This window comes from Equus asinus, chromosome X (assembly GCF_041296235.1).
Source record: "Equus asinus isolate D_3611 breed Donkey chromosome X, EquAss-T2T_v2, whole genome shotgun sequence".
Taxonomy (NCBI): domain Eukaryota; kingdom Metazoa; phylum Chordata; class Mammalia; order Perissodactyla; family Equidae; genus Equus; species Equus asinus.
The window spans coordinates 54584320-54727165 of NC_091820.1; the positions used below are offsets into that span (position 1 = coordinate 54584320).

At 50.9% G+C, this 142846-nt stretch overlaps 1 long non-coding RNA gene across 1 annotated transcript; it reads left to right on the forward strand.

Moving 5' to 3' along the window:
• Nucleotides 1-4303: 4303 nt before the first annotated feature.
• LOC139042679 (uncharacterized) lies at nucleotides 4304-81126 on the forward strand. Its single transcript, XR_011499682.1, has 3 exons — nucleotides 4304-4460; nucleotides 10808-10927; nucleotides 78479-81126. It is a non-coding gene; the product is annotated as an uncharacterized lncRNA (long non-coding RNA).
• Nucleotides 81127-142846: the final 61720 nt, after the last annotated feature.

The window sequence follows — 142846 nt, forward strand, 5'->3', positions numbered from 1 at the left end:
TCTCAAGTGCCATCTTGCCATGGAACTCTCCAGAAAGAATTCATGAAAGGGCCTTGTTCAGCCAAAGATAGGAGAAGGAAGGGCAGTTAGGGGCTGGGTGCTGTGGTCTGAGCCCAAAGCCTGCCCCTGCTCTTCTGCGCCCAGCCAGACTCTCGTCACCTGGGCCTCTGCCTTTGAGGGGCTACTACGGGCCAGACCCTGGGGATGTGGTTGCAAACAGACAGACACAAATCCCTGCCCTCAGGGAGCCGACATCCTAGTCAGGGGAGACAGATAATAAATGCATTAAGTGGAACGGACAGACAGTGAGAAGAGCAATGGAGAAAAATAAAGCAGGAAGGGGGCATGGAGAAGGTGGGGCGAAGGAGGATAGCAATCTTTTTTTTTTTTTTAAAGATTTTATTTTTCCTTTTTCTCCCCAAAACCCCCCGGTACATAGTTGTGTAGTTTTAGTTGTGGGTCCTTCTAGTTGTGGCATGTGGGACGCCGCCTCAGCGTGGCCTGACGAGTGATGCTGCGTTCGCGCCCAGGATCCAAACCAGCGAAACCCTGGGCCACCAAAGCAGAGCGCACAAACTTAACCACTCGGCCCTGGGGCTGGCCCCAGAGGATAGCAATCTTAAATAGGGTGGTCAGCACTCTCACTGAGAAGGTGACACCAGCAAGGGACTGAAGGAGGTGAGGGACTGACTGGTGCAGATATCTGGAGGAAGAACATTTTAGGCAGAGGGAGCTTCAAGTGCACAGGCCCTGAGGTGGGGATGTGCTGGCATGTTTGAGGAGCGGCAAGGAAGTGGGTCTACTGGACAGAGCAAGGAGAAGAACAGTGGAGATTCTTCAGAACTTCGACTTTTGCTCTGAGTGAGTTGGAGGCCAGTGCAGGATTTGGAGGCAAGAGAGGGACATGATCTGACTGAACCATGTTAAGACGTCCTTTGAGTTGCTGAGCTGAGAATAGACTGTGGGGCAAGGGGAAAAGGCAGGAGAGTAGGCACAGGGCTCCTGTAGCGACCCAGGTGAGGGATGGTGCTGGCACAGACCAGGCTGGTGGATTTCTGCATATGTTTTGAAAGCAGAGCTAACACAACTAGATGTGGGGTGAGAATGAGAAGAAGCCGTCTGTATGCCAGACCCTGGATCAGGCTCAGGGCACATAGAGCTGGGTCAGGCGGGCCCGACCACGCAGGAGCTCACAGTCCAGTGGGGCCTATAGATCCCACAGGATGACCTAGTGTGCAGATGATTCCAGGAGGCTGCGAAAGCCCAGGGGAGGTTCTGATCCTGCAATGCTCAAGAGGTAGAGGGAAACACACCTACAGAGGCTGGGAAATAGGCCAAAATGTAGTCAAGAGTCCTGAAGAATCTCAGACAAAGGCAAAAGAGGTGGTGTGCCTGGACTGTGGAGAGCAGCCTGATTTCTGCCTCAAAGTCATGTACTCCTTTTCTTTCAGGGCTGGAGGGAAACTGGAAGCCTTCAAAGCTAGTTCCTTGTGAGACTCCCTCAGCCACTCCCTTATTTGCTGAGTCAGTCAACAAACATGGATTAGCCACCCCTAAACTGTGCCAGCTGAGCTGAGCTGGCTAGCCGGTCTCTGCCATCCTGTAGGAATACAAGACTTCCTGGGGAGAAGGACAAAAGGGAGAAGTTGCAGCAGTAGGTCAGTTAGAGCCTGCAAGTTAGTGCTGGGGCCGGGGACCTGGGCTGGCACCAAAGGCATGGCTAGTTTTCCTATCAAAGCCATCTCCCAGACCAGGTCCCTCCTTCCCTTTGCTCTGGCCATCTCCATGGACTCCAGCCACCCCTACTCCCCGGTTCTCCGGAGGGCGGGAGTACAGGGTGCAGGGCTGTGCTGATCATGAGCCTGAGGGAGGGTGGCTGGAACAGACGCCAAGGCCGCCCCAGCTGAGAGACATAGGCCCCTTAGCCCTGTGAGAGGAAAGGGCCAACGTCCCTTGGCCCGTGCCTGATGCAGGACCTCAGTTCTATGCTCCTCAGGCCGGAGGAGTGTGGACTCAGGAATGACACACTGTTGAATCTGCTAGTACAGGGCAGAGAGCCAGTGGGGCAGTGCCCACCATCCTCTGCCATCATCCCACTTCACATACTTGTGTCAGAAAGTATATCAGTAGTTCCAGGTTCCGGAAGGCCTGGTAACAATGACGTCAATAACTATCGTTGGTCGAGTCTTTCTGTATGCAGGCTCTGTGCTGGACGCTTTACACATGTTATCTCTCTCCAAGCCCCACAGCTGGCCAATAAGATGCATGCTATTAGTATGCCCATTTTAGAGATGAGAAAACCCCAGCTGAGAAAAGTTAAGTTCCCTGCTCAGTGCACAGAACCAGGAAGAAGCAGAGCTGGCGGTCGGACCAATCCAGGGGCACATGCCCGTCTTGGTTAAGGGTGATGTAACTGTGAGCCCAGAGTCACAAAGCCAAAGGCCCCTGGCCGCTTCTGGTTAGGAGGAGTAGATGATGAGGATGGAAGCCCCTCTTACTGGGACTGTTCTCCCCTCTCCTCCCCCACCCCACCGCACCCAGGCTTCCCTCCCCCTTGCTTTTCTCTTCCCTCCTTGTTGATTATGCTGAGGTTGTGGAGGCTAAGGCAAGGGGCCCGCCATCTGCCAGATCTAGAGATTCAAGGCCTGGGGCTGGGGAATCCAGGAGGGAAAATGTTTTGGCTTGAAGATCCGGGGCAGAATGGGGAATCAGGAGGGGGGTGTCCCAGGGAAGGAGGATCATGCTACAGACTTGGGTGAAGCCCCTCAAAGCTGCAATGAGGGTCTGACCTGGCTCCAAACCACTGTGGTCTGGCTCCTTCTTGTTACCAAGAAATGATGAATTTGAGAAATTACTGGAAGGATTGGGGGAAACAATGAATTTCCTCATCCATACTTGGGGTGGGCTTGGGGAGTGGGGAGGCCTCTCCAAAGACCTTGAGCCCCATTCCTCAAAATTCCTCACAAAAGCCTTATGGGGTATATATCATCACTGTGTCTGTTTTTAAAATGAGGAAGCTGAGGCATAGGGAAGTTTGGGAGCTTTCCCAAAGTCATATAGTAAGTGCTGGAGTCCAGATTAGAACCCAGGTAGTTTTGCCTTCTGCTTAACTAGTTAAGTGGTTGCCATCTGCTTAAGCCACTGCTCTGGGCCTCAGTGGGTGACTAGCTCAAAGGACCTAGCTGAGGTACCTCCTGAGTTCCTCCTCTGGGGGGTCAGAGGAACATGGCAGAGCCCCAGGAAGCCCAGCTCTGCCACTCCCGATCCACATGGGGAAGCATGGGCAAGCTACTTCATTCCTCTGAGCCTCAGTCCCCTCATCTATAAAATGGGGCAATAGGATGACTCCAGCAAAGTTGTAGACGAAAGTACCTCTTCCCTGTTCCCCAGGAACAATCGCTGCCTCAGCTCCACATTGTTGAGACTCGACTGGAGCTGACTGTGGGAGCTGCTTCACACACAGCCACAGGTTGGCTGCACTTGGGGAGGTGGGGCTGGCAAGAGTGGAGCTAGGATCTGGCCCTGATCTCCTCTCCTGCTTCTGGGCTCTGATTGGTAACGGTGCCCCAGTCCCAGCCTTGCCCGCCCTACTCTGGTCCCTGGGTGCCCTGTCTAGTGCCTTGGTGACCTGTCCAGTCCCCTGAAGCTCTGAGGACTGAGCTTTACCTTGCCCTTGCTGGTCCCCTCAAGGTCTAGAGTCCAGCCTCCCAGCCCTGACTTGGGTCCTGCTGCCACCCCCTGACCTGCCCACTGGACTGCCTGGCATCACCTACCCCTGAATTCCTTGCCTGTTGCTGTGTCCTCCCTGCCGGACCTCCTGTGGGACCAGGAGATCCCTCAGCGTCCTGCAGGTCCCCCTGACTGTGGCCACAACCCTCCAGACAGCCTGTTGTGCAGAGGAAAGACTTAGTTCCTCTCCTCTTCTCTCTGTCAAGTGGGTAAGGCACTGCATTACAAGGAAAAAGGAGCAAGGGGTGTCCTACACTCAAGTGCAAGACTCAGTGCTTAGGAGCCAGAGAAACGTCCTACCCACCACTGGCATTCCCTTAAATCCCCCTGTCCTGGCCGGGCCCTGGGGGAGGGAGGAGTGCAGAGAGCAGTGCCGGGAGGCTGCTTCTCTACCTTGTAGACTAGATCTAGTTTGTGCCTGACTCCAGGAGGTAGAGGTCAAATCCCAGCCACATAGGAGCAGAGAGAGAAGAAAAGAGGGAGGAGGAGGAAATGCGATGAGTCCGGCAGTGGAGAAACTTGGGCCAGGGCGGGCCGGGGAGGGAGGGGGAGCTGGGCCCAGGGCTATTTCTGTACAATAATACAGGGAAAGAGGGCCAAGCTGACAGGACAGTGATTAGTCTTCAGGGAGCAAAGGCGAAGACTCTGCCGGCGAGCCTGGGGCTGGAGGAGCTGGCCGGGGGCCCAGTCCGGTGGGCTGGAGCAATGATTTCAGAGGCCCGGAATCTGAGGCAAGCTGGGCCCATGGACTAGGGAGCAGGGAAGGTGGGAGCAGGGAGAGGGAAGCCAACCATCCTCCCGGCCCCACCTCCAGCACAGAGGGCTGGGAAGGAGTGAGAGCTGGCCTGCCCTGCTGTCTGCCACCATGGGGTTATCTAGTTGTGTGTCGGGGGCAGAGTTTCTGCAATCCATGCTTCCTGGGCTCTGGCCTGTGGGGGAGATGGCGTGAGAAAGAGCCAGGAACACAAGGCTCGGAAACCTCTGGGGAAGAGTCAAGCTTGCATTTTCTTTCCCACGGGATTTCCAGTCATGGGGTCCGGGAGAGGAGGTGTTAGAGGTCAGGGAGTGAGGAAGGCCAGGAACTCACTTTTCTGAAGCACTGACTCGGCACGGCAGTGCCTCTTGCTACACATTACCAATTGATGCCTCCTGCAAACCTGGAGAGGTCAGAGCGGTCAGGCTTGGTTTGCATGGAGGGAGCTGAGGCAGAGAGGTGAAGTCATTCGCCTAACATCACAGCAGCTAGGAAGTGGCAGAGGCCTATTTGAACCCAGGTCCATCATACTCCAAAGCCCTGGCTTTGGAGGCCATATAGTAAAGTGAGAGGTTAAGAGTCTTGGCTCTGGTGTGTGACTTCTGGGTTTGAATCTCCCACCTGTTGTTCCCTGCCAGCTGTATGACCTTGGGCAAGTTTCTTTACCTCTCTTAGCCTCAGTTTCCTCATCTGTAAAGTGGAGCTAATAATAGTACATACCTCCTAAGATTGTTGTGAGGATTAAAGGAGTTAACATGTGTGAAGTGTCCAGAACAGCATATGGTACACATTAACCTATCCATAAGAAGTGTTGTATCAGTATTTGCCACTGTCGTCCGTGGGCTCCTTTAAAGGACGGCGTATGGGAGAGGCGAGGGAATTGTGTGGGGAAAATACAGAGCAGAGGGTCACTCCATTCCCTTTAGAATTGAAGTCCTCCCACATTTGGACAATACTATCAGGAACCTTCCATGGGGGAGCCCTTGTGACCCAGCGATTCCACTTCTGGGAATTCATCCTAAGGAAATAATGGGTCAAGGGAGCAAAGATGTATGTACCAGGATGTTCATTTCCAGGCTGTTCATTATAGTGAAAAACAGGGGCTTGCTTAAATGAATTATGGCATATTCATACACAGCAGCCATGAAAAACAATGATGTCACTCTTTAGGTATTGATATGGAAAGAGATTCCCGATACAGTTGTTAAGGGAATCAAAGCAGTTTGCCACACTGCAGGTAGGCAGGGTTTGGGAGAGGAGGTGTTGGAGGGTCCGGGTTGGGAAGGGGAACTCATTCATATTTATGGAGTACCTGAAATTTGACTATGAACATTTATTGCTTTTATAATTAAATGAAAACAAGTGATAAAACAATTTCCATTTTGAAAAAACAACCTCAAAGATTCGGAACACTCCAGCTGGAAAGCGGTTGTCTGCATGAGTCCTCTGGGCCTTCTGATGGGGAGTTCCCTGGGCGTGCGCGATCTCCCCACTCAGGAGCAGACCCCGTGTTCCACCCCCTCCCTCTTCTCCCTGCCAAGAAATGGGGTAGAGGGGCAGCAAAAGGGCCTGGCGGAATCAGACAAACCTGCCATCTGCTGCTGGGACAAAGTTTCAAAACCAGTGGCCAACGTCACCTTCTATGTTAGTTAATTGAGTCATCCATTCATTTGACAAATATTTATCAAGCACCTACTACTGTGTGCCTGGACTAAATGACAAGAACACATCAGTGAACAAAATAGATAAAACCTCTTGCTCTCAGGGAGCTTACGTTTCAGTGAAGGCAGACAGGCAATAAACAAGATAATATAGAGAGCCTATTGGATGGTGACAAGTGCTCCGAAGAAAAATAAAACAACAAATGAGAAGAGTGAATGTGAGGATGAGGTGGTGCAATTTAAAATAGAGTGGTCACGGAAGGCATCTCTGAAAAAGTGACATTTAAGTAAACACCTCAAGAAGGTGAAGGACCAAGCCATGTGGATAATTTGAGGAAAAGTATCCCAGGCAAAGGGAACAGCAAGTGCAACAGCCCTGGGGCTGGAGGGTGTTTGGTCTGTTGAAATATAGAAAAAAGGCCAAGCAGGATTAGCTAAGGGGAGACGAGGAGGAGGAGATGAATTCAGAGAGGAAACGAGTATTAAAGCAGGCAGCACCACGTCAGCCATGCTAAAGCTTTGGGTTTCACTCTGAGTGAAATGGGAACCAGTTCAGAGTTTTGAACAGAGTAGTGACAAACATTTTAACAGGATCGCTTTGGCTGTTGTCATGCAAATAGGCTGAAGGAGGAAGGGTCAAGGAAGGAAGCAGGGAGACCAGTTACGACCTTGCTATGACAGTAATCCAGGAGAGAAGTGAGGGTGGCTCATACCAGAACGGCAGCGGAGGTTGTGAAGAGTAATTGGCAGGTTCCCCACCAAATCCAGATGAGCTGTGGCAACCTTTCCTCGTTAGTGAGAATAAGACGTACAATATACCCCAATAGAGAAATATCCTTCTTAGCCCCAACCTGCTCCCAGGGCCCCACCTGCCCCTCCAGCCTAGGCTAAGATTGTCAGCTCCACAAAGGCAGGGCCTTTTGTCTGTTTGGTTCACTGCTGTAGTACGGTGTCTGGTGCTTACTTGGCACTGAATGAATGAATGAATGAACGAGTAAACAAAGAGTACTGTGGAAGCCTAGAGGAGGTAGCAAGGAATTTAGCTGGATGATGGGAGGAGGAGACGGGTGGGGATCCTTGGGCACATCTAATCTGCCTACTCAGCCAGACCCCTCGAGAGTGATCCTGGGCCTCAGAGCATGCGCGCAGGCGCAGGTAGACCCTTCCTCTCTCAGCTTGGCTGATTGAGCGTGAGGGTGAATGTTGGCCATCTCATTGTTTGGTCACGGGAAAAAGAGAAGTGTCTGCCTCGCTTTCCCACTTGAGCAGGATCACTCCCATCTTGGGAGTAGAGAAGCAAGTCTACGGAAATGGCTAGAGTCAGTGGTCCTGACTGGGGGACAGGAATTAGAGACAGAATCCAAAGTGTGGGCGCACCCCAGTTCTGGAAACCGGAAGAAAAATTTTCACCCTGCCTCTCTGTCCTCCATCCTCCCCATCCCTGCCCTCCTGGCATAATTCTACCTCTCCCAGGAGCCTTATCCCCATTCAGCAATATGCCTTCCCAACCTCTTTGTCCTTCCTCCTGCTGATTCTTTTCCAGACTCTCCACCAGCCCTCTGTTCCTTTGAAACACACACTCCATTCAGTGGAAGCTCCCCTTGATCTTGAAACTATTGCTAAACTCCTTTCTTAGCAACAACTTGATTCTCCGCAGAACCATTGCCCTCATCTCTGAAGTCTGCTACAGAAACTTTGCTTTCACTCTAACTCGAGAGAAGGGCAGATTGGCTGTCTCCATCAGACCATGGTACACTATTTTCCTTCTATGTCATCTATGAGTATGCAATAAGTCATTATTAACATGAGCTGAGGCAGGTCTTACAAAGACTTATCAAGCATATTGCCAATCTCACTATTTTTTTATTTTGCATTTTCCTGGTCATTGGTCATTCAAGACTTCTAGTTAAACATGGAAGATTAAACAAGTACATTTAGCGCTATTCCCTCCCGAAGTCCCACTGAAATGACTATAAAGGGATTTTGAAAAGACATTAAGTTAAAGGACTAAGAGAACAGCAGAGGAGACAGACAACTGCAACAAAATATTGGAAGCTGGCAAGCAGATGGAAGAGGATCAGAGAAAGGGGAAACCCAAGCTGGCAGTTGGGAAGCCCAGAAGCAGACTGATTTATTCTATAAAACTCCAGGAATGTTCAGGAATGAGATTTACCAGATACCTCTGGAAGTGGCGGTATATTTGGGCTGAAAACAAGTGGATTGATTGAAAGTCTATATAAGAAAAATTAGCTTTCCAAATCCCTCCTTCTATATTGGCAGAACACCAGAGGTTTACTCCCCAGAGAGGCTGGATGCTGAGTCAGCAGCCTCAGCTGAAGACAGGGCTGCATCACTGGGAGAAGAGAAGAAGATGAGAATCTACCTACTGAAGAGTGCGGCCCCCTGCATCCTCTCCCCTCACTCAGCTCCAAGAACACTGGCAGCCATATCATCTCCTTTCCTCTGCAGGAGATTGGAGGCTTCCTTTCTGGGGAATCTGATATGGAGACGTTCCCCAAAAAGCCCAGAGAACTTTATTGTGACCAGTTGAAAAACCCTACACTCTGCACGCAAAATTCCAAGAAGCTTTTTAGTTCCTCACTCTTAAAAATGAGCTGACAGCCAAAGGATCACCAGACATTTGAGGAAATCCTTGAATATGGAAGACAGAGACCAAAACAAACAGGAAAAGAAATTCAGAGGAAATAGACACTATTCAGGCAGCAGAAGAAAACTGAAACACAAGCGATCACAACATCTCAGTCTCTTGTAACAAAAAGTGTGCTCTTTTTTCTCATGTCATATATTATCTGCATGTCAAGTAAAGTTCTGCTCTATATTGTCTTCACTCTAGGATCCGAGCTGAAGGAACAGCTGCTATCTGGGGTGCCATCAGGCTCACAGCAGAGCCAGATGACGGAATCACACCGTGACTCGCAAAGCTTCTGCTCAAAAGGGAGACATGTCCCTTCCACTCACATTGCATTGACCAAAATAAGTAACATGTCCAAATCTGATGTCAACAGTGCAGGAAGTATAATTCTACTGCATGAACAGGCCTGATAGACAGGGGTAGCAAATATTTTGGCAATACCAGAATCGACCAGAATCCATGAAACAAAAGCAGGAAGCAGTCAACGAAAAAAGCTCATAAATTACCAATATGGAACATAAATGAAACATTAAATAAATGGTTAGGAAGATAAAGTTGACAGCAGGTAGACAAAAGGCCGAAGGAATGGAAAACAGAAAACATTAGAGTGCTCCAAGAGGCCCAATGGAGTAAAAAGACTGCCAGGAAGAAAGAACCGAGACAAGAGAGAAGAAACTATTAATGAAATAGTTCAATTGCATTTCTCAGAATGGAAGGACATACATTTCTGAATTGAGAGGGCGCATCAAGTATCCAGCACAATAGAGGCAAAAAGACCGATAGCAAGGCATAGCTTAGTGACATGTTAGTACACTTGGCAGAGAGATCCTAAAAGGCTCCAGGAAGAAAAAAATAGGTGCAAGCAGTCTCCACAATCAGAACAGTATCAAACTCCTCAACTACGCACTGGAAGCTGGAAGATAATGGATTAATGTCTTCACATTTTTTAGGGAAAATGATTCCCAACTTAGAATTTTATACTCGAACTATCAATCAAGTGTGAGGATAAAACAAAGACACGTTCAGACTAACAAGTTGTCAAAACATCCACTTCGCGTGCACCCCTTCTCAGGAAGACCCTGGAGGGTCTGATCCGATACAAGGAAGAGGAAACCAAGGCAGATCTGGGACCCGGGAAACAGGGAAGCCAACGTAAGAGGAAGGTGGGGGGTAATCTGCAGGATGGTGGTGAAAGGCAAGTTCCTGGACAACAGGCGGCCAAGCAGCAATCCCAGCGCCCGAGCAGGCCCGCTGAGCGGATCATGGAGGGCTCCAGGAGAGGGGCTTCCAAGGAAAAGATGTTTGCACAGATTGAAATGAGATTTGTTTTTCTGGCAGACAGTTTGCCAATGAATTAGTTATAGGTACACAGAAAACCAATCAAACACACACAGAAATTGAGACAATTATAATTCTGGGGAGCAGAAAAGTATTCAAGAAAGGGCAGGAAATCACAGGATACCTCGGGGCTCATGGTTATATTAATGTCAGCACTGAATGTTGCTGTAGCTATATCAGGACAATTGGAAAAAGGGAAGTGTTTGTACATAGCCAAGTGGATGAGAAGAGAGTGAAAGCTTCATCTTCTAGAATGAGAAGTCAATAGATAATATCTGTAATACCTGTACAACCAAGACATATCAGGACAATTCAGAAATCTGGAGAAAAATGTCAGGAAAATATTTTTCAGCTATAGGGAGTGGGAATTGGGTGTAGAAAGTACTAGGGCAGGGACCTTCTGGTTTTTGTCACAAACTTTCCAAACTACGTACACTGATAAAATGCTTTTTATATCTTATTTTCCTACTTGTGAGGCTGAATCTCTTTTAACATGGTTAATGGCCGTATTTGTAGTTTTTCCTCTGTAAATACCCTGATCATATCCTTTCCCTGTTTTCCTTTGGGATGTTTTGCCTTTTTAAACATTTATTTCTAGGAGTTCTTTATAAATTATAGATGCAGACATTAATTCATTCATCAAATACGTATTGAGTACCTACTGTTTTCCAGGCACTGTGCTAGGTACTGGAGATGCTGCAGGCAACAAGACAGGCCAAGTCCTTGCTCTCACAGAACACACATCCTAGCGGGGCCAGAGAACAAGTGGAGACACAGACACACTGCTTTCTGGTAAGAATGAGTGCTCCGAGAAAAAGGGAAGAGGGTGACAAGATGGCTTGTGAAAGGTGGGGTGTGCTTTTGTGGACCGGTCAGCCTGAGCAGGCCTCCCTGAGGAGGTAAAATTTGAGTCATTCAGGCCTCATGAGGATTTGGGGACAGATGTGGCCTTTCAGACACCAGGAGTAGCAACCACAGATGTGCTAAAGCAAAAAAAAAAGAAAAGGGGGGAAAAAGAAGAGTGACAGAGAAACAGAAGGAAAACTCCCGTGGAGAAAAGTTGCCAATCATTTCTCCCAATCTGTCACTTGTGTTTTAACTTTGTTTATGGTGCCTATTGTCAGACAGACATTTAAGAATTTTGATGCCAGCAAATGTATGAATCTTTTCATTTAGAGCTTTTGCTATTCGTGTTTTCTTTAAAAGAAGATTCTCCCTACATCAATATTATAACCATACTTTTCAATATTTTTATAATAGCTTTATATTTTACATTTTATGCTTGTGATTTGTCGGTAATCTAATTTTTAAGTAGTGTGAAGAAAAGATTATTTTTTTTCCTGAAAGGATAGCCGGTTGCCTCAGTACCAGTTATTGAATAGATCATTCTTTCCCTACTGATCTGAAAGGCCAGCTTCCTTAAATACCAGATTACCACATACCCGTGGATGTGTTTCTGGGCTCTATTCAGTTGCTTTGTTCTCGATCTCTATCCCTACACTAGTCTGATTATTAGGCCAGCGATCCTGCCTCAGGCCAAATTGGCTATTCAAGGCGCTTGTCCATTCTGATTGGTCTGAGTTTATGCCACACCCATTGTTATTTATTTTGAATAAGAGCTCTTGCACACACTTTTCATTCTGAAAAATCAATGAAATATTTTGATATTTGGTAAAGCAAGTTCCCCCCTTTCATTGTTCTTCCCTTTAAAATTGTCTTAGCTATTCTTGCCCGTTTTCTCTCACACATGAATTTTCTAATCAGTTTGTCAAGTTCTGTACCAACTCCTGCTGGGAATTTGACTGTGGTTGAATTAAATTTATGGATTAGCTTAGGAAGAATTGATATCTTTACAATACTGGGTTTTCCTACCCAGGAACATGTATGCTTCTCCATTTATTTAGATCTCTTTAAATGTTCTTCGGTAAAATTTTGCTATCTTCTTTTTATACGTCTGGCACAATTCTTGTTTGGTTTTTCCTTAGATATTTTATTGTTTTGTTGCCTTTGTGAAAGGAATTCATTTATCTATGTTATTTCTAATTGGTCTGTGCCAGTTTCTATTGTTTTCTTTTTAAATAAACTTCATTTTAGAACAGTTTTAGATTTACAGAAAAATTCCAAAGATAGTATAGAGAGTTCCCATATGCCTCACACCCAGTTTCCCCTATTTTTAATAACTTACCTGACTATGGTACATTTGTTACAATTAATGAACCAATATTAATATGTTATTATTAACTAAAGTCCATAGTTTATTCAAAATTCCTTAGCTTTTCCTTAATGTCCTTTTCCTGTCCCAAGACCCCATCCAGGATACCATACTGCATTTAGTTGTCATGTCTCCCTGGGCTCTCTTGACTGTGACAATTTCTCAGACTTTCCTTGTTTTTGATGAGCTGGACAGTTTTGAGGAGTACTAGTCAGATATTTTATGGAATGTCCCTCAGTTGAAATTTAATGTTTTTCTCCTAACTGAGACTGGGCTTATGGGTTTTGAGGAGGAAGCCCACAGAGGTAAAATGCCATTTCATCCAATATATGAAAGGAACAATCAGCAAGACTTATGACTGTAGATGTGAACTGTGATCATCTGGCTGAGGTGTGTTTGTCAGGCTTCTCCACTGTAAAGTTACTTCTCACCCTTACCATGCTGTTCCCTTTGGGAGGAATGACTGCGGGCAGTCCATACTTAAAGAGTGGGGAGTTATGCTCCACTTCCTTGAGGGCAGAGTATTTACATAAAATATTTGGAATTCCTGTACACAGGAGATTTGCCTCGTCTCCATTTATTAATTTATTCAGTCATTACTTCTATCAGTATAGACTCCTGGATATTTATTTTATACTTTGAGTCATAATCCAATACTACTTTATTTTGTTGCTCAAATTTATGCTTTGGCCATCCGGCACTCTTTCAGTTGGCTCCTGTGCTCCTTTGACACCCCCCCCGCAACAATGCTTGGTTTGGTTCTTTGTTTTTTGAGGGTTTTCTTGAGCACTTCCTTAGTGTCTGAACACTACAACATGCTCCAGGCTTATCTTGTATAATTCCTGCCCTAGCCCTAAAATCAGTCATTTCTTCAAGGACCCCTGGATCCTTTTATTGGAGGATGGCATTAGAAACCAAGATCTTGGCACTGGATGTGCTCATTGCTATTGAGGTGTCACTACTTCCAGGCCCTCTCAGTTGACAGAACAAAGAAATACCTGTGTGTATACTAACCCATGTGTATACACGTCTATAAATATTTCTGTAAGTAACCATCTAGATCTATATATCAAGTGCAACATGAGTTCACACTGGTGTCTTCAACTCGAATACATTACCACATGGATGATTCTAGCCTCCTTCACTTGCTTATCTATAAACTCTCATTCCAACAGTGAGCAATCAGATTCCCATTATCTGCCACCCATTCACTTAATCGTTCAATTCCAACATACACGTACAGTGGTATCAGAATTGTTAACCTATACCCCTGTGGGAAACAACTTTAGCAACTAGAGTGTAGTGCTTATGTACAGTTTCTTTTACCTTTAGTCTTACAGACTATGCTGAATTCCAAAGTTACTGTGGTCAGTACCTTTTCCTCTCACTGTTCTTCAGTGAGATCATTTCATACATTTGCAATACAGTTAGATTCTTTTGTCATATTCTGCATTCCATCCTGGGATCCCCAATCTCCTAAATGATTTTTTAAATTTGCATACATTAAGGTTCCCTCTTAAGGGGAACCTTAATTAAGGTGCTGTAAAGCTCTATGAGTTTTGGGAAATTTCAGAGTTATGTTTCACCATTAAGTATCATACAGGTATTTCCACCACCCTAAAAATCTCCTGTTTTTCACCTATTCAATTCTACTCTCTCCTTTTGAGCCCCTGGCAACCACTGATTTTTTTTTTTTTAAAGATTTTATTTTTTACTTTTTCTCCCCAAAGCACCCCAGTACATAGTTGTATATTCTTTGTTGTGGGTCCTTCTAGTTGTGGCATGTGGGATGCTGCCTCAGCGTGGTTTGATGAGCAGCGCCATGTCCGCGCCCAGGATTCAAACCAACCAAACACTGGGCCACCTGCAGCAGAGCGTGCAAACTTAACCACTCGACCCCGGGGCCAGCCCCACATTTTCTTCTTTAGTTTGTTGATGTGGTGGATTACATTGATTTTTGAATTCTGAACCAGGCTTGCATACCTGGAATAAATCCCATTTGGTCATGTGTATAATTCCTTTTATATATGATTGGATTCAGTTTGCTAGTTAGGATCTTTGCATCTGTGTTCGTGAGAGATAGTGGTCTGTAGTTTCCCTTTCTTGTAATGTCTTTATTTTGTTTTGGTCTTAGGCAAATGCTGGCCTCATAGAATAAGCATAGAATGTACCCTCTGCTTCTATTTTATGGAAGAAATGGTAGAGAATTAGTATAATTTCATCCTGAAATATTTGGTAGAATTCACCAGTGAAATCATTTGGGCTGATGCTTTCTATTTTGGAAGGTTATTAATTACTGATTCAATTTCTTTAATAGATATAGGACTATTCAAATTAAGTATTTCTCCTTGTGTAAGTTTTGGTAGTTTGTGTTTTCCCAGGAATTGGCCCATTTCATCCCAGTTATCGAATTTGTGGAATAGAGTTGGTCATAGTATTTCTTTATTATACTTTTAATGTCCATGAGATCAGTAGTGATGGCCCCTCTTTTATTTTTGATATTTGTAATTTTGCGTCATCTCTCCTTTTTCATATTAGCCTGGCTAAAGATTTAGCAATTTTATCGATATTTTCAGAGCCAGTTTCGGTTTTGTCAATTTTCTCTATTGCTTTCCTTTTCTCAATTTCATTGATTTCTGCTCTAATTTTTATTATTTCTTTTCTTCTGCTCTCTTTAAGCCTAAACTGCTGTCTTTTTTTTTCTAGTGTTTTAAGGTAGAAGCTTAGATTATAGATCTTTCTTCCTTTCTAATATACGCATTCAATGCTATACATTTCCCTCTAACCACTGATTTTACTGTATCCCATAGATTTTGATAAGTTGTATTTTCATTTTGACTCAGTTCAAAAAATTTTTAAATTTCCCTGGCGGCCTCTTCTTTGACGCATATGCGTGACTTAGAAGCGTGTTGTTTAATCTCCAAATATTTGAGGATTGTCTGTTGATTTTCAATCTTGATGTTTTATCTGTTTGGTAAAGCTGAAATTTTACTTGTTCTAATAATTTTTAGTTATTTCTCTTAGATTTTTCTAGGTAAACAATAACATCATCTGCAAATAATGGTGATTTATATCTTACTTTTCAATATTTATACTAATATCTCTTACTGTATTATATTGGCAAGGATCTTCAGTACAATGTTGAAAAAGAATGGTGATGGTGGGCACCCTCGTCTTGTTCTTGACTTTGGTAAGAAAGACTTCTAATAACTAATCACTATGTGTGATGTTTGCTATAAATTTCTGATTTCTTCCAGTTTTCTTGGAGTTTTGTTTTGTTTTAATGAGGAATGGGTATTCAATTTTATAACTTTTTTAAAAGCATCTATTAAAATCATGGTAGATTGTCTTTTAGTATGACAATATAGTGAATTGATTGGTAAATTTTTCTGATGTTGATCGGGATAGTGAGGTGGGTTCAAATCCCCGCTCTTCCTCCACTTTCTAGCTGTGGATTTACATAACGTCTACCCTCCTCAGTCTTCTAAACAATAGAAGCAATCTCATGAGGCTATTTTATAGAATATATACATTATATATGTATATCTCATATAAAGACCCTAGAACAGATCCTAGTACATAATAAGTATTAAACACTTTTAAAAATTATTGCTTTCTTGGATGTAAATTCTACATGGTTATGATTTATTTAACGTGCTGTTAGATTTTGTTTGCTAAATGTCTATTTATGGCTTTTTTATTGGTGTGATTAGCTTGTAATATTCTTCATGTATTCTGTTTTCGTCCACATTCAGTATCAGTGTTATGCTAATGTCCTAGAGTGAGTTGGATAACTGTCCATCTTTTTTTTCTGCTCAGAAGCAGTTTATATAATAAAGAAAGTCATCTGAGCCTGTTGTCTATATTTGTATTAGTTGCTATATAACAAATTACCCCAAAACTTAGTGGCTTAAAACAACATTTATTGGCTTAAAAGTGGCTTAAAAGACATCTATTATCTCACAGTTTCTATAGATCTGAAATTTATATAATGTTATAAACCAATGTGACCTCAATAAAAAATAATAATAACAGATTTTAAAAACTCTGAAACTTGAAAAAAAAAAGAAATCAGACATGACTTAACTGGATACTTCTGGCTTGGGGTCTCTCTCAACCTGCAGTCAAGGTGTTGACTGGGGCTGCAATCATCTCAAAGCTCGACTGGGGGAGGATACAATTCCAAGCTCACTCATGTGGTTCTTGGCAGAATTCAATTCCTTGTGAGATGTTGGATTAAACACTTTGGTTCCTTGCTGGATGTTGCCAGAGGACTCCCTCGGTTCCTTGCCGTGTGATCCTCTCCATAGGGTAGCTCATGCCATAACAACTTGCTTTATCAAAGCCAGCGAGGAAGAACCAGAGAGTGCCAGCAAGACAGAAGTAACCTAATCTTTTGGTAACTGCCACATTCTGTTCACTAGAAGCAAGTCACAAGGTCCAACCCACACTCAAGGAGAGGAGATTAAGCAAAGGCATGACTACAAGGAGGTAGGGGTTGTTGTGGACCATTTTAGAAGCTGTCTGCCCCAACTTTTACAGGTAGATCTTTGACTACCCTTCCAATTTCTTCTATAGTCATTGTTCTAACCAGTTTTATACTATTTAGACAATTTTGGTAATTTCCTAGCAAGTAATTTCATCTAGGTTTTCAAATGTATTTATAAAATAAAACAATCTTCTTTGGAGCTGAAGTTCATTCCTATTATTGTTTATGTCTTCTCTTTATCAGAAAGAACATTTGTCTATCTCATTGATCATTTCAAAGAAGCAGTTTTTCATTTACTGTTCAACTAATTTTCAGATTTTCTTTCATTGATTTCTGCTTTGATCTTTATTAATTCCTTTCTTCTACTTTCCTTTAGCTTATTTGTGTTTTTCCCTAGCTCTTAAAAGCTTAATTTATTTGTCTTCAACATTTCTTGGGTTTTGATAAATGCATTTAAGGCCCCGCACTTTCCTCTGAGTACTACTCTGGCTATACCCCACTGGTTTTGATATATAGAGGTCTTATTGTTTTTCATCTTGCATTGGTTTGTAATTTCCAATCTTATTTCGTCCTTACCTAGATTAGAAGTTTGTTTTTCCCCTCTTATTTCCAGTGGCATAGATTTCAAACCATTATTTTGTTGTTAAATGTAATTTTATTGTGCCTGTGGCTAATGTGTAATCCTATATGATTTTTATTATTTGGAATTTGTTGAGATTTCCCTTGTCCCTTAATACATCACCCATTTTTGTAAGTATTCAATGTGCATTTGAAAAGTGTGTTCATTTTCTGTTTGTTAGTACAGACATATGTTCAAGTTTGCTAATTATTCTTTAAATCCTGTACGTCTTTGTTTAGTTAGTATGTTAGTAGTATATTAGTTAGCACCTGATGTGACAATTTCTGCAGAAGGTATGTTTTTTATACTACAATTGTGGATTTGCTGATCTCTATTTTATTTTATTTTACTTCTTTTGGTGAGGAAGATGGGACCTGAGCTAACATCTGTGCCAATCTTCCTCTATTTTTTATGTGGGACACTGCCACAGCATGGCTTGATGAGCCATGTGTATGTCTGCGCCCGGGATCCAACCTGCCAACCAGTGGAGCATGCAAACTTAACCACTAAACCACCAGGTTGGCCCTGGATTTGCTGATCTCTATTTTGAATCTATGTCGTAAAGGTTTATAGTTATATCTTTGTGGTGACGTGTACCTATTGTTAATGAAATATCCTTTAATTTTTAAATGCTTTTTTCTTTGAATTCTGTTTTTTCTAACATTAATATTGCTACACCTGTATTTTTTATTGGCGCTTGAGTATGCTTTTCAATCCTTTTATTTTCAACCTTTTAATGTTATTTTCTTTTACATATGTGTCTTGTAAATGGTTTAAAAACTATACAATTTATTTATAAGCTTCTAAGGTACATTATTAATTTCTTTGCTCATTGCTTCTTATGTCCCTCTTCTTGTGCTCGAATTCATTGTGTTCTTTAGTGTAACATATCTACTATCGGTTATTTCAGACAAGATTTGTGACTGATAAAATTTTTGAGTGCTTGAACTTCTGAAAATGCCTTTGTTGCACACTCTTCATGGTCTCTTTGTATTGGTCACCAAGTATATTCCAGAATGGTAATGAATTTTTTAAAATATCTTGTATCTATCATTTCTAGAGATTGGGATATGATAAGGAGTCTATCAGGTATACTCAGTCCACCATTTTACTCTCCCCATACCTGTTTCTTAACCTAGGTCTCACTAATATCTGTTGTCCAGGGCTGGGAAAACTGCCCTTCTGCCATCACTTTCTCCCACCATGAAGACTGGTCAATTATCGGGACACTGATTGGGCCACCAATCAATCAGTGGCGGGTCAAGTCACTATACGTTACATATCAGGATAAGGGTGTGGATTACGCTTCTTTTTCCCTTTCATCCATGTGGCTCGAGCCATATGCTAGCTTAGAGATAGCTTTTAATCAACCATTACTCTTATTTGTCTCTTTCTTCCATGAAGCCAATAAGAGTGGGCCAAGTCCTGAGATTCGAGTTTGGCCTTGTGGTAGAAAGAGATCTCTCAGGACTCTAGGCTGGGCCGCACAATCCTGCCTGTGGTACCAGAGCTCACACCGAGGTTTGAGGCCTAAAGCCCAGCTAACAATGAAGTGTTACTTTGCTCTCATTTGCCGTTGTTCTATGTGGATATATCTCTCCTGGGAACCTTGTGGGGAGAGCTGGCTTTGGTCTGGGGCAATATTTTGGTATTTGGTCCCTTGGCCACAATAGAACACTAATTGCACTCTATTTCCGAAAATAGATTCATGGTATATTATTCTTGCTGTTTCACTTCTTTAAAGATATAAAGAGCAAAAGTGAGTACTCCTTCAGTGAAGAAGACATGAGTTTCAATTTCACTGTGTCACAGCCCAGCCCTAGGTCTACCATGCAAGTTTGTAGAGGTTACAGACTACACAGGTCTGGGGTGCTCCCTTCTCGTCTTAGACTATGTCGATGGTACCCCCTAGAATTGTGCATCATGACCCCAAGAGGTATCCCTGCCTAGCCCTACCCCAACTGCCTATAAAGAATGTTTGTCCTTCCCTTTGCCCTTAGCAAATGGTCCTGCAAATGTCTGCTGTCCCAGCATTCCTAGTCTCGTCTTGTCATGGTGCCTTATCCCACGCTCCTCAGATTAGACTTGTCAGCTCTTTGACACCTGGTTGGGTTAAATTTGAGGCTTAGATGGCAAATATGCCCCAGATGATATAGATGTGAAATGGAGAAACCAATGTTCAAAGCCAGGTCTGTCTGACTCCAAAGCCTATACTCTGTCTACCCCGAGCAAGGGACTGAAGGAACGCAACTGGCAAAATGGCTGAGGTTTTATACCAGCCCTTGAAGGGCATGATTATCCCAGACTCGTTTATTCATTCATCACATTTTCCTAAGTCTCTATCAAGAAATCACCTAAGGTTTCTTCCAACTCTACCACTTGGTAATATAGGATATCTCCAATGCCTCTTATATTAGTGAGGCCCTTTTTGATTGCAAATGGCAGGAATACAGCTCAAATTGGTCTAAGCCAAAAGGGGATCTTGTTAATTCACATAAATGAAAAGTACAAGGGTGATCTGGTCAGGTAATGCTAGATCCCAAGCTCAAATGAGGTCTATCCATCTCTCAGATGCCCATTTCTCTCTGAAGGCATCATTCTCAGGCAGACTCTTCTGACAGAGCTTCTGAAACTCTAGGCTTATGCCTTCTGGCTGATCAATCCCCAATGTCTCTTTCCTTATACTTTTGTCAAAAGTTTCAGGGAAGATTTGCATTGGCCCAGCCAGGGTCACATGACCCTGCATAAACCAATCACTCTGTCCAGTGTGATGGAATGCTCTGATTGGCTAGGTCTGGGTCATCTGTCAACCCCTAAAGCTGACTCACATGGACTCACAGTGTGGGAGGGGCGGTTTCCCAAGAAAATTTGGCACACTGTTATTAGAAGACAAGGAATGGATGCTGAGCAAATGAAAACAATGATCTCCTGCATTTTTCACTTTACAGATAAGAAAACTGAGACTTAGAGAAGGGGAGGGACTAGCACATGATTATATGGCCTTTGTATTAAGCAATATTAAGTGACTTTTGCAGGCCAGGAATTATGAGAAGCTGTCTCCTGCTTCTTTTCCAGCATCAGAGATGCTAGGACATCTCTGGTGGCAATTTTGAAGTTTTCAAGGTTAAGGGAAGTTGTAGATCTGACAGGGTTGCAAATATGTGCTGTGAAAAGGCACTGTAGGATGGAAAGTAAGATATCTGGATCCTAGTCCTAGCTCTGCCACTAACTTGCTGAGTCAGCATGGGCGAGCCCATTCCTCACTCTAGGCCTCAGTTTCCCCATCTGTAAGCTAAGAGGATTGGATTGAATGGTCTGAAAACATACTATAAATTGGTGCTTTTGTTCCACTCTTGGGGATTGAGGGAGAGAAGGCAGAAGGCTGAGTGGGAGTCCCTCCACTCCATCTGGAACCATGTGGAATTTCTGCAGTGGAGACATTTAACCTGACTTTAATTTGAGTTGAAACATCTGATATTTCTGATAGCAATAACATGCCCTGGATGGGGCAGAGGGGAGCAAGGCTCCTTGGAAAGAACACCAGAAAGCCCTCTCTGTTCCTTCTCTTGAAGCACAGCCCCCAGCAAGCAGAGGTCCCAGCACCCGGGCCCAGGGAAGTGGGTGTTCTTGAGAAGCCGGGGTCGGAGGAATCCATCCTGGACTGGCAGGCAGCCATGCTGGCTGCATGGCAGGCTTTCGGCACCTCTCTCTCCCTTCAGCCTGCCCTGTCCTGCCTTGCTAGGCCTGTTGGTTTGCTGCCGGCTGGGCCAGGAGCAACGGAATACTAGGGTGAGGGCCAGACAGTGGGTGGTGCACAAAGTGCCACCTGTGATGTCAGGCGCATGCCCTAGCAGAGCTGAGAAGGGAAGCGGCGTGAGCACATGTGTGTGTTTGGGCTGGGGAGGGGGGAGAGTGCTGGTGGGACAATAGCCATTGTGGCTTCCACTAGGTGTGCCAATCCCTTCCTATATATCCACCACTCCCCCAAACTGGGTCTATCTTTCCACACAAGCATCTCCTCCTCAATGAGAGGTCCCCTTGGCTGCCACCCCATCCTATCCTGCTGTGACACAGATGTTTCATCTTAACCCTCCCTCTGTCACAAAGTAAGCCCTAGCCCAGAGAGGCGTGGGGAGTGGGGTCACTCATTCATCAGGGGATGCAGCTAAAATTTCTCAACTCTTTTCACTGCTTAGCGCACTATATGTTAAACAATGAAGGTGGAAGTCCTGCCTTGTGTCTGACTTTGTCCCTTCATACTGTATTTATTGTCCTCTGGAGATAGCAAACTTGTGCTCACCAGCTACTACATAAATGGTACCTGGGGTCAGTGAAGAAGTAGCGCCCTTGCTACTCCTCCTCCAGATTTCCCATCTCACCCTCAGTCTGTTTTCCTGCCTTAATGATCCTTCTGTGATGGGGTGATGAGTGGGCACTGGAGAGCCCATGCTGACCGACTAGCCCAGAGCAGGCAGCCCTCCAATTACTCACAGCGCTCAGGCAAGGGGCAGGCAGGGGGTGGGGAGAGAGGGCTTTCTTCCCCCTTTAAATATATATAGTTAAGCAAGGAAACAGATTTCACTTTCAATCTTCTTTCCAAGAGATTGTTATAAACAAAAGCAGGTCTGGGGCAGAAGGAGGAGGGGGAAGAGAGGAAAATGATTTGGGAGATTAAGGAGGCGGCCACGACAGCGTCCCCTTTTAAACCTCAATAAGGTTGTTTTTCTTGGTCGTTTTTTCCTCCTTCCCTCTCCAGCCAGCGTTACTTAAAAGGAACATTATGTTATCACAAATCAGATTTCCAAACATCATCTCCAGGTCACTGTGAACAGCTCAGCAATTTGGCTACAGATTCCTGGAGAAGGCGTCCCCTTTAACCTCAAACTCAGGAGGGAACTGCCCCCATTACAAATGCTGGGGAAGCCCTCCTGCCTGAGGTCTGGGAGGGGGCTCCTAGGCCTTCGGGGAGGAGAGTGTGGCCAGGAGCGCCACTCACCACCATGCCACTCCACCTCTGTATTCCTTGAGGGGGCAGTTGGGGGGGGGTCTTGCCGCCCATTGGAGGACAGTCTTGGCTCTGCTGGGTGGGGGCTGGACCCTGGTGGGGTAATGTGGGTTTCACTTTTCCTCTGCCTTAAACTTGGGGCTTATTGATGCCATGGAGCTGCCAGGGGAGATTAAAGTCAAGGCTGGTGCCCTAGTTCCAATGCATGGTGAGAGACCACAAGTATTCCAGCTGGGAAGGCACAGGCCGGGGTGACATAAGGGTGAGACTGAGGATGTGGGGCAGCTGAAGGGCTTCTGAAGGAGTGATGCCACCCCCATAGTCTGTTCCCTCTGGCCAGGTACAAGGCCACCTTTTGCCCCCAGCCCTACTCTCCCTTCTGAGTTGAGGGGAGAGGAAAGAGAAGGCAGACTAGGAGGTGTCTGAAGTATGTAGACCTGAGTTCGAACTGCAGCAGGAAGGATTTGGGCTAGACACAAAGGATTTCCAAACAGTGATGATTCGGAACTGGTGGAGCAATTCTTCTCAAAGAATTGAGGTGAACCAGTGAACTGTAAAGACTCGGTGATCTTGGCATCGAACCAAATGGAACCAGCTGAGTGACAATAATTGGGATTGGGGTCCTTGCGTGTTCTGTGTGCCCTCCACCACCATAGAACTGAGTCAAGCACAAAAGGTTAAATTCCAGGTCCTCACACCAAAACATTCTTTTGAGGATCCCACCTCCATTAACATTTGTGTACTTCCCAATAGCGCTGGGGCTCCAGAATTGGGACCTCTGTTTTATAGGTGGAAAAATAGAGGTTCAAAGAGGAAGTGGCTCATGAAAACCACACGGGAGTGAGTTGCCATCTCCTGGTCTTCACCCCCAGGCTCTTATCTTTGGCCCTTGCCATTCTGGGTGGACCTTTGCAGGCCAGCTCTTGCTCCAGTGACTTCTTAAATGAAGCAGGTGACAAAGCAGGCCCAGGAGTGGGCTCTCTGTTTGAAGAGGGTAGAGGTAGTGGGATAGTCCAAAAGACAAAGGATGACCCTGACGATGTGGAACGCAAAGAAAGAGTTCCACAGGCAAGGCCAAAACTCAATCAGCGAGCTGGCAGAGGGGCCGGCACGAGGGAGGGCCATGCACGAGCCTGAGATGCCCGAAATGCCTGTAAACAGAGCGACAGCCCAGGGGCTATGGGTCTTCTTGGAGAGAACCTCCTTGGATGACACTCCTGTGCCTGGAGAGTCAGGCAAGTCCACCTGGCCCAGGTGGCAAGGCCCTTGGTACCCCCGTAGTCACTCATGGCCTTGGGTTGAGAGGAGCCAAGGGGACTCCTTGGAGTCAACCCAGGAGTCACGGCCAGCCAAAAGCTCCTCCCTCTGGAGCATTGCGGTTTCATGCTCCAAGTGGTGGCCCAGGGACCACATTCAGCGCAAGGAAAGAAAAGCAGCTCACACCTACCCTGGGCCAGGCCCTTGCACATCATTATCCCATTGACTCCTGCCAACAGTCCTGTGAGGTGGAGATTTTGCTCTCCATTTCGTGATGGGAAAGTCCAGCTTTACTTCTAAAGTAAAGTAAGGAAGTAAGGGGCTGACCCAGGACTCCAATAACACAGCACAGAGGCTGGATTCGAACTCAGCTCTGTCTCCCCCAAGACTCGTGCTCTTTCTGCTAAGCTATGACCTCAAGGGTGTAGTCTGAGAGTCCTCAAGCGTCAGGGTGGAAGGTGCCCAGCAAAAGCCCCCAGGCAGCCCTCAGTTTGAGGGACTCTAGGCCTTCGGTTCTCTCGGATTCCCCACCTCTCCAAACACAGGAAGTGGGCCTGGAGCCCTGGGCAGGCCAGCGACTGGCAGCTCGGGGGGCTGAGGGTCTAGTTGGGGACAGCCTCCTGCCAGTACCCCCTTTTCCAGACTCCTCCCTCTTCCTAGATTCCCTAGCTCTCCCTCCAGAGCTCCCACACAAGACTTAGCACCCCAAGAAGGCTCTGTCACAGGGGAGGAGGCACTGAGGGGACATTCTGCTTTGCTCCTCATACCACTGACTCCTGAGCACTTGGCCTGGCTGCCCTGCCACCACACTCCCTTGAGAGGCGGGTTGCAGGCAGCCTTGGGTAGACTGATGCTCGACCCACCACTGCCACAACCAGGCCGCTTAGCAATCAGCACTGAGCATACAAAGGCCTCTCCCTTGCTTGCTTTATTTATCTTGGCCCGAGGACGATGAAGCCCGGATCTGAAGGGAGGATGGAGAGGCCATTTCCAATATTTCCTCCCAGCCTCCCCGTGCCCCTGAGATGCCCCTTAGTACCTGGGAGGAGAGGGCAGAGGTCGATGGTCTGAAAACAATGGCTTTAAGCCAAGGGGAGGGGGAAGGGAAAGGAGGGAAAGGGAGGGCTCAGAGCCCACAAACCCTGTCGTGCACTTGCAGGTAACGGACACCACCCCCCGAGTGGAGCCATGCAGACGGGCAGGGAGGGCCAAGGATTCGGACTTCAGACCCTCAGCTGAGCCCACCTCAGGTCAGCCTCAGCCAGCTATGTGTGGATGAGGGAAAGAGCAGGCCTCCCTCCCAGGGCCAGGACTTCACAGCCATGCAGCCCTGGGAACCAGTGTTGGAGGTCCTCTGAAAGCCAGTAGGAGGAGGGAGCTTGTGGCCCACCTGGGGCTCCAGGCAGCCCCCAGCTTGCATTTCAAGAGCCCATTGCTTCAGCAGAGTGGCTCTGCCACGGAGCTCCGGAGCTCCGAGCCATCCCCCTCTCTGGCTTGTTTGCACTGCTGGAATCCCTGTCTCCAGTTATCATGTCCCCTGCCACACCCAGTGCTGTCCTTCAGCCAAGCCACACACATGGAACTGCTTTCATCTGCCTCTTCGGCTGGGCCTGCCCTTTCCCAAGGGCTCAGAGACTTTGCTCCTCTGAATTCCCTCCGATCTGTCTTCATCGGCCCCATGCTCAGGGATGTTCAGCTGCATGGTGGCCTCAGAGGAAAGGTGGGAGGCTTGGGGGCTGCAGCCTGCTCCCCAGGTTCCACTAACACCAGGGAGGGGAGGACATTTCCTGTGTCTCTCAGCCTCTCTCATTCCTTCAGGGCTCTGCAGGGGCCTGAGGTGGTGGGGGGCAGGGAGGCATGTCACCTCAGTTGAGTCAGCAAATGTCTCTGAGCAGCTCCAATATGGGAGACCAAAGGGGTCTGCCTTGGTTGCTGCCCCTGAGGGTCTGGCAGACCAGTAAAGAAGGTCATATTACTAATAATAGCAATAATAGCAATAATAGCACCGTGGCAGCCCTTACTCTGTGGCAGGCACTTTCCTAAGCACTGCACATAGACTAGTCATTTCCTCCTCACGAGGGCCCCGTGAGGCAGGAACTATAACTATTTTCATTTTTTATAGGTGAAGAAACTGAGGCTCGAAGAGGTTACGCAAATTGTCCTGGGAACTAGGGAGTGTCAGAGCTGGGGTTCTGCCCCCAGGGAGGCCGATGCAGGGCCTGTGCTAACTGCTACACTAAACTGGGCCTGAAAGCACAGTGAAGGTTTAGAGGAAAGACAGGTATTTCCAACAGGGCAGCTCGGGGAAAATTTCCCAGAGGAAGCAGCATTTTCAAAGAGGCTTGCAGGGAATTTGGACAGGCAGAGAGGTGGGAGGGCATTCCAGGTGGAGGCAATAGTAGAAGCAAACAACAGGGAATAGGACACTGTAAGTCAGGTTCAGAGAGGGCAAGCTCAGCATGGTGAGGACTGAGGGTCAGTTGCAGCCTTGGGAAGCGAGGCTGGGAAGGCAGTTGGTCCTCCGGGTGGTCAGCTTCAACGAGGGGCAGAACCAGATCAGAGCTTGGTTTGCAATTTCACTGTGGCTACGGGGGGAGGCTACTGTCATTGTCAGGCAAAAGAGGCTCCTGTTCTGTTCTGCGGTGGTGGCAGTGAGGATGGGGCTGTCAGGAGATGGCAGCAATAATGGATTGACAGGACATGGTCCCCAAATGGATGCCAGGTGTGAGGGAGAGTCAGGCCACTGTGGAGGGGAGCAACTGGATGGAGTGGAGCATTTGGTTGAGGACATGGACAGTCAGGCACATGTTGGACATCCAGCAAAAGCCCCTATTTGGGAGAACAAGGGAAGCCCTGCGTGGCTCAGGTGTAGAATTCATGGCTTCAAAGTGGGGGAGATTGTGCTGGGACGGAAGGCTGGTGCCCTAGGTATCAAGTTAATTAGCTAGGACTTGACTCCATAGGCAACAGGGAGCCCTTAGAGGGTTTTTGAGCAGGGGAGTGATGCAATCAGATTAGAATTTAGGAGTGCTGCTCTAGTGACATGCTCAATATTATCAATATCGAGGACAGGTAGTGGGGAGAGGCTGCTTAGGAAGGAGGCCTGAGGAGAGACAGTGGGCAGGGAAAGAGGGGACGGATGTGAGAGACGTTTTGGTGGACATAGAGAGGGGAAGCAAGGTATAAAGAGTGAGCAACACAGCCGACACATGGAGAAGCAAGAGGAGTGTGGGGCCAGCCACATGGAGACAGGTGCGCCGAGGGTGAGGCCAGGAGAAACAGAGCGGCTGGCAGGGAGGGGAGAGGGGAGAGTGGGGCCTATTGCTTCTTCCGCTCTTGTTTGCTCCCCTGGGAGCTCTGGCCACAGGCCTTTGTTTGAGAACAGAAGAAACGCTTCCAAAGGCAGCGCCTCTCTCCTGCCGCAGGGTATAAATCTCCAGGGCCAGACACAGACACACACACCTGCCGCAGGCCTGGGCTTGGCAGCTGGGCCTCCAGGGTAGGGGCCAGCACTTCCCAAAGACAGCAGGATTTCCAGGCTCTGTTTCCAGAGGAATTCCTGACTGGTGAAACACCAGAAAGAAGGAGGAGAAAGAGCCCATGCATCCCTGAGCAGGGCTCAGCATTTCGGGGTGGGGGGGTAAGGGCCAGGGAAGGGAGGTGGGGCCAGATGGAGGCAAGGGTTTACAACGAGGACCAGGGTCTGGCTGGGGAGCAAGGCAAGGAAGGAGTGCACAAGAGAGTGGGGACCAGGAACCCAGAACTGAAGAGGCCTGGGCATGGCAGCCAGCACGCTGAGAGTTGCCTCCTTTGGGCCTCAGACCTCTGACATGATGTGGGCCTTCCCTAGGGGCCAGGCTGGCCAGAGTCACAGGGAAGCACTGGTGCCACTGACAGTCAGCGTGAGGCCAGAGCAATGGCTGAACACCTTCCATGCGAACATAGACTGGCATCATCTCAGAGTTGGAAAGACTTGGCAAATGCTTGTGTTCAATGCCAATGTGTGACAGCTAGGGAAGCAGAGAGCTCAGAGAGGGTGAGCAACTGGCCAAGGCTACACAGCAAGGCAATGGCAAAGCTGGGACTACAACTCAGGCCTTTAACATCTGGGCCAGGGATTTCTGGCACAAAGTTTCTGCCTCCTAAAGAAAGGAGATGACAATCGAGATGAAGACATCTTGGGATTCCTCTGTCACCATGTGGAGAAAAATCTTTCCCTCTCTAATTTGCTGGGGACAGAGAGGACTGAGGGTGGAGTGTGGCAGCAATAATTGCCACAGCAATTTGACTTTGGTGATCTTTGGAGGAATCGGGCATGGAAAACTTGGGACAAGTGAAAACAGAGGCCGAGAGGTAATTCTGAGAAAGGAGAAAGTGTTGGGAGCCATCGAGAGAAACTGCCACCAAACTGGAAGATGGCACGATACCTGACTATAGGTTGAATGGCTGTTCGGGAACGGCTATTAGCTGGAGGAGAAGAGACGAGCAGAGGACCGGGGACAGGAAAAGGGAGGGCAAGAGGACTAGGAGCCCTGGGAAGAGAGACACTTGTTTCAGGCAGTAGCTATACAGGGACCACATGAGGCCAGGTCTCCAGGGAGTTTGGTCTGATCTGAACTCCAAAAAACTGAATGGAGATCCAGACAGAAAGACTCTAGCTTCCTCAGAGGCAGGTGAGGTGGGAGAGAGACACTAGGTGGCCACATTCCGGGGACCATCTTTAGAGCAAAGGCTTCTGAGATGGAAGTTTGGAATTGGGCTGGACAGGCAGCTGGTGGCCTCTCTACATTCTCTTTGGCTCTGACAGACTATGGAAGCCACAGGCAAGGGTTAGTTGCCCACACCTCCTTTGGTGCGTGGACAGGAAATTGGCAGGCACACTGCATGCACATGCCCTCTCACCTACGCGTGCTCACGGGCAGACCTGCAAGCTCTCTGGACAGGAAGAAACCTCCAGGCTGCGGGTGTCAGAGGCTGCGATGCCTCCAGGGCACCTCTAGCTCAGAGCCCCGGGGCCTGGCCTGGGCCAAACTACACAGGCCCCTCGCTGACCCGGCATCCTGGACCCCATTTCTGCCATTGATGCCACACTGTGGGGGGATTTCCTACCTGCCCCAACAATAGCCCGGGCTAAGGACTACTCCAGCCTCCTCTCCTTCCCCCACAAATGGTCCCTGCACAGGAGCCTCTCTGTCCATTTTCTTGGCTCCGAGAGCAACCTCTGTGCTGTAGCTCATGACTATTCTGCCATGGCCACCCTGACCCTATGTGGCCTTTTCTTGTTTTGCCCTGGATATGGCTCCAGGCCTCTGCAGTCAGCCCACCGCCTAGACCCTTCCTCTGCCTGGGGAGGTTTCCCTTAGGAGCTCCCAGTTCTTAAGCACATTCTACCCTCTCTGCTAAAGTCCCCCTTTCTGATGCCCCAGTAGGCACTGATGCAAGCTTGTTGATGGTCTAACAGAGACAGAAATGATAAGGCTGACTATCGCCTGATCCCAGCCCTTGAATGCTGGCAGTTGAAATTTTTCTAGGGCACCAGGAGCAGGCCAGATCGCCTGGCCTTGGCACGTATGCCATCCCTGAGGGTGGTAGTGGTTAGGCCTGATCTGGAGGATGATGGTGTGGACAGGTGGTGAGGGAGGGGGACAAGCTGCAGAAAAACTTGCCATCTTCTGGTGACCAGTAAGAGCAAAACAGAGCCTCTTTGACTCTGATGCTTTGTCTGCAGGCCACCAGCCCCATGCCAAGGCTATAGTTGTAGTTAGAGGCGACCACAAGCCAGCCAGTCATCCTGTTTGAAGAACTCTCTACAGCGTTTGGAAAGAGATGATAATATGGCCTTTGTCTTTCTCCCCTTCTCTCCTTCTCACTTTCCCTGTCCTCTAGTCCTTTATGTGGCAATTTTTTGGCCCTCTCCCAAAAAGGAAAAACAAAAGGCCACCAAGCTGGCCTGAAGAGGTTATTGGGGCAGACCTGTCCCTCTCATGAACTGGCTGCCCCATGGGGTCCAGGATTAACCCTAACCCTAGAGGAAAGATTTACAAAGCTGACCCCACCTCAGGTACGCTGGAAGTGACTACTGGATCCTGGTGAAGGCCCGAAGGGCAGACAAGCACTGTGCTGGTACGCACAGGCACGCACCTGTCCAGAAGCTAAGGGATGGAGTCAGTGGCACCACAGGTCACCTGTCAGGCCCAGGCTGGGCCAAGGGCCTTTCAGTGCCAGCTTCAACCGCCTGGGTCCTTCCTCAGGACTCTGAGCTGAGGAAAGTCCTCCAGAAACAGACTCCCATCCCATCCTCTCCCCTGATCTTGACAGGGGAGAGAACTTTCTTTCAGCCAAGTGCTTCTCTACTGACAAAGTCACTGTATCCACCCCCAGTCTCCAGACTGGAAAACTTTTCTCCCAACCCACTAGCCAACTCCCTCCTGCCACGCTTATGCATTCTGGTCTCAAGAAAGGTACTGTGAGTCCCCATGCTCCAGTGACATTGGTTTGGGGCTACTGCCTCAGCCACTTTCCCAAAAGGCTTGGGAGCGATGTGTCCTGGCTTCTGAAGGCAAGACTGAGGACCCTCGAGGAAGGTGAATAAGGAGCCTCATGATATAACCAGTGGGGCATCTGGGGGTCCAGGGCCCCTCTCCTGCTGAGGATTACCTCAGAGTAGGGCCTTTAAGGCTCCTGGGAACTGCCCCTGCCTTTCTGGCAGCCTGCCTGCATCTCAATTTCTAAGCGGAGCCCAGGGCCTGGCCTCAGGAGCAACCCGAGCTCCAGCCCGAGGCCTTCTGAGAGCTGCAGAGTGGAGCAGCCCCAATCAGCCCGTGGCTGCCTTGCTTCCTGCAGGTGGAAAAATCATCCTATTCATCCCCAAATGGATTTGTCTACTCAAACAACAAACAGACACAGAAACACATGGAGTCACGGACACGTGCAAAAGACAGATCCGTAGACTCACGCAGTGTGCCTCTCTCTGTTTCTGTTTCCCTGTGTCTCTATGGCTTGCTTTCTCTCTGTCTCTTTCTGTCTCTGTTTCTGTCTCTCACTACCTCTCTTTCTAACTCTTTCTCTCGCTTGCCATTTCCCAAGGCCCCCCTCCTGCCTGCGCTGCAGCATTTATCAAAGTGGCCCGACCTCATGTTGTAAAAATATACAACATGGAGCAAAATCCACCTTAAACTCTCTTCTAAATATATTAAAATAATAGGAATTCTCATCTGCCTGATTGAATTTGCTGCTTGATATTAGAAGCACGCCAGGCCCTTCTGGGCCCAGTCTGAGGCAGGGAGGGGCCGGGATTCCCTTCCTGACTCCTCTCTCCTGGCCCACAGCTCACCTCCCTTGGGTGAGTGGGGCCGGGAGCAGGGGCTGTGTTCTGGCCAAGAGGCCTTGGGCGGCCACCTCAGCCAGCAGCCAGCACAGTTCACAGCCAGTGCAGTGCAGCAGCAAACACAGACAAACGCCGTGGTTCCTCTGGCGCAAAAAGAGCCTCATCTTGCCTGGAAGCTGTGAGCCGCTGCCGCACTCCAGTCAGCCCCAAGGCTCACAAGCCATCCTGCAGTTACTCCCAAGCTCCATTAACACCACCTCCATGGCCCACACGACCAGAAGCTCCTTGAGGTCAGGGGCAATATCTTCTTTTTCTTTGTATTACCAGGATACAAAATGGGCTGGTACAGAGTAAAAGCTTGGGGAAACATTTGTTGAACAATTAAATTTGTTCATTCACTCATTCATTTATTCATTTGACCTATATCTGTTGACCCCGTAGTATGTGCCCAGCACTGATAGCACTGGGAACATAGCAGAAAACCAAACAGGCATCAAATCCCTGCCCTCACACAGCCTTTATTCTAAGAATAAATGAATAATAATATTGAACTGGTCCACTCATAGCCGGCTACAGAAGACAAACACTGCCTGGATCAGACTTCACCCCAGGCCTCCTGCTCCCTAGCACAGAAATTGATAGGACTTGCTAAATGTTAGATGCTGCTTTTCATACTACAGCATCTGCCTCACCCTGGCTTGCTCAGGGCTTGGATACGAGGGTGCTGGCTCCTTGGGGCAATACTGTGCAAGGGCCGAGCATGAGACTCCCATACTCCATTAGAGCGGAGGCTGGGAATTAGGCCTGGCTGGCAGTGAGCAGAGCTTCCAAGTGGGCAGAGTCTGGTGCCAAAAGGCAGAGACTCAGTCAACAGAGGGCCCTGAGGTTCCAGGAGGAATAGCCACTGGCTATCCATCAGGCAGGGAAGGCTGCTTCAGGGAGTCTGCTAGGGGAGGATCCAGTATGTGGGAGAAGAGCAGTCACCAGCTAGGGAGGGCCCCCAGGGTGAAATATGGAGGAATGTATCAGTTGGTACAAGCAGGATTGTGCTGGTAAATGTTTAACAACTTGCTCACTGGGAGGGAACCAGAAAACCCCTTATTTGTAACGTTTGCCAATTACCATGGTGTAAGTACTCCCACAGTAGCTAAATTCAAGCTGTCAACATGACATCATTGAACGTGGATTTGGGAAGAGATATGCACGAGCAGTTTTCTGGAACCAATGTGAGCCTTGCCCTGATCTAGGGGGTCAGGACCAGGAGTTTAGTTCTTGGAGAGGGACTGGCCAGAGGCTAAACAGAGCAAAAGACCAGGGCTGAGAATCAAGGGATACAGGGGTGGGGAAAGCTGCCGTGCCAGGGGCAACCTGAGAGCCAGTTGGCAGGGGGCAGCTGGCAGCACTGGGGAGAGAGTAAAGCTGAAAGCCCGCAGATGGAGGATGAGCGGTGACTGAGGCTGCTTAAGTCATATGGCCTCTTCTAGGACTGGCTTGGAGATCTGTTGACTGATTTGATGTCTGCAGAGACAGGAGAAAAGGAGTGGGTTATATGGGGGGACGGGTTGTGGAGAGATGCTGATATGTTTGATCCTTAAGATAACAGGACACCTTTATATAGTGCTTCCTCTGCGTCAGGCCCTGGACAAGCATTTCACAGGTGTCAATTCATTTGAGCCTCAAAACTACCGTGTGAGGTAGGTTACTATTGTTATCCCAATTTTTCAGATGAGGAGAATGAGACATAGACGGATTAAGTAACTGTATCATGTCAAATGGCAGTCAGGCTCCAGTCTGCTCTCACCTACTATGTTGTGCTGCCTCTAGCTGTACTTCTCTGATGGAAACTTCTGGAAGTAAACCTCTTGCCTGGGCCCATAGTACCCAATAGACCTCTCTGGCCTGACCTACTGCTCCTAAAATACTTCCTCTCACCCATTTCTCTACAAACTACCTGCCAAACAGGGCAGCTGTTCCTCATTTCTCTGGGCCTGTGGCCACGCACACCCCAGCAGACTTAGCTCTCAGCTTCATTCTTTGTGATGATGGGAACTGTGATGATACGTGTGTGTCAAGGTGGGGGGTGGCTAAGCATAGGTGGTCTTTGGAAGAGCGAGGCAACTCTGTCTTGGAGGAGGAAAAGGGGGAGGAGAAAGAGGATGTGGAAGAAAGGGAGGAGAGAGAAATCAGAGAAGGGGGTGGCACCTCCAGGCCTGGGCTTGGCAGAAGCTGGTCTCTGGGCATTGCTGTGACCCCTGCACACACTCAGGGCAGTATGAGGTATGACTCGCTGAAGTGTAAACAGGAAGAGAGGATATGGGCTTTTGCGGTGGCTTGTGGAATTAGTTGATCACTTACAGTGTGTGTGTATACGTGTGTACACATGGACCTGCTCACACACCCATATTCAAAAGAGAAACTGTAGCTGAGTGTGATCAACCAGGCACATTTGTGGGATGCTGACTGTGTGTGAGAGAAACATTGACATCCTTGACTCCTGGAATTTCCCTGGACCTCTGGAAAAACCCCAGCAGAGGGGCTTGGCAAGGGCTCCAGGGAAGCTCCGTGAGGGTGCTGAGAGGGCCAGACGGGCTGTGGGAGGAGCTTTCCTCTGGGCTGAGGTCACCAGCCCTTTTTCTGCCCCTACTAGACACAAAGCCTCAGCAAGTGCTTGGAGAATGGTGAGGCATTTCCTCTGAGCCTTACTCTGCAAAGGGAAGACACAGATGACTGAGGAAAAGCTTGTGAGGAAGCTCTGGGGTGGGCACCTGGCCTGGCCTGGCCTGCCCTGGGCTGTTGCTGTTGTTGCTGGTAGCCTCAGGAGCAATCCCAATGTCCCGTCTCTCTCCCAAGTTTGTGGTATAGAGGAAAAAGCAAGGCCTCTGCGGTCTATTGAGATCTAGGTTTTAATCTGTGCTCCAGTGAGTACCTGCTATAGGACCTTGAGCCAGCTCCCTCACATCACTGAGCCTCAGTCTCCTCATCTATACAACACGAATACCATCTACCCTACAGGATGGCTGTGAGGAAGAAAGGAGATCACATATGTGAATGCATTTGACACAGTCCTTGTCACGCTCACTCCCCCTTTCCCCTTCTCTGTAGTCAGACACTGAGAGCAACCTCCTCTCAGGTCAAGAATCTGGGGATCCAGAAGCTTTATGTCTCAGGGCAAGGAGGATCAAAAAGGGCCCTCTGTCCTCCACTTGAGCCTTCACTGGACTCTCCTTGATTTACCTATCAACGGATGAATGATAGGCCCTGAATCCAATGGCTGAGCAACAGCTCTCCTCATTCGCACTCACTGACTCCAGTTAACCCAACATCTCTTGTCCACTTACCTAGAAAGCTCTCTATGGGCACAGATACCCCCTCTTTTGGCAATACAGATATACCCGGAATTTCACACCACAGAAAGCTTTAGACGTTTCATCCCATAAGTCTGGATGCTATGTACATTGAAGCAGGACTTCATAGAAAAGTCCAATTTGGGGACACAGGTACTCTCCTAGGTCCAGCTCCTCCTCCAAGCCCACTGACACTAGGGCCATTTTGTCCTGTAACTTATGTGGGATTTGATGATTTTTTAAAAATTACGCTAGGGCTGGGTCAGGTGGCTGGTCAGGAATACTCGGGGGCCCTCAGTGTAGCTAAGGCTGGAGTGGCCAGTGCTATACCTAAAGAGAGAGTGGGGCTCTGAGGGCAAAGCCAGGAGGTGATTGGGGTGGCCTTAGTCGAAACAGTCCCAATAAGCCCCAGGGTACTAGACCCTGCCTCTGCCGCTCACCATCTGTATGACTGTGGGCGAGGCACTTAACCTCTCTTTGGGCCTCGATTTCCCCATCTGAAATGCTAAGGGTCTGGGCTCTTGTGGGTATCAAATAAGCTGATGCCTGGGAAGCATTTTGCAGACCATAAACAGCACGTAAATGTGAGACAAAGCCAGGAAAGTAATACAGCTGAGCCCCGACTCTGGGCCACCTTTGTGTGGGGCATGCAGTTAGTTACACACATTAACTCCCTCACTGACAGAACTCCTTGGGCCAGGGGACTGGATTTCCTGCTCATCTTTGTGCTCTCCAGTTGCCAGGAGCTCCAGCACTGTTTAGTGACCAAATATACGATCTCATTGGCATCCTCACAGCAACGCAATGAGACAGTTATTATTACCATCCCCTGTCGTATAAGGTTGTGAAGTGAGGCCCAGGGAGGTGAAGGCATTTGCCCAAAGTCACACAAGCGGTAGTAGCTGAGAAGGGACGCTGTCTGTGTGACATAAGTCCTTTCTCATTCCATTGCGCTCCTCTGCCTTTTCACAGCTCACTCTCTCTGATGCGTCCCTGACCAGCTCTCTGGCTGCTTGGGAAGGCCATGGTGTCACACGGAGAGCCCCGTGGGCAGAGAGTGGCAAGAGGCATGGGTGACAAAAGTTCAGGCCACTCCTGGCTTGAGCTAGATGTAGCCCATGGCTTGAGCTGGATCGCAGCTCTTCTGCTGCCCACAAGTGACGTTGGATTTCCAAGCCTGCTAGTAATGGGCAGGACTGCCTCTGGTGAACATGCATGATGGGGGCTATGGGAGTGATGGGATGTTAGGAGAGGGAAAAGTGTGAGAAAGCATAACTGCTAAGAATATCAGAGAGAGGCCCCTTGGCCTTCCTTGACTACCCACTGTATCTAAAGATTCTTATTCTGAGGAAGCTCTTCCTCGTATCTATGCTAAGTTCTTCCTGCTATCTAAGCCCATTTTAGTTTTGCTGGCCTCTGGGCTTTTATACAAACAACCTCTCACTAGCCTTTAGATAATATCTCTTCAGGAGCCCTAGTCAGCAATGCTTCTATACTCAAGACAAGAATGGGGAGACCTGGCCAAGGAAATCAGTAAGAGGGGCCCAGACTCATTGCCTAAAGGGGCCTGGGTCCAAAGAGGCTGGGCTCAGCTTCAGGCTCTGCCTGTGTAACTTTGAACGTGTTACTTATCCATTCTGTGCCTCAGTTTCCCCACGTCCACTAGGTGCTATCAAGCCCGGCCTCAGTGCCTGACACAGAGTTGGTGCTCCATAAACAGAATTGTAGTCTAGTGATAATATTAATCTGCATCTTGATGGCACTGCGCTCGTTGTTCACACCCTCCGCAGGCCAGCCCCTTTGCCTTTGGGTTGCCTGGGATTAGATTTGGCACCTCCAAGTCCAGCCCTGAGCCCCAGGCCTCAGCTTGAGCCTGCACAGTCCTGGGAGGCCCGCCATGGCTGGGGACTCACCCGTGTCTGCTCAGGACTTCCTTTAGGCCTTCCAGCTTTCGGTTCTTTCCCAGTGCCCCCCCCCCCCCCCCGTTACACCGCTCACCCAGATGCTGTCCGGGCTCTAGGGCTTCCCCGTCCCCTTTCTCCAAAAGCTTCTGTGATTACTTTTCAGCTGGAGTCCCCGAGTCATCATTCAGGCCTCCAGTGTTCAGAAGCCATGTCACTGGATCCAGCTCTGTATTGACATTTGCATTTCCAAAGCCCAATTTACATTAGAGTTATTCTTGTCTAGCCAGGCAGGGGGACTCCACACAAATTTGGGGGAGGACATCAAGCCAACTGCAAGGAAGGATTGGCTGTAGGAGATACTATTGGTTTCATAGAGAACAAGGGCAAACCATCCTGGTCCCTGGTCTCAGTACTGCTCCCCAACTGTAAATTTGTAAGCAGGGGCCGGCCCTGTGGTGCAGCGGTTAAGTGCGCATGTTCCGCTTCAGCAGCCTGGGTTCGCCAGTTCGGATCCTGGGTGCGGACGTGGCACCGCTCATCAGGCCATGCTGAGGCGGCATCTCACATATAAAGTAGAGCAAGATGGGCACAGATGTTAGCTCAGGGCCAGTTTTCCTCAGCAAAAAGAGGAGGATTGGCGGCAGATGTTAGCTCAGGGCTAATCTTCCTCAAAAAACAAAAGGTAATAAGCTAAATGTCCAACAATAGAAAATAGAATAAATAGAATTATATACAGCCTGTAAGGATGTTTTGAAAGATACATAATGATGTGGAAAATGCTAGCAATGTGGGCATTCCATGCAAGGGGCAAAGGTCAGAAGGAGGGGATTATAATAATGTAATATAATATATAATAATATAATAGTGGATTATGTTATCACTGTGGCTTATACTAATAAAAGCTAACACTTGTATAGCACTTATGATGGGCCAGTTACTTTTCTCAGCGCGTTACGTATATTTACTCCTTACAACTACCCTACAAGATTAATACTGTCTCGTCCCCATTTTACGGATGAAGAGACTGAGGTGCAGAGGGGTTAAGTAACTTGCCCAAGGTCAAACAGCTAGTAATTTTCTTCTCTGTGCCTGTCATTATTTCCTGGATTCTCCACTATGAGTACGTTTGGCTTTTATAATCAGAACAAAAATGCACAGGGATTTTAAGCAAAACCAAAGTGCACTGCTGGGTCGCAGAGGCTCCTCTGCTCAGCCGGAGACAGCTTTACTGTACAGCTTGTTTTGCCCATGGTACACCAGGTCTTGGGGAGAGAGCTCTGCTCCTTGTGGTCTTCTCTTGGTCAGCCTGTCTGGGCAGGCCCCCTACCTAGGACCTGCCCATGCCCCTGCTTGATGAGTCTCCTGGCTAATGGCCTGTCTCCCCTCCTCCTGGCCTTCGCCCCTTGCATGGAAGGCCCACATTGCTAGCTCCTTTGTGGATGCACACCTCCACGGTCCATCCCTGGAACTGCAGAGGCTGGCAGTGGCCTGCCATCATCTGTCAGCCCTATCTCAGGGACACAGGAAGTGTGGGGAGAGGAGGATATTTGTCCTCAGGCATCTGTTTCTGGGAGTTCCACAAAGATGCTAGTTTTTTCTTTTCTAACGGAGAGGTGATAGTGCACAGGGGGAGAGGTGGAACTCCTTACATTGGCCCTGGGCGCTCTTTACTCTGGAGGAGGCACTGCCCCATCTTATCCAGGCCTAGATCAGCCTCCTGCTGCTTGATTACTGCTTACGCAGGTCACCTGCCCCTCTGTGCGTCTGAGTATGGGCCGCCTGCGCGGCTCCCCTGGAGTCCCATCTAGCTGCGAGCAGGGTTCAAGGAGAAATGAAAGTTCTCTGGAGGGGAGGAGTGGCTGCCACTCCACCCTTTCTTCCAATGCCCTCTCCAAGCCCTGGCCACTGTCCCAAATGCAGCTGTGGGGTGGGATGGAGAGGCTGGCTGACAGAATATGGAGAACAGGAAGAGGGGATGGGGTGCCTTGAGATCTGCAGGCCAGAGCAGGACTATCAGGCCCTGATTTAGGCACCTCTGCTTGTTAGCCCTCTGGAGGGCAAGGACAAAATGGAGTTGTCTGGGGAAAACAATCAATAGGAGACCTGGGATCTAGTCTTGACTTCTCTACCGGCTCTGGGATCTAAGTAAGGCCCTTCCTTTCCCAGGGGCCCAGAATCCTTCTCTGGAAAACGGCAACAAGAGTGCCCATCTCACTAGGCTGTCCTGAAAATCAAGAGACGCCTACACTACGATGGGACAGCATTTTGTGTCATAGAAAACAATGTGGAACCATGCGCCATTTAGGAAGCTGAGAGACTTTCTCCTCTCTGAGGCTCCATTTGCCTGTCTGTGTAACCTTGCAGGTGGCACATCTTTGAACAGCCCAATGAAAGTGATGAGCCCATTTCCTATAACAGAGCGCAAGCACACAAAATGTTACACATGAATTCAAGAAGCCCTTTAACCTTGTGGGACACTCACATGGGCCACCTCCAGGCTAAGAACCCCTGACCTGCGTGAATGGTTAACCTCTTCTCTACTTGCCTCTGCTCACACACCTACAGTGACCGGGCACTCACTGCCCTCCAAGCAACTGAACCAACTTTGCAGAGCTCTGACCTTGCTTCTGCTCAGCTGACCTCTGCCTGCCTGGAGCATTTCTTGGTGGCTCCCCTACACGAGGGACCTGATAAATGCCTGGGGCCAGGCGCGCTCAGGCTCTGAGTTATCCGGGCAGGAGGGATGGGGTTTCCTCCACTCCAAGCGGGGGCAGCTACTTTGCTGCTGCTGCTGCTGCTCCCAGGGGTGTATGCTAGATTTTCTGCCTCATAAAGTTGTCCTCCAAGTCACTCTGGAGCAAGCATGTGGCTGGGCCCCGGCAGCCAGCTGGTTTGCTCAGTGTCCCCAGAGGAAGGAGGCAGCTGTGGGAGCCTGACAAGCCCCCTTCCCCCAGGCTGAAACACTCTCAAAACCAGTGTTTTAAAGCCCCCTCTTCCCTCTCCCTAGTCCGTCCCCTCCAAACCCTCCACTGCCATCTCCCCAGCATGAGAGAATGTCCCCAAGTGAGCTCAGGAGCCAAAGTGGGATCCTGATAGCAAATACATCATATAGATGCAAGGAATGTTCAAGGAAGTCATGAATGTAAAACACCCGGAATGTAAGAAGCGGAACTTCCTTTCCTCCTTCTGCCCCTCTCCCTAGTAGCTCTCCGCTGCTGTGGGGCAGAGTCAGTGGGAAGCAGTTGGAACGGGCAAGTGTTGAGCACTTACTATGGCCCATGTTCTAGACATGTTAGATCTTGACAAGAACCCCATCAATAGGATTGACTCGGTTCCCCAGTTCACACAGCTGGCACAGGGTAATGAGGGATTTGAACCCAGGTCTGGCTTCCCCAAGCCCATGTCTTGCCCTGTGTCACTCTGCTTCCCAGGGCAGGAGGAAGACCCCTCCCATGTAAGGCAGCTCTCTTTGAAGATCCTTAAGGGCCGCCATTCTGGTTGTTTTCGGGAAAGAAGGAGCAAAGCGGCAAAGCGGCCATGGGACTCCCTTAGCCCCACGTCCTCTCCAAGTTACCTTTACCTCCTGCTACTGCCCGGCCGTCCACAGGCGTGAGGCCACTGCTGTGGAGAGCAGCTGGACCTGACCTCTGGGGCCTGCTGGGCAATGACTAGGTCCGTGCCTTTTGAGTAAACAAGAGGGCTACTTCTGTCTTTGCCGGGAGGAAACAAGTATCCTGAGCATTCAGCTAGGCAAGAGAGGCCCATGAAAGAAGCTTCTTCAGCTCAGGTCAAGAGAGACAGATACTTCTTGGGTGGCCCAGTGAGGCCTTTAGTGGTCTGGGTTGAGGGTAGGAGCAAGGCGAGGTACCAGAGAAGCCTGGAAAAGAAGGTGACACTGAGCTGAAACGGGGGTTGCCTGAGGCTCCTGGGCCGCTGGACTGCAAGGGAGCTGGGGCTCCTTGTGCCTGGCTGGGCTACCCTCTGAGGCATCCTCAGCCAGCCTTAGCCTCCCCGGGCGCCTGCTCAGAGCCTGGCCAGAGCCTAACTCAGCTCCAGGGAAGGCATTCCTGTGCCTCTTATGGCAGAGCTGGCAGGCCGTTGCCATGGCAACCAGGGGACTGAAGAAGAGGAGCCCGGAGAAGCAGCAGGGAGGGTATTCTTACTGAAGGAAGGCACTTCCCGGGCCCTTTGGTGCCCAGCCCGAAAGGATGTTGCTGTCCAGGGCTCACATCTGGCAGTTGAGGCTAAGGCCTTCCTCAGCCCACCCAGGACCGGTCTCCAGTGTGAGTGAGGGTTGCATGTGTGTGTCTGTGTCTGTTCTTCTGTATATGTGTGTGGGGACACAGAACCCCAGGGGACCATCTGTGTGTATGGATATGTGCATATGTATACACTCATGTGGGTACACAGAGGCCTGGAAGGGTGGGGGCCATGTATGTGTGTATATCTTTGTGTATGTTTCCTAAACAGTCAGGAGAGGAGGAAGAAAGACAAAAGCCCTAAATGACTTCGGCTTTTGGAGGAGCCAGCCCGGTGTGGCGGGTGTAGGGAGCAGAGCGGGCCGGCCAGGGGCCTGATTGGAACCAGACTTGGCAAGGAAAGGCTGTAAATGTTTTTTTGCTGCCTGTCCTGAGAAATTTATGTCACACCCACTCCATCATCTTGGTGGGGGCAGCCTCTCCCAGCTGCCTGAAGTTCTGGGCCTTCCAGCACAACCAGCAACCACTATGGGGGTCCCCTGAGCCTCCTCTGGTCCCAGGCTTGAGTGGACCCCGTTCCAGAATGGCCTGAGGCTGACAGGGATGAGCCATGGTGGATGAGGAAGAGGAGGAGAGAGCTTGCCCCCCAAATGGGCTTCCTTCCCACAGAGCCTAGCTGTGGGGGGAGGGAGCAGGCATTAGGGAGGTGTAAGGAGGAGGGGAAGACAGGCAAGGGGCTGTGCTCTGTTCAGAATATCTTCTCTGCCTTCTCCTCCTCTTAATGGGAGGCAGGGACTGAGGGGGGACAGAAAAGGACAAGATGACCCCTAAAGTAGGCTTCAGAGACCATTCAGGATACAGATGGAAACTGAAGGCCGGGGAGCAAAAGGGACTTGCCCAAGTCTTTACACTGAGGGAACCAATGGCAGTTTCCGCCCACCCTACTCTATGTGGCCTTTCTTTCCACTTCCCAGCTGGAGACCCTTCCCAACCCAGAATCAGGCCCTGTCATTTTCTGATCATGTTACTCCATTCTTAAAATCTTCCCTGGTTTCCCTTTTTCTTATAATAAAGACAAGACTCCCCGGCATGGATTACAGAGTCTGCCCTGGTCTGACCCCTGCCTACCTCTCTATCCTCATCCTGTACCAAGCTCTCTCCTGCCACTGTGCCTTTGCACATGCTGTGCCCTCTACCTGGGATGATTTTCTTTCCCTTTTTCTGTTTTTGCTTCCTACTTCTACTTCAGCCCACAGCTTGAGTGTCTCTTCCTCAGGGAAACCTCTCTGAATCTTCCTGTCTAGGACATGTTTCCCAATTTTTCACTCTAACGGCACTGTGGACCTCTCCTCACTATTGCAATTTTACTTTTGTTATGTACTTCATGATTAATGGTCACCTTCCCCACCATAGTCAAAACTCCATGAGGACAGGGACCACAGCTGCTTTTGCTCACTGATGCTATCCTGGTGCCCAGCACAGGACTGGCACATAACCAACAGTGACAAGGGCATCAGGGGCTAATATTTGAGGCTTACCATGTGCCAGGCACTCTTCCAACTGCTTCACGTGGAAGAACACATTTAATCTTCACAAATTCTATGAGGTAGTTGCTATCATTATCCCCATTGCACAGATAAGGAAGGTGGGGCGTGGCGGAAGTTAAATAACTAGACAAAGGTCACATAGTAAGCAGTGAAGCTAGGATTTGAACCCAGGCAGTCTATGTTCTTAACTGCTATCACTCTAAGAGCTTAATAATGAATATTTGTTGGCCAAACTTTTGTTTGAGCCTCCCCGACTCCAACCCTGAGGGGAGGTGCCAGCCCCTGAGTACCTTCCTGGATTTTGGGGTGGCCCCTGGCCCCGGGCCTCCTGACACCTGCCCACGGTCACTTCTATCCTGCGTCTCCTCTCCCAGCCTCCCCTACATGCACTGCTCGCATCTGTCTGCTCCCTTGGATGACGTGAGAAGATTCCAGGGCTGCACAATGCCCCTGAGTTTAGAGAAGCACTTTTTCTTTTCTTTTTCTTTTTTTTTTTTTTTTTGAGGAAGATTAGCCCTGAGCTAACTACTGCCAATCCTCCTCTTTTTGCTGAGGAAGACTGGCCCTGAGCTAACATCCATGCCCATCTTCCTCTACTTTATATGTGGAATGCCTACCACAGCATGGCATGCCAAGCGGTGCCATGTCCGCACCTGGGATCCAAACTGGTGAAACCCAGGCCGCTGAGAAGCGGAACGTGTGAACTTAACTGCTGTACCACCAGGCCAGCCCTGAGAGAAGCACTTTTTCACCCTTGAACTCTTGCTCTGGTCATTACATTTCAGCCAGAATCCACTGACCTGCTCTTACCTACCCAGGCTCGACCACTTCCCAGCTGTGTGCCAAGTGAATTCACCTCTGGAGCCTCAGTTTCCCCTTCTGTAAAATAGAGTTACTTGCAGTACAGCAAGGTAGGGCTATAAGGATTCGGTTAGTTTGTCTGTGTGTTTGGTAACTGCCAAGCACAAGACCAATATTAGTTATCACTTGTATCATTATTAATAATAAGTTGCAGTGTAAACTGAAACTCTCTCTTCATAGCTTCTAGCTCCAGAGCCCAATGGAGATGGAAAGTAACACATGTTACTAAAGGTAGATGTCCAGTGCCCCCTCCCTGACCCTGGTCTGCTACCCTGCTCCTCCCGCCCTCCCTTCCTGCCTTCTCACCCAGGGCAGACCTTGGGCTGGTTAAGAACCCCCAGCCCTACATGAGGGAAGGGGCGGAGCTCTGTCCCCCCCACTGCTTCCCCTCCCTGGCAGCACCCCACTGGCCTTGATGTTTCTCTGCCAGGCCAAGGGCAGGGAAAGCAAGGCCTCCTCCAGCCCCTCAGGACCCGTGAGCCCTGCCCCCTCTCCACTGTGGCATCTTGAACAGAGCTGAGTCTATGGCTCTTGGTGGGGGGTGGCTGTAGGATGGGGGGCCACAGAGAGAGGAGAGTTACAAAAGCTGTGCCTTGCTTTTCCAGTGTCCTCCCGGGGGCCAATGAATGCACAGAGCCACAGCCGGGGCGGGGGGGGGGGGGGGCGGTGGGTACGGGGTGGGCAGCCAGTGTGTTTTCATTTTGCTCTGTTTGTTTTCTGTTTAGCCCAACTGCTCAGTTCTGGTTTGGGCCTCTGAGGGTTGATGAGGTTTGGCAGGTAAGGATTTCTGGGGCCACCCATCTCTGACTTCTACAGGGCTGCGGGCTCAGCTCCTGCCAGCCCCTGCAGGAGAAGGAAGCCCAGCCCGCTCTGCCTGCTTGTTGGCCCTTTCTTTCCATTTCTGGCTTTTCTCTCTCTTTGCGTCTTTCCTTCTTTCTCTTTCTGTATCTCTCCATTTCCTCCCCCTCTCTCTGGCCCTCTGTCTCCCTCTCTCTCTCTCTCTCTCATTTCTCGACGTTTGACCCTGTCTCTTTTCTGCCTCCTGTGCCTCTTTTATTCAGTAGTTCTTTCTGTCTTACCATCTTTATCCTTTTTCTTTCTTTCTATTTCCCCTTTTCTCTTCTCAAAAGGAGAGAAAGAAATCAAGGCCTGGGGCATAAGGAGGCCTGAGTTCTGACCCAACCTTCCCCATTAATTCTCTCTGAGAAAACGTCAACAAGTCCTTTCCTATCTCTGGGCCTCAGTTTCCCCATCTGCACACTGAAAGCTCTAACCTATATGCCCTCTGAGATCTAAGCTAAAAAATCTTGTGAGTATTTACTCCTCGCAGGGGAAAGGAGCGGGAGGACGGATCAGATCCTCTCCTCAGGGAGCAGGCCTGAAATGCAGCGTGGACTGGAGGAGAGAGGGAGGTCAGTGGAGTGCCTCCTTGAGCAGAGAGGGCTTGTGAGAAAGGGCAGAGACAGAGGGCACCCCCCTCACTGGTGCCAAAACCCAATCCGGAGAGCCCAAGGGACAGAGCCAGGGCCCGGGGTCTGGGAAGGTAGAGGCGCTGCTCCAGCAATGACAGACAGCAAGAGTAAAGAATAGAGTGTCTGGTCTTGCTTCTTGGCCTTCCATCTGCTTTCCACACAGCCCTGGATCAGGCCAAAGGCCAATTTGCCCCTACCTTTGAGCCCACCTCTCCTCTCATTATGACGTTTGCCCACTGCCCTTTAGTGACTTGAGGGTAAAGGAGTCGGGCCTAGGGAGTGTCACATATCTCTGCATTCCCGTCTCTCCTGGTCTGGCAGGCACCTCAATCTTAGTGCTGACCAAACCAAACTCATCCCCCACGCCCACCCCACATCTCCTCCAGGGTTTCTTTCCTCAGCGAATGGACAGCCACCGTCCCAGGAGCCTTGGTTTGAGGGCCTCGGCCTGGGCTCTTGCTTCCCCATTACCTCCCAGATCCTTCCTGCCTCCGAGTCCTGTGTGCTCTATCTCCACGTGGCATTCCTGCCCTCCCCACTGCCCCTGCCCTCACTGCTGCAACCACCATTTCCCGCCTGGACCCCTACCGCAGCCTCCTCCTTCTCTCCCAGGCTTCTGTCTCACCATCTCCAATTTGGCCTCTGCACAGCTGCCCAGGCGGCCCAACTTTTGTACCTCGGGGTAACTTCAAGGTTTTGGCTATTACAAATAGGACTCTTAATAGACATTCGTGTAAATGTCTTTTGGTTGCAGAATTGCTGGGTGCGTCGTAGGTAAGCCTATGTTCAGCTTTGGCAGATACTACCTCACGGTTTTCCTGTGTGGTTGTACCAATTTCCACTCCCACCAGTGGTGCAGGAGAGTTCTGGCTGCTCCTCATCGTCACCAATGCTTGGTTATTTCCCTTTTCTTTCATTTTACCCATTCTGGTGGGTATCTGGTGGCACCTCATTATGTTTTTAATTTGCATTTTCCTTTTGACTAATTAAGTTGCATACTTTTTCATATGTTTACTGGCCACCTTAATATTCTTTATTTTGTGAAGTGTCTGTCAAAGTCTTTTGCACATTTTTCTGTTGGCTTACCTAATATATTCTGGATTATGAGTCCTTTTTCAGATATGCCTATTGCAAATATTTTCTCCCATTCTGTGAGTTGTCTTTTCACTCTCTTAACACAGTCTTTTTAAGAACAGAAATTCTTTATTGTTATATTGTCCAAATTATCAATTTCCTTCACGGATAACATTTTTCCATCTTATTTAAGAAGTCTTTGTCTACTCCAAGGATACAAAGTTGTCCCCCTACATTTTCTCCTGAAAGCATTATTGCTTTGCATTTCACATTTATATATGCAATCCATCTGGAACTGATTTCTGTGTGCGACTTGAGGTAGGGGTCAAGATGAATTTTTTTTTGCACATGTCTCTCCAACTGACCCAGTACCATTTTTTAAAAAAAGTTTCCAATGTACTACAGTGTCATTTTTGTCATAAATTAGGTGACTATATATGTTTGGGTCTGTTTTGGAATTTTCTATTCTTTCCATTTGTCAGTTTCTTTATCTTTGAGCCAATACCACAGTGTCTTAATTGCTATGGCATCCTAGGTCTTGCTATCTGTTCATGCGAGTGCTCCAGCTATGTTCTCCTTCAAGATTACCTGGGCTATTCTTGGCCCTTTGCATTCCCATCTGAATTTTAGGACCAGTTTGTCAATTTGCACCACCAAAAAAAACTTACTGGGATTTTTAAATGAGATTACATTGACTCAGTAGATTAATTTAGGGAGAATTGGCATCTTTATAATATTGAGTTTTCTAATCTGTGAATATGGTTTATCCCTTCATTTCCTTAAATCTTCTTTAATTTGGGGCCGGCCCAATGGCGCAGCGGTTAAGTGCACACGTTCCGCTTCGGCAGCCCAAGGTTGGCCAGTTTGGATCCCGGGTGCGGACATGGCACCGCTTGGCAAGCCATGCTGTGGTAGGCGTCCCACATATAAAGTGGAGGAAGATGGACACGGATGTTAGCTCAAGGCCAGTCTTCCTCAGCAAAAAGAAGAGGATTGGCAGCAGATGTTAACTCAGGGCTAATCTTCCTCAAAAAACAAACAAACAAACAAAATCTTCTTTAATTTCTCTTCATAATGTTTTTTAGTTTTCAGCGTAGAGGCTTCCCATATCTTTCTTTAGGTTTATTCCTAAGTATTTGATGTTTATGCTATTATAAATGGTAGGGTTTTTTAAACTATCTTTTTCTATTTTTTACTGATATATAGAAATACAATTGATTTTCCAGTGATCTATCTAAATTCACTTATCAATTCTAATAGTGTGTCTACAGATTCTTCTGGACTTTCTATGAACACAATCAGGTCAAATGCAAATAATAGCAGTTTTATTTCTTCCTTTCAAAGCTTTGATTTCTTTTGCTTGCCCTCTTGCATTGACTAGGACCTCCAGCACAACATTGAACAGAAACGGTGAGAGTGAGCGTCATTGTCTTACCTCCAATCTCAATGTATGAAAACTCCAAATATTTCATCATTAAGTATGTTGTTTGCTGAAGGTTTTTTATAGATGCCTTTTGTCAGGTTGAGGAAGCTCCCTCCTATTCCTAGTGTGCTGTGAGTTTTATCATGAATGGGTGTTGAATTTTGTAAAATGCTTTTCATGCATCTATCATGATTTTTTACCTTTTTCCTGTTAGGTGAATTATAATGATTGATTTTTATTGTTAAACCACCCTTGAATTCACCCACGTGAATTAAAACTCCCTTGGTCATGATGAATTATTCTTTTAGTACATCACTGAATTCCATGTGCTAATTTTTTTTTTTTTTGAGGAAGATTAACCCTGAGCTAACTACTGCCAGTCCTCCTCTTTTGCTGAGGAAGCCTGGCCCTGAGGTAACATCGTGCCCATCTTCCTCTACTTTTTTTTTTATATGTGGGACGCCTACCACAGCATGGCGTGCCAAGCGGTGCCATGTCCGCACCCAGGATCCGAGCTGGCGAACCCCGGGCTGCCAAGAAGCGGAACGTGCGAACTTAACCGCTGCGCCACTGTGCCGGCCCCCCATGTGCTAATTTTTGAAATTAAACTTTTTTATTTTGTGATAATTATAGATTCACATACAGTTGTAAGAAATAATGCAGGGAGCTCTTGTGTGCCCTTTACCTAGTTTATCCCAATGGAAACATCTTGCAAAAATATGGTACAATATCACAACCAGGAGATTGACATTGATACAGCCAAGATACAGAACAGTTCCATCGCCACAAGGATCCCTCATGTTGCTCTTTCGTAGCCACACCCACTTCCCTCCCACCCTACCTCTTCCTTAATCCCTGGCAGCCGCTAATCTGTTCCCTATTTACATAATTTTGTCCTCTCAAGAACATTATGTAATGGAATCATACAGTATATAACCATATGGGATTGGCTTTTTCATTCAGCAAAATTCTCTGGAGAGTCATCCAAGCTGTTCTGTGTGTCAAGAGTTTGTTCCTCTTTTGTTGCTGAGTAGTATTCTATGATACAGATGTCCCACAGTTTCTTTAACTGTTCACCCATTGAAGGACAACTGGGCTGTTCCCAATTTGGGACTATTACAAAGAAAACTGCTATAAACATTCATGTACAAATTTTTGTGTGAACGTTAGTTTTAAATTCTCTGATATAAATGTCCAAGAGTGCAATTGCTGGGTCATATGGTAATTGCATGTTTAGTTTTATAAGAAACTGTCCAACAGTTTTATAGAGTGGCTGTGCCATTTCACATTTCCACAGCAATGTATGAGTGATCCAATTTCTCTGTACCCTTGCTAGCGTTTGGCATTGTCACATTTTTTTCTTATTTTAGCCATTGGACAGCTATGTAGTGATATCTCGTTGTGGTTTTAATTTGCATTAATGATGTTGACTAACTTTTCACGTGCTTATTTGCCATCTGTATATTCTCTTTGGTGAAATGTCTCTTCACGTCTTTCGCCCGTTTTCTAATTGGATTGCTTTGCTTTGTTTTGTCTTGTTTTGTTTTGTTTTACTGTTGAGTCTTAAGAGTTCCTTATAATACATTCTGGATACAAGTCTTGTGTCAAGTACATGATTTACAAATACTTTCTCCTAGTTTGTCTTTTTATCCATTTTCATCAAAGAGCAAAAGTATTTAATTTGATGAAGTCCAATTTATCCATTTTTTTCTTTTATGGCTCATGCTTTTTGTGTCATATCTAAGAATTCATCACCAATATTTGTCCTGAAGATTTTCTCCTATGTTTTCTTCTAAACAATCTATAGTTTTATGTTTTATATTTAAATCTGGATTCGTTGAGTTAATTTTTGTGTGAGGTGTGAAGTTTGGGTTGAAGTTCATCGTTTTGCCTATGAACGTTCAATTGCTCCAGCATCATTTGTTGAAAATGCTATCTTTCCTCCATTGAAATGCCTTTGCGCCTTTGTCAAAAATCAGTTGGGTGTATTTGATGTGGATCTGTCTCTGGGTTCTCTATTCTCTTCCATTGATCTATATATCTCTCCTTCTGGCAATACCATACCGTCTTGATTACGGTACCTATATAACAAGTCTTAAAGTCAGGTAGAGTGATTCTTCATACTGCATTTTTCCTTTTCCAAAATTGTTTTAGCTATTCTAGTTCCTTTGCCTTTCCATATAAATTTTAGAATAATCCTCTCTATATCTACAAAAAAAGCTTGCTGAAATTTTGATAGGAATAGCATTAAATCTACATATCAATTTGGAGAAAACTGACTTCTTTATTACATTGAGTCTTCTAATCCATGAACATCTGGGTATGCCTCTTCATTTATTTAGATTTTCTTTGATTTATTTCATCAGTGTTTTAAAATTTTCAGCATACAACTCCTGCACAGGTTTTGTTATATTTATACCTAATTATTTCTTTTTCTATTTTTGGAGGGATTATAAATGGCATTGCATTTAAAATTTTGGTGTTCGCATGTTCATTGCTAGTATATAGATATATAATTGATTTTTGTGTGTTTATCTTGTATCCTGTGGCCTTGATGAACTTACTTATTAGTTCTAGGAGATTTTTTTGTAGATTCCTTGGGATTTTCTATGTAGATGATCACATCATCTGCAAATGAAAACCATTTTATTTCTTCTGCCCCAATCTATATGCCTTTTTTTTTGTTTTACTTTCTTTTCTCATTTCTTTTCTTTCCTTATTGCACTACCTAGAACTTCCATCACTATTTTGAGTAAGAGTGATGAGAATGGACATCCTTGCCTTGTTCCCAGTCTAGGGTGAAAAGCATTCAGTCTTTCACCATTAAGTATAATGTCAGCAGTAGGATTTTGTAGAGGGTCTTTATCGAGTTGAAGAAATTCACTCTCTTCCTAATTTTTTGAGTGTTTTTATTATGAAAGGGTGTTGGACTTTGTAGAATGCTTTTTCTATATCAATTGAGAAGTTCATTGATTTTTCTTTCTTAGCCTATTAATATGGTAGATTACATTGATTGACCTCCAAGAATTGAACCAGCCTTGCATTCCTGGAATAAACTCTACTTGATCATGGTATATAATTCTTTTTATATATTACTGAATTCTATTTGCTGATGTTTTGTTGAGAATTAGTCTGTCTATTTTAATAAGAGATATTGGTCTGTGGTTTTCTTTTTGTGTACTCTCTTTGAGCAGAATGCTGGCTTCATAAAATGAGTTGGGAAGTCTTCTCTCCTCTTCCTTTTTCTGGAAGAGATTATATAGAATTTGTGTTCTTATTCTTTAAACTAGAATTCTCCAGTGAAACCATCTAGGCCTATAGATTTCTTCTGGGGGATGTTTTTAATTACAAATTCAATTTTTTTGATAGTTATAGGACTATCCAAATTATCCGTTTCATATTGGATGAGTTGTAATAGTTTGTGCTTTTCAAGGAATTGATCCATTTCATCTAGGTTGTCAAGTTTATATGTGAAGAGTAGTTCATAGTGTTCCCTTAGTGTCCTTTTGATGTCTGCCGGGTCTGTGTTGCTATCTTCTGTTTTATTCCTCATATTGGGAAACATGTATCTTCTCTCTTTTTTGTCTTCATCAGTATTGCTAGAGATTTGTCAATTTCATTGATCTTTTCAAAGAACCAGCTCTTTTGTTTCATTGATTTTTCACCCTTGAAATCCTGGCATACACCTCATTTAGTCATGATGAATTAATCTTTTAGGATATTTTATTATTCCATTTCTTAATATTTTGTTTTTGGATTTTCTTATCCACGTTTATAAGAGAGATTGATCTGAAATGTTCATTTCTTAAAATGCCCTTATCTAGTTTTGGTATCAAGATTTGTCTAGTTATTTGTCTAGTCTCATAAAAAGAGTTGAGAAGTGTTCCTTCTTTTTCTATTCTATGGAAGGATTTGTGTAACATTGATGTTATTAGACACATAGAGTTTTACGCACTTATATGTTTGCAGGCAAATAGTTTCATCTCTTTGCATGGAGCTAGATGAAACAAGGTAACATATTTTTTATCCCCAACCATGCTAGGAATTTTACACTCATTATCTCATTGTTTCCTTATAGAAACCTCATTGGACAAGAATTTTTATACTTGTCTCTGAGCTCAGAAAACTGAGATTCATTGACTTGCCTAAGATCATGCAGTTGTGGAATCAAACCTAAGTCTTATTTGTTGACCTCTTACTACTACGGTCCAGGCACTGTGCTCTGAGGTGGTCATCCGCTACAGCACTGAATCCTTCCAGCAGTTCAGTGAGATAGTAATCATTGTTTTTCATTATAGAGATGATAAAGCTGAAGCTCAGAGAAGTTGAGGAACTTGTCCAGAGCTAAACATCTAAGATGTGGCCAAGCTGGGCTCCAGGGTGGTATTTTGTCATGCTTCAGCCAGAGAGTATGTTCTTTGTGCTATAGCCAGAATGCTCCTTTTGTGGCAATGATCAAATTCTTGTGTGTTAGTGACTGCTGCCATTGTTAGCAGCTCAGGGGAATGGAGGGGTCACAATGGGCAGGACAGCTGCAGGCCCCAGGTTCCAGGTGCAACAATGAATCAAAGCTGAAGACAGAACTGGGGAGCTAGAGTTCTAGGCAACTGGAAGAAAAGGGTTCAGGGAGCTGGGCCCCGAGGCTGTGAGACTTGAAGGTGGCTTGGCAAACCCACACACACACCAGGAGAGGGGCCAACAGGTAGGAAGGTGGATGGGAACTAGACTCTGGCGGGTCATAGTGCCACCCCTCTATCACATGAAACAGCTTTTGTGGCTAGGCCTTGCTAGACTGAAGTTTCTTTGTCTCTACAATGCTCAAGCCTGAGCCACTACTAACTCCTAGGAAAGGAGAAAGGATGGAAGAAAGAGGAGAGGTGCCCTGAGGCCCTAGCCCCCAGCTAGAGGCATGGGGATTTTTAAGATTATTGATATGGCAGAGCAGAGAAGGTCCTTACGGATCACTTGGTCCAATCACCCCACTCTCTAGCGGGGAACCAAGGCCCAGGGAAGTGAAGATGAGGTGATTTTTTCACTTCATCCACACAACCCCAGATAGCCACCTAGGGGAGAACAGGGGCCCAGACTGAGGTGTGCAGGGTGTTAGGCAAGTAGGGAAGGTGTGTGTGTGTGTGTGGACTGAGATTCCTTCTATGCAGCATTGTATACTGTGGTGGAGACATCATGGACTGTAAGGCCTAAGTCCTCCATGTATTAATTTGTGACTCTAGGTGCAAGTTACTTAACACGCTGGGCCTCAGTTTCCTCATCTGTGCCTCATCATAGTAACTACCTCATATTATTGTTGTACAGATAAAATAAGTTTATATATATATATATATATGAAACACTTAGAACAGCATCCGGCACATAGGAAGCACTATATAAGTGCTATTGTTATTATTGGAGGACCTTGGGTGGAGTGGAAAGAACAGAGGCTCAAGAGTCAGCCTGCCTGGGTTCCAGTCCAGACTGCCACACTGACTGTGTGGCTTTGGGCAAGTCCCTTCCCTCTCTGTGCCTCAGTAGCCTCATCTGCAATATGTGAAATGTGGGGCTAATAAGAGTCTCTCACTCTCAGGAGTGTTGGGGAATTCAGTGCTGTCACAGGGACAGATGACCCTGCTCACAGAAGGCCTTGGAGAAAAGATGGCTGTTATAACTGCTGTCGAGAGACAGAGAGGCATCCTCCAGAACTTCTGCCCCGCCAGACCCCCACTCCTCCACACCCCTCAGGCTGGCTTCTCCTTCCTCCCTGCTGGAGCTGGGCAGAAGCTCCATCCTTCCAAGTTTCAGGCCCTGCAGCCTCTCTGCTCCTGCCCCCATGCTGTCTCCCTGACTTGACAACGCCCTTTCTCCTTACAGCACTGGGGGCTGTGAGAGTGACTCTGAGTAGACTTTGAGGGCCATGCCCCATACCCTCACTGATGGCCACCAGAAGTGGAGAGAAAGAGCCTGGCTGAAAAAGCTTTCCCTCCACCCTGGCAGGGCCCACTCATCCCAAAGCCTCCCTTTCATCTGACTCTGTTCCGAGGCTCAGTGGAGCTGGAGCAGCCAGTTAGAAAAAGAATCAGAGACTCATAGGCATTCTGAGTAGATGTCTCTACTCCTGTCCCACACACTTTAGTTTCGGGGAGGGGGAACACAGACCTGGAAAGAGCTAGGAATGTGGCCAAGGTCACATATCAATGAGTCCCACTCTACAGAGTAGGAAGCTATAGCTCAGACACGGCAAATGAAGAGTTAGGATCACAACCCAGATCTCCTAAATGCTATCTTTTCTAGAACCAAAGTATGTCGGAGTTGGAAGAGATCTTAGTTTAGGGAACAGATGATCCCATTTCGTAGATGAATAACACTGAGGCCCAGGGAGAGAAAGGGACTTGCCTGAGGTCCCAAAGGAGTTAGTGGCAGAGGTGGGACCCAAATCCAGGGCTCCTAATCCCTTGGCCAGGGCTCTTCCCACACCCCACAGCTGCAGAGGGAGTGGCAGCGGGCCCAAAGTCTTGGGGGAGGGGGAGAGACTCAACACAGTACTGGGATGCTTTTAGCTCTCACCCAATCAGAACTATTGTCTTCCCACTCCTCTGGAGCTCTGAGGACCCTATCTTGCCTACCTCACTGGCCCGCTGGGGAAGGCATTCTCATATGGCTGGGCCCTAACAAGAGTCAGAGGCCTGAGCTCCAGGCCATGTGTCCTCTCTCTGGGCCTCTGCTTATCCAACTTTAAAATGCTATGTTTAGAGTGTGGGGCAAGAGAAGACTAGCTGAGTCAGAATATAAGAGTTAACTGGAGATCTGGGAGAATCCACATGCCCAGGCTCTACCCCAAACCCGTGAAATCAGCATCTCCTGGGGTGGGCCCCAGGCTTGGGTGGTTGGTCTAATCCACCAGGGGATTCAAATGAGCAGTAGGGTCAAGGAGATCTCTAAGCACTCCTCCACCTGACTTTTGCCAAGATTCCGTGACCAACATAGGGTATCTCAGGTTGGGGGGAGGGGTGACCCTGACAGCTTCCCTCCCACAGCCCCCACGCTGAGCATGCCAGCCCAAAGTACAGGCCATTTTCCCAGGGTTAGAAAATTGCTTTTGGGGTTTCCGGAACTGTCTGCATTCCTCCTGGGACACTGCTTTTGTGGTAGGAGTCTGCCTGTCCACACCCCTCCGCCTCCTCTCTCCTTGACCCCCCCAACCCCCTCCTTGGTCTGACTGACTCCATGTAGCAGAGAAACAATGCAGGCTCTGGAATCAGAACAGGCTTAGGGTGAAGTCCCTCCTTCACCATGAGTAGTTTTGCAGCCTCAAGCAAATCATTTCACCTCTCTAAGCCTCAGCTTTCTCATTTCTAAAATGGGAATAGTAATAATACTTAGCTCACAGCACTGTTCTGTAGATTGGCTAAGCCCATGCATCTAATGTTCTCAGCACAGCATTCAGCATGAGGGAGCACTCTGTGAGTGGTGACTCTATTCCCCTGACACTGCTGCTCAGTCCCAGGGGCAGCCTGGCTCCTGGCTCCATCGGAGGAACCTGAAGCAAACTGCCTTGCTCTCATTTGAAAGACTCAACATGCTGAACCAGGCCCCATTATAAGACAGAAGAGTGAAAACTCTGCCCTCTGCATTTGGTGCTGTCTAGCTCATGAGGCATGTCCACTTCCACTTGCTTGTATCATGTTCCTAGCAAGCCCATGAGAGAGGAATTGTAATCCCCACTGTACAGCTGACAAAGCTGGAGCTCAGAGAGGTTCAGTCATTTACCCACAGTCACTCAGTTTAGAATTGGTAGTGCTGGCCTTCGAACCCAGGGCCATCAGGCTCCAGAGTCCAAGCTCTGTCCACTGACTCTTCACTGTCTTAACATGGAAAGATCAGGGAAGGTGCCACTCCGCTGGGCACACCCTGCACTAATATCGAGCCACCTCAGTACAGATGCAACGCCCATTGAAGGGGCTTGTGGGATAGAGGGGTCAGACAGGGGCCAGACACAGACACACACACACACACACACATGCACGCACACACACGCATGCACACACACACGGGGGTGGGGGTGGGGGTGGAGGGCAGTGACAATTATCATTACAGTGCTTGGTTGGCTGGCAAAGCAGGCTCTCCTCATCAACCACCATGGAGGGGTTGGCGAGTTAATGTTTGTTAGTATTTGCTGAGAACGATATTAATGGAAATGATAAATAAGCCCTCCACATCCTGAGCACACTGATAGCTTCTTACACACACACAGACACAAATACACACGCAGACACATACACAATAATAAAACTAGCAATAACCACACCTTGTTGTGTCTGGCTTTCTAACATATGCAGAATAATTTTCTCCTCTCTATCATCTCATTTTCTCCAATAATGTATTCATTCAACAAATAGTTATTGAGTACCTACTATGTGCCAAGCACTATCCTATGTGCTTGAGATACATCAGTGAATAAAATAGATGAAGATCTTTCCCCTTATGGAGCTCATAGTCTGGTGAAAGGAGGCAAAAACTAAACAAGATAAATAAAATATTTCACATGGTTGATGATGATAAGTGCTGTGGAGGAAAAAATAATGCAGAAAGAAAAAGATTGGAGTATCTGAGGGTGAGGTTGCAAGTTTAGTCACTGTGGCCAGGAAGGTCACACTGAGAAGGTAACATTTGAAAAACCTCTAAGGAGGTAAGAAAGTAAGCCACACGGACATCTGCAGAAAGGCCGTTCTAGGCAGAGAGAACAGTCGGTGCAAAGAACCTGAGTTGCTTTTGTCTCAGAAAGTTTCGAGGAACTGCAGAGAGGCCAGTATGGCTGGAGTTGAGTGGGCAAAGAGGGGAGGAGCAGGGTAGGAAGGCAGAAAGGTATTGAAGGACCAGATCTCAGAGGACTTTGGGCCACCATGATGACTTTGGCTTTACTCTTAGAGAGATGGGGAGCCTTGGGACCTGACTTGGGTTTAACAGGATCCCTCAGGTTTGGATCCTTCAGGTGTAGAGAAGAGGCTGTAGAGCCAAGGGCTGAAGGGTGGCCTAGAGGGTGGAGACAGCAAAGGTGGTAAGAAGTGGCTGGGTTTTGGCTGTATTCTGAAGGTAGAGACAAGAGGTTTTGCTGACAGATGGGATGTGGGGGGTTAAAGAAAGAAAGGAGTCAAGAAATACTTCATATGGTATGAAGTCCACATGCCTCCACCTCTGCTGTCACCACCCTGTTCCAAGGCACCACCCCCTCTCACTGGGACCTCGGCAGTGGCCTCCTCACTGGGGCTCCTTGCTCCTAGAGCAACCCCTACAGTCTAGTATCTACTCAGCAGCCAGGGGGATCCTTTTAAAATGTAAAGCAAGCCATGTCACTTTCCTGCTTAAAACCCTGCAGTGGCTTCCCATGACACTTAGAAAAAAGTCCAGGGCCCACATGAGCTGGCTCCTATCTGCCTTTCCAATGATCACTGATCTCTCCCGCCGCTATCCCCACCCCCGCTCCGCTCCAGCCTGCTCTCCCATTCCATGAGCTCACCAAGCTCATTCCCACCTCGGTGCCTTTGCATTTGCTGTTCTCATTGCCTGGAATGTTCTTTCTCTACTCTGCATGGTTGGCTTCTTCTCATTCTTCAGGTGTCAGCTGAGATGTCACCTCCTCAGAAAGGTCACACCCTGCACCATCCACCCATCTAAATTAGATTTGTCATTCTGGGTTTTCTCTCTCATAGCTCCCTGCTTTGATTTTATTCCCTTCATAGCACATTCCATGGACTACATGTTGATTTCCGCGGCATTTTTCTCCTTCACTAGACTGTCAGCTCCCTGAAGGCCAGGGCAGGACCACACAGATTTGGCCCCCTTGTATCTCAGTGCCTGGTTCCAAGATAGACAGTCAGTGTTAGTGTGTGTGTGACAGGGCACTAAGTGATTTACAGACATATGCTCATTTAAGACCTACAGCAAGTCTAAAATAGGTTTTGCTGTTATCCCCATTTTACAGATGAGGAAACTGAGGCACACAGCGGTCATGATGTTAGTAAATGGTAGAGCCAAGATTCAAACTCGTGTCTGTCTGACCCCACCGCCTGTACCCTTTATAATCTCACACACATACATGCATGCATGCGTGCATGCACACAGACACACACAGACACAGTGAGTCCTCTGGAAATACTTCTTAAATAAATGAAGGATTGAAAATGTTAAAAAGTTAGGCTTAAACTCAGGTCCGTCAGACAGAAAATCTATATTCAACCTCTACCTCTTAGGCTAACATAATGAGGTGCCGCATATCATTTTTGATTTGAGATTCTACAAAGAACATGATCTTTAGAGCCAACCAGATCTAGGTTCAAATCCCTGTAACACTGGTAACTATGTGGCCTCAAACAAGTCACTTCACATCTGTGAACCACTGTTTGCCTTTCTGTATAGTAGGAATGATAGTCTCCCCTAATTCTCAGGGTTGCTGTGAGAAGTGTGATTTTGGACAAGCCTCTGAGTCTGTCTCTTCCTCCACTAGTCTCTCATTTAGTGATATTCTATGATTAATCTCAACCTATCCTATCTCACCTATTCAATCTGTCCCTCTGTCCATCCATCCACCCGTCAATCCATCTACCCATATACCCATCCATCTAACCATTCATTCATCCATCCACCCACACTAATGAAGCCCCTGCTGTGTGCCAGGCCCTGTGACGGGCCATGAGCTCCAGAGGAGAGTAGGATGCTAACAAAGCTTGTAGTCTAAGGTTCAAATAGTGGTTGAGGTCTCTCTCATGTCCTGTGCTACCACAGGAAGTGAGGAGCTAGTGCTGCCTGTTAGATGAAACTGGTGAGCTGGCCTGAGGGCTGCTATATGCAGCCTTTGAGGGCTGAAATTGTGTTGGCTCTTTTCTCTATCCCAGCGCCTCACATACAGGGACTTACTATTTGGTGACCTGCTTCTGAACTGTGAAGGCTGCGTGGTCAAGGATCTTGAATATAATTTGAACTTTAGCCTATAGGCCACATAGTTTCAGGTAGGGCTGTGACAAGATCAGATTTGCTTTATAGAATGAGCTTTCCGATCCCTGGAGTCTACAGGGCCAGGAGGGACAGAATCGGAAGTAGGGAGGCCAATGAGGAGGCTATTGCACTAGTAGCATGAGACATGATGGGCAACTGACCTCGGTGGCAGCAGCGGGAGTGGAGACAAGTGGATGATTTGCAAGGTATTTAAGAGGTACTCACTTTGTTGTGGTGGTCAAATGGTTGTAGGGGTGAGGGAGAGAGCTGTAAAAGATGGCTCCCAGGTTTCTGCTTTGGATGACTGGGGAGCTGGCTGGAAGACTCCAGACCCCTCACCCTGGAGGCTTGGGATAGGGGAGCGAGTGACGACCTAGTGCCCTTGACCATCCCAGAGCAGTTTGCTTGACATTTGCATGTATTGTCAGGAAATATTTTTCTTTCTTTGAGGCTACAGCCCCTCAGCTCTGTCTTGTTCAGCCACAGAGGTAATGGGACATTGACAGGTGCCAGTTGCTAACACACCTTCATTTAAAGGGGCTCACAGGACCCTTGGTAACCTGGGAAATTCTCACTTTGGACAGTCCCTTCTCTTCTCTCCTCTCTCTTTCTCTCTGTATCTTTCTCCCTCTTCTCTCTCTTCCTTTACTCGCTCTCTCCTTTCTTTCTTACACACAGGTAGCCTCACATCCACCCTTATACATACTCACACGCACACCCTACACAGAGTTTGGAGGACATCTGAGTGTGTATATATGCCTGTCTGTGTGTGTACACACAAAAGTGGGGTTTGGGAGGGAATGAGAGCTTTAAGTATGAACTTTTAAAAAATTTTGGTCTCAGACCAGACTCTTAGTAAAGGACCAAATAGAAAGCCCATGGAAAACAAGCTGTCTGGAGCCAGTGGGAAGGAAGCTCATCCATTCATTCATCAGACGCTTCCAGAGGCCTCCTCTGTTCCTAGTCTGGGCTGGGCCAGTCTCTAAAGATCACAGAAGTTAGGAAGACAGACAGCCACTTCCCTAACTGCCAGGATGTGATCAGAGAGGTCACTGTGGGTACACTGAGAAGCTGAGTCACCAACTGCCTGCCTGGGTGGCAAGTTCAGAAAGACTTCACATAGGAGATGCCCTTTGAGACGGGCTTTGAAGAGTGGATAGAAGTTCATCATGCTGATAAGAGAGTAAGGACATTCCAGGTAGAAGGAACAACAGCATCGGCAGAGATCTGCAAGCATGAGAGAAAATGGCAAGTAGTTCACTGGGACTGAGTGGTAGACTAGAAGTGGCAGATGGAAGCTGGGGGAGGTTGGGCGCTGAATGGCTTACGAGTGAATTTGAATGATGGGCAGTTAATTAGAACAGCTACCTGGGAGGGCACATTAGCAGCTTCCATCAACATTTCAGATGCCCAGATTTTTTGACACAGCAGTTTCAGATCTCAGCGTCTGCCATGGAGAAACACTTAGTGTGTGGCTATGCACAAAGATTACAGCATTTTGATAGTATAAAATAAAATGTATAATAGTATGAATATCCACCAACTGGGGACTAGTTAAATAACATTTTGGTCCATCCCTGCTACGGAATATCATGAGAGAATTACAGTAAATGAAGTAAATCTCTTGAGGACAGAAGAAGGGTAAATAACATGTTTTAAGTTGCTACAAAATGGGTTGGTATACACACATATATTTCCTGGTTTTATCAGCTGAGAGAGCCTAGAAGTAATGACACCTCAGCACCAATGAGCACACACAGTGACCAGATCTTGGTTTCTAATACCATCCTTCAATAAAAGGAGCCAGCACTCCTTGGAGAAATGGCTGAATCAGGCCTGGGGCAGGGAAAGTCCAAAATAAGCCTAGACTATCTTGTGGTGCCAGAAAATAAGGAAGTGCTCAGAAGAGAATGGGGGCTTGTCAGAAGAACTAGGAGGCTAAGCTGAAGGAAGTCCTAATAGCCAAAGTGGGAACAATTTGAGCAGAAAATAAACAATGATAGTATTGGATTTTTAATATATACATATTTTAAATTTTAGAAGAGTTTTAGATTTACAGAAAAAGTGCAAAGGTAAATACAGAGATTTCCCATATACCCGGCATCCAGTTTCTCCTATTGTTAACATCTCACATTAGTGTGGTACATTTGTTACAATTAATGGACCAATATTGATACATTATTATTAACTAAGGTCTATACCGTATTCTAGTTTCCTTAGTTTTTTACTTAGTGACCGCTCCCTGTTCCAGCATCCCATCCAAGCCGCCACATTGCATTTAGTTCTTCTGTCCCCTTAGGCTTCTCTTGGCTGTGACAGTTTCTCAGACTTCTCTTGCTATTGATGAGTTTGACAGTTTTGAGGAATATTGGTTGGGTGTTTTGCAGAATGTCCCTCAATTTATATTTGAAAAATCATAATGCTTTTTTCATGGTCAGAGTGGGGAATGGGTGTGGGGGGAACAGCACAGAAGTGAAGCGTCTTTCTCAGCACATACCACTGGTGCCTCATCTGTTGACTGATGATGTTAACTGGGGTCACCTGGCTGAGGTGGTGTTTGTCAAGTGTCTCCATGTTACTTTTTTTCCCTTTTTACACTGTTTTCTTTGGAAGGAAGTCACTAGCATAGCCTATACTTATGCAGTCGGGGGTTATACCCTACTCTCTTGAGGGAGGAGATAATATCGGATTTTGGCCGATAGAATAAAATAAATATCCATTGGCCCCAGCTAAGACAAATAAATAATTGAATAAATAAATAAAGAGGGAGAAGGGACAGCTTTTCCTTACAGTAAAATTCCAACTAATAGATGTGGAAAGAAAGAGAAAAATAGAACATGACTATCAGAAAGGCATCACAGTAATAGATGTTGATCCACCGATAGATGCTGCGCTTGGTGGATGAACCTGGAACGTTTGAGGAGAAACAGGACTTTCATGGTCTCAAAGTATCTTCCCAAGATATTCATCAACTATACATGAGAGGGAAATACAGTAACTTTATAGTGGAGAACCTTGCAGACATCAACTTGAGCAAGCAATCAAGGTAAACATCACCCGCAATAAGACATATCAACGTCACGAACCTCTTGGTGTAATGAGCTGAGAAGGACCCAACATCATTTCTGTGATAGTCTTGCCAAAAATGCATAACCTCGCTCTAGTCATGAGGAAACATCAGGTAAACCCAAACTGAGGGACAGTCTATAAAACACCTGACTAAGTACTCTTCAAAAGTGTCCAGATCACGAAAGACGAGGAAAGACTGAGGAACTGTCACAGACTGCAGGAGACTAAGGAGACATGACAACTCAATGCAATGTGGGATCCTGGAACAGAAAGAAGACATTAGTGGAAAACTGGTGAAATTCAAATAAGATCTGTATTTTAGTTAATAGTATGATACCAAGGTTAATTTCTGGGTTTGATCATTGTACTAAGGTTACGTAGGAGGTTAATATCGGGGGAAGGTAGGTGACGGGTATGCCGGGAGCTCTCTGTTCTATTTTGTGCAACTTTTCTGTAACTCTAAAATTAGTTCAAAACAAAAGGTTTTAAAAATTGCAGCATAAAAGATTGAGGGCAGATACCTGGAAGGCCTCTGGTGGCAGAAACATCAGATGTTTCAATGGGTTTTTGAAGTATCCTCGTCTCAGGCAAATCAGGAAAAGAGGCAGGGAAGAAGCCTGAGAGTTGAGCCCTTGGATACTCAGAGGGCCTGAGGATGCCCGGGCCCTCTTTGCATCTGGGATTGGGAGACTCCTCTCCTCAGAGCCATCCCCTCAAAGATTTGTTCAACATAGCGGGCTAGGGTCAGCTGGGCTGCATCTCCAGAACAGACACTGGGCCCTGTGTCACCTCTTGGAACAGCAACCCCTGCCTTTCTCGTCTTCAGCTTGGTACTGGGAGGGGCAGCCCTATGCACGGCCGCCTCCTCTCCTCCGTGGGATTCCCAGCCGGAGGGCAGGGCTGCCGAGGTGAGGTTGATGCAGTCGGAGGGAGGCTTGGCAGGCAGGCCAGAGGCAGAGCTCGGTGCTCCAGGGGGAGGGCAGCTCAGACAGTGGTTAGCATCAGAGTGGGGCTTAGCAGAAGGAAGGGGGAAAGGGAGGGGGGCTCTCCTTCTCAAGGGGCCCTTTCATGTTGAAATCAGCCAGCGTGAATGCTGGCGGCCCAGGAGCCCAGCCAGGGGAAATGTGAGAGCCCCCTTATCTCCCCTCTTGTCACAGTGCCGTCTGCGGTTCCCAGCCGGCCAGCAAGGATGCATTAGGAGAAGTGTCGGTGGTGGGGGGAGTGCTCCCATCAAGACCTTGGGCTGGGCCCACTCAGTTAAAAGAGGGGGCTAGAGGAAGCAGGTTCCAGACCCTCCTGGTGCTGAAAATGAGGGTGGACTGGAGTGCCCCTGTACCTTGGAGCAAGGAGAGGCTGCAGACTTGGAGGGAATCGGAAAGAAAGCCTCAGGTCCCATCTCTCTCCAGCATCCCCTCACTGGCTCTGGGTGTGCAGACCCTACTTACACTTGCAGGAACAGGGAGCTCACTCCCTCTTGGGAGAGCCCTTGAGTCATCGCACTGGTTCCACCCTTGGATTCAGTTTGCATTTCTCGGCAGGAAACCTGGGACATGAGGCTGTGGCCCCATCTTCCCTGGGACACTCTTGGCCCAGGAGTGACCCCTACTGTCCAGACAACCTTGGAGGCCGAGGATTGAGCCTGCCAGCTTCCCGTTGCTTGCGCTGGGTGGCCCTTCCGGCCCCCTTCCAATGCTATGATTTTGTGTTTCTCTGAGATAGACTGTGAGGTTCCTTGAAAACCTGCCACTGCAGGAGGGAGGTGGGTGAGGCCAACATCTGGACCATGGGGGCATTGTTGGCCCCCACAGCTGGAGCTTTCAGCAACCAATGTTTTCACAGACACCATTTGCCCAAGCAAGTTCCTGGCCCCCATCACGCTCCCACTGCCCAGGGCCCCATGCCTCCTCTGCACAGCTGCACAGGCACCTGAGAGAATCCAGTCTGGCCAGAGCTTAGGTTGTTCCAGCAGCCTCTGCTGCCCAAGAGAGGAGAGGGTAAAGAGGCCGGGGGCCCCCATGGAGGTGTGGGTACATGGAAAACAGTACTAGGTGAGGGAGAGAGTGTGAGGAGTCCCCAGAAACAGCTTGGAGCAGGGAGGGGCATGGGGCTGTAGGCCTCAGGGTTCTGCCCTCTGTTCTGCCAGCACCTGCTGGGTGACCTTGGGCCTGTCTATTCCTCTGTCTCCCCAAGTGTCAAATGGGAAGAATCCCTTAGCACCCTGCTGAAAATCGCCTCTCTCCCCCTATCATGCTCTTTCTTCCCTTTATTTCCCTCACGGCATGCATCACCATCTGAGACCCTCCGCTGCCTCCACAGGAACACTGTCTCCAGGAGGGCAGGGGGCTTGTCTCCAGTGTCACTGGACCCTGAGCTCCACAACAGGGGCAAGGTGGTCTGTGGGGCCTGCTCAACTCTGGGCGCTCTCATTTCTTCTGTTCCAAGTGAGATTATGGGTTCCAGCCAGGGAGGGAGGAACTATGACCTGGGGCTGGCAGATGCCTAACAAAGGAGAATTTTCTCCTGGAGCTATGTAAGAGCGGAGCGCGCACGGGGTGGGTCCCAGCGTGTGAAAGGCTAAACTGAGGCCACAGGGAAGAGGGCACAGGCCTGAGATGGCTGCCATGGTGCAAGACCCATTCGAGGCTGACTCAGAACCAAGCCTCAATTCAACGAACATTTACTGGGTGTCCACAATATGCCTGGCATTTCAGAAAATGCTTTTGAAAGAGGCAGTCGCCATTAATCAAGCACTTGCTTTATGGCAAGCAGTGATTGTGCACTATCTGTTTGAATCTTCAGAGAGTCCTGCGAGGGGTATTGTGAACATCACCCCCATTTTGCAGATGGGTAAAATGAGGGTCAGAGGAGCCAAGCCACATGCTTAAGACCTCCCAGGTAGAAAGTGGCAGAGCTGGAAGTAGAACCCAGGCCTGCTAGACAAAAAATTCTATGTTCTTTGTCCCTGTGCCATCTCTCAGAAGGGAAATAGCCTGCCCAGGAAGCAGGAATGAGAAGGGGGTCCCGGCAAGGGCCCAGCTCACTCCCTGGGTGCACCGGGGCCTCGGTGAGATTATGGTGGCTCCCTCCAATACCCACCCCTGGTTTCCAAGCTTGGAAGCCCCAAGTTTGGGTAGTGTGGGGCTGGCTGGGCAGAGTAATCCACACCTGAGTGCATGGGAGGGCTCTGCTGGGGCTCCCTCCACGAAGCTCGTGGGCCCGGGGCACATGGATGGCAGCACAAAGGGCCTAGAGAGAGCAAAGGGGCAGGATTAGAGAGGAGGGACATTCAGAGAAAGTCTGGGTAGGAAGTCACTGGAAAAGCTTTCAAAGCAAAAGATGAAGCCTTTGGCTTTGTGAATCAGGAGCAGCTTGGGGGACACAGGAGACGAGAGGGGCAAGAGCTTCACTCTGCAGAACGCCAGCAGACAGCGAAGGCCAGGCCTCTACTCTTGTGAGGCAGCTTGTACAGACATGATCTCCCGGCCTTCCCCTGCCTCCCTGCCAGCTCTTCTTCCTCGAAGAGAGGAGACTTAGTTCCATTGTACAGAGAGTGAAACCGAAGCTCTAAAACGGGACCTGAGAGTCAAAGTTGGCTAGTTAGGAAGCGGGCAGATGTGGGCTGTGAACACAGGTCAGCCTGGTTTCGGAGTGCGTGCTCTGAAATGCCCCAAGGGAGAAAAGGGAGGGAAGCTCTGGGCTATGGCAGCAGAAAGATCCCGAGCCCAGAGCTGTGCCTGGGGCCAGGGCAGCTCAGCCCCCAGGATCCCCTGGACAGCAGTAGCCCCTTCCTGGAGACGCTCTGGGCTGGAAGAGAGGTGGAGGACATCAGGTCCAAACCCCTGCCTCCATCTCTCTTATGCTTGGATCCCCTCTGCAGCACCCACGATGAGTGGGATTTCACCTGGCAGAGATAGGAGACAGCATTCCAGGCCAAGTGCACAGCCTGAGCAAAGGCACAGGGGCTGGAGAGGCCATGGTGGATGCAGGGCCGGTGAGACTAGTGTGGCCAGGGTGAGACTGCTGAGAGGGATGGGAAGAAAGGCGGCAAGCCCAAGCCGCCTGAGTCTTGGACTGAAAAGCCCTCCAAAATTCTCTAGGCCAGCTCCTCCCCATGGCTTGAAGCCCCTGTACAGCAGCCCTGGGCCACATGGTAAATATCCACTCCCCTTTCCCCCAGGATTCCCTGCAGGAAGCCAGAAGAGTCCTTACGGCTCATCTAGCCTGGTGCCTTCATTTGCAGATGGGGAAACTGAGGCCCAGAGAGGAAAAGTGACTCATGCAATGGCACATGGCCAGTCAGTGGTAACCCTGGGGCAGGCTTTTTATGGACATTCAGTAAATATCCATTGAATCGAAGCTTGGTTCTGAGCAAGAGTCGAGAGCCTTTGGTCAGAGAACTCTGTAGATGCGCTGTGAGCCTCTCTTCTCCTGAGCAAGCATCCCCAGCTCCTGGGGTCCCTGCTCAATACTTAGTGCCTGAGTAGGAGCTTAACAAGCATTTGTTGAATGAATAAAAGGTTGGATCAGCAAATGGTGGGGACTTTAGGAGGGCCATGAGGGCACTCAGCCGAGGGAGTCTGTCGGAGCTGAATCGCAGCCCATGCTGCACTCACCAAGCCATGGGCCCCGGTGCAGACACCCAAAAGAGGCACTTTTTGCTAACTTGCACTAGGACGCTGTATAGGCTGGTGATGGTGCTGGGGACCTTGGAGGGCCAAAGAGTTGGGCTACTCTGTAGCCTGCTCTCTCTCCTCCAACAGGTGTCCCTTTGGCCACGGCCCAACCACCCCACCTCCACAGGGATGCCAGAGCATGAGGGATGCCTTCACCCTCCTGGGCCCCAGCCGTCAGTGGATGCAGGATCTCTCTGGGCCACCATGTCCTGCTGCTGACTCACACGAAGTTTCCGGTCAGCTAATCCCAAATCCTTTGCTGCTCGCTCCCTCACTCACCACCCCATGGTGCACCAGCCTCTCTGGGAGCTCGCTCCCTGACACACCCGCCGATTGCATGTGCCTAGTAGGCACTGCCCTCCTGGAACCTTGAACAGTGAGGGGGTGGGCATTTTACAGACGGGGAAACAGAAGCTTAGAGAGGTTAAATGACTTGGCCAAGGTCGCCCAAGAAAGACATTCCAACTCGGATTTAAACTGAGATCTATCTACCTCAAGGCTCATGCTTTGCTCTTTGCTCCCCTGCAGGGCTCTCCCTCCGCATGTCGGATGGCAGACCCTTGCCCATCTTCTCTGCTACAAGGTATCTGTGTCAAGTTGACATCAGAATATCTGGCCATGTGCTGTGTGACTCCAGGCGGGAGCTCCCACCTGGCTTCTTAGTAGGGGACAGATGGACTTTTCTCCCACTCACTGACCCTGCCACTTAGAGCTATGGCAGGACTTCTGAGAGCAGCTCCCCAGTCTGTCCACCCTCCAGCCTGCTCAGGTTGGGGGCAGAGGCTGAGCAACGTGCTCAGGAGCCAGGCCCTGACTCATGAATTCCTGTCTCTAATCTGGACAGGATTTCCCTGGGTAGGGGGCATCTGTAAATCCCACCCCCTCCCCAGAGGGAGCGTCAGCTCTAGTTCTGCCCTAGGCTTGGCTTGGCGAGGCAGATGGGCAGACAGGAAGAGGGTGTACTGATTCCCTGTCTTGGGAAGACCCCAGCGCCACGTGGGGCTGGGGCTGCCTGCCTGGTGGACTGCTCTGACACTGACACCACCTGGTTGAGGGGGTGAGAAGGAGGCTACTCCACAGAAGAGGGAGCCCCCACGCACAGGTTCAGCCAGCATGCTCCTCATCTTGGGCAGGGCGGGCCAGAGGTGCTGAAAGAAGCTCCAATCAGTTGGGAGTCTCCACTGTTCAGACTCCTGTTGGGGAATGAAGAATGCATTCCATAGTGAAGGAGGGAGAGAGGAAGGCAGGGCAGACAGGCAGGGGTGAGGGAAGAGAGGGAGCGCAAGCCAGCGAACGAGTGAGGGAGATGGTGAGAGTCAAGAGGCCTGGATTCTTGGCCCAGCTCTGCACCGACTTGCAGGGGTTCCTGTGACCAGTCACTCCCTCTCTTCAGGGCCCATTTCTCGAGCTGTCGGGGGCAGGGGTAGGACTGGCCTAGGTACCTTCTGAGGGCCCACTGGTACCAACCCTCAAATTCCGCGAGAGAGGAAGTGCCCTTCCCAGGCTGGCTGTGGCAGTGAGCATCTCTGAAACTACAGTTATGAAAAATAGCACAAACCAAACATTGGAAATTCCAAGTGTGTCTGTGGCTAGGGCATGAGGGAGGCAGAGCTGCGGAACTGTTTGTCTGTGACTCAAAGCCTCTTGGGGAAAAGACTACACATTCTCAGAGGCAGAACTGCCCCCATCACGACCCCAGCTGCCCAGCCAGCTTAGCTCAGTGGGACCCCGGCCCCTAGCCCTGCCACCACCACCTCTGCCACTGTGGCCACCACCCACTTCCCGCTGACCTTCCTGGAAGAATCGATGATGAAGCCAAGGCCCAGAGAGCCTTACTAGCTTGTCCAAGGACACCCAGAAGTCTGCATGCTAATCCTAACATCATTACCTCAAAAGGGGGAAGGCAAAGGAAGGGAGGGGGGAGAGAAGAGTGCCCCGTCCATCCTGCTCCCCCGGTGCCGAGCACAGAGCCTGCCCCTTCCAAGGCTTTGTCCTCCCTAATCTCCAGAAGCTGCCTGCAAGTCAGGCCTTAGGGGGCCTGAAACCAGTGCTCACAGGGGCACCTTTGCCAGCCCAAGGTCACATAGTCAGTAGGGGGTAGACCTAAGATCTAGAACTCAGATGCCAGGTTTGTGTCACTGTCCGAGGGTCCTGTCGTGGCCACAGCAGGGGACCTCCCTGACAGTTGGTCCTTGTCACTCTGGCTGGCAGTTTCCTTGTCCCACACAGGCCTGGTCATGAGGCAGGGGCTCCGGCTGCAACCCGAACAGCTTATGAGAGTGACCCAGACTGAAAGAGGTGGCCCAGGGAAGCCTTGGGGGAAACTGTGGGCTGATCTGCCATGGAGGTTGTGCCTCCCTGTGTCTGTGCCCCCTTCCCTGCCCCTACTAGGGGGAGCTGGCACTGCCCCAGCCGCAGGATCCTGGGCGGGCCTGAGGGAGCCTACTGTGCTGTGGAGCACTGCCACTGGAGCCTCCATTTTATCCCGTGACAGGAGAGTGGGAGTTGCTGCCCAAATTCCAGGAGCTGCCGACCAGGCCCAGGGACAGAGTGGAGCAGGTCTCACACACACAGAGTTGGTGGCAGAGAGGCTGTAAGAGACAGAAAGACCTAGAGAGAGCTGGAGAGAAAACAGGAGGCAGAGAAAAGTAGAGACAGACCAGAGCCAGGGAGACAGTGAGAGGCAGTGAGAGCAAGCCATGAGGCAGAAAAACACCAAAAGACAGAGACAGAGAGACTGGAGAGAGCCTCAGAATCAGAGGGACAATGAGAGATGGAGAGATAGGCCAGGGAAAGGCCTAGAGGCAGAGAGACAGAAAAGTAGAGATAAAAACAAAGATCAGGAGCAAGGGAGACCGGGACAGAAACATGGAGAACAGCAGCATAAGACAGGTGCTGTTTGGGTGGCAAACTGGGGTAAGGCAGGCTTGGGCTATCTCAGGCCTCACTAGGCCTCCCTGAGGGCTCAGAGGGTGGATATCTCATCAGGCCTGTAACCCATTTGGCACAATAGTTGAGAAGCTTTGTCCCCAAACACTGCTGGGATGCCAGCAGGGCGGCAGAGCTAGTCCACAGCTGGAAGGGAGGACTCCGAGCCCTGCTTTGGCCCTTCGCCTTTCTCCTTGGGTTCTCAGTTTCCCCAGGGTCTCAACAGCACAGCATGCCTGGCCCACTGGCCAAGCCGACAAGCCACAGACAAAGGGCCCAAGGCCCCCATGGGGCCCACCAGGAACCCCTTGTCTATTCCAGGTGCAGTTGGCCACCCATCTTCCCGTTCCTTGTGGACTCATTTGTACACCTATCTCCCTCACCCTCTCTTCTGTCTTCACTCTCAGCTGAGGCCTACACCATCCTGACATGCCACTTCCTTCTGGCCACCACTTTTCCATTGGCCCTAAGTTTCCATCTCCTGCCTCACAGCCAGGTGGGCCCCAGGAAGCCAGACTGCTGGCCACGATTTCAAAGGCTCCATGGCTGCTGCTTACCTAAGCCCAGGGAGGGGGCCTCGAAGCCCCAAGGAAAGCCTCTTCCTGCCATCCAAGCCCTGCCTGATCAGGCTAGTCTGAGTGAGATCTAGCTCTCCTTTGCAGGCCTGGATCAAACAAGGGCCTGTATGAGGGTGACTCCCTCCCAGCCATCACACTTCCCACATTTCAACCCACAGTCTTGGAGCCCTTATAGTCTGCATCTTCTCCTCTGGGCCTTGCAAAGCAAGGGCAGTGCCCCCTCAGCCACCAGCCAGCAGTCCAGCCTTATGCCAGCTGTCTAAGGTAATGGGACCGCATAGCTCCATGGGGCTTAGGGAATTGAGCTTTCAGCTCCAGGCTAAAGGGTGCGTGTATGCATACACGCATGTGCATATGCGTGTGCAACCTGCACCCTAGCAGTAGTACACTCCCAGAGAGCCATGGGCTTTCCACTGGGGCAAGGAAGAAGGTGACAGACTCTGTTCTCAGAGGGCCTGGGAATGATACTTGACCTGGTGGGGTCGAACAGCTGCTTCAGACCCAGAAGAAAGAATTCTCCATCTCAGCCACAATGTTTCTGCCTGGGGTTTGTAGGACAAAAGGAGAGGTTCAAGTCCATTTACTCACTGCCTGGAGGACAGACAGACCAGGGCACTCTTGGTGGCATGGGGAAAGGGACAGGTACCTCCCATCCCCCCACCCTATGCCCTCTGCCCCGCAGAGGCTTATATGGTGACCCTCTCTGATTGTTGGGTTGCTCAGGGGTGGCATAGAAGGGAGACAGGTCCCAGTGGGTGCAGAGGGATCTGGCAGTGATCCATCCCAGCCTCTCTCCATTCTTTCTGCCCCCTCCCAGCCCACAGTCAGGCCCTTGGCTGACGCCCTTTCCCCAATTTGAGCTGTAACCCAAGCACCGAAGGAGGCTCTATGCCGTCGGGTCACCCAGCCTAAGGAGAAACACTATTCCCATGTTCTCTACCCTTCCACACCTTGGAATCCTGAGGCCTGGTCAGTAGGAATGGCTGGGTCTCCCTCAGCAGAGCCAGGGCCCCTAGAAGCCCCAAGTGACCAAAGCCTGTTTCTCAATAAAGCTGACGTCTGTTCCTAAATAGGCATTGCCATCAGCAGAGATAACCCCCCAAGGCCCCCCAGGGCTTTCTTGGTATGGCTGTCTCAAGGACTGCACCTTGTCTCTGTAGTCTCTGTGCCCACGGGGGTGCCCGGGCAGCACCTGCCAGACAGCAAATCTGGTTTATTTCTTTCAAAGAGGCAACATAATATTTAAAAAAAAGAGCATTCCAGTTTCTCACCCCCAGGTTTAAACCTAAGATCTGCCATCTCCTAGCTGTCTGACATCAAGCAAGTCTTTGAACTTCTCTGAGCCTCTACTTTTTCACTGACTAAAATAACGTTAATCGCCAGTGCCTCCTTGCCCTATCCACCTTGCAAACCCCAGGTCAGGGGCGGGGGGTGGGGTGGCAGGGGAAAAGTCATTCATTTGTTCATTCAAAAAAGATTTATCAACACCTACCATGTGCCAGACTCTGGTCTGGGGCCTTAGGATGCTCTGGTGAATAGAGGAGACAAAGTCTCTGCCTTTGAGGAACATCCTTTCTTGAGGCAGGACAGTCAGTAAATAGCAATAGCTCATTTAACAGCAAACACGGAGTCCTGTAAAGATAAAGCCAAATGAGGGGGCAGAGAGTGAGGACAGTGAGCCCTGGCTCTGTCTGCCCCATCTTGCTGCCCTCTGGAGTCCACATGGCTCCCTGCTGTTAGTGGCCCAGCTGGGCAGGCACTTATCTTGAAACTTTGTGGCCTGGCCTGTTTCTGTGGCAGGGCCCTGGCCCTGATCCAGCCCAGATCCCAGCCTCCCTTGCTTCCCAGCTCCAATTCACAAGCTGGGCAGAAAGCCGTCTCTGCTTCCCCGGCTGCCAGGCTCCTCAGCTGTCTCCCAGCAGTCAACCTGGGCCTCAGGCCTGGCCTCCCTGTATGCGTTTCCTCCTCCCCACCCCTGTCTCCTACTCTGGGTACAACTGGGGCTACCACTGTCCTCCATGCATGAGCTAGAAGGCAGCAGCTCAGAAGAAGCTTGGACTTCAGTGAAGTGGCACTAATGCCATCTCCTATGACCTGACAGGGGAGGAGGAAGCAATGAAATCGGCTTGGCTTCCTAGAGGCCCTCCAGAGCTCAGCTTCTCCCCGCCAGCCTCCTTGCCAGGGCACCAAGGACACTGTGGCACAATGGAGGGTGGAGCACTCCCAGGGGAGCAGAGAGACAGTGGGGGTGTCCTCAGACTAGGCGGGTGCTGAGGTGGCAGAGCAGAGGGGTCTCTTCATAATGCCCTGCACCCCTGAAGGCCTCCCCTCGGCAGATATGTTTTGGGACTGGGGCCTACCCACAGCTCTTGTGACCCCATCTAAATGTGTTTGCTTCAACGTTTCGATGACCTAGCATTGATGGGGTTACGGTGCACATTTAAAATTGCTGAGAATTTTTTTCTGTTTGCAAAAGTTAGTCAAGCTCATTATAAGAAATTTGGGAGATACGGAAAAATCTGAGGAAGACAGACACACATTCCCCGTCACCTGCTACCCAGATATAAGCCCTGTTCACATTTGGGTTTATTCCTTGCTGTCATTTTTCTCTGCTTCACTCTAGAGCTCTGTGTAGCTATAACAATACCTGCACATACACATTTTAGTATACTTGAGAACATGGATCATCACAATACCTAATGCTTAATCATATGCCGGCTCTAGTCCAGGCCCTGTTCTCTGCACTTCGATGCATTAACAGGATTTTCTTCCCAATAATCCTTAGAGGTAGGTACTTTGATTAACCTCATTTTCCTTCTGAGGAAACTGGGATAAAGGGAGGATGAATATCCAGCCCAAGTTCATGCATCTAGTAAGTGACAGAGCTGGAAAATGAACCCAGACAGTCACGACTTCCGGAATCTACGTGTTTACTAACAATGCTAGACTGCTTTAACGTTCTCAAAATTATAAAACATATGTACAAAAGAATATATACAGTATTCATGCCCAGTTTAAGGGCCAGTAATAAAGTGAGCATTTGTGATATCCCCACCCAGCTTATGAAATAGAGCATCACTGCGCTTTCTTCCCTTTCTACTTCACAAGCTCTCAGGCACTTGTCCCCATAGCATTCCCAACTCTTGGACAACATGGCTCTTTAGAGGGTAATGAGGCTTCCTCCTCCTAGGCCTCCAAAATCCCCCTGAGAGTTTTGCCTGCCAACGGTTCAGGGGCTCATGCTAAGGCTCCAGGGCCCACTCCGGGGCCAGGCCCCAGGACACACAGAGGCTGGCCAGCTGGCTAGGTGGGGTGACCGGGCAGCCCTGCCGGTGTCTGCCTTTCAGTCATCAGGTATTGTCTCAGCCCTGCAGGCACGCCTTTTCTCTTGCCATTGCCAATTGGCCTGTCCTCTGGCAGATGGAGGAGGACAGTAAGAAGGGATAAGGAGGAGAGGGGAAGGACAGGGGAGGAAAGGAGGAGGTACAAGCTCACTGAGCCCCTGAGGTGGGACCTGGGGCCTGAAAGGTGCTTGGAGAGCACAGGTAGGCTGCGCTCTCCACCTCGACCATAGAGCCCAATGTGGCGGCTGTCTCCTTCAAACTGGAGCACCCCCATTCCAGTGGGCCAAGAGGCACTCAGTCATCCTTTACTTCAACACATTTTTTGGACACCTACTATATGCCAAGCACAGTGCAGTGTTCTGGGGACACAGTGGCAGAGGAGACAGACACCACTCCCGCTCTCACGGAGGATTTAATTTGGTGGAGGGGACAGACATTCAATGACTAGTACCCAAATAATGATTTAATTGTGGTTGACATGAGTACTCTTAAGGGGAGGTGTGGGCTGCTAAGAAGGTATGTGACAGAGGTTCCTGACTTAGCCTGGGGCTCAGGTCTGGGTAGGGGGAGCCCTTAAGAACTTGGCCTGCCTCCTCTCTGCAGGAGGCGGCGGGGGGTATGGGAAGGGCAGGCAGGGGCTCCTATCCACTTAAAGTCACTTTAAAGAGCCAGAATCTGCTGGCTGCTGGCCCTTGGCCGGGCCCCAGCTCAATTGGGGAGTTTTTCCCTCTTCTTCCTTCTCCTACAGTCACTGCCGAGGGGAAGGCTTGGCCCTGCTCCTTTGCCAAGTCCTACACCTAGTGGTAGAGATTCTGAATGAGTGCGCTGGGCAGCCACCAAGGCAAGAGCTACCCTACTCAAGTGCTGCCCTGGTGATTAGGCACCAGGGTGCCAGAGCTTGCCCACACTCAGGCTCTCCTTTTGACCCAGCCTAAGTGGCCTTGAGTCTCACCATTAGCTTCTGCCTTTCCTGGGGCCTCTCCTCTCCATTCTGCACCCACGTAAGTGCACAGGCCCTGGGAAGACAAGACTAACCTTTCCTCTGTTCCAGGAGACACTGGGAAAAGAGAGGCTGAAATGCCATATGTCCAGGGCCAAGTCTGACTCACCTTTGGGGCCCCAGGTGGCAGAATGAGGCCTCTCCCTCCTCTTGCCCATCCACCCAGCCTTTGTGGAAAGTGCTTAAACAGCATAGTACGGTGGTTGACAACACAGGCTCCCATGCCAGGTGGCCAGGGATTGAATCAAGACTGTGCCACTTACTAGTTGTGTAGCCTTGGGCAAGTTACCCAGCCATCCTAGGCTTCATTGTCCCATCTATAAAATGGGGATGACAATGCTAGTACCTACATCATTAGGTGGTCACAAAGACTAAATGGATAAAGGTTTGCAAAATATTTAGAATAACACTTGGGGGGTCCGGCCCAGTGGCTCAGTAGTTAAGTTCTCATGTTGCACTTTGGCAGCCTGGGGTTCGCCGGTTCGGATCCCAGGTGCAGACCTACACACCACTTGGCAAGCCATGCTGTGGCAGGCATCCCACATATAAAGTAGAGGAAGATGAATGTGGGTGTTAGCTCAGGGCCAGTCTTCCTCAGCAAAAAGAGGAGGATTGGCGGCAGATGTTTGCTCAGGGCTAATCTTCTTCTTCAAAAAAAAAAAGATCAAAAAAAAAAAAAAAAGAATAACACTTGACACTAAGCAGTAGAGTATAAAGATGAGCTCTTTGTGGCTTGCTGTCTCCCAGGGCCTGAGATAAGAGGCAGGTGTTGCTCTGAGCCCTGCCTTGGACATCCCCAAGCAAACCTATCGCCTGGAGTGTGGAGGCTGAGACTAGTGTGTTTCTTTGCTCTGTCAGAGATTCATAGAACCTGCAACTGTTGCAACTGGAAAAACCCTCAGACACCATCCAGAGCAGCCACTGCTCCCTCCCCAATAGACGGGAAACTAAGGTCCAGGGAGGAGGCAGCGAGTGATCGACAATGTCACACAGGGAATGGTCTGTGACCTTGGTCTTTCATCACAGCTTTAGTCTAGGTAGGTTGCTAAACATTCAAGCTTAGATTCAAATCTGGGCTTTGGCACTTGATGGCACTTGTTGGCTGTGTGACTCAAGTACGGACCTTAAGTCATGGGAGCCTCAGTTTCCTGGTTTGTAAAATGGGAATGACAGTACATACCTCATGGGGTTGTTGAGAGGATGAACTAGAATAATGCATGTGAAGTGGTCAACATGGGGCCTGGCACAGTGTAACACGTGTTAGTTGTCATTCTTAAGTCAAATGTCTTTCACTGCACCAGGCTGCTGGTGCTGGTGCCCAGGCGGCACTCAATGAGCAGGCCAGGCTGATCCCAGGGGTTCACCACTTGACTCTGTGCCTGTTTGGCTGGTCTAGTCTTCCCCTCTAGTCTCAGGCCCTCTGTGCCTGCTGTGAAGGCAGCCTGACTGGCTGAAACTGGAAACGACTCGTCAGGGGCCTGGCTGAATTAGACGCACTTGGGCCTAAGGACAAAGGAGATGCCAGGTGGCGGTATGAAGGTATCCCCCATTCTCCTTGCCCTAGGGGGAAAGTATGGCTTTCTCTGTGTTCCTCCCTAGGCTGAGCCAGGCAGGAGACCCAACTTCCTTCCTACACAGAGGCCCTATCAAGGAGTTGGAATTTATCCTGAGGACAACAGGGAGCTTAAGATTGTGAGCAGAGGAGTGACTTGCTCAGATTTGTGTTTAGAATGATGACTCTGGGGTCCATGTGGAAGAAGCTGGGCCACTGGCCCATCCTAGGTAGCCCTTTCTCTGACCATACCTCAGTCAATATCCTAAAGTGTTGATTTCCTCTTGAGGGAGGGCCTACATGAGGCAAGGGTTGGAGGCAGGGAGCAATTAGCATAGTGGCCATCTGTTGGGTGCAATTTTCCAAGCCTTGTACAGATATTGACTTATTTAATCCCCCCCAAAACCGTCTTAGGTAGGCATGATTCTTATCCCCATTTTACAGATGGCAAACCTAAGGCTCAAAGAAGTGAATCTGTTTTCCCAAGGTCACGTGGCTGGTAAATTTCAGAGCCAGGATTTGATCTGAGGCAGTTTACACTCTTAAGCATCATGCTATACTGCTTCTTGAAATACCTACTTCAAGAACTCACGGTCTCGAAAGGGTGCCATGGGGGCATCGCTGCAACTGCTGTGCTTCCAGGAGGACAAGAGGCATTTAACCTCATTTTGAGCTTGGGGTTTGTCCCCTTGAGGGGAAAGACTCCTAGTGGTGCAAGGCTGACCCTGACCTGTTGGTAACTTCAGGCTCTGACCACCTTGACGGTCCAGCACAGCACCCTTATCCTGGATGGCTTCTCCTCAAATCCAGCTGGGGCAGTTTGGAGGAATTCAAGAAGGATGTATGGTCTTTCCATGGCTAGCACAGTTCCTGGCACAAAGGAGGGATAGTTGGAGGTTGGATGAATAAATGAATAAACAAATGAATGAGTGGTGCATTGAGCTGAACCCCCTCAGCAGCTCCTGGGAAGGAGCAGAGCATAGTGGCTAAGCCTGGGCTTTTGTGTCAGGAAGGCCTGGGTTCAAATCTTGGCTTGACTAATTCCCAGCTGAGGGACCATTCTAGGCTCCCCCTCCTCCCGCCCAGGGCTGTTGGACAGGTTGAGGCCAGTGAGCGCTTCATAACTGGTAGCTCTTGTTAACTTTCAGGAAGCCCCGCTTAGAACCCACTAAATATTCTAGACCATCTCCCCAGAATAATCCAGCAAGCTGCACAATTCCATATAAGATCAGGGGCTTAGGGAAACTCTAAAGACTAGACCCCACATTTAAGAGTCTGGCTCCAGCTGCCCTCACACGAATGATGTTGGGGGGCAGAGTGGTCTTCACTCTCCCCTCTGCTAACCCTTCCCCAGGACCTGCATGTTGGGAGGGGGAAGTTTGGGAAGAGAAGTTCAAGGAGGCTTGGGGAGATTTAGGACAAGGGGAAGAGTCCCTCAATATTTTGAGCCTGTCTGGCTCTTCCACCTTCCCCCTTCCCTCAGAAGGCCAGAGACTGGGTGGATGAGGCTAGAGGGGCTACTGGATTTAGGCTAGCTTGGACCAGGGTTTGGAGGGGAGAGCAGGAGTTAGGAGAAAGCAAGGAACACCAGCTGTTGAGCATCCGCTCAGTCAGGCACAGGCTGGGGCCTCTACAGCCATCTTCTCCTTCACCCTGTACATAAGACTGTGTGCACTGGAAGAGACATCAGCCCCATTTGCAGATGAGAAAGCAGGCTCGGAGAGGGGAAAAAAAGCGCAAGGCCCCCTCAGCCCAGAAGTGACCGAGTCACAACTGGAACTCCAGCCTGTCTCATTTCAATGCCCTTAGTCTCTCCTCTCCACCATCTTGCCTCAAGGGAAGGCATGGCTCCCGGGCCAGTGGAGCTCAGCCTTGTCCCGTTGGTGGGCATCCATGAGCAAGGGACCTCAGGCACCCAGGCCTGAGCGCCTACCTCCTGCCCCGTTTAGGTCTCAGGTAAGCTGCACTGGGAGCAGCAGCCACCCATCCGGAGGGGGTGGTGAAGCCGCAGCTGAGTTTATTAAGAGCAAAAGATGACTCCAGCTGCACAGGAAACTCAGTAACCCTGATTATGTGTTTATTCTTTCCTTTCTCTGCCTCCTGCTCCCTCCCTGCCACCTCCTTTTCCTCTTTGTTCCTGCCTCCTCCCTGTCTGCCTTCCCACCTTCTATCCTCTCTCAAACCTGCGTACTGTGAGCTGCCGTCCACCCTCATCTCTTTTCCCAGCGCCAGCCCCAGCCAAGCCAGCTTGCTCTAGGTTGCTCTGGCAGGGGCTGCTCCAGAAGCACACAAAGAGGCCCTGGCCCCCTCCCTCTTGGAGGGAGCTACAAGCAGGAGGCAGCCTTAGAGATCAGCTTGCCCAACCCGACTCTCCCTTTTTGATAGGTGGAGAAGCTGAGGCCCAGAGAGAGGACGAGACTGTGGTCAAACAGCTGTAACTGAGCCAGAGTAGAATTCCAGATGCCCAAAGCAAGTTTCCAGGGACATCAGTGACAAGATACCATGGGTGCTGGAGAAGGTGCCAGGGACTTGGAGCCCTCGGGGCCATGCCTCCCCCAGTAAAGTTCGACAGACTGACACCCAGCCAACTCCTTCTGTTGGTGTAAAATCCTAGAGCTACAGGCTATCCGAGGCCACAGGACCCCCTAAGTGCCTCTAGCCCAATCCCTGTGACTCAGAGAGGGAAACAGAAGAACAGTGCCGGGAAGGTCTTTCACTCTGAGCCGTGGAGCCCCATGGCAGGCCTGGGAACGCACCAAGGGGGATGAGCAATGGGAGAAGCAGGAAAGATTCGTGTTGGACAAGAAATCACTTCCTGCCGGCAGGCTTTGTGGGCTAATGGAAATGGGTGAACAAAAGTGGCTAGGCCCTCTCCTTTCCTGGAGATCTCTCAGAATGAGGAGAGCCCTGCCAGCGCCCCCCAACATCATTGTCCCTTGGTAACAGCACTATGTGTGGCACAGGGGTGGGATGCCTCCTTTGGAGAGGAGGCTGGGGATGGAGGTGGCAGGAGGAGAAGCAGCCTTTGCTCAGCTCAGAAAGAATCTCCATTAACCCAACCTGACACGTCAGTATTAGCTTTTCCTACGCTAAATTGCACAAGGATAAACTTGGGGCTAGGAGAGAAACCACACTGATTAGCATCAGCTCCAGACCCACCGCACTGTGACCAGGGGCAGGGGCAGGCCTTTGTGAGGTGGCTCTTTCCCTTCTGATTTCTTCCCCAGAGCTTTTATTCCCCTATCTTTCTCTGGAGTGCCAGGGACAAAAAGTGGACTCGTCACATTCTCTGCTGAGCCAATACAAACGCTCTGCAAGTTTGGAAAGGGGGCAGCAGGGGCAGGGAGACTCCCCTAGGGCCCTGGGCTTGGGGCCACTAGAGGAGCATGGAGGAAAAGAGGAAATCATCAGTCAAGACATCAGTGGGGAATACAACCCAATAGGAATTTTAATGAAAGTGACTGGATCTCCCTTTGTTTCCAGAGTCCATTCCCAGTCATGGTCACTGGGCCCTGGGGTCTCCAAGAGACTACATGCCAAGAGCAGCAGGACAAGGATTGGTCAGGGACTGGAAGCTGGAGCAGGAGTTCTGTTCTCCAGAGAGGGCCAGAGGACCAGCGCTCACCGGACACCACCTATGGGCCTGGAACTTTGCCAGGCACAATGCTTCACTTCTCTCGTTGAAACCCTACAACACTACTCTGCAGTTGGGATTATTAGCCCCATTTTGCAGATGAGAAAACTGCAGCTCAGAGAGGTTGTACAACATGCCAAAGGTCACACAGCTAAAAAATTGTCGACCCCAACTTGAACCCAGGTCTCCTAGGCAGTTTCCGCAGGCTTCTGCCACACCCCACACCATAGTATCTGTCAAGTGTCTTTGGAAGGGAATTGATGAGAAGCAATAAACAATGGAGGAACCCCTTTCTTTTCATGGATTCCCTGATCAGTTCTGCTCATTTGCTGACCCATCTCGGTCCCTGGAAAGCATGCCCTCTCCCTCTTGTTGGATGTAGAGGCAAGTGAGAGCAGACCTCAATCTGTCCTTAGCCCTCGGCCCAGGAAGGCACAAGCCTCTGACTGAGACACAGGAGCAAGTCCTAAGTGCAGACACAGCCTAGTGGTTCAGACAGCCTTGTTTAGACATTGATCCTAGCTTCACAACATATTGGTGGTGAGGCCTCAGGCAAGTTGCTTAATTCCCCTGTCTATTCGTTTCCCATCTTATAAAACCGGGGAGATCATAACACCCACCCCATGGGATAGTTATGAGGATTACACAGGTTAATACTTGCGAAGTACTCAAAACAGGCTCTGGCACGTGGAAGTGCCATGTGGATGTTAGCTCTAATCATTATTCAATGTCACAAGGAACTTCTGCACTGCCAACAAAAAAATTGCCCAGCAGGAAACTTCAGGGGACCTATTGTAGTGAGTCAAGGAGGATTAGGATTGCCCGGTAGCAGGGTTAGGGTGCCCACTCTAATGATTCAACTGGAAAGGCGACTGCTTGGGGCAGTCAGTGCAAGATCCACTTTACCAGTCCTCTCAGGACAGTTCAGAAGTACCAGGTTGAGTGATGTGAAACTGCCATTGCTTGACCATTTTTCACCTAGAAAAATGGCCATTTCATGTAGTTTAACCTAATAGCAGAGTTCATTTTTGGGTGGGTAAGGGCTGGCTCAGCCCCCACTCATTTCTTACCTCCTCAGCTGAGGCAGGTTGCTGAGCACATCTGACCCATTTCCGTAAGAGTAAATAGTTGGTTTCTAGTAGGTGCTTCTAAGGCGCTTCAAATCTGTACTTCCTTGAGAAGTTGAAACATTCCTCCTGGAACCAATTTAAAGCCAAGAGGGATTTTAGCACCAAAAAAAAAAAAAACGCTTTATTTTTAGATGTCTGAAGATGAGTGCTGAGTAATCAAGGATATTGATGGCATTGCTGGAGGCGCTTCCATTACTGGAAGGCAGGGGTCACTGGAGATGGTGTCTGCGACCCTGGGACACTGTCAAGCCTTGTGGAAACTGAAGAGAAGGGAGGGTGGCAGGATCCCTGCCATCTCTGCTCCTTGATGGCCCCCAGATTTATGGAAAATGGCTCGAGGAGGAAGCACGTGCGCATGTATGGCGTGTGTCCCCCTCTTTCATCTCTACCTTGCTGCCTGTTCTACTGCTGTCAATGGCGTGCTATGGTCCCTCTGAGCCTGTTTCTCCTCTGTAAGCTCTATGAAGTCAAGGACCACCTCTGTCTCGTCATCACTGAATCCTCAGCACTTAGCGCATTGCTGGGCATAAAGTAAGCTTCCAAGAAATGTTTTCTCAATGAGTTACTTAATAAACAAATGAAGTGAGTGGGTTCTGTCTTGCCTAGCAATCATAGTTTCCAGGAGGAGACAATGAGGACCTCTGAAAATCCTTTCCAAGAACTTGAAGTGCTACACAAAGGCCTGCGGATGTCACAGGTGTTGTCCGGGCTTGTGATCAAGGCTTCCAAAAGCAGTTGGAGCCTGAGCTCTCTCAATGATCAAAGCAAGGAAGAAGAGGAGGCTGTGGGGGAGGACCTGGCCACTTTGGACTCCCAAAAAAAAAAGTTAGTATGGATCAGTAGCTCCACTGAGGAGTGACAAAAAACATAGGGTTTATCTGCAGCAAGAAGGATTTAGATCAGACTTCCTATACCCTGTGGGGAAGCGAGGCAGAGTGTGGATGTCCTTCCCTGAACACCTTTAAGCACAGAAGGCCTCCCCTCTCATTACACCACCCCCAATCCCTCATCAGAAGTGGGGCCTTGGGCTAATGCCTCCCCCTCTCTGGGCCTCAGTTTCCCCATCTGTAGCTGGAGGTAGGGGGAATAGTAGAGAGACCCCATGGTCTCTATAGTTCCTGCTAGCTCTTAAAGTCTGGAATTCTGTCTGGAGGCTGGGCTGTGCTGGCATAACTTCAGAAGGATGTAGACGGCCATAAAAGTGGTGGGACCCCTGGAGATGGCGAATCCTGCGGGGAAGCCCCTCCCCCGGCTCTCCACCCCCTGCCATTCTAACTGCTGCCCCCACAACCCTCCCCTGCTCTCCCAGGGTTCTTCTCCCCAAACCCCCGCAGCTCTGTCTGGAGGCCCCATTCTCTGACCAGCTTTGTTTGCTTTTAATAAAGTTAATCGCACTCCTAATTTGTATGTAATGAAAAGATAAAAGGGAGACATGGGGGCGAACCTTCCACTGGAGTGGGAGCAGTCCAGTTCCAGGGCCGCCAGCCACCTCCCCACCTCCGCCTTCATCACTGCCTTGCCTGTCCCTGGAGTCTGAGCAGGAGCTGCTGTCTGGGCCCTCCCCCTGCCCCGCAGGCCAGGTTCCCTGCCGCTCCCACAGGCAAGCCTCCTGGGCCTGCTTGCTCTTCCCTCCACCTTGCCTGTGGTGGAGGGTGAAGATTCCCCTCCACCACCTAAGTCCTCACAGCCGCCCAGAGCTGACCTTCGTGGAACTCCTCATGACCCACAGTGGGTCAGCTCCTTGAAGGCAGGGGCTGGCTCAGGGTTAGGCACACAGCAAGCAGCAGGGGAACTCAATCCATACATGCCTGACCCGGGGCCCACCTGGTCTCTGGGAACACCTTGGATTCCACCGTGAGCAAGGAGGGGAATATACTTGGGGGGAGGGGGGATTTGATTTTACTAAACTGTGGGTCTACACTTCAGCCATCTCTCACTCCCTGACTCACCTTTTCCTTCGCAAGTCCCCCTCAACTGGTTGGTCATCTCAGGCCCTGCTTTTCACCCCAGCCCTGCCACCAGCATGTAGCCTCGGGGCCACTCATTTCACCTCCCTGGGCCTCCGCCTCCCCATCTATCTCCAAGGCAAGTAAAGAGTTTAGTCTCTGTGGGTGGTGGATGGAGAGATGGCTGATTAGGAGAGGTGGTACCCAAGGCCCGCATGCTGGAGGAGCTGGGGAAGCTGCTTCCAGGAGGCCAAGCCCCCCAGAGCAGAGTCTCTGACCCCTCGAGTGATTCCCCCCCCGCCCCCACCCCAGAGTCAGCTTCCACAGGAAACTATCCCCTGCAGTACTGGTTGGGCGGGAATGGTGCTCAGGGGGAGATGGGGCAGGAACCCAAGCCTCCCCATGAGGACTGTTTGGTGACACAGTTCAGCTACAACTGTCCTGACGGGGGGTAGAGGCAGGAGGATTCACCTCTATCTCCAGCCCTTGTCTCAGAGGCCTGTGTCCCAGGCCCTTGACTGTCCCCAGTAGAGGGACAGAGGTGAGGCTGGTGGGGGTTAGGGATGGCTTAATGCACCGGGAAGAAGTGAGACTGCAGAGCAAGCAGCCTTCCTCTGCCCTCCCAGGGCCAGGTCAGGCAGGGTGCAGGCGGGGCTCCAGACCCAGATGGGGGTATGGAGAGAGCAGTTCCACTGGAGGGGGGCTCCCAGCATGGCACGCCTGAGCAGCAATCTGGAAGCTATTGGGCTCGTGCGTTTCTGCGATCCAACGTGAATGCCATGCCCAGTTCATTTCCTCTAAGGAAACACAACCTCGGGGGATAATTAGAGCTTCTTTGCGTACACAATCCCATATTGTTTATCCAACACAAATTAAAAAACGTGGGCCCTGAGAACATGGAGCAAGAGATAAAGGAGACCTCCTCCTCCTCCTCCTCCTCCTCCTTCCCCTCCCTCTTCCTCCTCCTCTTCCTCCTCCCTCCCAGCTGGATCTCATTACCCTGCCTGGCCAGGCCAAGCCCCAGCCCCAGCCTTGCCCCCACTCTGCCAGCTCCTGCTCCTCACACAGCCTTTGTGTGCCCCCAGACCCAGACCCTCAAATTCAGGGCCTGGGATCCTTCCTAGCCTTCCCCTGTGCCTGTCTGCCTATTGCTGTGTCATGAAAGGTGGCTCTGGGGCAGGCTTCTCTCCCCTCAGTGCTTGGCAAAGAGTGACCATTTATCCATGTGTCCGCGCAAGGATCCTCCCACTGAGGAACGTGGGAAATGCCAGCCCACAAACAGGAGTCAGCACCCAGGAGCAGAGGCAAGTCCTGTGCCCTAGGGGTTTCTGGGAAGGAAGGGCTGACTCTCTTGGCCCTGGTCTTGGCCCCAGGTCCCTTCCACTGCCCAGATGCACTCCACCCAGACAACAGGGAGCCCAGTCAGCCTGGCCTGGGGGCCCCTTCACAAAGCCCAGCCCCTCTTTCCCCAGGCCTCAGCCCAACAAAGGAGGATTCTCAGCCTGGGCGGCTCAGGGAGGGAGGACGGAGGGTTGCGGGTGGAAAATAGCTTCAGAACCCAAGGTTGGCCATCTCCATGAAAGCCCTATTATTGCTCGGGTTACTAAACGTCTTGCTCAGCATGGCCAATTCAGCTCCCCTCACTTCCTTGTCTCCCCCTAGGAATAGCTCCACATTCCAACACTGCACAGCCAGCCTTTCTCAACCATGGGAGGGGCAGGACAGGAGGCTTAGCGTGGGCAGGGAGGGGTTGAGGAGGGGGCAGGGCTGCAGAGGGAGAACTCACCGTCCCCAAGCCTCAGAGATCAAAGATGGCCCCATGGAAGTCAGTGCATCATCAGCTCTGACCTCCTGGTTTCTCTTGTATCACAGCCTGCTTCTCACGGGGGCCTTGTTCCAGGAGGGCCTGCCTAGGCTTTCCTCAGGGGCTGGGAAGGTGTCCCCCTATCCACTGGTGGCTAAGCAATATGGCTTCTCTGCCTCCCAGGACCTGGGGCCGGCAAGGACGGGCCTCTCTGTTCTGGGCCCCTGACCACCCCCCCCCCCCCCCCCCCGCCACCTCAATCACTAAGAAGGCAAGAGAGCTGGGAGGACAAATGGACTCTCTCCTGGGGGCCAGGCCCTCCCACTCTCCCGCAGGCACAGAGCAGGGAGCTGGCCGGCTGGGTGAGCAGAGAGTTTGACTTGAGATAGAATTTTCTCTGGTTGAAGTGAAGAGGAAGTTGTGTGAGCTGAGAACACATTCCCCGTCTGGTCTGTCCTTTCAGCTCTCCTGGTACTTTTTTTTTCCTTTGGTTTGTCTCTGAGCTGGAAAGAACATGTGCTTGGCAGATTTTTTATTAACTCTGTAGCTCTCTCTCTTTCTCGCTTGCTCGCTCTCTCTCTCTCTGTCTGTCTGTCTCTCTCCTTTTCGCTTGCTTGACAGAATTTAGATTAGACAAAACATGAGCTCATTTCTGCCTGAGAAAAAAAGAAAACCACTCCTCCTCCCCCTCCTCCACCTTCTCCTCCTCTTCCCAGCCTCACCCACCTCTGCTCACCAGGCAGGGGGTGGGGCGGGCCTGCAGAGACATCAGCTCCATGACAGGGCTTGGGGGGCTATTGCCCCCACGGTCACCAGCAACTGGCTCTGGAGAGCAGATAGTCCCACAGTCTTGCAGTCGCGGGCCTTCTGCTTAGAGTCTGGGCAAGGGGTAGGAGGCAAGGGGGCAATCTGGAAGGGAGGGACACACCTGAGGTCCTGAGGAGTCAATAGGCAAGGTGGCCCTGCCAGGCCCTGGGAAGAATCTGCGTTCAGCATCCAGGCCCCAGACCCTAACTCCACCTGGACGTCCTCATCCCTCATTTTCCTCTTTTATCAGTCTCCTGGACATTCCTGGGTGGTTGTACCACTCCCCATCACCAGGCCACCGAATCAGCTCATCCCCTCTGAGCACTTGCTGGGGTTGCCTCGCAAACTGCTGAGCAAATCACGGAAGGCCCTCATTGCTCTCTTCAGCAATACGGGCACAGGGGATGGTGGCTTGGGAGGCCCATCTGAGGTTGAAATCCCAGCTTTATCGCTCACTTGCCGGGTCTTGGTCGAATCATTTCCCTTCACTGAACCTCAGTTTCTTGTCTGTAAGACAGAGATAGCAACATCTACATGACAAAATTGTCCCGAGGTTTAAATGACATTTAAATCGATCTTGGCCTCCTGTGATTGGTGAAAACACCTAACAGAATCCCTGATACATTGTAGATGTGCAGTAAGTCTCCTCCTTCTCCCTTTCCTTGTCTCTCTCTCTCTGTCTCTTTCTCTCTCTTTCTTTCCCCGCCACTCCCGCTCTCTTACCCAACAGAACACAGAAGTGGAAGGACCGCAGGAAGGATTGTGCTCAGACACAAGAAAGAACTTCCTAGGAGTGTAGTGGTTAGGACCCAAAAGAAATGCCCCCTGGAATCCATAGGTTCACCTTCCAGCACAAGACAGAGAAGAGTTGCCTAAGCTGGAGGAGGATGGCAGGAGGCCCGCCCTGGAGGGTCTGGAACGGTGGAATGACCCTGGGTTATGGAGGCACAGAGCCCTGGGCTTGGTCACTTGCCTCTGACCTGAAGATCCTCGTCTATGCAACAGAAGGAAGGCTTTCCCTCCTCTCGAAGCTGTCCTGCGGTGTCTGCACGAGCGTCCGTGGGCTGCCCGGATGCGGCTCCCTCACTGCTCTGCACAGTGGCGAGGAAAACCAGAGTGGGTTTCCAGGGCTTCCTAGGAGCCGAGGCTTCTGTGCACTCAGGGGCCCCTCTGGGCACTCGGGGACCCTCGTCGTTGTCCTGGCAGGCAACAGTCCAGCCCAGTGGGGGCTGCATCCCGGGCTCTAGAACAAGCGGGCCCCTCTGAGTCAGTGGGCCCCCCTACCCTTCACAGCCACCCCCAACACCTGCCCACCCACCTACCCTCGGGCTGTCCCTTAGCCAAGCAAGGCAGTATTGCTCTTTAATCTCATTTTATAAATTAATCCCTCTCTTCCCTTAATCATTTTCATTGCCTGCCTCTGAACCCACTCCAATCCGTCTACTGCTCCTGCACCTTCTCCCACTTATCATCCCCTTCTCATCCTCTGGCTGCAGAGGGGACCCCACATGGGCTGCTGGGGCCACTGCATTTGCAGCCCCAGAGCCCAGTGGGTCTGGTCCCCCTGGGAGGCAGCCAAAGGAAGCAGAAGCACATGGGGGCTGGAATCCCACACTTCTGGGCTGACATTGTAACGCTGCTGCTTACTTGCTCACTAGCCCTAGGGAAGTCTCTCCACCTCTCTAGGACTCAGTGTTCTCCATCTGTAAAATAGAGTTCCTAGCAAGGCCTCAGGTGAGAAAGCAAGTGCTTTGCCAAGGGCTGGGCACATTTTGGTCACTCTCTTCTCTTCTGGGGAGGGCAGGTCTCCAGAGTTGCCTCCCCCATAGGCCCTCTTGGCTTATCTTCTCATCTGGACCCTGCCCCCACATGCCTGGAGCTCCCTGGTATGCTGGGCACAGGGCCCCACAGCCCGCCTTGGCCACCAACAAGAGCCCCAATCCCCAAGCTGCTGTCAGCTTCACTGGGGAAGGATAGGCTTCCCCTGCAACAGGAAGCAAGCAAGTGAGACCTGAGATGGCAGGCCAGGAATGGAGATGGTATGGGGGGGTCCTCAGTGGTATGTGGTGGGGGCTTCTGGCCCGAGGCTCAAAGGGATGGCCAAGATGCTGGAAGTTTCTCTTCACTTCACCCCCTAGATTCTCTCTGGAGAAGGCAGCTCCTCTGTTCGGCCACTTGTGCCTCAGGAGGTAGAACAGGTTGAGGGGACTCACTCTGTGGAGCACCCGCTTCGATAGGCCTTGGCCTTTTCTTAACAGCCCCGTGAGGCCAGCTGAGAGGGTCTTATCTCCATTTTCCAAACAGGAAAATTGAGGCTCATAGAGCTAACAAAACAAAACAAAACTTGCCCAGCTGAGTGCCTGTGCCATGCCAGGGGCTTGCAGATCCGGCAGCAATGAACAGGGTTGACATGCTTCCTACCCGCAGGCAGCCTACCGTCTAGATGGCGGCAGAAACAGGTTTTGAACCCTGGCCTGTCTGACGCAAATGCCTGTGCTTAGAACCAATATAAGCACATGTTATATTGTGCTTGTAATATAACAATTATATGCACATGTTTCAGACAAAGAGAATAAAAGCCATTCTAGGCACATGACAAAGGAGGAGGCTGACAGTGACCAACAGGCTTCTTTAGGAGCTGGCCATCTAGAGGAGCAGAAAAATCCTGCTACAATGAGGCAAGGACACAGATGGGGCTGTAGGGGCATGAGGGAGCGGGCCGCCTCTGCAGGGGTCAGCAAGGCTTGATGGGCTGGGACTTTTAAGCTGGCTCTTGAAGGATACCTACAAGTTGGCTAATCCAAGGAGGAAATGGCTAGAAGGACACATCTTAAGTGCCAGAGCTAGTGCCAGCAGACCCATGTTGTAGGGCTCCCAGCCTGCCCTCCCTGTAGGGAGGGAGCAGTCTGAAAAGCCTGGGTTCCTATCTCTGTTTTTCTCTTTACTGGATGTGTGGCCTTAGATAAGGACTGACCGTCTCGAGCCCCAATCCTTTGCTGTGAGCGCTGGGCACCTAGTTAGTGTGGGATGCTAAGCAGCTACCAGCATTGTTATCCTCGTCATTATCTTCACTAAAACTATCATCTGGGAATGTACCAGGCTGCAGGGGCCTCGCCCCAAGCAGTCCTTGACCCAACCCCACCACGCTCTGCCTGCCCTCTCCCCCAAGTTTTCCCACCTACTCTTACTTCCCCCACCTCCGGCTCCTGCTACTTCCCTGAGCCTCCCCCGCCCCCAATCTGTGACAGACGGGATTGGCTCTGGATAAAGCCCACGAGGTCAGGCCTTCTCAAGCTCTTGGCAGACTTTAGGGCAACTAGTACCCCACCTGCCTGTCCACACGGTTTTGAGCCTGGGGGGGACAAGGCGGGTGTTGGGGAAAGAAAGATGGAGCAGGAAGATTTTCTCTCCTGTTCTAGTTTGGATGGCTTCTGACATGCTGACTGCATGATGTGGGCTGAGGTCTGTCTCCTTTATCTGCTTTGTCCACCTCAGAGGCAGGGAGGAGGGGAAGAGAGTTATTTAGAGTGAGAGGGTGGATGCAGGAATATCCCCCACCACAGCCCCCCTTAGACCTCTACCCCTGACAGCCAAAGGCAGCACCTCCTGAGCTGCATGGGGTTCGCCCTCCCCAGGCTCTCTGCACTGCTGAGGCCTGGCCCTTTCCAGCCCTCTCCCCAGGCCAGGGAGACGGCATGGGGGCAGCGAGGGAGGTTGGGGAGGCGGGGCCAGAAGTCCAGCCTGGTTCTGATTTCCCTGGCTATGGCTGGGAACCAGAGCCTGGTCTGTCTTCAATCCGCCCCCCACCCCCTCCTGCAACACTTCTCTGCTTTCGGGAGCGGCCCATAACCGCAAACACATTTGCTAATGCAGCTAGCCTGCCTGCCCTGGGACAGCTGGCTGGGCCCTGTGCCTGGGGCCAGGCCAGGCAAAGGGCAGGGGGCCTGGCTGGGAGAGGGGCCTGAGGCTCCTCCTCCTCTGCTAAGCCGCCTGCACAGCCCTGGCCACTGCCTCTCTGGCTCTGTAGCCCCTCTCTACCTTGTCTCCTTCAACAGCTGAGGGCTGAGATGTGTGTCAGAGAAAGTGAGGCCACTAGAGGGAAAGGTCACATGGCTGGCTACATGCTGTCTAGCCCAAGAACGAGGCACCTAGACTTGCTCTTTGGCCAAGAGAACACTTTGCCTGGCTGGGCTAAGGGGGCTTCTGGCCTCTCCGTCTAAGAGGGGCCACCTATAAGAACATAAAATCTTATGGTCCAGGGAGGGCTGGGAGTTTATGGGTTGCCCAGGAAGGCAAGAGCAGAAGGAGGCCAGGACTTCTCTCTGCCACTATGTGACTTGGGTAACCACTTCCCTTCTCTGAGCCTCAGTTTCTCCATCCTACCCTGATTACCTCACAGGCTTGTGATATGGGAATGAACAGGCAAGTGTCTTGTAAACTGTAAAGTGCTATGTCCGGGACAATGATCATTCGATCAGATCACATGCTCTATGAGGGCAAGAACCATGTTTGAGCTGCCTCTGTACCCCATGTGACACCAGCCCTGACTGCCATTGTGAGGGACGGCTGGAGAGATGGGCCTCGGCACTGAGAAACACAAGTCAGTCCCATCTCCCATCAGCCGGAGTTCCTGCAGCCTCTGAGAACCAAGACTGAACCCTGAGGTCCCTGAACTCCAGACTGGCGCTATGACTGGAGCCCACCCCCAACCAGACGGCAATCCCAAGGCCCCAGGCTCACTCAGCTGCCCCCAACTACCCTTCTCCCTGCCTCCTCCCAGCACACACAAGGCATGCAGCTCAGCTTCCCCCTGCCAAGACAGCCCCGCCCAGCCCCACAGCCCCTCTCCAAAGACAGAGGCCTTTCTCTGCCACGTTCCTGGAGGCTTTTCCACTTAACAGGGCCTTGAAATCCATTTGCTGCAGACTGTGCACTTCCTCTTCATGCTCCTGCCCACTGGCCGTCTTCTAGGCTGACCCCCCCCCAACTCCCACCCCCACCCTGGCATCCGCCAGCCCATGGCCCAGCAGCTGTCACCCTGATCTCCCCCTCCTCAGGCCTCTGAGGCCAGGCAGGGGGCACCTGGAGGAGGTACTGGGGGCCCAGGAAGCAGCAGCAGCCTGAGCTAAGACAAGGAGCAGAGAACGTGCTCCCTAGGAGTGTCCTAAGTTCCAGCCAAGACACAAGGGGCTGCTTCCCCTTCTCCTAACCCACTAGAAAAAGAGGCTGCCTCCTCCAAGACTCTGAAGCCATCAGGGCATTCCTTCCTAGATCAAACCTCTATCCCTCATGGCCTTGCTTCTACTGCTGGCGGAGATGCATGACAGGGGCCTGATAACCCTTCAGACATAGCTGGGAAAGCGGGAAGTCTGGCTTCTAGTCCTGCCTCAGCCAGAATCCATGACCTTGGGCCAATCTGGTCCCTCCCTGGGCCTCTGATTCCCTTAGAGCTCCTCCCTACCCAGCTCTGACCTCCTCTTGTTTCCTGAATTAAACTCTGCTCTCTGCTTCCCCAGGGTAGTCATTTCCAGGTCTCTGTGCCCTTCTTCCTGGAGTCCAAAAGGCTTTCATGTTCTGCCACAAACTTAATTTCTGATTCCACAAGGCCCTCTGAAGCTGTAGAAAAGGCAGTTGCTATGGCCAGGTATTTCATGCCTTCTACCTCATTTTGGCATATATATCTCCATGTTACAGGCTGAGGAAACTGAGGCTCAGAAAGGAGAAGTGACTGATCCACGGTCCCAAGGCCAGGAAATGGTAGAGCCACGATTTGAACCTGGGTAGCTGGACTCTTAAGCTTCTCTGTTCTTTCCTTGCCCACCTCCCCAGGCCCATGCCTGCACACCAACGTACCCTTGACAGAAAGAGGACCTGTTAATCTGTATTTGCTTTGCAGTAGCTGTTTGCAGAGCTTCAGATCCTGGTCAGACTTCAAACAACGAGGTCCAAGCTGATACATATGCCACTTGTGACCCACTCTAAGTGAGGCTTCGTCTCAGCTCTGTTTCCCTAAAATTATAATATTCTAGTAGGAAAGCCAGAGTGAAGAAGATAAGCATGCCCCAAGGACAGAGCACCTGGGGGAAGGAAGGGCTGCCTTGTGGGTCTCAAGTCACCCAAGCCAGCCGAGCACCTACTGTGTGTCAGGCACTGCTAGGTACTTTCACACACCTTGTCTCGTTTAAATACTCACAACCATTTGAGTTAGCAGTCATCTTGGCCTTTTTATAGACTGGGAAACTGAGACACAGATAGGGGAAGCAAACTTCCAAAGACCATACAATGAGAAGGTGGTACAGTATTTCTCCCACCCCTACTCAGACACCTCAGCGTAGCCTGTCCTCAAGGGAGGAAAGGTGATGCCTGCAGGAAGAGGTTCCCCTGCCCCAAAGACGCAGGGCCCAGACAAGAGGGACACAAGAGAACCTACATGGCAGGGACAGAGCTACAGTCCTCTCAGCCAAAGTTCGCTCTCACCTTTGTTGCCTGGAGTGTACCCTTGCGCCGGCTCTAAGGGATGCCTGTCTTTCTCCCTATCTGTCTTTCTCATCCTTCCCCACACTGGTATTTAGCAATGAATTTGTGGGAAACCTGGACTGAATTACCACCCATTACCCACCCTGCATCATTCCAAATCCCTGGCATTAATGCAATCAATGGAGGGGAAGCAGGCTCTCAGCAGCCACCTGTCGCGCCCGCCCAGCACTGACTTCCCAGTGTTGTGTCACTCCAAGCCCTCCTCCTCGTATGTGGATGGTCCCACACACCGTTTACACATGCACCTGTTGAAATGGAGCAGGTCATCTACCCACACAGGAGGCCCTCCCAAAAACTCAAATGAATGAAGACCTGTATGTGCATATTTGTTCTTTCTGTGAACATGTGTGGGCACCAACTATGTGCCAGGAACTGCTTCAAGGCACTGGAGGTATAGCAGTGAACAATACAACCCAAAATCCTTGTTTTCATGGACCTTAGAGTCTAGCAGGGGCAGGACGGGGCACAATAATACATTAATGAGATAGTCCCAGATTGGGGCAGGAGCTATGAAGAAAGTAAGCCAGGCTTATGTAATTGTGATGTTAGGGGGGCTATTTTAGGTTGACTGGTCAGGAAGGGCCTCAATGAGGAGGTAATGCTTGGACTGAGACCTGACTGGCAGAAGTAGCTGGCCCTGTGAGGAGCTAGGGGAAGGGTTTGAGGGAGAAAGCACAGAAAGCATAAAGGCACTGAGGTGGGGTTCACGTAGTGGAGAGAAGGGCCATAAGCTGAAGTTGCAGAGATAGAAAGGGATCAAATCATGCAAGCCCTTAAAAGTCACGGTAAAGAATTTAAGTTTTATTCTAAGAATGGTGAGAAGCCATTAGAGGGTTTTAAGCATATTTAAGAACATGACTGAATTTGTGTTTTAGAACAATTGTTCTGGCTGCTACAGGCTGCTACAAGGAGAATAGATTGTTAAAGGGAAAGAGTAGAAGCAGGGAGCCCTATTGCACTAGTCCAGAAGAGAGACGATGGTGGCCTAGGCTAGGTTGGTGGCCACAGACAGAAGTGGATCTCAAGTAGGTAATTAGATATGCCAGTCTGGACTTCAGTGGAGATGTCAGGCTCTTCCCGATAACCTCAATGGATGGTTCCTCCATATCTCCACTTGGATGTCTAGGCAGGCATCTCAAATATACAATGGCTGTAAAAGAATCCTTGATTTCCCCACCAAACCAGGCTGTTAGATGGGCGAGCATGGGGTTTAGGGGAGAGATCAAGACTGGAGATACAAATTTGGGGGAATCACTGGCATATAGATGATATCTAAACCCATAGTGGTCGATGAGATCATCTGCTGAGAAAGTACAAGTAGAGAAGAAGAGAGCACCTAAGACCAAGTTCCAACACCTAGAGGAGCCTTCAAAGAACCACAGAAGGAACAATCAGCGAAACGAGAGGAAAAGCAGCAACCAGAAGAGCATGGCTCCAGGGGCGAGTGGTCAACTATAACAGATTCTTCTGACAATTCCAGAAAGGCAAGACAGATCACTGGGTTTGGCAATGTGAGGTCGTTGGTGACCTTGACGAGAGCAAATTCAGTGGAGATGGAAGTCTACTGGGGTAGTGAGAGGTGAGAATGGGCTGTGAAGAAGCAGAGACATGGAGTGTAGAAATCCTTTTGGGAGGTTTCATACCAAAGGAAAGCAGAAGAAATGGGACAGAAGCTGGAGGAGTGTATGGATAAGGACAGAGTAATAGGGTCAATGGATTGGAGGCCAAAGGGAAGACAGAGCAGTGTTGGAATCAGGGTACTAGAGGGAATAAGAAGGAAGAATAGGGGGTGGGGTCAAAGGGTGGATTGATTGAAACCAAGATTTGGAAAGTGGTACAGTTAATAGTGACAGCAAGTTCAAGGGTATGGCATGGGCATGGGAGAGTGAGATGGGGTAGAGGACCAGATTGTTGGAGGTGAGGTACTCCAGGAACAGAGAAGCCAGGGTGGTGGGTGGGCCATCTGTATTAATGAAGAAGTTTCCAGGAAAGTTGCCAGGATGAAGGAGTGGAGAGGAGGCAGTGAGCTGCCTACTGACATCTCAGCGAATAGAGGGCACTGACAAAAAAGGTCAAAAGATGACAGCCTCAAGGAGGGATAGGGGATGAGGCAGTCTTGGGGGGCACCATTGTTTTGGAAGGAGGAAGAAAGTCAAATGGTCTGGAAGCAGCCATGGGAAACAAGGAAGACATCATCCCCTCCTCCCTGCCCAGAGGTATGTCAGGTGTGGGAGAAAAATAGAGCCCCAACTTGAGGGAGTTGCAGGAGAGTTGTGTCCTCAGGTCATAAGAATGAAGGAAATGGTCCTAAGAGATTGAGGGTGTGGGGAGGGAGAACAGTTGCTAAGGGTAGACCATGGGTAGCAGAAGGCAGAGTGTAAGGGTTTCAGGAGCTTAGAAGAAATGTAAGATGAGGCCCAAATTAGGCAATGTATAGAGCAAGATAGGGATTAGACTTGGGAGGATGATGAAAGGCCAAGGAGGCCTGCGCTTCTGTGGTGATTAAGGTAAACGGGGACATGAGTTCTGACGGGATAGATCAGGGTTTCTTAGAGAAAGCGTGGTCATCGGTTCAAGCCAGAAGACCTGGAGAGCCTGAGTGACTGACTTCCCGCTGCTGGCTGGAGGTGGGGAGGCCAAGAGTGAGCTAGGACCTGTGACGTTGGGAAGCTCTGTAGGCCTCCCAAATAACCTGCAGGGTGCTCTGCTGAGCGAGAAGAGGTCAAACTCAAAACAAGCAGTGTGGAAGCACACGTGCAACCAGGCACACAGGACTAATGCCCTAAGTACACACTTGCATGCACTCAGAGACCATAACCCCGACACATAGCATGAGCATGTGAGCAAAATACCATATACATGCAAACACATACACACTTACATGTACCTACATACACATGCCATGCACATGCGTAGTACACACAGGCCCAACACACCACACACGCCCGTATTTCCCCATACGATCTTGTACACACTCACACGTGCATGCGCACATGCGCACACACACACACACACACACAGACAACGGAGACTGGGCTTTCTTAAGTCTTGCCAAGCCACAGACAGCAGAAAATCAAGCTGAAGTTGAACAATCCAACCCAGAAAAGGGGGAGGAGATGAAGGGGCGTGAGAATGAGGTGTGTGTTGGGGGAGTCAGGCAGGGGGGAACAAGGGAGCCAAGCACTGAGAAAAAAAATCTAGACCGTTTGAAAAAGGGAAAGCCTTCAGACAGAGCAGGAATGCAGGCTGTAATTAGAATCGCTTCAACCGTCTCTAGATTCGAAGAGGATAGGCAAACTGGTTGCACATGCAGCATGGCGATCCCTAGCCTAGATAGTGTCAGGAAAGCATGTGTGCGTGTGCACGCGCGTGCGTGCGTGCACGCACGGGAGCCTGCTAGGGCTGTGGAAAATGCACTTGACCACATGGTATTTGGCCCTGGGGAGGCCAATGTGACATGCCCTCCGACTTGCCCCTGCAGCCCCCTGCCTTCAGGCTAGACCCCTCACTGGCCCCAGGGCCACTATCACAAATGCGTGCACACACAGAAGGTCCAGAGAGGTTAGAACTTGCCCAAGGCCACATAGCTAGCCAAGTTGAGCCTAGGGGGATGACATGACGTGGTGGTGAAGGCACTGTATTAGGAGACAGTATCCCTGAGTTCAAGTCCCAGATCAGCCACTGATTGGCTGCCTGACTAGGACCACATCCCTCCTTTTCTCAGGGCCTCTGCAGCCTAATGGGAGATCTCGGGGTCCTTCCAGTCTGGGCCTGAGTGTTCATCTAGAACTGTTGGTTCAGAGCAGCTGGAAGCAGGCAAAGGAAAGAGATTTGTGGGGTGCCTGCACGAGGAGGAGCTGGGCTGGAAGGGATGTGAATGTCTCTGGCCCCCAGGGCTCTGGGTGGAGGTTGCACAGAGAGGAAACCTTCACAGGCTGGCCTGGCCAGTGTGCTGTGGGCACCCAAGGACTGAAGCAGGCCCTAGTAGACAGGGACAGGAGGCCAGGCGGGGCCCGGCCGGCCACAAACATAATCCCTCGTATTCCCTCTGGCAGTCCCCTTTCCTTCTTCTCACCTTCCTCCTCCAGGCTTGCTGGGAGGGCCTTGGGGCCAGCTGCTGTCATCACTAAAAATAGCCCAGCCAGCTTTGGGTGTGAAGGAGCCCCTCTTACTTGCAGGGTCCCAGAGGCCTGTCAGGTGGCAGTTGGTGTCTATGTCCCCTCCAAGCCTGAGAGATCAGCCCCAACCTCAGGTTCCCCACACACCGCCCTCTTTGCTCCCCAGGACTGCAGGGACTCCTCTTTAGAGGTTCACACACTGGGTGGCTTGGGTGCTGGTGCTTGGAGAATAATAATAACAATGGTAATACTAACAGTTCATACCTATTGAACCTTTCCTTCATGTCAGGCAGCCTGCTAGAGGCTGTGCGTTCTAACTCTTACTCCTCACCACAACTCTTTGAGGTTGGTACTATTCTCTCCACTGTACAGGTGGACAAACCAAGGTACAGACAGCTTATGTCAATTACTCAAAGTTACACACTAACACGTGGCAGCACGGGGATATTTTTTATCCTTTTCATTGCAGATTCCTTCAGGGAGAGAAAAATGCTGGTAACGATAAGAGTAAGAGTTACTACGGACTCGTCCTCACGCGTCCTTCAAAACCGCCTTATGCGGCCAGCCCACGGAGGTGGCTGAAGGAGCCTCGAAGCTGAAGCGACACAGGAGTGAAGCCTTGCTCGGCTGCTCCCTGACTGTGCAACTCTGAGCAAGTACCTGCTCCCTTCGGAGTTTGAGTGTCTTCGTCTGTGAAACAGAAGTAATACCGGCTGGCTCTCAGGGTGCTGTGAGGATTCCAGGAGACAACACCTGAGAACTGACTGGGCCCGCGTGGGTCCACATTGCCCTCTTCTCCCTTCTTTTCCCTTTTTTTTTTTGAGGAACATTAGCCCTGAGCTAACTGCTGCCAGTCCTCCTGTTTTTGCTGAGGAACCCTGGCCCTGAGCTAACATCTGTGCCCATCTTCCTCTACTTTATACGTGGGACGCCTACCACAGCATGGCGTGCCAAGCGCTGCCATGTCCGCACCCAGGATCTGAACCGGGAAACCCCGGGCTGCCGAGAAGCGGAATGTGTGCACTTAACCGCTGCACGACCAGGCGGGCCCCCTCTTCTCCCTTCTTAAAGGCCTCTGGGGCTTCTTCGTCTCTCTCTCTCTCCAGTGGCCAGGTAGAGCCCCCTGAAGTCTTGCGGGGCGGGCCATTTCCTCCACGTGCACTGTCGGTGCAGTACCCAGGGCCTCCAGGCTTTTCGGGGGCCTGTGAAAACGTGTGAGCCCCAAGAAAATTTATTGGCTCTAAAATATGAAAAGAAAACAGCAGAATTGGAATTAATAAATGTTCTATTATGTGTCTACAAGACGTAATATAATATCAACCTCATTAATTGTTAAATTTAGTATTCCTAAAAATTTCATTACATTTGAAAACAATTTGTTGCTTAGATTTCCTCACTTTGCAAGAATTCCCAAGTACGCATGGTGATTACCAAGAAATCATAGTCAATTGGGAATGAAACGAGTTACTCATAGGCAAATCATTTCAAAAGCAGAATTATAAAAATCCTTTGAAAATTTTCATAGCAAAACTTACATTTAATATGGGATGTGGGTACATTTCCATATATTTGCCATGCTGTGGGGTAGAGCACTAAAAGTGAGAGCGCCTAGGGCCATAGAAGGTCTGGAAAGGGCCCGGCCCTGAGTGGAAGAGGGGAAGGGCCCTGCGAATGAGGGAATCAAAGCGCCTCTGTGAGAAGCGCCACTTGAGGGAGAGGGTCTATGGGCCACGGCGGGCACCCGCTCCTCTGGTCGTTCCCCTCATCTCAAACCAAACCAAACCAAACAAAAAACCGCCCGGGCCACATGCATGTAGGCGCTGGCAGAATGGCCCTCATGGAGCAGCCCTTTCATGTACTGCCCTCGGCTCTTATCAAAGCCCCTTTCAAGAAACAGGCATGCCTGTGTGCCTTTCATAATCAAGAAGAGAAATAAACATTATCTGACAAAAAGCGAGAAGAAAACAGCCATGTGTAAACGGTGTCTGTTGGGTTGTCAAGTCACTGCCCAGGACATTGTCCACTGGGCTGCTCAGTGCCCCCGGGCAAGGGCCCACATGAGGCATTTCTCTCCCGATTTAGCACCAGCATCAACTTGGGGTCCCTCGAGGGCCTGTCCGTTTTCTCCTCTCTGATACCAAGAGCAGCAGAGTGCCCTGCTTCTGGCAGGCTTGCCATGGGAGGCCTCCCCTGCGCAGGCAAGGAGTGGGAGGCACACAGGCCACCGCTTACTTCTACGTGACCTGAGGCAGGTCCCTTCCCACTGAGCCTTCTGGGCAACACCGGCAGTGTAAGTCACAGGGTCACTATGAGGATGCACTGAGACAATGAATGTCGAGAGGAAAGGATAAGCCTCCGTGCGTTTATGAACTCAGGATTGGGAGTGGGTTTGCTCTCGATTGCTGAGATTTGATGGCTCAAGCCCCTACCCCAGGATGCCTGCCTGCTCTGCATGATCTCTGACACCTGGGCTCTGTGCCCAACACACGCCAGCAGCCTGACTAGGTCAAGTCTCCCCCTTGTCAAATCTGCATGCCCGGGAATCACCGAGGAGCTCAGGGGCTGGCCGTAGAGACTCCACCGTGACCCCCAGAAGCTAAGATGACTCAGCCTCACCTACTCAAGATGTTGTCCCTGCTCTAGCTAGTTACCCTGTCCTGGTTTCCGCCCGCTCCTCCTCACCTCTTCCATGCAGAAACCCAGTGAGCATACATTTCTGCTAAGAGCTCACTGTCCTATTTATTGCTGTGGCCAATGCAGGGAAGAGAGAGCCCAAGCAAGAAGCTGGTGGCATTATGCCAGCTCATCCAGCAATGGCGGATCAGCACTTGGGCTAAGCCACCATCTGCAGCTGGGCCACCCCCTCTCCAGGCTAAACCCCTTGCTGCCAGCTCAGGAGCTTGGCCCACTCTTTGGGCTGCATCTCTCCTCTGCCCCCATCCTTTCTCCCTTAGGCCCCCTGCCTCCTTCTGCTCCTCCAACGCCATTAGCCTTCCCTCCTTTGTGCTCCTGCCGCACTTGGTATGTGACTCCGTTACAGTTCTTAGCAGCGCTTGGCTCCTTGAACCAAGGAGTTCTGGCGTCTGTAGCCCTTACGTGGCAAGGGCAGAGGCTGCATGGTTGGTTTCACCTCTGGGTCTTTGGTGCGTTGCGCTGGGCTCGGCACAGGCATATCTGCTGAACAGGAGGGAACTCAGCACAGGTGGAGGGAGCAGAGAGAGAAGCAAGACAGGTTCTGTCCTTCCAGCTCTGGGTGCCAGGACTCAGAAGATGTGGGCTCAAGTCCTTGACCATTTTTAGCTGTGTGACCTTAGGCAAGTCACTTTCCTTTCCTGTGAGCCCCACTTTCATCATCAGAAAATTGACCTTCCCAATCCCTTCCTGCCTCCTGGCCAGGGCTATCGTAGAGATCGAAGGAGAGAATGGTTGGGAAAGTCCGTGAGACCTTGTGACCTGCTGGACCAGTGACTGAGGAGCCACTTGCCCGGCTCCTCTTGGGCCATTTGCCCGGACTGGGAGTTTCTCTGAGTTCATTTTCACGAGGAAACTGCAAACCCCTGGGAACATGCAGACGGGCCAACTGCACACACTAATGTCCTGCCTGCTAGGCTGCTCCACTGCAGAGGGAACCCAATTCACCTGTTATCACATGACAACTCACATTTGTGCCATGCGGTCCAGCTCACAACATCAAGAGGGCTTTCTCTGCACTCTCATTCCTCTCATCCCTGCTCCTACCCTACCTGCCAGGCACCCTGAGCCCCGTTTGACCGTTAATGATATGATTAATCATAATGGCTGCTAGCACTTTTCAAGGACTTACCCCTGCTCTGAGTATTTCGCATTTATTAACTCAATTCTCACAACTGAGAGGCACCATTACTTCCCCCATTTTTAGAGATGAGAAAACCGAAGGTCAAAGAGGTTAAGTAACTTGCCCAAGATCATAGACCTAGTACATGGCAAAGGTGTGGTTTGGCTCTAGGCATTCTAGCTCTAGAATCTGTGAGTGTAACCACTTTGCAACACTACCTACCAGACAATACACTGAGGCTCTGAGAGAGAAAGTGACTTGCCCAAGGTCACACATACAGTGAGTTAGTGGCAGTGCCTGGATCCTCTGACTCACATCGTTAGCACTTTCTACAGCTGGACTTTGTTAAATAGTTAATGATGTGTAAATGGACACTTAGCTGCACTGTCTATATGGAAGGGGGGAGGCCCTGTGTGAAGGAAGTCAATCAAAGGTATTTCTTTTGTTTACAATTCAACAAGCACTTATTCTTGCCCTCCAGGAGACACTCATTCTAATATTGTACCGCAGGAACAGAGGTAATCCAGGAACAAACAATGGCCCTGCAGACAAAGGAAGGGGCCCTTCATGTTCCCACTTGGGCTGGACCTGGGAGGATGCAAAGAGCTGGAGAGGAGGGAAAGAGTGGAGGGCCATTATAGGCAGGGGCACTGACCAAGCAAAAGTGCCACCATGGGAGAAGGCCTAGTGTGCTCTGGGAATCATGAGGAGGGCAACGCAACTATAGATTTTGTGGAAGAGAAGTGGGGCCCAATGGTCAAAGGACTTGAATACTAAGCTAAGGAATTGAGACTTGATTTTTGCAGGTGACAGGGAATCTCCTTTGGTGACAGAAGTCACACCCACAGAAACATTCAAGAAGAATAGACTTGGAGGGTCATGGTATGTGCCAGCCACAATGGACACTGAGACCTCAAGAGGGGCCAATGACTTGGACAAGATCAACCAGTGAGTTTAAAGGAATTAAGCCTTAATTTGGGTCTCAGAAGACCTTGGGGGTTTGTAGAAGAGGAGGGAAGAAGGGCCATGAGAGCACGGGTCCCAGGGAGAAGGGAGGAAAGGGGCCTGACTTTGGGCAGTGTCACATCTCATCCTTATACCCAGCCAGGCTGTCAGGTGCAGCTTTGAGTAGGGGGCTCCCTACGGGGCCAGCCAAGCCCCTGAAATCCTGTTGGCTGCCCAGAAACTTGGTCCAGGGCCCATGTCCCAGGGAGGACCCCAGAGCCAGGCCATGGGTCTCCTTTCCCTTGGTGGAAAGCCTACGAGGAAGGGTTTGTCAGGGGAATAGAGGGGCTGGCTGGAGCTGGCTGGCCAGGCAAGTGTCCTGGTTAGGGAGAAGGCAAGCCTAGCTCAGAGAGGGCAGCCATCCCCAGGTTGCTAGGAAGTCAGTTAGAGCTAGGGTGAGGTGGGGTCCCGTTGGCCTCTGCCTCAGGTCCTCCACTCTCACCTGGAAATCTTTAGGTTCACTCAGGGGATCCCCATCAAGAGAGCAAGACTTCTGGGATGGTTCAAGGTGAAGGGGAGGCTGGCAAAGAGGACCCCTGTGCCCAGACCTCACACCGAGGGCCCCCCCCCATGGCTGCTGGCTCTCTTGGGCATGTCAAAAAGACATTTCCAAGACCTGGCTGACCCCTTATCAAGCCACGTGTGCCCCCTCCGCCCACATGTTAGGCCATGTGTCCAACTCTCATGGGGAAGTATGGACCTATGGGCTTGGAGGGGAGGGGCTGCTTCTCAGAGTAATGGACTGATTAGCCAGACAAAAGCTGCTAGCAGAGTGTTAAACTTGGGGACTGGGAAGACGGCATGCAGGAATCTCCAGGATGCATTGCCCTGAGGGAGCATGTACAGGGGCTGAGACCATGCCTCTTCTCCAACCTCCAGCCTCAATGGCCAATTCCCCGGTGCCTCAGTGTCCTCATCTGTAAAATGGGCATAATTCCCCCCTCACAGGGCTGTTGTGAAGCTGAAACAAGAGACTGAATATGAAACTCTCAGCACAGTCCCAAGAACAAAGCAAGTACCCAGGCAGTGCTAAGCCAGCCGACTCCCTTTTTGTCCCTTCAGAGGAGTCAGGACGAAACAGATGAAAATTCACCAGTCCATGAAGCTCCTACATAGTAGAATTTGGAGGGCCCAGATCATCTAGCCCCTGCCTCCTCCATCCTACTGATGCAGCAGTAGAGGCCCAGAGAGGTTAAGTGACTTATCCAAGACCACACAACACATTAGTGGCAGTGCTGGGACTAGAGCCCAGACTGCCTGCATCATAGAACACTGGAGCACTGCTTGTCTCACAGCCCTGTCTCAGCCCGGCAGCAACACCCAGTGACTTTCAGCACCCCTCCTTCTCAACAGGATGCAACCATGAGGATACTAGAGATGTTGTCCTAGCAAGGCTGAGGCTGGAGACGGGGGAGTTCGCTGCTCTCACTCTGTGCTGCAGCAGCCTGATCTCATGCAGACCTTGAAGAGAGAGGCCGAGACAGAGACAGACAGAGAGAAAGAGAGAGAGAAACTTTATTGGGCTACCATATCACATTGCAAGCTCTTATCTCATTTGCTGTTACTAGTCCCTGGCCCCTCTTCTCTTGCTCTTTCGCTGGCAGATCTGCATGGTTTGCATTATTCCCCTTCCCGCCCACCCCCTCTCCGGATATCTTGGTTCCATATTTTCCACGCTGAGGCTCAGTTTACTCCTGGCTAGGCTCCGGGCCTGCACCTGGGTTCTAAGAGAAAGGCCTGGGGGGTGTGAGTGTGCTGGGTGGGGGAGTGCTGCTGGTCATCCGCCTTTCTCTCTGCTGGGGCTGGCTACCAGAGCAGCCTCTCCACCCTCTGCCTTTCACTACCCGCCTCTGAGACAGCAGCAATTCTCAAAGCAAATGCCACAGACGCCTGCTCCGGAATCACTTGATGCTAGTTGGAAATGAAGATTCCCGGGCCCCACCCAGACCAACTGAATCAGAATCTCTGGGGACGACCCAGGAATCTTTAGGATGACTAGCGTTTCATGTATAAATATGCTGCTTGATCCTTTGTTTTTAACTCTTCACTGGCAGGGGCTTCATTTTGATAGCTGACCTTGGTGACTCCCATTCCAAGTTCATTTAACAAATGTTCACTGACGGCCCCCAACACTCTCTTGGTTTCCCTCCGAACTCTGGCCATTCTTCTGTTTCCTCTCCGGGCTCCTCTTTCTCTCCCATTCCTTAGATGCTGAAAGGTCCAGGGCTTGGTTGTGTCTCCTATTTTTCCACACCACTCAATCTCCCTGCATGAGCTCATCTTCTCTCAGCTCCAGCTCCTATCTGCACGCTGATAATCTCCAGGCCAGGCCTCCAGCCCAGCCCTCTCCCCTGAGTATCAGCCCCATCCCAGCTTGAGCCTCTTGCAGCCCCCTCAAATTCAACAGGACCCATACTGAGCTCATCTTCTTCACACACCCAGTGAACTTTCTGAAGCACACATCTGATTTCATCACTTAAAAACCTTCTGGGAACTCTCCATGGCCTACAAGATAAAGTCCACACTCTGTAGCCACAACGCAGGGCCTGACCCCTATTTACCTCTCTAGTCTGCTCTCACCTCACGCCTCCCCTCAACCCCTCACCCCTGGCTACCCTGCTCCAGATCAGTCGAACGACTCACAGTTCTATAAACGCACCAGACGCCCCTCACCTTTGGCCCCTGCATATGTTCCTCCCACTTCCTGAGACACAGGGGCATGGTAAAGGGAAGCAGAAGGGGACATCTGCCTTCGAGCACTGGTCTGTGGGGGTGCTGCTGAGATTCTAGTCTTAGTGTCCTTAGCACGCCTCTGGGGGCCAAGGGTACAAACACATTCCCCCAGCATCCTTCCCCTAGAGATGCCACTGTTGGAACGAACACCTTCTCCTCTAGCCTCACCAAGCCAAAGCCTACTTGTCTTACAAGCACTTCCTCCTTTAAGAAGCCTCTTCTTACCCTCCAGTCTGGATTATTAATAGGATAATGGTCATAGATAAGCCCCTAAGAATAGTCAATATATTATGATCAAGCCTGCCACCCACCCTGGACTATGAGCTCACCAAGAGCAGGGACAGCATCTTCTCCATCTGTGCACCCCCGGCGTCCAGTGCACACCAAGAGGTGCTCAACAAATGTTTGATGACTGAGCTTATTGAAGTTGCTCTGTGCCTGGCACTGAACTGTGTCCCGAGGAAGCAAGCAACGATTAGGAAGCAGTGTCGTGGCCCCTGCCGCTGAGATACTGGAAGCCCCAGCTGGTGTGCTAAGGGTAGAAGAACTGGTGAGTCTTTTGCTCCTTAGAGTGTGGCAAGGCAGAGGAAGCGGGGGTGGGGGTGGGGGAGCCTTCCCTGGGGAGGTAGCTTTTGACTAGAGCTTTGTAGGATGTGGTGTTCTTCCAGTCTTTTTCTATGATCATAAAAATTAAGACTTTTTAATCTATTAAAGCTAAGTGCTGCTCATTCAGTATCTCGGTTAATCAAGATAATCCTAAAAATAGGTATTGTTATCATCCCTGGTTGACCAATGGCCAAGTGGAGGCTCCAAGGAGATAGCAAAGAGGCCCAGGTCATTCATGCAGTGAGTAGCAAAATTGCGGTTTGGTCTCAGATTTCCCTGACGCCAGAGTTCACATGCTTAATGCCACATTCTCCTGCCTCCCAATCCGTACACACTGTAGAAAGTGGCAAACACGCTGTCCCCTAAAAATCACCCTGAACCCACCCCCTGGAGAGTGTCGCTGTGAAGTCAGGCATATAAGCCTCCAGGCTTCTGTTTTTGCTGCAGCTTCATGGCTGAAAGGCCGCAGAGGGTGAGGATTCAAAACATGGACTCTGGAGCCAGCTCTGCCACTTGTTAGCTGTGTGTCACTGAGCAAACTGCTGTACCTCTCTGGGCCTCCATTTCTTCATCTGTAAAATGGTGATGATAATAACGGTACCTCATTCATAGAGTTGTTATGAAGATTCAATAAGTTATAAAGCACTTAGAATAGTGCCTGGAACATAGTAAGTGCTCACCAAGGGTAAGTCATTATATACCTTTTCTACAAGAAAGTGGAACATACTCTACATGTAGCTTGGTATCCTATTTCTTCCTGTCCGGTGGGATTTTGTCAGGCGGAGGGCATTCTAAGCAGATGGGGAAATCAGTGCAAAAGCATAGAGGTGGGGAAAATACGTGATGTGCATTTGGGGAAGGTCAGAGAGCACCAGTGCGGCTGGAGATGTAGACAAGGGTGGATCCCGAGGGCCTAGAAGTCTCCCTTGACATGATTGGGCTGAGAAGAAAGCACAGGACTTCGCAGGGCTCCTGCCAGCACTGCCTTGTAGTGGCAGAGCTGGCTTCTCAGCCCCTATCTCCACCGGCAGAACCCCCACCGGGGCAGCTGGGACAGGGACTGGCCCTCCCCAGGGACCAGGGTTTGTGCTGTCCAGGCAGCTGTCTGCACAGGTCCCGGGCTCCAGGCCTGCTTCCCACTCAGGCATCTGAGGCATTCTTTCCTCCTCAGAGAAGAGAGGAGAGGGAAGGGGCTTCAGGGGTAGGGCCCCCTCAGCATCTGGAGGCTCCACCTTGGGGTGAGCTCACCTCTGAGAGCACAGGATGGGGACGGCAGGATGAAGAGGCCAGTGCGGCCCGCCAGGGTGGGCTCCCCTTCTCAGCTGAGGCCTAATGGGAGCTGACAAGAGCAGCTGTGGGCCTTTGATCTGCCCTTCAGGTATGTGTCCCGGCTCAGGATGGGGAAGCTGGAATGAGGAATGTTGATGGGGGCGGAGATAAGAGAGGATCAGTCCAACCAGGCAGAAAGGGCCTGAGCCACCAGGCCAGGGCTCAGAGAAAGAAAGAAAAACTAAGCTAGAAAAAGGCCTGCATGGTCCCCAAATAAATGGCCACCTGGAACCTTCCTTCCCCACTCAGGGGGAGGCCCTGAAGGCGAGAGAGGCTCCTCTGGACTCAGACTCTGCCAGGCCCCTCTTGTATGGGTGGGGTTCAGACTGCCATGTGGTCCTCATTTCAGGTCTGCACACAGGCGCCTCACCCTGCCGCACCTGGCCAGACATGAGATGAGGCTGGGCTCCGGCTGGAGTCAGCCTCAGCAGGTGAATTGGGGTGGGAGCCTCCTGGAGCTGCCAGCCCTGAGATCAGAGGCCCAGCCTGGGCCCAGTGGGTATTTTTCCAGTTGGTCCCAGCCCGGAAGACACCTGCTTGGCGTGGCCCAGACAGATCCACAGGCCTTCCAATCACAGATTCTCAGGCCACCACCACTTTCTCAACAGTGCTTTACCAAGTGGTCAACCAGCATTTTCTCGAAGACTTCCAGGGACAGGTTGCTCACTACCTCTTCAGGCAGCTTATGAACTTGCTTTGTCACACCCAGCACCCTGCCCCACCCTGGGCTGACTCTGTCTACCTTGACTTCTGCCTCTTTAAATGAAATCCCCAGATGCTGACCCAGAGAAAGTCAGGAGCTGAGCCACGCAGAATGCTAGGCTGCAGACTGAAAGGACTGGTAAGGAGCCTGAGTGAGATTCTTCTAGGCTCTGAGCAGACTCGGGGAATCTGAACCAGGTCTCGGGGCGGGGGAGCCAGGCATTAAGGCAAGGAGGAAATGGAAGCACAGAGACAGGAGGGGATTCCCCTGGCACACAGCTCTTTGCAGCCCAGAGGACTGCTGTCATTCTTGGTCCATTTCTTGACTGTCTCACTTTGCCATCGGAGCTGGCAGGGACCTGGAAGGCCATCTTATCCCACTCCCACCTACTGCCCTGCCAAGCACTTCTCCTTGCACACCTGCAGCCCCAGGCAGCTCAGTACCTTTCCCGTTTGGGACTGTTCTGGTTGTTAGAGAGTGGTTCTCTATTAATAGCCTGAATTTACCTCCTGGCACCTTCCCCCTTGGGCCTACTCTGCTTGATAAGCTCTCATGGATGGGGAGGCAACTTAGCGTGCTAGAAAGAGCACTAAGACCTGTGCTCCAGCATCAAGTTTTCCCTGGCCTTTGGGTGCTCCCTTCCCCTCGAGGATGGACATGATGAGTTCTATCCAGATCAAAGATTTTTTGTAAATCTTCTGCCCCATGCCAGCTCTTGAGATTTCTGAAAGTGGAGACCATGCCTCCCATCCTTCCCTACAGTTTTCTCTTCTCCAGGATAAACAACTCCAGTTTCTTCAAAAGATCCTCATAGCTAGGATGCGAGCCAGCCAATTCCCCTCAGTGGGAAGGGAGGGGCAGAAATCCAGAGCGGCCTTCCTCTGGCCTGAGAAGTGTCTGCTAAAAGGAAGGCGAGGGGAGGCCAAAGTTGCATTTTCATCTTCTCTATCTCTGCCCAGTCTTCCCCTCGACCTCGCAGTTGCCCCCTTGTCCCTATTCCTAATGTCCCAAGCAGCAGGACCCCAAGCAGCCACCTGATACCTTTGCCAAGTCTTTGTGCCCCCCCCAACTCTCTCCTCTCCTCCTGCCGGGGGCCAAACTTTGCAGAGTGGCAGGGAGCTCCCCAGGAAGAGAGCCAACCCCCAGGACCTAGATCTGGTTCATTTTCCTAAAGAACCCAGCTCGATAAGCAATGCTGCCTTGATGACTTCTGTTTGGATTGCCTGGCTTTACAGTTGCCCCTCCTTCTGGAGCCCCCTCAGCTTCTTCAGAGGCCAGTCCTACAGATCTGACAGATGCTGGTTTGGGGAAAGTAGGATCTGCTTCCATTTAGGAAGTGTGAGCTAGCCACCTCGAGCTCCCAGGGGCCACTGAAGCATCAGAGGTGGGGCAGGATTCTGCAGCAATCCTGGGCCAAAGCCTGAGGCCTGGCCCCAAATCCCTGAGCCCTGGGACCCTGGCAAGCCCTCTAGGAGATGACAGCATCAGCAGGAGCTTGCAAGTGAATGAGGCAGACCAGCCTCCTCTCCGGTCCCCTTCCTCCTCCTCTGCAGGCTGCTGAGGAGTTGGAATGTTACCCTCTCTCCCTGGGGTGGTCACCTGCTTCCTCCCCACTTGAGTCCTAGGCTGCTGAGGAGGATGGGGAAGGGGCTGGGAGCACTAGCTAACCTTGGCCTAGAAGAGCATGCAGAACAGGCGGGCGGCAGGCCCCCTTCCCAGCCAAGGACCCAGTGATAAGGAAAGGGGAGGGGGCAGCTGGAGGCCGGCAGTGGGAGGGAGAGAAGGAGAGTGCAGAGAATGTGCTGTGTCAGCCTTGTGCTCAGCCCTGAACTAACAACTCTCTCCCCGTCCCGTCTTCTCCCCTCCCCCCTCCTCCCTCGCTCCCTCCCTTTCTTCCTCCCTTCCTTCCCATTCTAGGTCTCCATCGCTCTTTCTTTCTGTCTTTGTTTCCTTCTCTCTTTGTCTGTGACTCTTTCTGTCACCGGCCTCTGTTCCTCCTTCCTTCCGGCCTAGTCCCACTCTCTGGCCGCCCCTCTCCTTCCTCTTTTCTGCCTGTGTGCGTCTGTTGCCCTGTCTCCCTGCTGTACTCCTCTGCCTCTCTCTCTCTCTCTTTGCCTTTCTTCCAACCTGTCTCTTTCTCCAGGTCTGTTGGTCTCTCTGTGTCCCTGAGTGTGTCTTCCTCTCTCTCATTTCTTTGTCTCTCTGCTTCTCTCTCTGTCTCTTTCCATGCCTGTCTCTCTATCTGTCTCTGCCCTGCCGCTCCCCTGCCATCTCTCCCTTTCTCTCCCCAGTGTGGCTCCCAAGAGGCTTTTGGCAGCTGCTGAAGCACCAAGTGTGAAGTCTAGCCCCCTGGCCGGTCAGATATGCTTCTGACAGGGGCCAGGCCTGTGGCTGCCATTCCCAGCACAAAGGAGGAAGGACACAGGGAAACAGGAGGGCACCAGGGGAGGTTTGCCCAGGGAAGACTGAGGAGGGAAGTAAGCAACCTTTTGTAGTGTCTCTGATGAGCCAGGCATGGTACCAAGTGCTTTCACAAACCGCTTTCTTTATCCTGTGGTGAAAAGACTGTTTTATCCATTTTCCAGATGAGGACACTTAGTTTCAGAAAGAGAAGTGACTTGTCCAAGATCACACAGTGTGTCAGTGGCAGAGCTGCTGGGATGTGAACCCAGAACTTTCTGACTCCATTGCCTACCAAGAGAGGGACTGCTTTTTTGCGGTTCTGAAGCCAGCCTCTCTAAACCTGTGCCTGCCTCCGCCCGATAATTCTCTTTCTCTGTCACCCTGGTCTTGGGCTTTCCTAGTCAGGGACCCGTTTGAAGACCTGCTGGAAAGTAGGGCTGTTGAAGTTTGAGGTTTCACAGTGAAGCCACCCTGAGCTGGCCTCCAGAAGAAAAACCCCAGGGCCTCTTGGGAGCCATGGCTGAGAAGATGGCGCTAGTTGGGTAACATAGAGAGTCTGAGTTGGAAGGACCCTTGTCCTTGTCATAGTCCTGCCCCTCTCATTGTACAGATGGAGACACAGGCCTAAAGAGGGGGAGTGAGCCCAGATCACCTCAAGACATGCCCTCAGGAGAACAGAGACAATATTTGAAGAGGGAAATTACCAGGGGATAGTTTGGTTTGTATAAAAAACATGAGAATTTTATGCAAGCCAGTCCACTCCCAGCAAGCCATCCACAGCCTAACTGTGGGCCAGGCGCTTGGGGAAAAGGCTGGGGCAAGGCCTTGTTCCCAGGCCCTTCCCACATCTGGGGCTCACTGGAGGTGTGGTCGGACTCTCCCAGGACCTCTCGGTCTGCAGCCTTGGGCCTGCCTGCTCCTTCCCTCACTGGGGACAGTGGGCACCAGCCCAGAGTGGCAGTGCATCTGGCAGGGAAGGGCACTGTCTACCGAGACAGAGGCAGAGAGACCAAGAGACAGGAAAACTGAGACAGGAATGACCAAGAAAAAGAAGGCATAGAGAGAGACAGAGGCCAAGAAGGAGAGGCAGAAAGTGTGAGCAGGCGAGCTGGGCTGGAGGGCTGTGGGGGCCTGGGGGAGGCAGCCAAGTACTACAGTTGCATTTTTCCCCTCTTCTCAGGTCACAGTAGCAGCAGGGGCGCAGTGCACCACCCCTGAGAGTCTCCAAAGGGCCGTTCACACACCGTCTCATTCTGCTCCTCACCACAGGCCTGTGACATTGGCGAGGCAGGGATGTTTGGTGCCCATCTGCCAGAAGAGGAAACTGAGGCCCAGCAAAGCAAAACCGTTTGTCCAAACTCTGGTGCAGTGAGTGAGCAACCAACGGAAGGCCTTGAGGAAGTTTGCAGTGGCCTTTGCTGCTTTGCCCTTGGTTCGCTCCAGGACACAGCGGCATGGGGTTACCCTGAAGAATTCTCAAGTGAAGAACAGGCAAGGGAGAGAAGCAGGGGAGTCAGACTCGCTGGAGGGCCTATATAGGGAGAGAGAAAATGACTAAGGGAGAGGAAAGATTGGCTGAGAGGGGAAAATGAAAGGAGCCAGCAGACAGGGCTTGCCTCAGGGAGGAGTCAGGTCAATGGCCTCCTGCAATAGTGATCTACAAATATCTCTGAGGTGTCAACAGCTAAGGAGGCTTGGAGGAGGAGGAGGAGCAGGAATACAGCAGGAGCAGAAAGGGGGGTAGGAAATAGAGTGTCTTGGCCAGTCAGTGTGGGGACACCCACCTTGGGAACTATGCTGGAAGAAGCAGGCTGGGCGGGGGCAGGGGCAGGGCCCTGGAGGGCTACCCTGGAGAGCTATAGGCAACCTTAGTAGGAGCTCCCTCCTGGGAGGGCTGCTGACCTCCCACCCTAACCCCTCCCAAGGAGTAGGCAGGCCGCTGCTCATTTTCTGCCCCCTACTCCAGAGTGGGGCCCTGCACCAATTTGGGTCTCTTCCATCTCTAATAAGACTGACTCCAAGAGCACACACTGCATATTCCCAGGCCTAGGCCTGATTGTCCATCCACGTGACAGCCTCGGGGCTGCTCAGTGGCCTAAGGAGCCTAGTCCTGCCCCCTCCTGCCTCCCAGGGCCCAGATGCTGGGAGGCCTGGGCTGCCTGAGCAGGGCGTAGTCCCCTTTCCGCAACTCAGAGAAGAGGCCACACAGAGATGCCGCCCACAGAGGGCAGGGGCTAGTGCCTGGGCCTCACACACACACCTTTCTGTGCTCTGACCAGCGTCCTGGTGAGAGGGCCTGGGGCACTGGTCCTGTTTTAGGCAGTTGTGGAAACTAAAGCTCAGAGAGGAAAATGATGTTCCTGAGTTTGAAAGGAAAATGTTGCCTCAAGAAAATAGAGGAACTGGGACAGAAGCCACTCTTCTTGAGGGGTTAGAAATACTGTTCCACCCTCCCACCAGTCCGCGTGTACACAAACCTCACACACTCACATATACATGCAGGCATCTCTTCTGCACTACTCCCCTAGAGTGAAAGGGGGAAACGTAGGCAGGCTCAGAGAGGACCAGAAAGGCCTGGTAAGTCTCTTTCCACGTGGTAGCTCACTGCTGCCACGGCTGTGCAAGGTAGAGCTCATGATTCCATTTCACGGATGAGCAGACTGAGGCTTAATAAGCTGAAGTGACTTGCTGACACCCTCACAGCTGGAAAGTAGCAGAGGCGGGCCTCAGGCTCAGGTGTGTCTGCATCCAGGGCCTGTGGTCTTTGCAACCTCCTCCTGAGGTGGAGATTCTGTAGCTTCCTCCCTTCCTCTCTCCCTGTGCACTTTGGTTACAAGCTCGACCTCTCAGGAAGTTATCATCGGGCCACATCCAAAGCCACAGCTTCTGGAGAAATGAAGCCAGGCCAGGTGCACTGGCAATGCGGAGAGGCCCAGTGTCTGCTGGTCCAGCAGAAGGGCTGAGTACCTCCTGCCTACCCCTCCTGGCTCCCTGCTGGCAGGGATGGGGGTGGGGGCAGCTGGGCAGTCCCTTCAGAGAAGCCATGCTGAGGCCTTCCCGCTTGAAGCCTGAGATCCCTATACTGAAGACACCCTGGCACAGCCCACACTGGATACCATGTGGCTGTGAGGCCCTGGAGGAGAAACAGAAGGATGGGAGGACGTGCACAGTGGGAGTCTGTCACCTGTTACAATAATAACTCCTATGTGCACAGCACTTCTCGGTCTTCAAACTGCTTCCAGAGACATACCACCCGAACCTCACCCCTAGGAACAAGGGAGAGAGGGAGGGGTTACTATCCCTATTTTCCATGCGAGAAAAATGAGGACCAGAGAGGGGGAATGACTTGTTCAGGTCAATCCACGGTAAAATAAACATGTGTATATGTATGTATGCACGCGCGCGTGTGTGTGTGTGTAAAAGTAGGTATATATAAAATGCAAACAAAGTTTCGTGGAACAATACCCATCCTTACTGCATAAGATATACTCTATTTCATTTTTTTAAAATCCTTGTCAAGATTCACTGAACTGATAACATGGCTTCCTAATGAGTTGCAATCTGCAGTTTGAAAAAGATTGCTCTGGGGGCTACAAGTGACAGACTCAGTTCTCCTGCCTCCAACTCCAGAGAGGTCTCTTGGCTTGTGCTCTGTTGCCTTGTTTTGAAAGAGAGAAGAGGGGATGGGATGGACTTAGTCAAGCAAGGAGATGGCAAGATGACAGAAGATTGGACTGGGGTGCTGTGGCCTATGGGGCCAGAAGAAGGCTCCCTGTTCCTCTGAGCAAAGGTAAGAGTCAGAGAGACTGCAAAATGCCAGCTCCTGAAGGTGCAGGGAACCCGGATGCTAACACTGGGGCCTGATGGGGTGGGGCCCGGGACAGAAGGGAAGGGGTCTGATAGAAGGGGAGATGGAATAATCCTGTGAGAGGCGCACTCACTCACTCACTCACGCACGCACATGTGGGCCTGTACCCATACACACACTGGAAACCTTCCATCGCAGCCCCTCCCCACAATGGGGCTTGAGGGTGCATGTTCCTCTTCCAGACTTCTGTGAGCATCAGGTCGCTGCTACTAGAAGGCGAACAGCTGCCCCATCTTTGGCGGCCCTTCCTGACCATGGGCCTCTCAGCGGGCAGAGGGAGGGCTGATGCCAGTAGCTTCTCTAGACCTAATCCTGGCACAAGAGGGACCTGGCTGGCGAGGAGGAGCTGCTCGGCACCCAAGGAGGAAGTGAGCGGGTCTGCTCAGGGCTGGCTCCCACCAGGAGGGAGGGCCGGGCCTGGGCATGGACCCTGGGCACCGGGATCACAGAGTTCAGAGAAGCCAGGGAAAAGATTGGGGGTAGAGGATTGGGAAGATGATCTCATAGTCCAACACCCTTTTAAGGATGATGGCCCAAAGGCTCAGGAGAGATGGGAGCACAAGAATATTCGACTCAAATGATAGAACTGCGTGTGGCCCAGACAAAATGGGAGAGGCATTGGAAGTAAAAGAACTACAAAGGGATTTTCCAAAGGGGCTCAGAAGTGGAAAGGTCACACACCAAGGCTGCAAAGCAGGGCGGAGAGGCGAGCCATGGGAGAATGCGTTCACGGAGGGCGAAAGTCAGGAGGCACTGAGGGCAGCAAGCAGGCTCAGGCAGCAAGAAGTGTCCTACAGCTCTATTCAGAGGCCAGGAGGTGCAAAGGAGGAGCCAGGCCTGCTGCTCTGGGAAGACAGCGAGGAAGCTCACAACCTGGCTCTCAGAAACAGTTGTGGACCAGGAGGGAAGAGCAAACAGCAGCAAGAGGGCACTGAAGCTCAAAAGAGGCTAAGGGGTGGAGACTTGGACGACTTATTAGTTAAGAATATTGGTTTTGCAGTTAGACAGTCCTGACTCAAAGGTCTGGCATGACCACATGCTAGTTGTGGGACCCTTGGCAAGTCATTTGATTAAATGACTTGCTGAGCCTCTGTTAACTCATGTGTAAAATGAAGATGATTGTAGTGCCTACCTCATAGGGGGCATTGTTATGTCACGATAATGTATGTAAAGTGCTTAATACAATCTCAGGCACACAATCAGTGCTTAATAAATGGCAGCTATTGTGATTATCACTCACTGTGCATGCTACATACCTCAAGCAAGGTCCGCATCTCTCCACCTTTACTTGGGCCCTTCCACCCGCCTAGAAAGTCTTTCCCCTCATCGCCACATAGCCAAATACTGCCCATGCTTTAAGGCCCAGCTCCAAAGTGACCTCTTCTGCAAAGCCATGCTTAATTGCCCCTCAGCTGCCTATCAGCTCTTTTTCTTCCGAACCTCTCAACATTGTCTCTGTCCCTCTTTTCTGGCATTTGCCACCTTCTCCCTTTTTTTAAGGACTATTGGCATGTCTCACCTCTCCAACTAGATGGGCAGCTTGCTGAGTAGAGGAATCACATTTCATTCAGGCCTGGCTCACCACAGTGCCCAGCCCAATGATGCTGAATGCATTGTTGTCATTTTAATGACTTCATCTCCAAGCCCAGGGTACTGAAGGCAATTGCAGACATGAGGTCAGAACCATCGCCATGACTCTAAGAACTCATGGAGACTGGAAGATTTACAAGTATAGCATCAATTTTCAAAAATGGGGGAAAGGTAGGCTTTGGTGCTATCAAGCCACTTAGCTCAGTCTGGAGCCTTGACAAAATTCTCAAGAGAACCATCAAGTTGCTGGTTGTTGGGAAACCTCCAAATGAAGCCAGGAGATGAGGAAACAGTGCTTCACAAAGAAGATGCCGGGGCGAGGTAGGCCTCGCTTTCTTTCATGACTATGTTGGTCTCTGGAGTTCAGCAAAGCTCTGACAAAGACCCTCACACTGCCCTTGTGAACAAGATGGAGAACTGTGGGCTGGAGAAGGTCAGATGAGGTGCATTTGTAGCTGAACAATGGAACTTAAAGAACCTTGATTGATGTCAACCAGGAAGGAATAATTTAGCACACTGCCGCTGGGACCTGGACCTTGATCCCATCCTGCACAGCGAGGTTATCAATGATCCAGAGGAGGAGGCAGAAGGCCTGGGACAAAATGCTCCCCACAGATCCCCAAGACCTGGAGCTGTGAGGCACAGCTAATATGTTGAATTAAAAAATGAAAACAAAAAAATTCTTGACAGGCTAGAAGCAGGCCCAAAAGCAGCCAGATAAAATGGAACAAGGGTAAATGTGAAGTCTTGCTTTGAGATTCAAAGACCAAGTGCACAAATACAGGCTGGGGAGACAGGGCTTAACAGCTGCATGTGTGAAAAAGACTGAGAGCTTTGAGTTGACCACAAGTTTCACTGAAGCCAACAGTGTGACGTGGTGGCTAAAAAAGCTAATGAAATCTCGGGCTGTATGAATAGAAATACAGTTCCCAGATGCAGGGAGGTAATAGCTCTACTGTGCTCGGCCTGTCCAGACCATCTGGAACACGGGGCCCAATCGTAGGCCCCACATTTGCCAAGGCACATTGATAAACAGCCAGGGCAGGTCACCCAGGCCAGGGAACTGCAATGTGTGAGAAATAGTTGGAGAAACCGGGGCTGTTTATCCTGAACCTTGGCCCCAAATGGCAAAGCTCTGCATAGGCTCAATCATATTGGGCACCCACTTTGTGCTAGGCATCGTGCAGAGGGCTTCACAGACATGAAACCCCCACAACGACCCTAAGGGTGTCACCCTCCTCTGATTCAGAGAAGTGAAGTACCTTGCAGGAGGTCACACAACTCGGAAGTAGCAGAGCCAGCACACAGCCCAAATCTGCTTGGTTCCAAAGATCACGCTTTTGTCCAAATAGCTGAAGGCAACAGGGGCAGGGGGAAGGAGGGCGGTCTGTATGGTCCAAGAAGGCATATCTGAGATCTGTGGGTGGAAACTGCTGGAAAGTATGATTTCAACTCAATACATACATGGTGTTTGCAGGTTCTTGCTTTGTTTTGTCCTGTTTTGCTTTAACTTTTTATTATGGAAAATCTCAGGTATATGTAAAAGCAGACAGGATAGTTTCATGAGCCCCCAGATATTTACCCATTCCCCAGCTTCAACAACTCATGGCCAGTCTTGTTCCACCCCCATCCCCACCCACTCCCCATCCAAGGATTATTTTGAGGCAGATTCCAGACATCCCATCAGTGTGTAAACAGATGGTGATTTTAAGAGTCAGCCCTGTCCTGAGATAGAATCGGCATCCAGAAAAGAGGGGGAAGGAGCTCATTGTCACTGGAGGGGTAAAGTGTCCATAAATGGAGCATGGCCATAGCCAGCTCCCTCTTCCTTTGGACACAATTGAATTGCTGGAGACAGGTCAAGGCGCAGAGGCTGGTGTTGCCATCTGAGCAAAGGAGGCTGCACTAAGGTGCATTGGGCTTGTAGGGATTTTCCCTAGAGGCAAAAGCTAGGGAGCCCCTTACCCTTTCCAGCCTGAAACTGGCACTGTCCCGCCCTTGGTACCCAGGGTTTGCTCATAAAGAAAGGGCCACATGTTTCCCTACCCCCAACACTCTCTCTCTCTCTCTTAAACACACTCACATACTCACACACCCTATTTGAGGCTTTGGAAGGCATGTCCTAGGCCGCCTCTCACACCTTGCCCTGGAGCCTGGCGTGAGTCACCTCCTCACCATGGACATGTGGGCACAGGTCTTCATGGGAGCCAGCCGTGGGAGCACGCAAACTTCAAGGCTTTAGGGGACGCCAACCCCCAGGCCTAGCTTACACTTCTAGCAGGTGGTTCCTCTGGGCCCTGCTCACCCCATCCCAATGCCCTATAAACATGGCCCTTCCTTACTAGCCGCTCCCTCAGCCTTCAGCAGGGCCTGCAGCCATGCAGTGCCCAGATCAACCAGGGGAACAGCACTTGACCCAGTCAAGGCCCAGAATTCCCTCAACCTTGGCAGGGCTCTGGCCTCTGACCTTAATAGACACTCCCAAACATGTCAATAGCATGACAGGTATACAAGTTGGTTTTGATGGGTCCCACATGAACATGTCTCTGTTAGTTTATCAGTCTTTGACTAGAGGGCTGGGGTTGGGCTCCTGGTGTTCTCTCTGAATGGAGAGCAATGGCAATTAGCCTTTTAACTAAGTAAATATATTTCCAGAGAAGGTGGCAGAGGAGATGACAGTGGGTGGAAATCAGATGACTGGCAATATTGGTGGATGTTGGTGATAACAGAGGTGGCACAAATGTTAAAGCTGAGGCAGGTGAGGACAGGGATGTCAGATTTTATTAAGTTGGTGATAACGGTGATGGAAGTAGCAATGGTGACAATGAGGGTAGATGAAATCCTGCTGGTGGCGGCAATGGCTGAAGGTTTGGGCTCCGGGCAGCTATCCTTGGTGGTGTGGAAAAGTCTCCCCACAGCAATTCTAAGAACCTAGGCCCTTTCTGCAGGCTCACAGCCTGCCCTGAGAGCAGCTGCCTAGCCAAGAGCTGACCTGAACACTTGAGTTCTGGAGGTTTGTCATGGTGATCACATTTGTTCAGTTAGGTCTCACCAGAAGCAGGCGGGTTGGCTGTATGTATATGACTTCTCCAGGGCCCTTTTGGCACAGGATTCCGTGCAAAGCCAGAGAGCGGGTTCAGACCCACACTGGTCTCAGGCAAAAGAAACACTCTCTGGCCTCTTTTTCCCAATCTCATCCATCCCCAGGTGTGGCTTCACAAAGACTCAGTCAGGGAGCGCACTGAGCCAGACTCTGGGTTTCTTTTGCATCTGAAGGCCTTGTAGTGGCTGGTGGACAATAGGCTGGATCATCAATGGAGGCCAGGAGGCTCTTTTCTGTTCCCAGGAAGACTGACCCTATCTTCCTGGGCTAGAAGCCTAGCTGGGTGCAAGACGGATTGGCCTCTGAATCCCCAGGAGGCTGAGGCTTCTGAGCTGGCAGCCTAAGGTACTCAGGGAGAGAAAAAGTGATCCAGGAGCCCATGAGGAGGGATCTACCCCTGCATTGGCCACCCCAGGATCAGTGATGCCAACTTGGTCTTCTTGGGGAGGGCCAGCCCCACTCATTCTGTGGGGGACTGAGGAAAGGGGTTTTTGAAGCCAGACAGGTCTAGGTTGGAGTCCAAGCTTAATCACTTCCTAACTTTGTGCCTTTGCTCAAGTCCCTTCACTTTGCTGCACGTTAGTTTCCTCATCTGGAAAATGTGCTAATAATCCGGGGTTTGCAGAGGATTCTATGACATATTTCTACACTGTGCCTGTCACAATTCCCCACACACCATGGGCGTTCATTCCATAACTAGTAGTAGTTCCTCTTCCTCCCTTTGAACTTCCCTGAGAGACTACAGCCTTCTCCAACGCCTCACCCACCCTATGCACCCGCACATCCCCGAGTAGGAGACTAGGTGGCCAAGAGCCTCGAGTTGCCACCACTTGACCAAATTCACTGGGAAAACTCCAGGTTAGGCACTAGTCAATAGGGAGGTCTCCCAGAATGCCAAAGGGCGGTGATCTCTTTGTGGCCAAGAGAGAGGAAAGTGGCTCTTCTCTGATGCCTTGGGCAAATGTGACAGTGCTGACCAAGGAAAGGACACTGTGTGCTTCCTTCCTGCTCTATAGTCCTCTGGTGCTTACTCTCCAAGCCCCTCCATCTGGCGCAGAGCACATGTTACCTGGTGATGTCTCTTGCATTGTTGTTAGGAAACCTTGTATTATTTAACTCGGTGTGCACGTCTGTGTGTGTATCTGGGTGTGTGCTGTCTCTACAACTAGACCTCAAGGCCTCCAGGAGCAGAGGAAACCCCTTCATCCCTTCTCTCCCCTCTTAGCACAGGGCTGGGCACCTAGGAGGCTTCAGTCCAGCCCGGTTCTTGCTTCCGTGGTTGGGCAGCTGCTCAGGGTCCTTCCAAAAAGTGTGAAGATTCCAAATCTCTCCTAAGCCCTAGGTCTCTGAGCCAAGGGGCCTTCTTGGCTCTTCTGAGAGTGTCGTCCTGGCTCTTTCTTTCCCTGGGAAAATCTGTACAGGCCTCTGACCTGAGATCTCTCGGTCTCTTGGGTGTGTCTCTGTGCCAGTGTCTCTGCGAGTGAATGTCTTCCAGTCTCTGGGAAATGAGGGCGGAGCCAATGCAAACATTGCAGCTGAATAGAATCTTTGTGGCCTAATGATTTTGGAAAGCGATTTGCACGGCAGGCTTATTATTCGGAGGATGGGAAACAGCTGTTCCCCTCTCCCTGACAGCAGGATAAGAAGGAGCAGACAAGAGCTGCAGTTGGAGAGACAGGTTTCTGACCTAGAGGGACAAGTGATACAGAAACCTGAGGCCCTAGATTTAGGGGGCAGCATCCTCTCTAGAAAGCTCTAAGAGCAGATCATCTTCTACTCGAGCTCCATCTGTATAGAGGGTTCTCTTTGGAATCAAGGGTGGACACAATGACTCTGAGAGGCTCAGAGAACAAGAGGGCACAGAATAAGCAGCAACGGGCAAGAAATGGACAGGGAGCTGGAAGTAAAAGAGCCACGTGAAGTCCTGGGAGAGAGATTTGGGCCTCCTTGGACTAGGAGTTCCTTCGGGGAGACTGAGTGGCCACAGGGGGAGCTATTCCTCATTGAAGGCCAACTATACCAGGCGCTTTTGAATCTATTATTCTTGTTCATCCCTCAAGGCAATCCTTTGAGGCAAAGGTGCTATTGTGCCCCTTTTACCAATGAGGATCCTGAGGCTTATTTGGAAAGGTGAAGCGACTTATCCAAAGTCATACACAGACAGCAAATGGCAGGGCCAGGATTTGAGCCTAGGTCTGGCTCCAAATTCAGTGTTCTTTCCACTGCCCCACAGATCTTAGTGTCCAAGGAGACCAATGACAAGCTGGGCCACTGCTGCTGGTGGAGAGGGAAGAGGAGAAGAGCACAGCACCAATCCACTGGTGCTCATCAGGAGCAAGACATGGGGCCAGGCCTCCACGGGTGCAGCTCCTTGAGACCCACGCAGCCTTGGCCCTTGATGTCCCAGTCTGGGTGCCAGGGCTGGCTAGAGGCAGCGTCTATGCCAGAGCCTTCTGGCTCCAAGGAGACCAGGTGTCAGAGCCCCAAGCTCAGGAGTCACTAAGAATGGGCCTGGCATCATTCAAGTTGAAGATCCACCAGGGCATCCAGAAATTTCTGCCAGTGCCAAGGTAGTGCCTCCTGAGATGCAAGGAAGCTGGTCCCCACCTTTTCAGAGCTATTGAGAGGCTGAAACAAGAGAATGCATTTGCTAGTGCTTGGGGATGGTACCTGCACCTGGGTACTCAATAAGTGTTAAAATCTACATGGCCTAATGAAGGACAATGTGGTGAGGAAACCTGGACCCTTTGAGGGTGGCAGGGGTGAGGGACGAGCTGGAAATCTACAGGGCTTGGAGCCTGGCAACTTTGGAGCCCGCTTCCCCTTCCTTGAGAGGGCCTCTGCTTCACTCCACAAGCTGCAAGCAGTGGGCTCAGCTCTCTTGCTACATCTCAGCCTCCCCACCTGCCCTGCCCCTGCTCCCCAGGGAACAGCACCTCTCCTCCCTGCTGTCTCTGCAACAAATCCACGGACCTTTTCGTGTTTTAAGGACTTTATGGCTACTCCAAACAGAGAAAGAAGTTAAAGATGGAGATGGTCACTAGAATAACAACTGTGGGGGATCCTCAAAGGGTCAAAAGAGTAGAGTTCTAATTGCCCTTGGCATGCACTGAAATGGAAATGGAGCTGAGGCAGCCATTCTCAGAGGCCTTTCCCAGACTCCTCTTCTTCCATGGTCCCGTGGACATTGCTAGCAACTGCATTCTCTCCCTCTTTTATGCCTGAGCTTCGGGCTCCTGTATTCCCCAGCAAGGCACCCTCACGCTCAGCTCCCAACACATCCCTCCTCTCTGTCAAGAGACCCTGGGAGTAGCAGAACCCCTCTTAGGGCAAAATAATAGGCATGGCAATTCCATCATTCACCTTTACCCAGACACAAGTGGGTCATTTACAGGAACCCTGGAAAGGCAGCACTGGGAGGGAGCTTAAGGATCATCTAGGTCAACCCTTATCCCTACCCCTATCTTCTCGAGGAATAGAGAAGGAAACTGAGGGCTAGAGAAGGGAAGGGAGCTCCCCAAGGTTATACAGTAAGCAAACGGCTGCTCCAGAACCAGAGACCAGGGCTCCTGAGGGCTTGAAGGGCTCTCACTGCTCACTGCTTCTGATCAGATCTTGCAACTCTGAGGGCCAATGGGCCCCTGAGAGCCTCTAAGGGTACAGCAGAGCCAACTCCCGCCTCCTTTACACAGGGGGTTTCAGAGGAGGTTTTCCCCTAGCTAAGGGGAAGCTTAGGCAGTCCCTCGAGGCTCAGAGGGAGAAAATTCCCATCTGCTGCTAGCCTACTGCGTGCAAAAGGCTCCCGCGTGGGTTCTTTTATTTCATCCTCGTGACCAACCTGCCTAGGAGGAAGGCAACATTATTATCCTCATTTTTCAGATGAAGAAATAAGTGTCAGAAATGTGAAGGGACACATATGTGAAGATCACATAGCTAGAAAGTGAAGCTCTGGGCTCGGAGCCTGTGCCCTATTACCTACATCCCGCTGCCACAGACAGCTCCTCAGAGCTCATCTCAGCTATGCCCCAGCTCCGGCCCATGCTCTTTCCCCAACCCACCTCCAATGGACCTGGCGTGACCTGGGTAGGAGTGGCTGGGTGAGGGATCCACAGAGCAGTGCTCCTAGGAACCCCTAGGTCCTGACTCAGCCATCCCTGAGTACTGGGAGGGGTTGGGGTGGCAGTTCTCAGAGCACTGGGGAACAGACAACGTGTGTGTGTAAGCCAGTGTGCAAGTCTCGTCTCTGTATGGTTGTGTGTGTGTGTGTGTGTGTGTGTGAGATAGCTGGGTGTCTAGGTCAATTTGTAGTTGTGCATGAGGCTCTATACATGTATTCTGAGTCTACACACTCAGGGCTTCATTTGTCTGGGTTGATATAGACGTCTGAACTCTGCGATTGTACACGTGTGTCTGTCCACGTGTGTCACTGCATCTGCGGATGTGTTTCTTTGTGTAAATATGTGTCTGTCCCTGGCTCACCAACAATTGTATGTGTGTCCGACTGTGAGCAGATGGCAATCTCTGCAGTGTCTGGGTGTGGATGAGGCACCTGTGCCAGTATCTGTGCCTGTTGATGCTGTGATTTGTGTGGGTGCCCAGGTGTGCAAAATACCATGTGCATGATACAAAATACGACGGTATTATACAAATTGCTGTGTCTACAGGGGCATGATTGCCAGGGTCTCTTTGTGCATCCGGGGGAAAGTCTACATGCACGTGCCCAGGTCTGGGGCTCTGTGTGACGGCCTGTGGATGCTGTGCACATGAGTAAGGATGTCTGCACAGGTGTCTGCGGCTGAAAGCGCTTGGTGCATGTGGAGCGTTGGCCGTGCACACTCAGGCCTGATGTCAATCTCCACCAGTGAGTCCCAGCAGTCCCCAACATCCCCCAGCCTCTGTGACCCACTCCCACGCCCAAGAATCAGGACCCATCAGGTGTGAGCATCCCTATTACAGCCTGCCAAGTGCACTAATCCCCCTGGGGAAGTCATTACCAACAACCATACACAGCCGGAGTTGCTTAATCACTCTTAAGAAATTTCTTTATAATCTGAGTAAATTACTTTAATTACTTGCAACTACCAATTAGTGTTTGAAGGTTTCCCTTCCAGAGAAACAAGCCTCCCGCTCTGGACTTCCAGTCCCCTCCTCCCCCAGGGTGAGGGCTGCTCACCTGGCTGGCCCTCCTACCGGGCGCCAGGCTGCCCCCTTCTCTGCCCACAGATCCTGGCCGCAGCGGCCTCGCCCCAGGCTGGCTTCAGGGGGCTCAGTTTCTCATTAGCATTCCAAGCGCTCCTTCGTCACCCCAAGGCCCATGCCCTAGGAGGAGGCTAGGGCACCAGCAGGCCTCAGCTCAGCCTCTCCCAGCTCACCTCCATGGGGCCTAGCTCAGTTCTGCTCTTGTTCCAGGCTCTGCTGCCAATGGCCCAAAATTTCCCTCTCTGGGCCTCCCTCCTCCCCAGGTATAGCCTGCCTCTCCTGGCATGCAGGGAAAATGGCCGCGGCCTCTGAGCTCCTTGCGCAGAAGGGGCACAGTGGGTACAGGTATCTGAGAGCCAAGCAGTCCTCCAAGTCAGGCTGCCACCAGCTTCTGCTGAACCCCAGAAGAGGTGCTGGCCCTAGCCAGCTTCTACGCCCAGCCCAGGGAGCCCCGTGGATATGCTCAGAGAAAAAAGCACTTGCTCTAAGAAAAGAAGGAGGAACACTAGCTTTGGTTGGAGTCCTGGCTCTGCTTCACCTTAGCTGCACGACCTTGGGCAAGTCACTTCCCCACTCTAAACCTCAGTTTCCTTATGTATAAAATGTGGAAGATGAGGCTAACCTCACACTTGGGTGTGAAGATTAAACCCCTCCCCACCCCCAACCGCAACAGGAGGACACACAGGCCATGCTAATTCCCAATATGCTAGGGGCAGGGAACAGTGAGAAACAAGATCCCGTCGCTGCCTTCGGGAAGCTTCCAGTCTCATAGGGGAGATAGGACATGTGGAGAAATAACTGGAACAGAAGGAGAACTGTGGTACTTGGGACCCATAAAGTTTTGAGGGTGGTCAGAAAAACAAGAGCAAAAGAGGTAGGCTTACTTAAGGAGGCTGTTTCACTTGGCAGTCAGCTCACCACCTAATTCCCATTCGTCCCTCCCCCCGCCCCGGCTTCATTTAGATCCTGGACACCTGGGTGGGAGCATCTTTGTGTGACTAGATGCTGTGTGCATAGCCATACAGGAAGTTACAAGACATCCCCCGGAGCTGCCTTTTTGTGTGTGTGCATGTGTGTGTGTGAGTGGCTTCAGGGGGCTCTATGTACACATATGCACCTGAATGTGGAGATGAATGTGCGTGTGTAAAACTTGGGGTAGAAAAAGAGTGAGTGAAAACAAGGAAAGAGAAGAAGGTGCCAGGGAGCAAGGTTCCCGCCCTCTCCTCTCTGCCAGCAACTCTCTCCCTCTTCCCAGTGCTGCTCACAGAGTGCAAGGAGCCCACCTCCTCACCCACTGCCCCTTAAAGCCTCTTTCTTCCGCTCAGCACCCCACCTCCATCCATGGGGCATCTCCCCGATACTCCCTCTGATTTCTTCCAATCTTTATTTGGAGACACAGTTCCCAGAGTGTTTGCTTTTCCCATGTCCTATTAGATTGTTCCATAGTCTTGACAGCTAGGTGCTGTTAATGTCTCTGTTTTTAAGATGAAGAAACAGGGAGGTGATATGACTTACCCAAAATAAACTGTGTTGCAAGATAAGCTCCTCAACCCTTAGCACTTTGGCTGTGTGGCTTGGCCTCTGGGGGTCCCACCAGCCTTTTGAGGGGTGGGGCTGGGGGGGATTGAAAGGGAAGGCAGCTTCCTTGTCTGGGATCCTGCGATCTCTCAGGTCCCAGCCACACACTCTTTCTTCAGGCTTCAGTTTCCCTGGCCCTCCCCTTTCCCCGCCCCATGGAGAAGAGGGAACCAGCCGCCTTCTGGGCAGGTGGTAGGGCTGTGGGGGTTAATTAACTGTTTCCCAAAAAGCTTTGAAGATGAAGGCTTCTCCAGGAGGGGAGAGGGGGTGCAAGCCAGCTTGCAGGCAGGCAGAGCCGCCAATGAATTAGGGCGCCAGGTTGTTATTAAGGAAAAATCCCCAGCTTCTGGCCTCCACTCCACCCGCCCCTTTCCAGGTGCCGCCGGTGGGCTTTGCACTTCGAAAGTTCTCTGGACTGCGGGCCCTACCACGCCCAGGTGTGCTTTCTGGAGGTGTGCAGCCCTGGTGAAGGGAGCTGAGACCCTGGGCTCTAGCAGGCAAACAGGGGAGGGAGAGGGCCCCAGGCTGGAGGCAATGCAGGTCCCAGGGGCCACACAGAGGGAAGGGTGGAGGTGCCACCCAAACATCCTGCTTGTGATCCTGTCCCAGCTCCACGTGAGGAGGGAGGCCAGCTCCTGCTTTGGCTCAGCCAAGCCAGGATTCCCCTGCACTGTGCCAAACGTGGGCCTGATCCAGAGGTTCAGAAAGATGGGTCTTGATTCAGTGCCCTGTGTCCTCAGAAGGCCAGAACTGGTGTTGGAGATGTTTTTCCCCAGGAGAACCTGGTAGAAGATAAACATCCTCCCACCTGCAAGTCAGAAGGTTTCCACAAGAAGGTTTCACCTCCTTGATCTCTTCCTTGTCTGCCCTCTCCCCTCCCAGGGCTGCAGGACGCTGACTCTCCGCCCAGAGCTTACAGTCTAGTTAGGGGAACAGGGTTATACTGAGATAAAATATAACTATTTAATCCAGCATTCCTCTTCTGGGTTATCCTACAGAAGTACTCACACATGCACAATGATATATGTAAAATTGTAGTGCATATAAGAGGGGCAAATTGTACACGACCTAAATGGCCATCAGCAGGGGACTGGTTTAATAAACTATCCCATACTATGGGATCCATTGCGACTGTTCCAAAGACTAAGATGGATCAACACATGCAGAAAGGAAAGATGCCACACATCTACTGTTAAGGTTAAAAAGTAAAACGTGCATGCATATACAGTAGAGCCCCATTTGTTGAAAATAAAACCAATTCTACATCGCCGTATGCACTTATGTTCAGGTGCAGATGCACAGAACAAAGTTCTGGCTTTTTCTCGGCCCCGGCACTGCTGCACTAGCCCTGGCCTGCAGGTGGGGGCCTGACGCTTCTTCATTGACCTTCATCTTCATAGGCCAGCAGTAGCAGAACTACAGGGCAAGGACAAGAATTAAGCCAGTGACCACTCTGGGCCGGGCCTTTGCTTGGACTGAACATCTGTTTCCTGAGGGTGGCTAAGGTCTCCCCAGCTGAGGTTGCCCAACACCTCCGGAAGTCATGCGTCCGACCCCTGCCTCCACAGCAGATGGCTTCCTCCCACGCCTGTCAAGCAGGGTCTCCTGGGAACTGAAGGCGTCTGCCCAGCCTCTGGCAAATCATAGCTCCCTTCCCCAGTCAGCGGCCAGGAGTGTGCAAGTGAGCGTGTGCTCCGTGTGCTGTGCTAGGCCCCGAGAGGGCACCCGGGGGACCAGAGGACAGAGTGTTGGCTCCCACAGTCTGGTGGGGGGTGAAGAAGGGAGAGTTCAGAGGGCACACACAGAAACCTAACTGGCTCACGTTGAGCAGAAAGGGAATTTGTACCGAGACTCCTGGAGGGGCGCTCTCAGAACTCATGGGAGCCGCAGGAGACTCGAGAGTGACCAGAAGCCAGGGAAGCTCCGAGCAGCCAAGAAACAGGAAGTGCAATGTCTTGTAAGTGGCACGCCTGGCCAGGACACCTTCACTGCCACGCAGCCAGTGTGGCCAGTACCCACCCCTCTAATGTGGCACTCGCTCAAAGAGGGAGCATCCTTTTGGCTGAGCTCCAGTCATGTACCAGCCCCATTGACCTCCTGAGTGGAAGCAGTTGCCTTAGATTACCCCTGACTAAGACCACAGAAAATGGAGAGAGGGAATGTCTCAAAAAGAAATCAGGATGCCATTGGGTTGGGGGGGATGGGCAACTGAAAATGACAAATGACCACGACAAGGGACAAGCCCTGAGACACAGGCATTATTACCTCCATATACAGAAGAGGATCTGGAGGCTCACAGGCAGGGAGTGACTTGTCCAGTGTCATCACCTACCACATGGCTGAATCTGGACTTGAGCCCAGGATTCAGGCTGTGCTCTCCTCCGTGCCCCTCATCCCCGCCCCCATGGCATGGAAGGAGCATTCGCTGCTGTTTGAGCAGCCCCTCGGGATCTGCCTTGAGAGCCTGGATCAGCAGCATCCTCTTGAGCTCTCTCTTCCCCCTCCTTTCCCTCTCCTGCCTCCAGAACTCAATCCTCAGCAAATCTCTGAGCTCAATTTAGAAAGGTGCTTGAGGCCTCTGATGCCAGCCGGCCTTGTGGGCAGAGGCAGGGTAAGCTGTGGTCATATTCCCTGGAGGCTCTCCTGCTAGCTCCCTGCAGGGCTGGCGGGATCCCTCGGCGGTGGGCAGGCCTGGGACGCAGCCTCAGTCCCAGGGAGGAGGACGGGGACTCCTCTGATTCCCATTTCTTGCCTGCCTCCTGCTTCATCAGGCAGCACTGAGGCAGGCGGGGGCTGCCTAGAAAGCAGGGGGAGTGGAAGATGGCTGCAGAAGGTACTCCAGGCTACCCAAGGGATAAGGGGGGTGGGTATTCTTTTGGCCAGAGGGTGGGCTCCCGGGTTCTCTTGTTGCCATATCCCTCCTCCGAGCTGACTATCCAATGCTCTATCAGCCACTTTGGTGGCACTGCTACCCCTCCCCTCCCCCTCACAACTACCAGGGCACAACTATCAGGACACAAGTCCTTTCTACTCGGCTTCATCATGGACTCCTGGCTTCTTACTCCCACTAGGTGAGTTGCCCCCTTAGGGAGATGAGACTTGGGGGACACTGGGTGGGTCTTTTCAGGGCCCCAGGCAGATCTAGGCCACTGGCTTTGAGGCCTACACTATCACTTTGCAGCCATGGCCCTGAGAGATTAGCAATTCTCTGGACTCAAGACTTAGAGATCCTTCACCTGTTCCCCTTGGCCCATCAGCCATGTGGCAAAAGTGAGAATTTCAGCCTGGATGAAAGTTCCTTCCCACTGTTGCTTGACTGAGCTGCCATGGGCAATGCAAGGAGGTACATGGGTAATGGGTGGCGGGGAACTGGACAAAGAGACCTGTGTGTCCCAACCCTGCCCCTATGGCTGTGTGACTTGGGGTAAGGCCTTCTCCTCTCTAGTTTTCCTGGGCAATCCCCAGGTCACAGGGTTGCTCCAGGCTCCAACGAGTCAATGGATGTAAACAAACTTTGTAACAATAATAATTTACTGGGCGCTCCTATGGGCCAGGCACTATTCTAAGCACTTTATGAGTGTTAACTCATTTAAGGCTCACAGCAGTGCTGTTACCTAGGGACCTATTGTTCTTGAGATTTCACTGAGGGTTTGAGGGAGACCTAAGGCACAGAGAGACTAAGTAACTTGCCCCAAGTCACAGGACTAAGAAGTAGCAGAGCCCAGATTTAAACCCAGGAAAGCTGGCTCCAGAACCTTCATTCTTAATCACTGTGCTGGGCTGTAAAAGACTGCACAGGCCTCGGTATTGTTTTTTAATAACTGCCTCTAACTAAGGCTGGTTACGGCTGCAGCTCTTCAGAGAGGGGACCCTAAAAAGATTCGGAAGGAGAAAACGGGTCCCCTCTTTCCAAAGCCGGTAGAGTTCTGCAGAGGTCAGCTCCGCCTGTCCTGACTAGGGGCGGAGGGCCCCTTCCCCATCCACAGCCTGGGATTTGGGGGAGCATCTGGGCGGCTCCCGTCTGCTCCGGCTGGCTGCGGGGGAAGGGTGGTGGGGCAGGAGCAGTGGGTGAGCCTTTAATCAGAAGCAGCGGGCCTGCCCGGGCGCAGCCCAACCGCCTGGCTCGCTCCTATGCAGCAGCGAGCGCCTGCTGAAAGGGCCCTGCTCCACCCTGGAGCTACCGGTGGCGGCGGCGGCGCGATGATGGAGAGCCGGGGAAGCCCCTCCCCAGGGGCCGGCTGCCCGCCACTCTGCTTTGATAGCCTAGTCGGAGCAGCAAGCCCGCAGTCCAGCAGCTCCTCCGGCGTTGCACACATTCTTCCTGGCCAAGAAGGAACGCGGCAAGCTAACGGGATCCAGATGTGGGACTGTGCTGGGCTTGAACCCCAAATACCAGCCGGGCCACTGGGAGACCTGGAGACACACAAGAGGGCTGCCAGGGACTCCTGGCCTCCTTGAGGGCCTGGAACCCAGCCTCAAGCCCCTCCTGTCGTTCTCTAGGGGCCTGGAGGCTGGGCTCAGAGCCTGGACCCAGGCCTCTCCTCCCTCTTTTGATTCTGGGCTTCATCTTGCTGCTCAGCCTGCTAGGCAAACCACCTCCCTCCCCAGAGGAGTTGGAGAGCCTGACGGGTAGCTCAAGGAGGCCCATCAGAGAGGTTATATGCTCCTGTTGGAATCAGAAGCCCCATCCTCTGATACTGGCATGCCAAGTAGCCAGCTGGTCCTCTTTGTTGGGGAGACAGGGGGGCTTTGGTCAGCCATAAGGCCCAGGGATCACAAGACTTGAATGCCAACTCTAGCTCCACTGTGTCCTAGTGTCACAGCCTTGAGTGTGTCACTTCAGTTTTCTCAGGCTCAATTACCTTATCCCTATGATGAGAGCATGTGTGGGCAGTTGTACCATGTGGGGAAACATGGACCCTAGCCCCGAAAGCTGAACCTGGCACCTGGTGGCACAGAGGGAAAGGAGGCCAACTCCCCAGAGAGCTCAAGTCAGTGCGATGATCCCTCATTCTTACCTGCTTCCTTCGCCCTCGTTGCCAGGCTGTGCTAAGCAGGAGGAAAGGGGATGACCAGGTGTAGCTGGGTTCCCGCTGCTGGAGCTCAAGGGCTGGGAAGAAAACGAGCACAGGCAAATCTGGGGGCCTCCTCGGCCATGTTCCTTTAAGAGCTGGTGCCACTCAACCCATGGCAGCGGTGTACCTCGAGATATGCTGTGATCGCAGACCAATGGCAGGCACTCGGTGAATGTGTGGCAACACAGGGTGCTGGATAAATGGTTTGTAATTTAACGTGATGGGCTCCCGGAAGGTTTCCCTATCCCCACAAGCCCAGTGAGCCTGAAAGTGCACCGTGAGCACTTTACAGTAAGTCATTATTTGCCATTGACACCACAGCGTGAATTAGTTGACTAGCTGGCTGGAGGACTAGGAGGGCTGGGGGTGGGGACATCATTTCACGGGCATGTGGAACTGCCTGGAAGGGTCAGCCTGGGCCTGATTCAGGTACAGGCGGAAGCAGTGCTAGGCCCCCAGATGCTGGGCACAGATTAGGGAGAACTGCGCCTTCTGGGGAATTGGACTGAGAAACAGAAGACCCAGGTTCGAGTTATGCCGTTGCCACTGACAAAGTTCTATGACCACAGTCAGGTCACATGCTTTTCCTGAGCTTCAGTATCCTCACCTGTGCAATAGGTCGAGCCTGCCCTGGAGGGGGAAAAGGCAGGTGGAGGGAACTCGAAGTGCTGTCTTGAGGAGAACATTCAAGGATTTTAATTTCTCAGTGCAGCTCTGAGCTGGGCCCAGCCTAGGGTCTAGGGTCTCCCTATGGTCCTGAGAAAGTGGAGGAAACCTAGTCTTGGGCCGAGGAATAAGGGAAATTCTGGACCACAGGAGTGGGGAGTAGGGGGTTTCTGCTTTGTGGGAGACCCAATTCCTCATCTACCCAGGCTCAAGAAGGTAGCTAAAGAGAGAGGGGAGGGAAGGAGAGAGGGAGTGAGAGGGCCAACCCCAGTCTATCCCCTCACTGCGTTCGCTTTTAAAATAAAACCCATTTATATATAAATGTTGGCCTGGTGCCCAGTCTCTGTAGAAAAGCTTTTCTGTATTAAACGCTACAATGAATTAAATTAACCATAATGATTTCTTTGTGAATGGAAACCTCTCTCTCTCCCCCTCTCTCAATCTCTCTCTCTCCCTCTCTCTCTCTCTCTCCTTCCCCCCCCCCACTTTGTGACATGGTTTTGATCAGGTTTCCCCCTCCCTCCTCAACTCCAACCCCCACTGCCCCATCCCCATCCTCCCCACCCCTCGGTCCTGCCAGCAGCACTGCCCTCCCAGCAAGTGACCAGTCCTGTGAGCCCATCCCGAGGTTAAACTGACGCCTTCCGGTGTCCAATGTGGAGCAGAAATTGGTCAGCCCAGGGGGACTCATGTGCACAAATGCGGCTGAGGACATGCCCTGGGCAACCATGTGCCCACCAGGGCTTCCATGTGGGGCTTTTCCGGCTGCAGGACCCCTCTCTGAGCCTTACTTTCTTCATCTGTAAACTGGAGTGGGTGGTGAGTTCAACAGACTAAACTGATGAGGGGAAACTGGAAGGGGGCACATACGTGTGAGGGGGCAGGCTGTGCACCGGAGAGGACTGGATGTGAATGTGGGCATTCGTGGGGCATGCCCAAGGACACCCGTACCCATAGCAGTGTCTCCAAGTGTGGGTACCTGGACTCTTGCTCCTGCTCATATGTTTAGCCCTGAGTGTGCATGGCAGAACACGGGTGCACGTGAGTCTTGATCTGCAGGGAACCTACCGGGGGCTAGAGCCCGTACATGCAAAGAGAAATCAGACATGGTCTCTGCCTTCGAGGCACTCACAGATGCTGTGCAAGGACCGATCAGAAGAGGGGTGATGACTTCCAGCTGGCAAGAACCAGGCACGGCTTCCTGAGGGTGGTAGCTGTTAACCTGGGGGCTGGAAAGAGGGGTCTCAATAACAGTTTTTTCCAGTGGGCACAGAGCTTCACATTTCCGACGCCCTTTTATAGGCTTTATGTCATTTCTCCCACACATCAAGCCTACGGAGTGTATGCTATTATCCCTGTTTTAGAGATGAGAAGACTGAGGGTTTTAAGCCTGTGGTACCAGTTTTCTCTACAGCCATGGCTAGCCCCAGCCCATCACATATTTCATCTCTGCCAGGCCCAGCTGCCCTTGGCACCCACAGGCAACATGGTGACCCCAGTCCTCAAGCTGTGGCTCATGCAGCTTTCCCCTGCCTCTTCACCACCACCACCTCACAAGGGTAAAAACATGGGGGAGGACATCCTTTCTTAGCTCAGTGTCCTCATCTGTACCACGAGAGGTGCCCAGAACCCAAGCCACATCCCTCAAAACCACCAGGCCATCGTGTGCTACTGGGTCTCTTCCCACACGGCTTCCTCTGCCTCCTTGTCTGCCTCCTGAACAGCTACTGATCTTCAGGCACTTAGTTAGAACTCCATCACTGCCTTGCTGCACTCCTTCCCTGTACTCTGAACGATCTCCCAGCATGACACCTCAATGAGACATTCGAATTACTGGTGGCCAGTCTGTGTCTCTCACCAGATGGTGAGCTCCACAAGGGCAGGGGTGATCTCTGATGCATTTCTGTTTCTCCAGGACCCAACACAGAACCAGACACTGAGATGCTTGTGGAAGGTAGGAACGGAGAGAGGGAGAGTCTTTTCAATGCAGAGTTGACTGAGGTATTCAGAGTCTTCATTCTACCACAAACTGTTGAGATAGATGGACATTTTAGGATAGTTCTAGGCTATATCAGCTTTGAAAGGGTGAAGTCAAAGGCAGGGTGCTGCCACTGAGCACAAGCTTGACATGGGAAAGGAGAAGAGTGTGCTCGGGCTGGGGCTAGTGAGGGAAAAGAGATGATTCTCAGGACAATGGAGTCTTCCTACCAAGGCTGAAAAGCCTCTGCAAAAATCAGGTCCTGATAGCAATGAGGCATGGCAGACAGATGGTGCAGGCCAAAAGGACCAACCCCACAGACAAAGGCAGATTTATGTCTAGGAGCTGGACTCCACTGAAGGTTCGTGGAGGGGGAGACACAGGAGCCTGGTAAGGAGGCAGCATCTAGAGTCACACAAGAAATGAAGGGCAGGGGTGTGGAAGGGAGCCCTGCGCCTGCCCTTTTCCTTCCACTCCACCTTCCCTGCCCTTAAACTGGTGGGCACTGGCTCGTCCTGGGGCTGATAGGGTTGCACCTGGCTCCTGAATGCACAGCTTGGGCAGAGGCCAGAGAGGTCAGCAAGGCCATCTCCCAGCCTCCAGCCCCTTGGAGTCCCCTCCATAGATGGCGACCATGGGGGCCGCATGGGAAGGAGACCAGGCAGTGGGGCTGGCCCAGAAGAGTATGGCAGGGTGCCAGCAGGCCTGCCCTGGCACAGAGATGTGAGCGGATGGCCGTTGTAACTGGTCTAATTGCTGTCTCATCGGCTCTCCCAGGGGCTTATTCCGGAGCCAAGCAAAGGGAGGTTTCTGCTGTGAGACTTGAGGGAGCCTGAAGAGAGGTGGAGGGCCCGGCACTTTGAAAGGCACTGACAAACCCCAGCATGCCCAGGGCAGAGACCCAAGTCCGGGGCAGGGGGGTGGGGGGTGGGCAGGGAGCAAAGAAGCCAGGAGGGAAGGGCCTAATGAACCCATCATGTGCTCTCGGCTCCCCCTTGACCCTGTGTCTCCCTCTAGCTAGTGCTCTGTATCGCCTTTTCCCGGGGTCCTCGCTGGCCTGTCCCCACTTCTCCACCTGCCCTTGCCACCTCAGACCACTTCTGTCAGCCTCCCATCCCTACTTCAGCTCTCACCCCGGCCTCAGAGATCTAATTACAAAAGTCGTTGGATGCTTCTCTATCCTTAACTCGGTGAAGCTCTCAGCCACGTTTGCTATTTGTGACCGCCTTCTGCTTCGTGAAAATCTCTCCCCCTGATTCTACACTCTCTACTTAGCCGTGGCTTTCCTGGTTCTCCTCCTACTTCCGTGACCATTCTTGCTCTGCCCCTCTTACAGGGCTCTCTTCTTTAGCATGCCCCTTAAATGCCGGGTTCCCCGATGTGCTGCTCGCAAGCCTCTCCTCCCCAAAGATGCTCCCCGGGCACACTCAGCCACTCCTCTGGCTCCTACCACCTCTTCTCGGCAGGTGAATTCCAAATGTCACCTCAGCCTGGACCACTCCCCTAAGCTTCAGCCAGTAGAGACATTTACCCAGGGGCCATCTCCACGGACACTTCAAACCCACCTCGCCCCAAATAGAACTTATCATACTCACAGGCCACTCTTCTGCCAGTTTCATTTATCAAGGGGCAAGCCCACCATCCAGCCAGGCTCTCAAGCTAGAAACCTTCACTCCTCCCTCTCCCTCTCACTCACCCCTCACATCTAATTAATTACCATGACCTGCCAATTTTACCTCCTTAATAGCTCTGGAATCCATCCCAAGCATTCCATCCTTAAAACACTGCCTTAATTCAGGCCTTTATCATTGCTCTGCCGCCAGAGCGCGTCCTCCTGTGACCAACCTCCACACTGCACCCAGAGAGACCTTTCCTGTAGACAAATCTGAGCATGTAATTCCCCAATCAGAATCCACCCAGGACTCCCCATTGTCTCCGGAGTGGAGTCTAAGTTCCTCAGCCAGGCGCAGAAAGACCTGTAGGATCTGGCCCTGCTCACCCACCTCACCTCTGAGCTCTTTCTTGTCACACTCAGTACTCTCGGCCTCCTCTACAGCTAGCAAACTCCTGCTCACATAGGCAGCTTGGTGGGGTGGCTAAGAGTGTGGGCTCAGGAGCCTGACTGCCTAGCCAGGCAAGTCACTTACCTTCTCTGTGCCTCAGTTTCCCTATCTTTAAAATCGGGATAACAACAGTTTTCACCTCATAAGCTTGTATTCATCTCATAAGGGAGTAAATTAGACCATGCTTATAAAGCACTTAGAACAGTGCCTGCCACACGTTAAATGCTGTATAAGTGTCAGCTGTTATTAGTCATTATTCCCCCTTCGAGGACCAGCTCAGATATTACCATCCTGGTGAAGTCACCTCCTCCTCTGAGACTAAGATAAGTGGCCCTCTGGGCCCCTAGAGCCCTGGCTAAATTCCATCATGGCACTTGAGACCATCTGCCTACTGCTTGACCTTCCTCCCCTGCAACTTGACATCAAGGACTGAGGTCTATTTATCTTGGCATCTTTAGCCCCTAGCCAAGGACTTTTCCTTTGAGCCCCAGACCAGCCTGATAGTACCGATATCATCTCCCATCTTGCAGATGAAGAAACTGAGGCTCAGAGAGGTAAAGGGAATTTCCCAAGATCACACAGCTAGAAATTGGCAGAGCATGGATTTAAACCCAGGTCTGTCTAATTCCAAACCTCACGCTCTTTCTACTTTACCTGACTGCCTTGGGGGAGGGGCTCTTGAAACCTGGTCCTAGAAGGAAGGATTCAAGGAACCAGTGGATTCTCCGCCTGGAGGAGAAACAACTCAGGGGCAAGGACAATCCTCTCCTACTCATTCGTCTGAAGCTTAACGGTGCTGGTACGTGTGCTTCAACAGTGGTGCCAATGCATGTGTTAGACACGTGTGTAATAAGGTCATACCAGAATGCTAGGGATGGAAACCCAGAGATGAGGACCTTCTTCTCAGAAACCCCACTTACCTCTGGACAGTCCTCCAAAGTTTACAGAACGCTTTCCTGTCTCATTTTGTCATATGATCAGCCTCATGTCCCTGGAATGAGGTAGCCATGGTTCAGATGGAGCAGTGACAGGCCAAGTCACCCAGCTCAGACGTGGCCGAGCTGGTACTCCAACATTAAGTCAACAAATAAAGTCTTCAACAAGCCCAATTCCCTTCCACCTAGAAGTCTGAGGAGAACGGCACTGTGGCTGGAGAGGGTTCTTACCCAAAGAAATGGGTATGTGAATGCAGCCATGGTGGGGAGGTGGGGGGTTGGGCCTGGCCAGAGGATGGAGAAACAAAATAGAAGGTCTCTAAAACTCAGTGTTCTCATCTGCAAATAGGAATGACACCCTACGGGCCAGCCCGGTGGCGCGGCGGTTAAGTTCGCACATTCTGCTTTGGCGGCCCGGGGTTCACCAGTTCAGATCCCGGGTGTGGACATGGCACCGCTTGGCAAGCCATGCTGTGGTAGGCGTCCCACATATAAAGTAGAGGAAGATGGGCACGGATGTGAGCTCAGGGCCAGTCTTCCTCAGCAAAAAAAGGAGGATTGGTAGCAGATGTTAGCTCAGGGCTAATCTTCCTCAAAAATAAATAAATAAATAAATAAGGAATGACACCCTTGAACTCACATGGTAGGTGTAAGCCTTAAATGAGCTGATATGTATAAAACAATCAGACAAATGCCTGGTGCATCGTAAGGATCCAACAGATACAACACAGTGACAAAGTATTCAAGGGAAGTCAGCACGTCAAGAAGCAGGCAGAGCTGGGTTTTGAAATGACTCCCCTGCCCCTTACCAATTGCAGGGCCTTGAGAAAGGCATGTAACCCCTATGAGTCTGTCTTGCCTCATTTGCACGATGGAGACGATCGTGTCTCCTTACAGAACTGTTGTACGTGAGAGCACATGTGTGGAATGGCTGGCACAGGGGCAGGCACTAATCATGGAAGTCACAGTAATTAAGACTTTGGAGCCACACCACCTGGGTTCCAAGCCCAGCCTCTTTACCTACCAGCTGTGTGACCCTCGACAAGTCACTTAACTTCTCGGTGCCTCAGTTTCTTCCTCACAGAGCTGGTTGCAAAGATTAAATGAGGGAATGCATGTAAAGTGCTTAGAACTGCTTCTGGCACAGAGTACGTTCTCTGTGGGTGCTGGTGATTATTATTATTATCAGACAAAGGCCTGAGAGGCATGAAATAGTGCCTCCCTTCTCCCAGGGCACCTCATGCCCCTCATGAACAAAGACATTAGTTGAGGCCAGTCAGAACAGATGAACGGGGTTCCTTTCATTCAGCTTCCTAAAAGCACAGAATGACCTTTCCAGGGCCGGGCCCCTGCTTGGAGGGGTTGCTGTGGGCAAGCCAAACTTTAGCCAAGATGCCCCAGGCCCTCTCCCAGATTTCGCCGGAACTGTTGAGAGCCATTGCTAAGAGCTTTGTCGGGCTTGGAGGGCTCAGAAACCGTTACCTGCCATCCCACTCCCTCCCTGGGGGTCCAGAGGCGAGAATTAGGGAACGAATCCATCTTTCACGCACCTGACTCCGGCCTCAGTGGCTGTACAGGCTACAGGGGCTTGGCTTACTGGGTCCAGAGGCAGCAGGGGGGCAGGGCAGGGTGGAGGGCCAGTACCTGGGGTCCTAGCTGGTTGAGGGCAAGCAGTGCCCCCTGAAGTTCCCATTCTGGCCCCATTCAGAACAGGTTTCCTGGAGACCCATTGCCTATTCCCAGGTGCCTGCTCTAGGCTTTCATAGCTTCTCCAGTTACCCAGGCCCAGCTAGGCCTTTGGGCACCCAGAAGGAAGCGGGCACCCAAGTCCTGGCCCACTTACTTGGGTCAGTGCTCCAGCCTGGGCTCAGGCCAGGCTTTCACACACAAAGCTGAATTTGCAAGTAAGTGACCCCTCCGCTCCACTGCCCCCTCCCCTGCCCAGCCCAGCCCTGCCCCCAGTGCCGCGTGGAGGGAAATCAGGAGAAGCGGAGGAATTGTTTGTAATTAGTGTATTTTTAAAGGCTTTTCCGTGAGCCTTTAGCAGATTTCTGGGGAGGGCAGCTTGCCAGGGAGCATTGAAATGGAAATCCTGTGTTCTAGCCGGGACCCTCTTGGAAGGAGATTCTTCCCAGAGAAAAGACCAGAAGCCCCGCCCCCCTCCCTCAGGTCCCCCATGTGCTGCTGTGGTCATGGCAGGGCTCAGCGACGTGGGGCGGCTTTGTGGAATGGCATTCCTGCCCACAGGCCTCAGCTCTGCCTCAGGACCCCTCAGTTCAGCCCCCACATGAAAGGCTGCTCCGCAGGCCCCCAGCTCCCACTCTCCTCCACCCCAAGGGCACATCCGTTCACCTCCCTCCCTACACAGAATAGATAATCCCCAGCTTTCTCCACTCTCCGGAAAGGAGAGGCACCAGCCCTGGAATATGGCACCTCCAAGGTGACCTCCTCTGAAGTTACCCAGAGGTCATGGGGACAAGCAGCAGTTCTCAGAACAGAACAGTCCCCCCCCCCCCCCCCCCCCACCGCCTGAGCAGTGTTTTCCGGTTTGCAACGCCCCGGCACAGCAGTGGGGCCAGTTCTCCCCAGTTATTCCTCGTATGGCCCCATTATCATTGCCATTTCACAAATGGGGCTGGGGGATGACTTGCCCAAGTTTCCTCGGCTAGCAAAATAACAGAGCTGGGCCTAAAGCCGAGGTCTGTAGGACTCCTTCTTCCCCTCCCCACCCAGGCTGCCTCTCCCACATGCTGGCTGACACGCAGGCAGGACTGTTCTGGTGCAATCCTGGGACCTTGTGGTCTAGGATCATTTCCTGTGGCCTGAAGTACTTATTTGCAAGTTGTAAGGACTGCTCCGTTTCTAGAGGCCTCGGTGAATGCTTCCAGCTGGGAATTTAACCTTCTCAGACCCAGCTGTGGATCTCGAGAGCTCTCTTAGTTCCCACCCATTTTCCTAGAACCCCCCGAGGTAAATCAACTGTGTACGGGTGGGGGACAATGGAGGACCGCTGGGCTGGGACCCGGAAGACCTGGTCTGGGCCAGGCTGTGTGACCCCCTTGCTCTGTGACATTGGGCAAGTCCGTTCACCTCTCTGACCTCAAATCAAGACTTAGAAAGTGTGCTCCCCTGCCTGAGCTAGCAAGCCCGGCCTTGTGTTTTCACTGGAATGTGAATGGAACTGACCTCCCCTTGCACAACTTCTCCACAGCCAAAGGTCTTGGGAGAACCGTGGAACTGTTGCATGTGACAGCTGGCTAGGTAGGCCCTTGGGAACAATGGACACCACTCCTTGCCCCCTCTAGTATTGTACAGACGGGCAAACTGAGGTACAGGAAAGGGGAGTGACTTGCCCAAGGTCATCCAGGGAAGCTAGGGGTAAGGTCAGGATTAAAATCCATCTCAGCAGTGGTGGTACCAAGGGTAGCGTGGGAGATTTCAGCCTCCTCTAAGTTCCTACCAGTCCCCCAAGCCATTCTCAATAAAATAGTAATAATAATAAATGCAAATTAAAAATCCTATGTAAAGTGTGAATACAAGCATCTTCAGAAAACTTCGCTATTTTTCTTTATCTGTAACACCCTTCCTGCTAGCAAACAGAGTGTTTGCTGGCCTCCCAAGATGTCCAAGCTTGCACTCCACTACTGCTGCCCTGAGGCCCTCCTGGAGAAATGCCCCAGCCCTCCTGCACTAGGGGAGGTTTCTCAGACACAGCCCCACTCTCCTCCGCCTCTGCCCTTAGATTGGTTCTGAGAAGACAAAAGTGGAAGGAGAGTCTGAGATTTACGAAAGAGTAAAGGCAGCTTTATCGATATTTCAGAGGTGGCTCTGAGTTTCCTTCCCTGGTGTCCTTCTTCTGCACGAAAGAAGAGTTTCTGAGGCTGCCCTAGTACACAGGACATCAAGGAACCAGAGCCTTTTAGAACTGCAGTAGCCCTTAGAGACCTCCAATTCAACCCTCTGAGGTTACAGATGGAGAAACTGAGGCCCAGAGAGGGGGAAGGGCCTTAGACACCTGGCAGCAGAGCCAGGACCAGAAATGTTTTCCGCCCCCGCAGCCAGTGCCTTTTTTCCACCCTCTCCTGTACCCTGCGGCCTTTTGCGCCCACATGCAGGCTCACCCACGTGTGCACTAATACGGGCTGACAGCTGCTGGGAGGGTCACACATGGAGCCACACACCGGCCCATTCACTCTGACACATACCCCAGCTGGCTGTCCCCCGACATACTCCTCCATCCCCACTCAACCGGCACCTACCCACCCTCATGCCCTCTAGCCCACATCCCTCCACCATCCTTGCCCACGTGCGTAGCCAGTCCCACACTGATTCACATGCCCCTCCTTGTTGGCTGCCCCAAGTCTCTCTTTGTCAATATGACTGCCCACAGCTGCGCAGAAAGGAGCCGGGCTCAGAGGTGCTCCAGGGGGTGGGGGACTCAGTGTCACGACCTGGGACGTGTGTGTGGTGTTTGTATGACTGTAGGCTGGATCCAGAAGGAGACCCAGGGCCCAGCCACACCTTAGATAAAGCAAAGCAAGGGGAGGGATCTGTAGTGTTTGGAGAGAGAACAGGTGAGAAAAGGAGACAGGGCCAAATAACCTGCAAAAGAGACATGCGTGGGGGGTGGGGTGGGGGCGTCTGGAGGCCTATTCTGGAAGAGGTGGGGCACGTCCTGGAAGAGCAGCCAGGCGGCCCTCCAGAAAGTGTGAGCTCAGGGGCCACTGACCGTTAGCCTGGGCTGGGGTGGGGGAGAGGTGGAAGTTGGGAGCAACCTCTCTAGAGCCTGGGAAAGAAGTTGCTGAGCTAAGGAGAGGCCAGGCAGCAGCCTCTGACCACAGAGGTACGAGGGCACTAAGTCTTTTGGGCTGGATGCAGTTGGACAGTACCTGACACACTGTGGGTATCAATACCTGATTATTAGACGAATGAATGAATGAGGGAATGGATGAATGGACTCTGTCCCCCGTTATCATCGTGGTGGAGCCTGGGCCGGGCCCACCTCATAGCCAGGGCCAGCTATGAGGAAGGGTTCAAGGAGCTGCTGCCTTGAGAAAAGACTCAGAGCCCCTGGGCACTGCCAGCAGTACCGGCCCAGCACAGTGGGGAGCAGCAGGTGGGGCCCTGGGTTGTCACCTGCCTGGGCTGCGGCGCCCCTCATGGCCGTCTAATCTGACCTCCCCACCCCGTGTTTTAAATGGGGAAATAGATTCAGTTTGGGGCATGAATTTTCCAGGACCCTGCAGCCCATTGGTGGCAGAGCTCAGCAGGGGGCTTGCTTTTCTCACCAGGTATGGGCAACCTGCTGTTTGCCCTAGCTGCCGCTTGCCTCTGTTGCCTCTACAGCAGAACTCTCAGGCCTGGGCTCAAAGGCTTCTGGGCCTGGGAGAGCCATGGAGAAGCCAGGAAGGGGGGAGAAAGAAGAAAGAAAGAGGAGAGATGAACTTCTCTGGGGAAGCAGAGGAGGGGCGGCCGCCTGGCTGCGAATAGGGGCACTGCATATAGGAGGGAGATCTGCCCAGCCACTCTGCCCACCCCGACACTGCTGAGGTCAAGGCAGGTGCCCTCACTCCCAAAGGTCCACAGGGCAAGGTGTTCCCCTCACACACACCACATGCATGCGCATGCACACACACACAGAGGCTTGGCGTATATGTCCCATTGTGCGACAGAGGCGATGGTTATGAAGATGGTCTCCATCCCCCCACCTCACAGCAGGGCCTGGCATTGCAGCTAGAAAGGAAGTGCTGGGTGGCTTGGGGGACAAAGGCCCTTGGATTCCACACACCACCGATGGATATTTTTCTTGTTAACACACAATGCTGCTTGCATAACTAGAACTGGCTAGACACTGTGAGAAATGTTTAGGGCTTGAGAAAAATCAGGAGGAGGAATAAATAGCCACAAAGCCACAGGGTCCCAGGGGCTGCTTTCCCGAGGACATTCTGCTCCCCCACCCTCCCACACTCCCATGAATGGAGGTCTGGAAGGGAGGCTGCAAAGTTGGGACGAACTCTCGTCTCAGCAGCCCAGACTGGCCCCGCCAACTTGCAGACAGAATCGGAGGTTCCCTGTGGCCCCTCATATTTTTGCCCAGCTGCTGTAGCACCCCACTACCCTCTGGGCCTGGCTTCTCACTAGGTCCAATCTCTAGGCTGGGTCCAGGCTGAGAGAGTGCTGGTTGCACAATGGTCAGGGCCAGGGCCTAAAGGATGTCTCCACGCACCCTGCTTAGGTCTACGTAGTGAAGTCAGTTGTTTCGATTCGACCTTGACCCTGACCCCAGTCTTAGCCCTGATTCCAGTGACAAAGCCTTCGCTGAGATGGGAAGCAGTGGCTTAAGGGCCTGGGAAAGATGTGGGGGAATTGATAAAAGAAAACCAATTTTATCATATGATTTGAGAGAACTACTTAGGCCTCAAACTGGCCAACTCCTTCATCTTCTCAGATGATCCCCTCAGCATTGTAGAACACATAGGTATTATCTTTAAACAGCGAGCCAGGATAAAAGGGCAAAGAAAATGTGCCAGGACGCTTAGCCCAAGTGTGCAAGAAGATGCCAATCCGAATGTCAGGGTAGGCGTGCAAGGCAAACTAGCAAAGATGACACGACGCCCTCCCTTAGTGGCCCAGGGCCAAGCCATCCAGGCCCAGGGACCACCTTCTTGATGGACACTTTGTTCCCTGGAGCAAATGGCCCCATGACATCTGAAATTCTCCCATTCCAGGATTTGGGGTGGGGAGGGTCAGAAACATTGCATTTCCTAGCCCCTGCTGCTCAGTTATTTCGCAGACAGAACTTCCTGCCTCCCTACCCTATGCCTTTTCTGGAGGCAAGAGTTGCTGGAACTTCGTTTTCTTCATGCTCAACTCTGCCTTTCCCAGCCTCAGAAAATCCCCACCACCTTTTGGGAATGGGACTCCTTGAAAAGAGCCCATTCTAGTCCCCAGGCATCCCCACTCCAATTCTCGCTCTGCCTGCCGCTGGAAAATGGGTAAGGGGGATCTGATGACTGGCACCCCTGGGTCCCTAAATGAGAAACATGTTTGTTTATAGCCAGCTGAAATCCATCCCTCCGCCCACCCCCTTCCCCTGGCCACGTCTGTGTATACATCGCAGAAGTTCCTACCGCGGCCTCTACACCAAGCTGGCTTCTCCCAACCTTCCCACCCCTGGATCCCCGAGAGGCGGGGCTGAGGCAGCTGCCACATTCAGCATGGCAGAGCCGCTAGCTCAGTACAAATCAGAAACACATTGGAGGCAGGCAGGCCGGGCGGGAGCAGACAGGCCAGGGCTGGGGCCCATTAAGGCCGGAGCCCGGCCACGCTGTTTGCAGTCTCAGCACAAGGTTTCAGGTCTGCCTCCTGATTGTTTGTTTGTCTCCGACATGAGAAAGGCCAAGAAGGCAGCTGACAGGGACCATGGGGGGTGGGGGGCGGGGAGGCGGGGAGGGCCTGGCTCTCACCGGTTCTCCCTACCCTGGGACTCATGGAGTGCAGGAGAAGCAAGCTGCCTCATTTCCCTACCCCCACCCCAAATTCCAAACAGATGTGCAGTCAGATTCTTCCTCTCCCTGGTTGGGGGAAACAAAAGAAATTAAAAATGGGACCCTAGAGACACTACTTCCAGGAGAACCCTAATATAAAGAAGGGATGAAAGGGAGACACAGGAAGGACTTCCGGAGGCGCAAGTGCGGTGGGAGAGGTGGTGGGCAGCTCACCCCTTCCCCTCAAGGCAAGTCTGTAAGATTCCTATCTGGGGCTAGGCAGTTGTTGGGGGGAAGTGGGGTGTGCCTGGAAAAATGATTGCTCTGGGAGGTCCCACTGAGTCTCAGATGTGAAGAATTCAAAGATGTCCACAGACATGAATAGAATCTGTATATCTTGATTCAGTGAGTCCTGACTTAATCAGGGCTGGCATTGGGGATCACGGAGCTGGGCGCCCTCACTCAGAGATAGAGACTCTGAGGCCCAGAGAGGGGAAGGCATTGCTCAGGGTCTCACAGCAGAGCAGACTCTGGACTAAGTCTAAAACAGAGGCCTCCTGACTCCCCATCCAGTGCTCCTTTCACTTCACACTGGTCCCCTTTCTTGGTGTTCTGATTTTGTAGGAAAGCAGATTCCCTGCCCCTCTCAGTCTGTCCTGGCCCAGCTCAAACCTAGGGTCTGGGTGGACTCTTTCACGGGGTCTCTGTGAAGTCGGACAGGTCTCTCTGGACTTGCTTGGCAACTATAGGCCCCCGTGAGGAGGTTTCTACTAGTTTCCCCTCCACATCCCTCCACCCAGGCAAGCCTCAAACACCCACAGGTGGTTGTAGGCAGTGTGGTCGAATGGTGAGCACCCGGGCTTAGGGGACCAGCCCAGTGGTCTTGTTTCTAGTAATAGAGCTCCCAGCCTGCCACTGGCTAGTCTTCCCCAGGGCACCAAAAGTCTCTGCCCAGCTCCTTCCTCCTCTCAGCTCTGCCCGCCTCTTTGTTCAGTCTGCTCTAGCCTTCCTCTCCACCCACACCCACCAGAGACCAGGCTAAGGCTGTCCCTGGATGCCCTCTGGGCTCCCAGCGGGGCTGGGGCAGAGATATCCCCAACAAAACATATATGCACACACACACACTTTGTGCATGCACACATATACAACATTTCCAGAAGCATCTGGTGATGGTTGCTCAGCTACTTGAGCCTAGTGGGCTAGCCAAATCTCACTCTAGCATTAAGATGACCACCTGGCAATAACCAGTCCACTCAAAGCCCTCGCCACAGGCTGCTTTGAAAACTCCTATGTTGCTGTCCATGCCCACGCTGCTAAGGATCGATGCTAAGGAGCAGGTTTGGGGAGGTGGTGGCCAAGGAGATTAGATTCTCTTTCAGTTTCTCTCTCTCTCTCTCTCTTTCTATCTTTCTCTCTCTCTGTCTCACACACACACACACACACACACACACACAAATGCCTCATTCCTCTTTCTCCCTCTCTCTCTCCCTCCCTCCCCATCTCTCTTTTTTCTTATAGTAAATTCCAAACAGATGGGCAAGTCTTCTCTCCCACTTCTGAAGTTGAGGAGGAATATCAGCCATGGGGAAAGCAGAAATCAGTCCCTTCCTCAGACTGCATCATCCCAGCCTCGCTGGATCTCCTATCCAGCGTCTCACACCTTGCTGGATTAGGCCAGATATTAAAAGGTATTTCCTAGATCCTTTTGGTTCCAAGTCTACCACTGACACTGGTGCTTCC